Source organism: Chionomys nivalis, chromosome 11 (genome assembly GCF_950005125.1).
Source record: "Chionomys nivalis chromosome 11, mChiNiv1.1, whole genome shotgun sequence".
Classification (NCBI taxonomy): domain Eukaryota; kingdom Metazoa; phylum Chordata; class Mammalia; order Rodentia; family Cricetidae; genus Chionomys; species Chionomys nivalis.
In genome coordinates, this window is record NC_080096.1 from 38,357,231 (window position 1) to 38,488,307 (window position 131,077).

Below are 131,077 nucleotides of genomic sequence, written 5' to 3' on the forward strand. Positions count from 1 at the left end.
TAAGAAAGATGGTGACTCAGATGGAATTTTATTTTTTTCCCAAGACAGGATTTGTCTGTAGGTTTGCAGCTTGTCCTTGGAACTCGCTCTGTAGACCAGGCTGGCCTCGAACTCAGATCTCCCTGTCTCTGCCTCCTGAGTGCTGGGATTAAAGGCATATACCACCACCACCTGGCTCAGATGGAATTTCCTTATTTCTTTATTTCCTTATTTTTTTCTTTCTTCCTTCCTTCCTTCCTTTCTTCCTTCCTTTCTTTCTTTTTTGAATTTTTCGCGACAGGATTTCTCCGTAGCTTTTGGTTCCTGTCCTGGAACTAGCTCTTGTAGACCAGGTTGGCTTCGAACTCCCAGAGATCTGCCTGCCTCTGCCTCCCAAGTGCTGGGATTAAAGGCGTGTGCCACCACCTGGCCTTATTTTTTCTTCAAGACAGGATTTCTCTATTGTACAGTTCCAACTGTCCCGGAACTCACTCTGTAAAACAGAACTGACCTGGAACTCACAGAGATCCACCTGTCTGTGCCTCCTGAGTGCTAGGATTAAAGGCATGGGCCACTGCTGCCCAGCTCAGATGGAATTTTTAAAGAGGATACCTCAACTAAGTTTTGTTTTTCTCTGTAGCTTTGGATTCTGTCCTGGAACTAGCTCTTGTAGCCCAGGCTGGCCTCGAACTCACAGAGATCCGCCTGCCTCTGCTTTCCAAGTGCTGGGATTAAAGGCGTGTGCCACCACAGTCTGGCTACCTCAACTGAATTGTGTAAGGTATCGAAGAGTGGAGAGATTGTCTTCCAGGCAGAGCTGAGCAACTGTAGCCCAACAGGAGTGCTACAAGGCAGCAGCCACTACCTCAGTTTCCAGGAGATGAGCCACCACAGGCTGTGGTGGGAGTTCTTGCTTGCTTTCTAGACAGGGACTTATATAATCCAGGCCAGTTTCAAACCTGAACTCACCAGGTCCTGGACCTTGCATGCTAGGCAAACTATACGCCTAGCCCTGGAAGAGAAGAAAACTGAGGTGCATCTGGTTTGTACTTAAGAAGGATGCGTGTAGGGGGAGGACAGAAGGCACGGGGAGAGGAGAGAGCAACAGTCTAGCAGAGTCCCGGACATCCTGGAGATAGAATCAGCAGGATGCGGAGACTAAGGAAGGGATGAGGAGGGAGGGGTCAGTGATGACTCCCAGGTGTCAGGCTTGGGCAACTCAGTGGATGACTGTGTCATTCGCTGAGACGGGGACGTGGGATGAGGAACAGGTTTGGGGGTGAAGATGTAGAATTAAGATTGGGGCTTGTCAAGTTAGGGGGGTTTAGGACAGATGGACAGACGGAAGACAGCAGCGTGAGCAGCAGCTGCGCAAGGGTGCAGGACTTGTGAGGAGATCAGGTCAGGACTGGTCTTTCTGATAGCAAACACACCTGAAGGCACCAGCTCAGTCAGGATCTGGGGGAAGCTGGGGAAGTGACACCCAGAAGAGAGCAATGATGCATCCCTGCAGGGTTGAATGTGGAGGAACTTTGGCGCATATCTTTCCGAACTGGGGCTAGGGATCAGGATGCCCCTCTCAACCCAAGAGGATGATGAACTTGTGCGGGGAGGTGGGGCACAGGGCTGTCATTGTCCTCCTTCCTGCAAGTCCCAAGGGCCCCGCTCAGGGACACTAGCAGCTAGGCTTAAGTAGTGTGAGATGTAACCCTTTATCCTTAGACCCAAGCGGCTCCAGGCTAGTGCAGGTGAGCAGGGAGCAAGTGGGGACGCAGGAGGCCCTGGGCTGCCCTAGGGCAGCAGTTAGCCCCAAGCTCAGCAGTGACTCGCTGTCTCCAACCGGCTCCCTAGCTGTCCCTCCCGTCGGCACTTACGGCCCTCGCGGAGTTCCCGCCCGCCCTGTACCTGCAGTCTTTTTTCCCGGATGCCGCCCTCTTCCAGGTGGTCAAGGAGGCCATAGGCGCAGGCTGGCTGAGACAGGGGCGCTGGCGGCCCCTCGCGGTGACGACTGTGGCAGGGACTCTCAGGTGGCAGTACCTGGACGTCTCACGCTGGGCGGGCCCAGTTCCTCCCCGCCCTGGCAGCTGCCTCCGTCGCAAACATCCCTGCAGCCTGGGGGACAAGAGCCCATCCACTCCACCCAGAACCAGACGCGGATCTCCAACTGGTCGAGACCCATCCTTGGGCACAGAGAGGGCCAAGTTTGTCCTGGATCATGCACCGGGCCAGTGGCAGGCTTACAGCCTCGCCCCTGTACTGATGGGTGGCGGTGGTCTTATCTGGGTTTCTACCTGACAAAGGTGGCTCCACTGCCTTTCCAGGGCTAACCGCTTCCAACTGGGCCAAGAGACAGGCACTGAGCACAAATGGAAGCGGGTAGCAGGGAGCAGGAAGGGTGAAGCTAGGATGAAGGTTGCAGGCCAGAGCAGGCTCCAGTTTACAGATTCGGAGGGGGGTGGGGTGGGGGGTGAGACAGCCTCTTGGTGGGTCGTGTGCGTTTTCAGCATCTTCCACGACCACTAACAGGAAGAATGGGCTCTGGCACCCCACCAGTACAGTTCAGCAGGCAACTGTGGGGCTTATACAAGTTTCAGTCATCGAGAGTAGGCAGGGGAGCAGCTTGAAGACACTTGGATTCATGACCTCCTGAAGGCTCTCTTGTAAGAGCCTGGGGGCTGCGTCTGCTTACCAGGTGCTTGTGCAATACGAGCCTCCCGTCCGCCCGATGGATCGTGACTGAGTCTTCCCAGTCAGGAGTTTCCAATATGCCAACCTCTGAGTCACACATTTTACACAAAATCTTATCTTCAACTTACTAAATACCACATACCTCCCTTTTGCAGTTGGCAGAACTCAGGTACAGAGAGAGGTTGACTTTCTGAGACCACGTTGAAGAGTCAAACTAGGTTGCTCTCATCCATATGCCCCATGGTTCCATTCTGCCTGTGGTCTCTGGCCCTGCTTGGGGATAGCTGCCCCAAGTAGACCATCTGGGTAGTCACTCACTCATCCCTGCTAGGCAGAGCAGAGGTGACATTTCCCCCTTTCCCTGACCACACCTCAGTGTCCAGGGAGACCAATGAGAGCCTGAGAATGCTGTCTATTGCGCTACAAAACTAGTGTGTCCAGACGTGAACATTCCAGCTCGCGTATACCCACAGACTTTAGAAACCCCTGGGTCCACAGAGCCTGGTTCACCTCAGCGGCACTGAGCACCGAAGACAGCCAGGGCTCCCCTGGACTCACACAAGAAACCTTGGGAATAAGGACCTCCAGACCCAGACACCAGTCTCTTGACAGTGTGTTTCTAGGCTCTCCTCCTAGAAGTGTTTCCCTGTACAGAGGCTACAGTTTTGTCTACTTTTCTCAAGTATTTAGAACTACTTTTTTTAAAAACTAATTTTTAATTATAATTTAACATTTTACTGTTGTGCATGCATTTGGAGTTCAGAGGCAACTTTCCAACTAGCTCTTCCCCCCATGTGTGTTCTGGGGACTGGGTTCAAGGCAGTCTTGGAGGCAAGTGCTTTTTACCCGCTGAACCATGTCACCAGCCCAACACTACATGCTTTTAGTAGTAATCCACAAAGTGGGTCTCATTCTTCATATCTCCTCTTTTTCCCTTCCTTCCTCCCCTCGATTTTTGTTTTGTTGAGATGGGTCTCACTCTGTAACCTAGGCTGCCCTTGTACAATCTCCCTGGCCAGCCTCCCAAGTGCTGGGATTCCATGCAAAAGCCACCATGCCAAGCTCCATCCTCTGGATTTTTATCTGCGGGCACAGAGGAGGCACCCCTATCTGTCTTTCCTGGAACCTAGTTACACAGTTGAGCGAGTGAGGGAACGGGTACACAGTTGTTATCAGTAGCAGGCACTACAGGGAGGGTTTACACACCAGCTCCCATGTGGAAAACAAGACTTACCTGGGCGGCAGTCAGTGCCCCCCCCCCCCCTTCAGCTCAGAAAGCTGAGAAATGCTTCTCAGATTGAGTCAGAAGCTTGGGTTCAACCCAAGATTCTGAGCCTTCTGGGCGTTTCGACTTAGAACGGTATTCAGCATTAAACTCAACTCGCTCTTCAGAGCAACCCTATCACCTGTGTCCTTTTACATCTTGGGTTTTTCTCAAGGTTTCTTCTTATGAGTCTGGGTGTCCTGCTGCATGTACTAAGTGTACCACATCTGCACACTGCCGAGAGAGGCCAGAAGAGCATGTCCAGTCCCCAGAACTGGAACTACAGGCTGTTGTGAACTAAACCAGAGTCCTCTGCAAGAGTAGCAACAGCTTTTAGCCACCAAACTGTTCATCTCTCCAGTCTCCACAGCTCAGCTTTAGTAACTGAGTCAGGTGGGCAGAGAGTTCGTCCAACAACGCACATGCCGGGAGGGTGTTAGAGGTAGGATTGAACAGTCAGGCAGCCTGCCTGCCATGCAAGTTCTGAGGATGTAGGCACTTAGGAGCCACTCTGCCAAGCTCATATTAGTTTGCATCTTGTAATAGTCCTGAGGTAGAATATTCTTCCCATCCCCCACTTGCTCTAGAGCCAATGCCTAGGCTGAAACCTTGGCTTCAGGCCAGTTATTTAACCTCCCTGTCCTGCTTTCTGGCCACTGAACTTAGGACAGTAACAACACAGACTACAAGTGTCGTTATGCAGGTGAGCAACCACCTCCAGAGCAGTTCTGGTAGCAGTGTTCTGTGCACCTCCTTCAGTGATAACTTTATCCGGGATAAAAAAAAAAAGTATTCTATATAAATGACTTTAAGGGAAATTTGCTTTATCCCCTTTATTCAGAGATCAACATGTTCTTAAAATGGATCATTACATTCTCTATCTTCTTTTAATCTTTCTCATTTTTGAGTGTGTAAGGCAACTTGTGGTAGTCAATTTTCTTCACGAAGTGCATCCTGAGTACTGAATACAGACAATCCTCTGCCTCAGCCTCTATAGTTCAGACTATAGGCATTATACTACCGTCCCTGGCTCAAGATGATTTTTCTATCATTCATTCATGCAGAACATATACAGTGTTAGGACCTGAACTCGATATGATTTTTTAAAATCAGCTTTCATTTTTGTCTTGTGACCCAGCACATATTCAATGACAAATTCTATCTCCTGAGACCTAAACCGATGCCCTTTAACACACTGAAAGATACACACAATGACTCAAAAGCAGAGGTATGCAGAGTTACTCCAAAGAGATAGACAGCCAAACAACCAGCCAAACCAGGCGTCAGCTTGATCAACACATTCATCTAGAAAACCTTGCCCGTGACCCAGGTAGCTGAGATCAAGACGGGCCTGTGCACCAGGAAGGAAGAACTCATTCAATCTACCGTGGGCAAAGTCCAGTGACAATGCTAAGGGGAAAGTGACATTCCAGTCCTTTCATCTGTTCTTGTCAACTCGATTAATAGATGCTGCCTCAGCTACTGAGGAAATCAAGTTTCTGAAGAAAGGTCCGACCTTAGAGCAGACTGAGTTTACTAAAGTAAAAAATGCCACCGATGTGAAGCGTCTTGGAGACTCAACTTTTCCAAACACACATCAGACAATGCATGGCCTTGGATCCTACACTTGATCTACTAGATCATAAACTGAGGGTGGGCTCCAACCATCCATTTGATATGCCTTCTGGGCCATCCTCAGCTGCTAAATCTAGTGTTAGCCCTTTCCTCTCACTAACATCTACTCAGAGCCTATGAGTTTTGTTTATTTCCCGATACAGGCTTTCTCTCTGTAGCCCTAGCTGTCCTGGAACTCGCTCTGTAAACCAGGCTGGTCTCAAACTCACAGAGATCCACCTGCTTCTGCCTCCCTAGTGCTGGGATTAAAGGCAAGTACTACCATGGCCTGGCGATCCTATAATTCGTTAATCTTTTAGGATTCAGGCATAACACTTAGGGTAAACTTCTCAACTGGATGACTTCATAGTTTTTTTTCCCTAAAGCAATTTCCTCAGTTACCAAGGAGATCTGACACATCTTGTTCCTTACCCACAAATGCAATGTTAGTTGTACTGGGCTACTTGAAACTTTTTAAAAGTAGATATACCGTCTTTTTTCCCCCTAAAGATTTACTTATTTATTATGTATACAACAGTCTGCCTGTATGTGTGCCTGCACACCAGAAGAGGGCAACAGATCTCAATACAGATGGTTATGAGGGACCATGTGGTTGCTGGGAATTGAACCAGAACCTCTATTTCCCTAGTTAGGTCTTCCTCCGGATCCATCATCACTTGCTATTGTACATTTTTGCCCAGTGTTTTCTTTGGCCTTATGGTTTTAGGTCTCTCCCTCCCCAGCTCTCCACTGTTTATGAGACAAAGTCTCACTATGTAGCCTTAGCTTGCTTCAAACTTGTAACCCAGGCTGACCTTTAATTCCCAGAATTTTCCTGTCAGTATCCAGAATGCTAGTCTTATTAGGAATAAACCATCACCTGGTTTAAACTTCTACTCCTTTAATAAAAAGCAAGACCCTCCTTTCTGCCATATAGTTTTGGGGTAATGTTAATAATTAACAATTGAATTCTCATGTCAGCAACTCATGTAAGGCAAACAAGACTATTAATTGGATAATACTTTTATCCAAAATTTATTTTTAATCCAAAATTTATTTTTAATTATATGTATGTTCATATCTGTGCCTATGAGGCCAGAAAAGAGCATTCAATCCCTGGGGCTAGAGTCACAGGCAGTCGTGAGCAATCAGTGTGGGTGAACTGAACTCTAGTCTTAGCAAAAGCAGCAAATACGCATGACCACCGGAGCCATCTTTCTAGGCCCTTGGAGAATCAGTGCTTGCTTGCTTCCTTCCCTTCTTTCTTGATAGTCTCGACATGCTGCTCTGGCTGGCCTGGAACTCTATGTAGACAAGCCTGACCTCCAACTCAAGAGATCCACTTGCCTCTGTCTTTTTAGTGCTGGGATTAAGGGTGTGCACCACCACACTGGGCTCTGAAGAATGTCTTAGGAATAATGCAATTCCATTAAGAGAGACGCATGGGCTCCTGTGGCATTTCTGCTCTGGTTTATCTCTATTAAGAACAGCGAGTAGCAGTTAAGCTCTGGAGTTAGTTTCTTGGGTTCTCATTTGGGTATTTCTGAAAAAATGGAGACAGTGCCTGTCCTTTTCAGTGATGGTAGTGAAGACCAAGTAGACAGATATCTGTTAAACATTGAGGATCATGATGGCTTTAAAAATGTGACCACTATGCCCAGTTCCTATCATTTTCTATAAGCATTTTTTTTTAAACACAAAATGAGGAAAGGTATTCAAAATACAACGTTGGAATCAAAGGATTGGGACTCAATTCACCTACCTGTTAGATATATAAACATATACTGCTTTAACCTTCTGAGCACTAGGTCCCCATTTCCAAAATGTGATTAAAAACTGTCCCTCCTTAGTCCTACCATGAAAACTAGACAAGAAACACAAGCACACACACAAAATGCTTGGCATAGGGGTTCACATCCACCACGTCTACTATGTGAGGCTGGGACAAGAGCTCGGGGGTAAGTGCTGGTCTGGGATGCACGAGGACCCAGGGTGGTGGTGGTGATTTCCTTAAAAGAAAAAGAGCTAATATTAAATAGGTATCAAGCTGAGTGGGGTACTACATATTTATAGTCCCAACCACTCATGAAAATGAGGCAAAACTGAGTTGGAGCTTAGCCTGACACAGCAAGGCCTCCATCATCTTTTTTGTTTTTGTTTTTTTGTTTTTTCGAGACAGGGTTTCTCTGTGGTTTTGGAGCCTGTCCTGGAACTAGCTCTTGTAGACCAGGCTGGTCTCTAACTCACAGAGATCCACCTGCCTCTGCCTCCCAAGTGCTGGGATTAAAGGCGTGCGCCACTACCGCCCGGCAAGGCCTCCATCATCTACCAAAAAAAAAAAAAATTAAAAAAAAATAAATAAATAAAGGAAGAAATAAAGAGGAAACCATCCAAAGTTAAACTGTCTAACTCACTAGTGAAGAAGACGAAGTAAAGGGAACCAGAAGCTAAAGAACTTTCTTCTGTTGTTATTGTTGCTTGTTTTTAAGAGGTCTCTCTATGCAGCTCAGGCTGACTTGGAACTAGCCATATGACTAGCCTGGTCAGAACTCCGAGGTCTCTTTGCTTCTGCCTCCTGGATTTAAAGGCATGCACTACCTCGTCTGGCTTAGGGAATCTTCTGAAAGTTACTTTCTCAAAAATGGCAGAACAGGATTCGAGACCAGGAGCTTCCCAAGAACAAGGAAACACAGACACAGGTCCTTCTCAACAGAGCTACAACCACGGATCTCAGGCTCTACCTCTATGCAGACACATTTCCTAGCTTCCTTTCACAAAACAGGACAAAGTAACAAAAAGGGATAGTCAACATTATTTATTCTAGAAAATACTGTCCAAGACACTTCATACAGGGTAATGTATACTGACGGCACACCTGTCCCTCCTCAGAGAACAGTGCAAAACTTCAATGCAAAATGATAGATAATACATTTTTTATTTCTTAATGTTTATTATTCTTGTAATTACAACTGTAATTTATAAGTTTGAAACATGAGAAAAATTCTATGAAGAAAGCTCAAATAAAGCTGAACAAATAGGTAAAAGATGGTTAAAACTTCATCTTTATTTCAAGCGCAGGCTTTGGAGCCAGGGTCAACACCATAAAACATCACAAATGACTCCTGAAACATTCGTCCTATACAATCAAGCATGAAGATATAGATATGTTTATATAATATATACACATTTTAGTATGATATTGGCCCACGGAGTATACACATCTTAACCAAGGATGAGTCTCTAGGACTCAGCTAAGAGCATGGAGATTAGGGCAAACTTTACTGCACATCAGAAGTTGCTATTTATAAGTTACAGATATTTAATATGTCCAGAGTTTTCTTTAATTAAAAATTTTTAAAGCATTTCAAACATTTTTCACTTTTCTCAGTGCAAAAGAAGATTATTCAAGTCAACTTACCTTTCTCCTGAAGCGTGAGAGGAAAGGAGAACAGAGAACACTGCCTACCACAACTCCTAGCCTGACCTTCGCCGTCAATGTCTGCAGCAAATACTTAGCTATCACTGCTAAAGCCTTGGGATTATGATTCAGCCCTTACTTCACATGTATGACTTTATGCTAAAATATTTATTTACAAAAGTAGAAAAAAGTTAGCAGTGCAAGAAAGTGGTTTAAGTTTGTTTTAAATTCCAGCCATCCAATAGTGTGTGTAAAGAAAAAGCACCATTTCAAGATGGACTGATTAGCCGCTGTAAATTTATTTACAGGACAGGCAGTAAGTTACTGGTCAACACAGTTCAATACCACCTTAACTTGTGTCTTTTTAATTTTAAAAATTAAAATTTTTAATTAGTTTGTAGGTTCATTTTTATCTTGGTGTTGAAAACACTTAATTGGTAACTCGTGTTTAAAAAAAAAAGATACAATTTATAGTCTACTTCACAGTCCATTTCAAAGCCAGCTGTCAGCCAGTGAGCAGAAGATGGGCTCTAACAAAGGCGAGGTTCTGAGAATTTGGCAAGTCTGTTTAATTTTTTCTCAATTTAAAAACCAGGATTTTGGGTGGGGGACAGTTTTTTAATTTTATAAGTGAAAAAAAAAAACAAAGCAAGCAAACGAAGTAACTGAAACTACTAAGATGGACAAAAAGCAAGAGGATATGTGTTACTTCTTCCATTAAATCACTGCAAATAGCTGGGCCCCACTAAAGAAACAAAACATAATGAAAACCAAAGTACTTTCCAATTCTAGTTCAGGACACTTCTGAACTAAGGTCAGCGCAGCTGCCAAGGCAGATGGGTTCAGGCTAAGTGTTTGCTTAAACTAACAGGTTGCATTTTAAGTCACAAGTTTTCCTCATTAGCACTTAAAATGAACATTTCCTTATAAATTTCCTTATAAATTTTATTTGTAAGCACTTTTTTTAAACTAGGAAATACGCAGCAATTAATCTTAAAATTATTTAGGTCCAGAGAAAATTGTTTTAAAAATGTGTTTCACACACAAGGCTTTAATGCTTTTATTTAGGAATTACTTGAGCCTGGAACAATAATGGTTTAACTTAATTCATCTAGTTCTCAATAGTGGGGAGTATGTTCACGTCTCTAAATAACAAAATGTATTTTCTCCACAAGTACATATAATGCACTTCGCTTTTTTAATGTTTTGTACCGATCAAAAGAAACAGGATGACCCTTCCCCTCCCTCCTTCAACCACTCAGCTCAGGGAGAACGCTTGCGCACTTTCAGAACTCCAGTTGCTGTCATAGGAACTACAGAACAAGGACAGCACAGCGCGGAACTACATCTGCTAGGTTCTAGAACGCAGAGGCTTAGCTCTAGCTTTACAGGAAATAGTATAAGCAGGCAAGAGCTCACTGTAAATGCACACCAGAACAGGGGTCTAGAGTAAGCTGTCTAATTAGGGTACTGCTTTTGGAAGAAGAAAATAAAGGACACAGTTGAAATAGACCCCCCCAAAAAAAACCAAAAGTACACTTTTGTCACATTTATAGGACTCTCAAACTTTTTGTATCCCATGCTCATAGGTAGTTTAATGCACATGGTAAATAGCTTCAGTATTCAAGAACAGCACTGCTGACTTCATGCTTCAGAGATCTCCGACTTGCTAAGTGCAATGGCCAGTTCCAAGTCTTCTTGTTCCTGCTGATTGAGTCTGGCAAGTCTTTGCTCTTCTTCTCTCTCACTTTCTCTCTTTGCCCATTCAATCATATCTTCTTCAGAGGGATACTGCCATTTAAAAGACCAAAAGATGAATGAATAAGAAAAATAACGAAGACTTTTTATAAAAGAGCATTAACTATTTGTTTTACCTAGAGAACTCTGGGAATAATGTTACTTCCTCGTTTTTCTGAAAATATGTTTTACCTAGTGAGCTCTGGTTGAGTTTAAAGTTTTAATGCAATCTATGGGAAGAAAAGTTTATAAAAATACAATAAACGTTAAAAGCATGACTTTAAAACATAGAAATTACAGGCATGGTGGCACATGCCTCAGTCTTAGCATCTGGGAGATGGAGGCAGGAGGACTGCAAATCAGAAGTCAATCTGGGACATACAGTGATATTCTGTCTCAAAAAAGGAGAAATATTTAGTGTAGACTAGGAGATTTAAAAATAGGAGTGGTGTAAGTCTTTCAATTCAATGTAAAATGCTTGCTATTTAAACTTTAGTGATCACTTATCACATAGCATTTTTTTTTCTTCTTTTCTTTTTTGAAAGTTAGGATCTCACTACATAGGCTCAAGCTGACTTCAAACTCATGATCCTCCTGCCTGTGTCCTGAGTGGTAGGATTACATGCCATATGTATCATATGATGTATCATTAAGATCAATGCCACTGGTGATACGAAAAGCTGCCTTACCTGGTCTTTCAAGGGTACCCCAAAACTATAAAGCAAAAACAGGTAAATTCTGCTAAATGTAAGAATATTAGCTAGATTAAACAGTACATGAACCAAATTATTTTTTAAATATTTTGAAGATTCTGATAATATTTAAAAACTTTTAACCCAGTTTTATATAACTAAAATGACCCAGTTTAAGCAAAACCTTAATACTGATGGTGATTAGATTGGAAGAAATATTTGTAATTACAATTAAATTTCAACTTCAGTAGAAACTAGATACAAAGCTCTACCTGGTTTCAGTCTTGACACACAAGGAGGCCATCAAAAGAAGTGAAATTAACTGGAAGGCTGTGGCAGTGTGCATGAGACTCTTGGTATACTTCCCAAATCCCTCACAATGAAAACAGAGGACTTTATTGTTAGCTACTTTATGCTGTACTGTACTGAAACTCTGAGCAGGAAATAAGTAAAATGCCTCTGCTATTGTTTAAGACTCATTCCAACCAGGTTTTGACTTGCAGAACCATATTTAACATAATGAACTGAACATCACAAACTTCCAGAATGTTATTTTACAACAAGAATCACAATCTCCTAAGAAAGTCAATTCTTAGTTCTTCTCTGCTTCAAACAAATCCACCTCCACCTGACATAGAAGATAATTCTGCCTTGCTACTTCTTTTCAATATTAAAAATAGGGATTTCTATCATGTTCTTCACACTCAGGAGATGCCCCTGGAACCTGAAAGTACAGACCAAAGGTAGGTACTGCAGCTGCCTTAGGTGTACAAAGACCTCTGCACATCTCTTCTGTAAGTAAGCAGAGTAGCCACAGGGACAAAATAACTAGTGAAGGGACCCAAATAATACTCAGAGGAAGAAAACAACAGGCAAGCTGTGACCAGGGGCACTCAGCCACTCAATCTCCAATCTCCAAAGTCAAGGATAAAAGGTAATAAGCAGGGAAATTCTTCTTATAGAATAGGCAGCGGTAATAAATGTTACTTTGTATGAAGGAAAAATCTGGAAAAATTAAACTTTGTTAGCTATTCTAAGAATTTCATTTTTAAAAAAATCTGTTTTATCTGAGCAATGATGAAATATATGATTTCTCCATGATCGGCTGCTCCATTTCTATGATCATAAAGGTCTTGCTGAAGCTATTCTCATAGCACTTCTCCAGCCTTTCTAAAGAATTCTTAGATCTTCATGACAGTTTATCACGGTAGAGCACGAGTTTAGTATGAATGATAACTGGGTTCACAGACGGATCAAAAAAATCACAACAACAGACCATGACAACAACTGTGAATATAGTAAATAAGGAGTTGGCTTTGTACAAAGAATCCTTGCACTGTCCTCTTACAGAAACTGCTAAAGCTTTGTACACAAACACTCATACAGTTACAAATAGACAAGCTTGTTACCGGCATTATAAACAGTAGGCAGACAGCAAACTTTAAAATCACCATCATGTGCAACCATTTGCCAAATAATAACTGTCAAGATTTTACTTATATTTATGTTACCAAGACTGAAAGATGGGTTATAAAATAACTTATTTAGAAGAAACAAGACAACTAAAATCAGCTAAGCAATGCAATCATCTAAGAACCAGCAAAACCAAACCAAACAGAATTTGCTTGGGGGAAGAATAAAAAATACTTTTTAGTATGTTTGTAAAATGATGCAAATTTGGAAGGCTACTAAGAAATCTTTGTCAACTCTTCAAACTATAAATGCAAAGATTTTCCCCCAAACAGCCCATTCACAGTACTTACAGCACTGAAGTTAGCAAAATTGCTTGGGTCAGCCTCTTTATTGGTAGTGGTAGTAGAAGTGAATGGATCACAAAACATACCAGGATCCTTTTCTTTGGGACTATCATTGCCTGGGAAAGGCTGAAATGGATCATTCAGTTTAAAGGGATCAGAAGAATCCAATTTGTTGATGGGTCTTTTCCCTGGATCAAAATCATTAAAATTAACCAGCAGACACAGCAAACACAAGCACACAAAACATGTTCACAGGGAGCATTAAAGAACTGCAGGCAGTGCACAGAGCAAGAGTCCAAGGCATATTCTCAATACTGCCTTAAATGGCCACACCAACTGTGCTCAAAGTCTTCACACCTCTCTCAAAAACCAGGGGCAGCTAAATGGATAAAGTCCAAAAACAAAACAAGGAAATGGGCCAAGAATTATGATTTTGTCCAAAGATTAAGTCCTCCTCCATTTAAAGAAACACGCTCCTAAGGAAGGTAGTGAGACACAAGGAAAATGGGTAAAGGACCAACAGCCTGGTCTCTGCTGCTGGAGCCGCAGCCTCACACTAGCAGCAGCAAAGATGAGCGATTCTGAAATGTGGCAAATTTCTTCCGTCTTTTCTCTGGTATAATTACACATATATAATGCTTAGTAGCATAAAATATAAGATTAACTTGACAAAAACCTCACTTCTGTAAAACTTCAAGCTGAGACTGACCAACACTTAGAAGTTCACAGTCTATACATGTACTGCTGACTAATCTTTGACCAAATAACAGCACATTGCTCTGCTAATTCATAACACACTGTTTCAATACTATATATAAATATAAAAAATATATATATAAATATAAAAAATATAAACACTATATATATATAAACACACACACATATATATATATATTTACTGTTTATTGATTGATTGCTTGATTGGTTTTCTGGAGATAGGGTTCCTCTTGGAACTTGCTCTGTAGACCAAACTGGCCTCAAACTCAGAGCTCTGCCTGCCTCTACCTCTCTAGTGCTGGGATTAAAGGGGTGTGCTATTATGCCCAGCTTTCTCCAATCTTAAAGTTTTACTTAAAGTGTGTAGCATATTTTGAAAAAAAAAAAAAAAGAGAAATTTAAGTTTCTTCAAGTGTGTTCTTCCTATAGCAGTATGCTCATAGTCATAATTGATTTTTTTCATAAACATAGTTTACAAAAGAGGCTTGTACCGCATACCACTACATTTGCCTTCGGAAAGTGCTGTGAAGGCAGGCAGGATCTGTGTCACAACTACCATATAACAACGAAAGCACTGAGGCTTAGATATAGGAAATAACAGACTTAAGATCACAAAATAATGATTCCAGGTACAGCTTATGAATCCTTAGGTTTGCTCTGTAGTACCACTAGAAAAATCCAAACAAACCAATGAAAATCCCAAAGGAAATCAAAACCAAAGCCAGGCAGTGGTGGCGCACGCCTTTAATACCAGCACTTGGGAGGCAGAGGCAGGCGGATCTCTGAGTTTGAAGCCAGCCTGGTCTACAAAGTGAATTCCAGGACAGGTAGCACTATTATACTGAGAAACCCTGCTTTGAAAAACCAACCAACCAACAACAGCAGCCAAAACCAATAAAAAACAAAACCAAGCCTGGGGTTAATACTAGCACTTGGAATGTGGCAGGAGAGAGGAGGAGGAATTCAGTTTGAGACCAAGTTGGACTACATGGGGCACTAAAAACAAAATACTAAAGAGCTGGGAATGTAATTCAGTGGCAGAATGCTTATCTAGCATTCATGAGGTCTCAGATTTAATTTAAAACTGGGGGTGTGGTGGGGTTCACAAACTCAGGCTAGGACCACCTGGACAGTGACCTCTTCAACAAACCGTTCTTTCCCTTGGCTCTTTCTACAGTAATGGACGTCTGAATGTTCTCAGCCTTATTATTATTGTGAATGCTATAGATGGGGTGTGTGTGTGAACATGAGTGCCACAGTACATGTGTGTATGCCATGTGTTGCCAGAGCAACTTCATGAAGTTAGTTCTGTTGGGGAATATTATTTTAAAGCATATTGCTTCTGCTTCTGCAGAATATGTTTAACTGTGAAGCTGTGATTCTTTGCCTGGTGGTCTAATAAAGAGCTGAATGGCCAATAGCAAGGTCAAGAGCAAGGCTAGATGAGGCTGGCAGGCACAGGATAAATAGAAGGAGAAATGAGGAAGAGGAGGAGCAAGGGAACAAGGGGAGGAGGACATCAGGGGCCAGTCACCCAGCTACCCAGCAAGTATGGAGAAAGAAGTAAAGAAAGGTATACAGAAATAGACAAAGAGCTGGGAGGTGGTAGTGCACTCGGGAGGCACAGGCAGGCGGATCTCTGAGTTCGAGGCCAGTCCGGTCTACAGCGGTAGTTCCAGGACAGGCTCCAAAGCTACAGAGAAACCTTGTCTCAAAAACAAACAAACAAACAGAAATAGAGAAAGATAAGCGCCCAGGGGCAAAAGGTAGTCATGATAACTTAAGAAAAGCGGCAAGAAACAAGCCAAGCTAAAGCAGGGTGTTTATAAGTAAAAATAAGCCTCCGTGTGTGCGTGTGTGTGTGTGTGTGTGTGTATGTTTACTTGAGAGCTGGGTGGTGGGCACCCCCAAAAGAGTATAAAGAATAAAACCTTGCACTACGCGGTTCTGTCTCTGAACCTTCACATAGATTCTGGGAACTGAATACAGGTTACCAGGCTCATGCAGCAAGTAAGTACCTGTGCCCTATTAAGTTATCACATTAGCCTTGTTCTCAGCTTTAATTAAGACACCAAATTAAGGCATTTGGGTTTTAAAAGTATACTCACACAGGTGTAAAAGCATTTGAACAAAATATTACTTTCAAATATAAGACTGATCAACTTACTTTTAACAATGTATAATATAGGTGACTCTCTTTAAAACAGGAGAAGCACTTAACTCATTTACATAAGTTCTGATATTCAATCAAATACCATGGGAAAGTTATTATGAAAAGGCAAAATGATTATTCAACAAAACTTTAAAAAGTGATCATCTAACTTTGGGGCTGAACTGTTACCCAGCAGTGAGCTGGCAGCACTACCCACACTCTGGGGAATTGTCTTCACAGATACTTTATGCTGCATAGAAACAAACTTTTTCTTGGTGTAGTGCTAAACACAACACCAAGCAAAAACCAAAACAAAACAAAAACCCTACAATTTGTTCCTAGACTAAAAGAAAATTTTAAAGTCAGACATCTGGAGCCGGGTGTAAAGGTACACATCTTTAAACCTCATATTCAGGAGGCAGAGGCAGGTGGTTTATTCAAGAGTTTTGAGTTCAAGGCCAGTTTTGTCTACAAACCAAGTTCCAGGCCAGCTAAACAAAACAAATGTCTATTATAAACTAAATGAGTTTTAAAGGGCAAGCAGTTCTTTTTTGTCACTCTTGTCTGCCACTTCCTTGCTTTTTTCTAAACAATAATAAATAAAAAATAAAAGATTTACAGAGACTTTGTATTTGTTTTTTTCTCAAGAAAATTAATTTAAAAACCAGAGTACAAGAAACTGCTATCCAAATAATAATTAATGGGTTTCCAAAAAAACAAAACAAAAACAAAGAGATGTCACCCAAACTTTATCTAAATGGGGAGGGGAAGGGGCACATGCCTAGCTGGAGAGGTCAGCAGCAAGCTTATGCTAAGTGCTTGGTTCTTGTTCACAGCCTTTATGTAATACAAAACAACGTAAGAAAGGCCCGCACAATACTTTCTAGAGGGAAAAGGCATACATTTGTCCAGGAAAGGCCCCAACTCTCATACCAGGGGGTGGCGGGCAGGGTCTTGTTGGAGTTCCAGTTTTGGGCGGCAGTGCTGGAGGTACATCCTCACTCTTGGTGGATGTTTCCTCTAACACAGTGTTTGGAAGGACCACATTACTGGCAGAACTTGATGTGGAAGGATTAAAAGGATCTTCATTGTTGACCTTTGTTTAAAAAGAAATGTTTATACAGTTTGATATACACATGGTCATATAGTATTCAGATGAATGCTTTACATATCAGCAGTTTTATTTGAATTCCCCAAAGTGACATTTTACCCTTTACATTCAAGAACAAACAGGATTACAATTCATCTGTATGAGCAGGTATTCTCATAGCTTTACTTATCAAGAGCCAACAGACATCAAAACAAAAAGATTAAAGACTTATTAAGTAAGCATTAAGCAACACAAACTTCTTGAGGTACAAAAAGATCGTCTGAGTTGAATGAAAATGAAATAAAAAAAAAGGCTGATTCTACGCTTCTCAGCGCGCTTACATATGGGCAAGACAAGGAAATCAGAGAGACTATGAAGATGATCGGAGAGTCAATTTTTCAAAAGTAAACTGATCCTGTGGAATGTTGTCTTTTTAAAAATTTATTTATTTTTACTTTATATATGCATTGATGTTTTGCCATGGGTGTCAGATCCCCTGGAACTGGAATTACAGACAGTTGTGAGCTGCCATTTGGGTGCTGGGAGTTGAATCAAGGTCCTCTGAAAGAGTAGTCAATGCTCTTAACCATTAAGCCATCTTTCCAGCTCCAAATATTAAGTCTTAATGTTGGTTTGAAAACCCTGACTTTTAAACATATGAGGATTATTGGCTTTCCTGTAACAAATCAGATTACGATTTATTTAGGCCAATGATAAACTTCCTTTTTTTCTTTTTTGTTTTTTTGAGACAGGGTTTTTTCATGTAGGCCTGGCTGTCTTGTTCTGTAGATCTGCCTGCTCTGCCTCCTGAGTGCTGGGATTAAAGGCGTGGGCCACCACCACTGGGCTAGGCCAGTGTTTTTCAACAGTTGCACAGCTAACTTTTTGGGATGGAGTAACTACATCCAGGGAGTGGGAATGGTGGCTCTGCAGTGTACAGGAGGATGAAATCACTAGATACGAGCCTAGTTCTGAGAACCACAAATGTCTCTGGACACTGTCAAATGTTCCACAGGGACAGACAATTTTGCATATCTTCAAATATTTTTCTCTTAGCCTGAATCAATACTACAGCTATGCTGGACAGTGGGTGGCAGACACCCAGCACTGGATTTTATCTTGGTGCAGATGCTAATAACTTCAAAGGATAAAATCAAATAGGTATACAGGAGATGGAATGAATGTTGTGGCTAATGACCCAGAAAGGACACAGGGAAAAAATGTAATTCAGCTGGAAAAAACATTTAAACAGAGAGACAACTCTAACGCTGACACTGAGTAGACCTTTCAGAAGAAAATGTAACCACCTGTACCACTGCCTCCTACATATAGAAATTCGATTACTTTACAGCTGATCTGTAACATCCATCTGTAACCAGCCCTGCTACAGACTGACGCAGTTCTATCCACATTTGTGAGAAGGCTCTAACTATAAGAAGGCCGTTCATTTGATGGAACATGATGTATTGTTTCTTCCTATTAATCACTGCAGATTACCTTTGACAATGTGCTGAAGTCAGCAAATCCATCTCCAAATGATTCATTTCCAAAAACAGAAGCGAAAGGGTCTGCGGCTAGAAACAGCAAAGAAAAATCAGTGTAAGACACCATATCTCATGTCCGTGTTTTGTTCGGTAACCTTCAGAATAAACATTCCTAAATTTATGACTGGTGTCTATACAGACAAGGTATCTACTGAAAATCCCGTATGGTGTATGCCTTTGTATAAACCAGCTGTAAATGACCCAGGAGCAAAGCAGGTCTAGTTGAAGGTGGGGTGTTTAAGCTCTGGAACACATGTCAAACAGCTCCTATGGACTTCATTTAATTGCTGTTTGTTCTGAGGAAAGTACAGCCCAGGATGGCATATAACTTTTTTTCTGTCTATCAGTCTCTCAAGTGCCAAGATCACAGTCATGTGACACTGTGCTTGGCCAAATCATCTCTCATAATGGTATCAAACACTTTAAAGGGTCATTAGCCACACATTTCACACACATCACTCAAGTCTCATTTCAAATGCTACCTCTTCCACAAACCCAGGAGGTTTTCCACAGCAAGAAGTGAGTTCTTCATTCACTACCGCAATGACTGTATTCTACTTTGTTCCACAGTTATCTATAATTGATAAGTAGTTTGAATTTGTCAGATATTTCCCCCATCCTAGCCAGCTGTCACAGGCACAGATCTGGGTGTGTATGCTGGAGGAGGTAAGGCACACCTGCTCAAGTTTCCAGGATAGATTTGCACTAAGAACCTGTGATTAAAAATAAAAAGAGATGGCCAGTCGTGGTGACACACACCTTTAATTCTAGCCCTAGGGAGGTAGAGGCAGGCGGATCTCTGTGAGTTCAAGGCCAGCCTGGCTTACAGAGTAAATTTGAGGACAGTCAGGATTGTTTCATGGAGAAATCCTGCCTTGAAAAACCAAAATCAAACAAACAAAAACCCAACCAACCAAACATACAAAAAATCCTAAAGAAAAAGTTCCCCCAAAGAGTAACTGCTTACCAAAGAATCCTAAGATGAAGACCTCCCCCTCACCTCTATACCCTTTAAATGTAAGATTATCAAGGTCAACCTCACAGTCTTCAAGAGATACCCTGAGTAAAATGTACCTGCAAAGAAACATTCGTATCTTACTGGGCACAGCTTTAATCAGCACCTAGACAGACACTGTATTTCCTCAATCTGGGTCTAGTAAGATATTATACACAGTCACACAGACAGATAGACAGACAGAGACACAGACACACACACACACACCAAAACTAATCTCATCTAAAGTAGAAACATCACGCTTACAAGTGAGAACAGAGTATATAGAAACAGGTTCTGGACTGGCTTTCCTTACTGCTTTTCTTCCACAGTATGCAGTGTCTATCCACCAGGAGCAAGCAAGTGCTGAAAAGAACTCAAGCACTTAATGTACTTTCATAACAACCATATTTTAGCAGTAATAGAAGACAATGATTTTTAACTAATATAAATTAAACATATATATGAAATAAACAGAAATTTACTCATTTTAAAAACTGATTTTGAAAGCCCACAATTCTAAATGTGATTAGTACCCAGCATTAGAGTAACTCATCTGTTCCATATCTGCTTTTTATTCCTCATTCTTGCTACTCATGCTGGGGGTTAAAACCCAATTCCCTAAAATTCAGTCATGCTGAACCTTACGACAATTCGTTCAACCTAAGAGATCCAATTTGTTGAGGCATTTGTACTAATCCCTCTATATCATAAACTACTTGGTCACATCAACAACCCGAGAAAATAACACATCCTACTAGCCACATGATATTAAAGCATTCATGTCTGAATTTACTTTCCTCTAATTTCCTATGCTCCCAAGCAGTAGCCAGCCTACTATCTGTCTTATTCTTAATGAAGAGTGGAAACAAAGCAGTTACTTAGTTGAATCTATTTATTTATTTTTGGTTTTCTCTTCCAGCCTGTCCTGGAACTTGTTCTGTAGACCAGGCTGGCTTCAAACTCACAGAGATTCTCCTGAGTGCTGGGACTAAAGGCGTGAGCCACCACAACCCGTTTTGAAAATGTTTTAAGATTCCATCAGACCTAGGATTGAATCTAGTCAACTGGTTTATCTTTTCATAAACTGTAACCTTGATCAAGTTAGTTATTAATATTCTAGAACTTAGTTTCCTCATGCTTAGATTTTTCTCTGTATTTTAACAGAACCTCTTTATATTAAAAACAATTTTTATTACTCATTTGAAGCCAATCACTTTTAAACTTAGGCTAAAATCTTTAGGAGTAAATGCCAAACAACACTTTATAGGGTTGAACACCAGGGTTAAGAGAAAGAAGTGCTCACAAGAAAGTAAAATATACTGGAGAATATTTATGTGGGCCTCGTTTTAAGATTTATTTCATGTAGAAGAGTGTTTTGCCTGCATGTGCACATGTGCATCACATGTGCACCTGCTGTCCATGGAGGTCAGAAGATGGCACTGGATCCCCTGAACCTGGAAATTAGGACTGCTGTGAGCCAAAAGGTAGGTTTTAGACCTGAACATAGGTCTTCTGCAAGAGTAGCAAATGCTCTTAACTGCTGAGCCATCTCTCCAGTCACCTCCTTTTTTTCAAAAACAAAACCAAAAAACAACCAAAAAAAGTTCTTATTTTATAGTCCAGGCTAGTCTGACATTCACTATGTAGTTCATATTATGTAGCTCAGGCTGGCCATGAACTTATAGCAATCCTACCGCATCCTGAGAACTAGGATTTTAAAGTGTTATCATTACACCCTGCTAATTTTAATATTTTTTTCCTTTCATGTATTTGTGTGCATGTTTATACATGTTCATATGTGTGGTTTGCACATGAATGTTCATGGCAAGGTCAGGGTAGAACATTGGATGTTTTCCTTTACAGTTCCCTACCTTATTGCCTTAAGACAAGGTCTCTCACTGAGCCAGAAGCTCATCATCTTGAATAGACTAGCTGGCTAGTAGGCAAGTGTGCTGTCAGTATCCACCTGTCTCTGTTCCTCAATGCTGAGGTTATAGTCAAGTGCAGTCAGCTTTTTATACAAGTGCTAGGATTCAGACTCAGGTCTGAAGGCTTATACAGCAAGTGCTCTTACCCACTGACCGATCTTCTTTTCAGCTCAACACCACACTGTATAAAGCAAAAGCTTCTTGGTTTTACTGACACTGAACACAGTATGTAGTCTAGAAAAACCTTGAAGGTGAATGATAAATGAGATAATGAATAAGGAAAGTAAAAAGTGATACACAAATACTTGTTGCTGCTATTACCAGCATGCTATAAATGGAAATAATTACACATCAATTTAAAAGTCATAATGAATAGAGCAAAAATGTTGAGAAGAAAGTCTTAAAGAAGAAGCAATGATGAGTACTAATAGGACTGACAAACAAGGTCTTTACCTGAATCACTAGCTGCAACAACTGTTCCACCAGGAGCAAATGGATCATTGTGCTTCCAAGTTTCTACCTATAGGAACGGTACAAATCTATGACTGAAAGGCAACATTTCATAGCTGGAATTTTACTGTCAAACCTAAAAAATACTTTACAAAATTCTTTATTAGAAAATATAAACATCTGGAACACAGTTTTCCCTTTCCTTATATGTAGTCTCAATGAATGAAAATAATTACTCTCTTTGACTGTAAAATATTTATTCTAAAAAGTATGAGGCATATGTATAATTTAACAAGTTTTATGCAGTCATCTCTCAGGAAGGTCCCAACACTCAGTTGCTTCATGTGCCTCTTGCCAACCACAATCCCAACCCCTCTTCTGCAGGTCACTTTTTGGTAGTACTGGGACTGAACCCAGAGCTCACACATGCTAACTAAGCCCTGTCACTGAGTTGTATTACCCAGCCCTGGAGAGGTGACCAGTACTCTGGCTTTGATGGTATTCAATTCTTTTGCTTTATAAGTGCTTATGTGAACGTTTTAGTGTGAAATGACTTAGACTTACAGAAGAGGTGTGAAGACAGTACAAAGTTCCCACATGCACTTCTAGCTACCTCTAATATTAACATTTCATGTAATCATGGCCTATTTACTAAAACTAAGGATATTTATTCATTTATCGAGATAGAGTTTCTCTGTGTTGCTTTGGTGTCTGTCCTGACTAGCTCTTGTAGACCAGGTTAGCCTCAAACTCAAGAGATCCACCTGCCTCTGCCTCCCGAGTGCTGGGATTAAAGGTGTGTACCACTACCGCCTGGCCTAAAACTAATGATTTGACACCAGAAGAAAAACCTAAATTACAGTTACAGGCTTTATTTAGACTTCAACAGTTTTTCACTACTATCCCCTTTTTACTCCAAATACTACCATTTTCTTTAACACTGTGTAACAAATCTAGCAGGGCTTAGTGTCACAGGCCTTTAATCCCAGAATTTAGGAGGCAGAGACAAGTGGATCATGGTCAATTTGAGGCCAGTCTGGTCTACTTAGTGAGCTACAGGACCACCAGGATTGGACAGAGAAACACTATCATAAAACAAAACAAAACAAAACAAAACAAAATCAAAAATAAAAATCTAGGATTCTGCCCTTAAGAGGAAGGCACATACACAACACCCAAGGAGGGAAGAAGTAATGCACTTGTGGGTGTCAGGTTTATTCTACTTCTTCATCAAACAGGGATGAGACAGAGTGGACTGCCCAGAAAAGAACAATGGTCACGCTGGGCATGGCAGCCTACTCCTTTAATTCCAGCACTCAGTAGGCAGAGGCAGGCAGATCTCTGAGAGTTCAAGGTTAGCCTGGTATACAGAGTAAGTTCCAGGCCAGCTGAGGTTGTTACATAGAGAAACCAAGTCTCAAACAAAACAAAACAAAACAAAACAGAATAATGGTCATATATGCCTGACTTCATGGTGGTACATGCCTTGCAATCCTAGCACCAGGGAGGTAGAGGCCAGAAGATCTAGAGTTTAAAGCCAGCTTCAATGCTGGGCGGTGGTGGTGCACGCCTTTAATCCCAGCACTCGGGAGGCAGAGGCAGGCAGATCTCTGTGAGTTCGAGACCAGCCTGGTCTACAAGAGCTAGTTCCAGGACAGGCTCCAAAACCACAGAGAAACCCTGTCTCGAAAAACAAAAAAAAAAAAAAAAAAAAGCCAGCTTCAACTACATAGTAAGTCCAAAGCCAGTCTGGTTTACAGAGAGAGTTACAGGACAGCCAGACAGAGAAACCCTGTCTTGGGGGGTGGGGTGAGGGCAGGGAGTACTATTAATCTAACCTCTGTTAACCTCCCATATATTACATTACTCTTCTGTTCATATTTCATCTCACATAGCCCAGGATGGCCTCAAACTCACTAACAGCTGAGGAACGACCTTGAACTCCCAAGTCTCTTGACCCTACCTCCTAAGCACTAGAATTACAGGCCTGAAACACATCTGGCTCATTATTCTTTTAAGGAAGTAATCTTCACCTAAGAATAATAAATGACAAAAACAGTCATGTAAAATGCCTATCAATTAATTGTGTCCCTCTAGGTCCAGTTTACTAACAGAAATGAGATTGCTGCCTCGAAAAGTCTCTAAAAAAAGAACAAACAAAATAAAATAAAAAATAACACAATTTCATTGTATTATTCTGAGTATTTCTAAATATCCAGGATATAAGTTTTTAAAATTTATTCTTATTTTATGTATATGAGTGTTCAGGCTGCATGTATGTGTGTGTGTTCCTGCTTGTATGCATGCCGGCCTGTAGTCTGTGGAGGCCAGAAGAGGGTGTCAGATCCCCTGAAACTGGAGTAACAGACAGTTGTGAGCTGTTGGTGGGTGTAGAGAACTGAACCCAAGTCTGTTACCTGCTGAGCCATCTCTTCAGCCTCTCTCTATATATAATTTTTTAAAACTTATTTTTAACTTTATTTTATGTGCATTGGTGTGAAGGTATCAGATCCCAGGAAACTGGAGTTATAGACAGTTGTGAGCTGCCATGTAGGTGCTGGCAATTGAACCTGGGTACTCTGGAAAAGCAGCCAGTGTTCTTAAACACTGAGCCATCTCTCCAGTCCTATATAAGTGTTTTTTTTTTTAAAGTCTTCAGATACAAAATATCCAGAGCAAATTAAAGTAACATGATTTTTTTTAAAAAAAAGATTTTGTTTTTGTTTTTTTGTTTTTGAGACAGGGTTTCTCTGTGTAGCTCTGAATTTCTCTTTGCAGACCAGGCTGGCCTCAAACTCAGATATTCACCTGACTCCACCTCTCCAGTGTTAGGACTAAAGGCATATGCCATCACCACTACTGCCCAACATAAATAACGGGAAAAATGGCTCAGTCACTAAAGGATAGGCTCACAACCAAAAATGTCTAAATTTTTTAAAGCAGGAGTATCAATTTTAAAGTGAAATTGAAGATTAGAGACAATGACTATGCAGCATAGAGAGGCTTTGGATCAGCCTGTGGCTACTAAACAGAGGCCGTAGACATGTACTCAAGAGAGCCTGACAGTCAGTGGGAATTTATACTTTTCAAGATTAACACTCCAGGTATAACTATAAAACAACATGAATTATTTTATTTTCTAAAATATTAATGCTCTTTAAGTAATTTGTATTCCTTCAATAATACAACAGATATTTATAAAAAGTTTTACTTAAAGCCGGGCGGCAGTGGTGCACACTTTTAATCCTAGCACTGAGGAGGCAGAGGCAGGTAGTTGGATCTCTGTGAGTTTGAGGCCAGGCTGGTCTACAAGAACTAAAAGTTCCAGGACAGGCTCCAAAGCTACAGAGAAACCCTGTCTCGTTCCCCCCAACCCCAAAGTTTTACGTAAGACAGGCTTTTGGATTTCCAGTCTCTTCTATTTAATATCAGCAATGAGATAAGGATGGACTCCATTTTTGGACATGCTAAAGCATCCTAGTCATCTCCAGTGGATGATCAAAGTATGAAATATTACATGAGACAAAAACTTGCATGGGTGGAAGCCAGACAAATTTCATATGGGCCATTAAGAACAATCAAAAGGCAGGTTCTATCACTGTATATTCAAGAAATTTCCTTAGGATATTTGTTTAGCTGTCTGAATTTTTAAATCTGCCACTTACCGATGTATTACTGCTATTGCTGGATGCACTGAAAGGGTCAGCATTTGATGTGGTAAAAGGGTCAGTAGAAGACTGCTTAAAAAAGCAGTCAGATGCAAATGGATCTGAACCTTTGAAAGGATCACCACCAAATGGATCTAAAGAGAAAAAAGGAACAAATATAAAAAACTGAAAACCCATTATAATTCACTACTACTTTATAGGCATTATCACTATTTCAATTAAAAGACATTTTGAAGCATTCCCTATGAGCTACGTCTGTCCACCATTCAGACTCAAAAAGTCAAAACCATTTCTTTTTACTTCTTTTTTGTCCCTCTCCAATGCTGGCCAGAGTCTAAGTTTGCATATTCTGATACTTGGAGCTCTCTTACTTTTTTTTAAAGCTCCTGTCCTTACAGTGTAGCTGGTTTGCCCATTACACGACTGACCTCCATGCTAGCTTACTGATAACACTGCCTATCCCTTCTCTTCTCCATTCCCTTCCTCTAAGAAATTGTTGAGATTTACAGCTTGCCTGCCCTGGTGTTTTTCTTTCAAAATCAACAAAACTGTCCTCTTTGAACAGACTTTGCTTGACTTTCAAAAACTAAAAAGTCACTTGAATTCCTGCAGAACCTCACATTTCCTTTTTTATGAGTTCAAGGCCAGCCTGAGCTATAAGAGCTAGTTCCAGGACAGGCTCCAAAGCTACTGAGAAACCCAGTCTCAAAGAAACAAACCCCCCAAAAAGGAAAAAAAAGTGAGGCTTGGGTTGGAGGTGTAGTAGAATACTTGCCTAGCATGTGCAAAGCCCTGAGTTTAATCATACGTGTGCGCGCGCACGCACATTCACACTCACAAGGCTCTAATCACTCTCTAAATATTTTAGCATCTTGCCTTGGCTTTAAAGCGGTTTTAATAAAAAGCAGTTCCCTTCCTAGGACGACCCAAGCTGTGTGTTCTTGTCTCAAAATACAGTAAAAGGTTATATTTAAGCAGAAAAGAATTAAAGAAGAAACTAAAAAAAACATACTGACCAATTTTTCCAAAAGGATCATCCTTGAAAGGATCACCTGTGACAAAAGAAGAAAACAGAGATGAAAATACAGTTCATGCCTTTAATCCCAGCATTTAGGAGGCAGAGGCATGTGGATCTCTGTGAGTATGAGGATACCCTGGTCTACAGGAAAGCCAAGACTACACAGAGAAACCCTGTCTCAAAAAACAAAAAAAAACACACACAAAAATTATTATGTATATTGTTGAGAAGAGTGTTTTTAAAACAAAGTTTCTTAAGTTAAACAATAACTTAATGGATTCAATAATTCTACTTCAAAGTAAATAAAATTATGCTATTCACTTTAGAAAAGATTTAAAATAATGAAAAAGTAAATGATGATTCAACACACCTCATATAAAAAGGCAAATTAGAACTATGGTGGTTTAAATGAAAAATGTACCCCATAGTCTGTGGCATTTGATCTCCTGGTTCTAGTTGGTGTCATTGGGGAGGTTTAGGTTAGGTATGGCCTTGTTAGAAGAGGTGTGCCACAGTAGGAATGCTCTGAGAGTTCAAAGACCTTGAAGCTTTCTGATTCCTGCTCCAGCTGTCGTGCCTGCTGCCATGCTGTCCCTGCCATTATAGCCTCCAACCCTCTGGAACTGTAAACCAAGTAAACTCTTTCTTCCGTAAGCGGTCTTGGTCATGGTGTCTATCATAGCAACAGAAGAGTAACTAATGTAAAAACCAAATAAATTTACCCTTGATCAAAAGAAACCTCTTTACAGGGAGTAAAACAAAGACTGAAAGAGGCTACAGAGACACAAAAGTGAAGTTTTACCAACAAAATCTCTACTCCTGGCTACTAGGTAGATATTACCCTTAGCACTTCATGAAATAAAGAAGGACTAAGGCAAAAACAACAAAACAAACAAAAAACCCTCATAAATTGAAGAAGACAGAGATAAACTCTCAAAGTTAAGGCCACTTGAATTTTGACAAGAATATCAAGAACACATGATGCGAAAAGAGTGAAAGGATAGTTTTTTAAACCAACGGCATTTGGGTGCTGGGGATGTAGCCAGGTTAGCTGAGTCCTTTCCCAGTAGAAAGTCCTGAGCTTCAACCCCAGAACTCCATATGTCTGGCGTGATGGTATATATCATAATCCCAGCATTTGGATGTGGAGGCAGGAGAATCAGCAGTTATATAGGGAGTCTGAGGCCAGTCTAGACTACAGGATAGCCTGTCTCAAAACAAAACAAAACAAAACAAAACAAAACAAAACAAAACAAAACAAAACAAATGATATTTGGACAACAGAAAAGATTTCTTTTTTTGGAGGGGGGTTGGCATTTCAAGAGAACAGGGGTTCTCTGTGTAACAACCCTGGCTGTCTTGATACCAGCTCTTGTAGACCAGGCTAGCCTTGAACTCACAGAGATCTGCCTGCCTCTGCCTCTCAAGTGTTGGGATTAAAGGCGTGCACTACTACCACCCAGCTATCAGGAAAGATCTTTACCTCGTACTAGATATAAAATTAACTAAATCAAAGCTCTAAAGATCAATAAACTGTGTGTGTGTGTGTGTGTGTGTGTGCATGTGAGCAAGCATGCATGTATGCAGGTGCCCACAGAGGCCAGAGGGCATCGGATTCCTGGAGAGAGCTATCTGATATAGGTGCTGGGCACTGAATTCAGGTCCTATGGGAAAGCAGCAAGTGTTCTTAATCATTAAGCCATTCCTCCAGCCTCAAAGTTCTAGATATAACAGCTATAAAGTTCTTGGAAGAAAATCAGGAGTATAAATGCTCATGCCTATAATAAACACTCAGGAGGATGAGGCAAGAAAACTCACTAGTTTCAGGCAGCCTGAGCTACATAAAGAGAAACTGTCTCATCTCAACACACACACACACACACACACACACACACACACACACACACACACACACATTTTCAGATCATACATCGGAGAGTTTTACTTAGAACATGTAAAAAGCTCTTATAAATAAACAATAAAAAGACAAACGGGGCTAGAGATATGACTTAGCATTTAAGAGTGTATACTGCTCTTGCCAAGGAGCAATTCCTAGCACCAAAATTGGGCACCTTACAACTGCCTGCAACTCCAACTTGAGAGGGATCCAATGCCTCTGGCTTCTGTACTCGTGTTCACATACATTAGGGAAAAAGACAACACTAATTGTAAAGGAAAAGAAATGATGGACTGATCAATATCAACATACATGTTTTTACAGTCTGGCCTACAGAGTTCCAGGACTGCCATGGCTACAGAGAAAGTCTGTCTCTTAAAAAAAGGGGGAAGGGCTGGGGGGAGCAAGCAAAAACATACAAGGTTTTATGTGGGTGTACGTCTATTCCTCTTGATTACACATCAGGTCTTACAATAATTCTGTTTATCAGGTCTTACAATAATTCTGTTTAATTACTGGCATAGAAATTTCCAAACCATTTTCCAAAGACAAAAAATCATTTAATATTCCCACCAACAGTGTATGGTGGTTTTAATTTCTTTCTTTTTTTTTTTTTTTTTTTGGTTTTTCGAGACAGGGTTTCTCTGTGGTTTTGGAGCCTGTCCTGGAACTAGCTCTTGTAGACCAGGCTGGTCTCGAACTCACAGAGATCCGCCTGCCTCTGCCTCCCGAGTGCTGGGATTAAAGGCGTGCGCCACCACCGCCCGGCTGGTGGTTTTAATTTCTATATATCCTCAGCTATTTGTTATTATCCATCTTTTGTGGTGAGGATTATAAAACTGTAAATGTTCTTCTACGGATCACGTCTGCTAGACAAGTACTGTCGAGTCACAACCTCAGTGTGTTCTCTCTCTCTCTCTCTCTCTCTCTCTCTCTCTCTCTCTCTATATATATATATATATATATATATATATATATATATATATACACACACACATCTCTCTCTATGCCTATATACAGTATATCTCTATATATGTCAATGTAGAGAAATATAGAGATACATATATATGTGTATATATTAGATTTAAAAATTTATTTATTATGTATGCAGTGTTCTGGCTGCACATATGCCTGCAGGCCAGAACAAGGCATCAGATCTCATTACAGATGGTTGTGAGCCACCATGTGGTTGCTGGGAATTGAACTCAAGACCTCTGGAAGAGCAGCCACTGCTCTTAATCTTTGAGCCATCTCTCCAGCCCAAGCTCTATATATTTTAAGTATAAAACTTAAGTTTATTCCTGGTGCTTTATACATTTCAAAAATTGTTTTGTGTTTGTTTAAAGAGTTCAAATATTTGGGCTCATTTCTGCCATGACTATTAGGTAAATTATTTTGCCTGTGTGCCTTAGTTTCATATCTTTTGTTTTTTGCTTGTTTGTATATATTTGATTTACTTTTATTTTTTTTAAAGATTTATTATTTATTACGTAGTCAGTGTTCTGCCTGCAAGTATGCCTGCAGGCCAGAAGAGGGCACCAGATCAGATGGTTGTGAGCCACCATGTGGTTGCTGGGAATTGAACTCAGGACCTCTAGAAGAGCAGCCACTGCTCTTAACCTCTGAGCCATCTCTCCAGCCTGATTTAATTTCCTTTTAGGTGTATAAGTGTTTTGCTCACATGTCTATGCACCATACACGTGTCTGATGCCAAAGAAAGATAAAAGTGGGTATCAGATCCTCTGGAACTAGAGTTACAGATGGTTGTGAGATGCCATGTGGGTGCTGGGAACTGAATACAGGTCCTCTACAAGAGCAGCAAGTGATCTTTATTGCTGAACCATCTCCAGTCCTTTTTTTGTTTGAGCTTAGGGTTCACTATGTAGCCCTGGCTGGAACTAGCTTTGTAGATCAGACTGGCTTCAAACCTCACACTTCTGCTTACCAAGGGCTGGAATTAAAGACATACAACCATGATACCAAACTCACTTTACTTCTCAAGCTAGCTCTAGAAATATACATTGGGGCTGGAGAGATGGCTCAGTGGTTAAGAGCACTGACTGCTCTTCCAGAGGACCTGGGTTCAGTTCCCAGCACCCACATGGCAGCTCACAACTGTCTAAAGATCTAGTTCCAGGGGATCTGACACTTTCACACCAATGCACATAAAATAAAGTAAATAAACCATAAAAATATTTACAAAAAAAGAGAGATATACATGGATCTTATCTACATGGGAAGTAGAAAAAGACAAGCTCCCCAGAGCAAACTGGGAATGTGGGGATCATAGGAGAGGGTAGAAGGAGAAGGGGGAGGAAGGAAGGGAAGCAGAGAAAAATATATAGCTCAATACAATTTTTAAAAAAGCTTTCAAAATTGAAGCCTCAATGCTTATATAGTTTATACACCAGAAAGCCTTATTTTGAATATACTTATAAAAGAAAGATACTTACTGCCAACAAAAGGATCAGACTGGAAAAAATCCAAGTTTGTATCTGCAACTGGATCTGTCAGTGAACTTGATTCTACATTAAATGGATCTTCCTAGAAATAATTTTAAATTAAAACAGATCTTTTAGTAACCAAACATTTAAAAGATAATACTTCAAGTGACACACATTTAGATTATATACAAACTTTGAAAACTTAGTAAATATTCTTGCAGCTACAAAGAACATTTAAGACATGAGTGACAGGAACAATTGAATATATGATTATCTTCACCTCTTTTGACTGCTTGTCATCATCAAATCTGGGACTAACTTTTTCATTACCAGCTGCAGTCACAACTTCGTTTTCATCAGTCACATCAGAAGGTGCTATTTCAGGACTACTTCTCACCTACCAAAAATACATATGTGAGTATGAAGGTTTAAGAATCTTTTGTCTCAGGCTGGTAAGGTGGCTTGATGCTGCGAAGCCCAACAACCTCTGTTCAGGACTCACTTAGAAGAAGTGGAAACAATTGCTGCTAGTTTTTGTCTAGAGTCCACAGAATATTGTGGCATGTCAATACCAGCCCCTACCCCCAACTGTGCAATACTCACTGGCCTGGAACTCACTATGTAAAGCAGACTGACCTCAAACTCACAGAGGCTCAATGTGCTGGGATATAAAGGTGTGCATTTTAAAAACTGTACATATACTGCTGTTTTAAAATTTATTTTGGTATTGGGGATTAAATCCAGGGCCTCTTGCATGTTATGAAAACTATTTGCCACTATGCTACATGCCTAGCTCCTTTAAAAACCTTTTCATATTCAATACTAAGTGGTAAGCTCTGAACTTATAACACATATAAGTAACATTATATGGACTGAACAAGTGGTATTTATATATTTAGGAATAAATAAATAATAAATGGGTAGAGTGCTTTATGCACAAGCATCAAGAACCAACTCAGTTCAGGTTCAGAACACCCAAATAAAAGCCAGGAATAGTGGTGTTTAACTGTAGCCCCAATGCTGGGATGGCAGAGACAGGTAGACACCACTATTCTAACTAAAACAGAGAGTGGCATCAGAAGACCAAAACTGAACTCTGGCCTCTACACTTGCACACATGGATGAATTCAATCACAGGTGAACACACTAGATAACACTACCCCACAGACACATCAAATTAAAAAAGAGCTTAACACCATCCTTAGCTTCATATTAACTTTGTGGCCAGTATGATAACACCATAGCATTTAAAAAATCTTTAATTTTATTAATTAGAATAATTTGAACATTAGTTAAAACTGAAAAAAAGCTGGGTGTGGTGGCACATACCTCTAAACCCAGTACTTAGGAGGCAGAGGCAGGCAGATCCCTGAGCTTGAGGTCAGCCAGAGTGAGTTTCAGGACAGCCAGAGCTACACAGAGAAACCCTTTCTCAATAAACAAAACAAAAAATAAGCAAACAAACCAAAAAAAAAAAAACTTGAAAGAATTTCAATTATTGAGGCTAAAGGGATGGCTCAAGAATTAAGAACACCAGCTGTTCTTCCAGAGGACCCAAGTTCGAGTCCCAGCACCCACACTAGACAGCTCAAACTGCCTGTTAACTCCCGCACCAAAGGATCTGACACCCTCTTCCAGTTTCTGTGGGCAGTTGAACATATAAACATAAATAAAAATTAAAAATATCTTTAAAAAATTGTCATTCTTTGTATCATACACAATGCTAACAAAACTTGGCTATGGGGCTAGGAAGCAATTCGAATGGATAAAGTGCTGTAACTCAAGCATGAGGACCTGAGTTCAGATCCCCAGCATCCATGCGGATGCATTCCAAGCCAAGCATGGTGGTGTGGGCTTGGAATCCCAAGACAAGGGAGGTGTCGATAGATACCTAGGGCTTGCTGGCTAGCCAGCCCAATCCAGTCAGTGAAGATCAGATCTCAGTGAGAGATCCCGTACCAAAAAAAAAAAAAAAAAAAAAAATCTGAGGAATGACACTTAAGTATATTCACACAAACTTTGATCTTCATCTCTCTCTCTCTCTCTCTCTCTCTCTCTCTCTCTCTCTCTCTCTCTCTCTGTGTGTGTGTGTGTGTGTGGGGGGGGGAAGCAGACTCTAATTATGAAGACCACGGAAAAAAGACTCACTGATGACTCCTGGTGTACGGGCTCAGACTCTAGATTGCTCTGGACTTCAGCATGTTCATTCAGGTTGGCTGTTTCACTGCTGCTGGTGCTGAGGCTACAATAATCAGTAGCACCATTTACAAGAATGCCTTGTGGGCTATCGCGCCAATCTGATTGGTCACTGTGATTTTCCAGATCTTTCATCTCCATCAGTCTCATCTGCATCTGCCAATACAAAGCAGAAATACAGAACAATCTAATATTAGACGTATATGTATCATACAAAGAGGTATGCCCCTAGACTTACTCAAGGATGACTTTGCTTTCTATTAGGAGAATCCTCTGGGAATGAAGTATGACTTAAATATTTCAATAATCTTTCCCAATGAGTCCTCCTGCAATTTTAGCAGGCATGTATTTGTTTTGTAAGTCTTGTGAAATCTCCAAGAATTCTGTCTTAGTATCTGAGAACTGGCAGTCTTTCAGGGTATAATTAGAAAAAGACAGACCGAGGATACCAGAGGAAAAGATAGCCAAGTAACAGAGAGGATGAAGATTCAGCAATAAAGCTGTAGGGGAGCTACAGGAAGTTAAAGAAGGTAAGGGTAAGGCAAGTGAATGCCCTGTGTTCTGTTAATGGAAAAGAAGAGTCCTAGAAAGTATCTTCAAATATTGAGTCACACAAAGTTCATTAAACAAAGCATAAAGCTGTTTCAGCCTCAACTACTCAAATGAATTCCACAGTGGGACATAAAAGGCAGAATTCAATTATAATAGATTAAATAATAGATTTTTATGTTTATTTTTATATATTTACATTTAAAATTATAAAAATATATAATTTTATGTTATATATTGAATATATAAAAAAGCAGAAACAAGAAAACTAAATTATTTCAATGAATAAAACTGATCTAAAAATCAGAAACCCAAGAGAAGACAAGATGTTCCAACTTAGTGAGGGTTATCACTCCTGTGATGATACACCATGACCAGGGAGGAAAGGGCTTACTTACACTTCCATATCACTCTTCATCATGGAAGGAAGTCGGGATAGGAACTCAACCAGGTTAGGAACCTGGAGGCAAGAGTGGATGTAGAGGCCATGGAGGAATGCTGCTTACTGACTTGCTCCTCATGGCTTGCTCAGCCTGCTTTCTTATAGAACCCAGGACTACCAACCCAGAGATGGCACCACCCACCATGGGCTGGGCCTTCCCCCACCAATCTTGAAGAAAATGCCTGACATTTTATGGAAGCATTTTCTCAAAGGAGGCTACTCCTCCCCATGACTCTGGCTTGTATCATACTGACATAAAACAACACAGGGCTGGAGAGATGGCGCAGAGCACTGGCTGCTCTTCCTGAGGTCCTGAGTTCAATCCCCAGCAACCACGTGATGTCTCACAACCATTTATATATAATGAGATCTAGTATCCTCTTTTGGCGAGTCAGAACACTATATATAATAAACAGATAAATCTTTAAAAAACAACAAAAATACCTGTCAGACAATATTTACTGAGAATTTATGTGTCAGACACTATGTTAAACTACCTCATCTTTTGCCTCATATAATCCTTATAATAGCACTAATATATATATATATATATATATATATATATATATATATTTTTTTTTTTTTTGGTTTTTCGAGACAGGGTTTCTCTGTGGCTTTGGAGCCTATTCTGGAACTCCCTTTGTAGACCAGCCTGGTCTCGAACTCACAGAGATCCGCCTGCCTCTGCCTCCCGAGTGCTGGGATTAAAGGCGTGCGCCACCACCGCCCGGCAGCACTAATATATTGTTAAATCTTCAACTTTAAAGATGAAAAATCTGATATTCAAAGGTGATTTGTCTAATAAATGGCAGAACCAGCATTTAAACCTGGACAGTTTAACTCCAAAGCCCATACTCTACTCCCTTATGTAAATGACCATCAGCTGTCCAACTGGTAACTGTAAGTATTAAACAACTAAAGAGAATCAATAGGTAGGTAAAGAAGAAGTCAGACAGTACAAAAAGGACAGACAAGGGCCCTCCAGGCTTGCTGTTGGCTTCCACTTACTGAACTGATCTCCTGTTGTGATTCCTGCAGGTGCTGCTGAAGAGGTTCCAGGTGAGCCTTTCCTGACTCCACACTCTCTTCCAATTGTGCTGTTTCTTGCTGTAGGCGACTTAGTTCTTCTCTAGCTTTTGACAGCTCTTCCTCATAAGTGGAGATCTGAGATTCTTGACTAGTTATTTCAGCTTTCAGGGAAGAGATCTACAAGTGGAGATAAATGAGAGGAAAGGGAATTAAGCGAAGAGATATCTAGTTTCGTGGTTTGGAATTTTTTTTTTTAAAAAAAGATTTATTTATTTATTTATTTATTTATTTATTTATTTATACAGTATCCTGCCTGTAGGCCAGAAGAGGGCACCAGATCTCATTATAGGTGGTTTTGAGCCACCACGTGGTTGCTGGGAATTGAACTCAGGACCTCTGGAAGAGCAGTCAGTGCTTTTAATCGCTGAGCCATCTCTCCAGCCCAGTTTGGAATTTTTGATGTATTCTTTTGGTAGCAGAAAGGGCTAATAGAAACTTGGAGGCAAAAGTCTCATGTGATCAAGATCTGGAAAAACAGAGCTCCTCTAATTTCTACTACAGAGAACAGTAACTCCAATTCTTTCATAAAGCTACTGCAGACGAGACTGCTGCTTAACAAGTAGGGGATGCTTTCTTTGTAACCAGGAAAGCAATGGAAGCAGAGAGTCAGTAAACAGCCAGGTTTTACCAGCTGGGCCTCCTCGGCACACTTTTTCCTAACTTCCTTGAGCTGCTCTTCCAGCTGGGCTTTCTGTTCATCCAGCTCATCAAGGAGTTCCTGCACCTGCTGCTTCTGGGCCTGTAGTTTTTGCAGGTTAACACTCTCCCTTTGAACCTCATCTTGAAGATCCTAAAACACAAGAAAACACACACATTTATCTTTGAGGGCATAGACAGGTGAATTTTTAAGCCTATTTTAAGGGAAAACCAAATCTTGTTTTATTACATATTTTATTTTTTGATTTTCGAGACAGGGTTATTACATATTTTTTATTGGGGGACTAAAGCTTTCTATTTTAGATACAGCCTTCAAGTAATCGTAGTCAGACATAGTGGTTGAATAGTTTCCCACCCAGTAGTTCCCATATGATCACTCAGAGGCTTAATATTACTTATAAAAGCTCGACCGATAGCGCAGGCTTGTTACTAGCCCACTCTTACACTTAAATTCACCCATATTTCTTATCTATGTCCCCACCACATGGCTCATGGCTTGTTTCCTTATTTTCTACATGTCCTGCTTCCCCGGAGGCTGGTTGGTGTCTCACCCTGACTTTGCCCCTCTTCATCCCAGTATCCTCCGTTTGATTGTCTCACCTACACTTTTTGCCTGGCTATCGGCCTGTCAACTTATTAAACAATGAGAATATATATTCACAGTATATAAAAGGATTATTCCACAGCAAGTAACCTCTTGAAGATCTGGACATTTAGTTTGCTTACTCGGATCTGTCCTTGGATGTCTGTCTGACTTCTCTAGCATGTCAAAACAGAGGTGTACCATTTCCCCGCATCTGCGTTAGCCTCTATCTTCTGGTCAAATCCATGGTCTCTTCCACTCTTTCTCTTTTTGTCTCTAGCCTGCCAGCAAATCCTCCCTGCAATGCTGGTGTAAATCCCCTTTCAGACAGCTACCTTCCGATGGGGTATACTGCCTCCACTGAGCTATTTTTGCATGTATTTGCAGCATGTCAGCCACTCAAAAAAAAAAAAAAAAAAAACCTGTCAGCTGGGTGTGTTAGCACACACCTTCTTTAATTCCAGCACTCCAGAGGCCGAGGCAGGCAGATCTCTGTGACTTTGAGGGCAGCCTGGTGTACTGGCTAATTTTATACCAACTTGACAGAAGCTAACGTCATCTGAAAGGAGGGAACCTCAATTGAGAAAATATTGTCATAATATGCAGCTGTAGGGCATTTTTTTAAAATTAGTAATTGATCTTGGAGGGCCCAGCCTATTGTGGGTGGTGCAATCCCTAGGCTGGTGGTCCTGAGTTCTATAAGAAAGCAGACTGAGCAAGCCATGAGGAGTAAGTCAGTAAGCAGCCCTCTTCCATGGCCTCTGCATCAACTCTTGCCTCCAGGTTCCTGACCTGGTTGAGTTCCTATCCTGACTTCCTCCATGATGAAGAGTGATGTGGAAGTGTAAGCAAACAACCCTCCCCCACTTGCTTTTTGGTCATGTTCTATCATCTCAGCAATAGAAACCCTAAGACACCCGGTTTACACAGTGACTACCAGGACAACCAGCGCTACATAGACCTATCCACAGTGGTCCAATTTCTTTCTCTACAACCCAAACAAAAATCTAGAATTTCACATTCTCTAATAATTTTTAGTCTTTATAATCACATAAATGTTGTCTTTTAATATAAACTCAAAGAAGGAAAATATTATTTTTTAAAGCTGAATAGAAAGGTATATACAGTATGATCATATATATGAAACCATTTATGTATATAAAATACAGCAAATGTTAAGGATTCACGGATTAAAAAAAAGTTCCTTATTTCTCATGCTTTAATGGTTACATTTCATTAACTGTGTGTTTTGCTTTTCGGCGTATGCGTCTGCTAAGAAGTCGAGTCTGTCCTTAACTATATGGGTCCCAGGGACCAAATTCAGGTTCCCAGGCTTTACCCGACAAGCCATTTTGCTAGCTATGCATTTTACAGATTTACTGTGACCCATTTTATTTTCTGTAATTAAGAAATTTTGTCCGGGTGTTGGTGGCACGCGCCTTTAATCCCAGCACTCAGGAGGCAGAGGCAGGTGGAGCGCTGTGAGTTCAAGCCCAGCCTGGTCTACAAGAGCTAGTTCTAGGACAGGCTCCAAAGCTACAGAAAAACCTGTCTCGAAAAAACAAAACAAAATTAAAAAAAAAAAAAGTTTTTAAAAATAGTTCAGTATACTGAAGGAACTAATACTGATACTGTTTTGGGAAGTCTTACATAAAAAGAAATCAGTAACATAAGAATATTTTTAAATTAGTAAACTCACCAGAGATGTGATAATTTTATTTTAAAAGTAGGGGGGGCTGAACTGGAGAGATGGTCTAGTGGTTTAAGAGCACTGTTCAAGAGGACCGGATTTCAATTCCTAGCACCCATGTGGTGGCTCATAGCTACCTGTAACTCCAGTTCCAGGGGACCTGCCCTGATGCCCTTTTCTAGGTTCCTTGAACACCAGACACATCTATATACATAAAATAACTAATTAAGATCTGTATACATAAAACCTATATACATAAAATAACAAATTAAGGTTTTTAGAAAGGCAAACTTGAAATTCCTTTTTTTTTTTTCTGGTTTTTTGAAACAGGATTTCTCTGTGGCTTTAGAGCCTGTGCTGGAACTAGCTCTTGTAAACCAGGCTGGTCTCGAACTCACAGAGATCCGCCTGTGATCCGTATTTTTAGTGAGCAATTTATAACCTCAGAAGAGAACCTTTATATTTATAACCTTTATATTTATAACCTTTCACAAGAGAAGAGAGAATAAACAAATCAATATAATATATACTCAGTCCTACCCTTTCTCTTCTAAGAGCAAAATAGTCTCACTCAGTTAATCCATTCTTACTGCCTTTCCTTTTTCCTTCACTGCAATGAAAACCTATCTTGTAACACAAAAGTACAGGCCTTAAAGAAAAGTTTACTGATAAAATACCTCTAGGAAATACTTAAACATTAATCAATGACCATATAAAAAATAGTATTTCTAGGGCTGGAGAGATGGCTCAGAGGTTAAGAGGACTGGTTTTTCTTCCAGAGGACCTGTGTTTAATTCCCAGCACCCATATGGCAGCTCATACTAGTCTGTAGCTTCAGTTGCAGGGTTTCTGACACCCTCACAAGACATACATGTAGTCAAAACATCAATGCACATACATAAAATAAAAAATAGTATTTCTCCATGAAATATCTCAGCATGAAAAAAAGGAAGCCATCTCTATAAAAATTAAAAAATAATGCAGGCATGCTGGCTCATGCCTTTAATTTCAGCACTTTCAGAAGTGAGGCAAAATGACTGCTGTGAGTTCAAAACTAGCCTGAGCTACAGTAAATTCTAGGTCACCAGAGGCTACAAAGTGTAACCTTGTCTCAAAAACTGAAAATAAAACAAGAGATGACTTAGCAATTAGGAGTACCTGCTGCTCTTTCAGAAGATTTAGGTTTGGTTCCTGGCACCCACATGGTTGGTAATGGCTCATTTGTTCAGAGCAGGAGAAATCCCAACACATACTTCACTAGCACCAGGTATGCACATGGTCCACATACATACACATTCAGGCAAACATGCACTCATTAAAAAAAAATCTTTACAAAAAAAGGCTAAAAATAAAACAATATTAAGAAAATATTTCCAACAAAAACCCACAGCAAAAGGATATTTGCTTTTAGTAAACAGATTTAAAATTAAGTCAAAACAAAAAGTTACAACTTATATGCTAATAAGACTAAGAAAGAACTTTTACCACTAACTCACTTAAAAAGGCTACCCCCACCACCACCCCGCAATGCAACTTCTACATTATTATCTGTACCTAGATCTACTTGACTATTTTATTTTGGCACAAATTTTTTTATCCTTTGCTTATCCTGGAACTAGATAAAGGCACAAAAGCACGACTCTTCTGTCCCTCCTCCTGCATTCTCCACCCCCAGCACACCCTCACTCAGGGAGTGCGTGTTCTCCTAGCACTTGGATAATCCAGTGAGTTACTGGAGACTCCCGAAGGTGCTCTCCTGCTTCTCTTCTACCAGCCTCATGATGCTCTGGACCACAAAGGGAAGAAGGGTAGTAGCAAAGGGGAGTAGCAGGGACAAAATGAACAAGAACGGTGAGACAAGGTGCCAAAGTTTACTTTAGAAAAACACCACAGCCAGAGTCATCTAAGATGTCTCATTCAGGAATAAAAGGATATATGACCTGGGAATCTTGGATTTATTGAGAAAGAAATTTCAAGAAAAATGTTCTGTTTTCTAGAAACTACTCAAGATACTGAAACTGACAAACTTATACCCATCCCTCCACACATCATGAGGAGCTTTGTATAAATAAATTTAAACACACAAAACTCTTAAGCCATATTAAAGATATTAAAATAACTCATTTCAGTAACTCGAGTCTGCTGTACTACTGAAGAAGTAATTTAACAATTAAACCTATGAGATATTAGCAACATGGAAAGGTATGTCTATTTCATTAAAGAACAACATGGAGTGAAAGAAAGACAGTGACACACGCCTGCAATTCTAGCATCTGGGAGGTGTATTCGGGGGACCTCTAGCTCAAGACCAGTATGGGTTACATAGCAAATTACAGCAATTCTGGATTTCATAGTGGGGTCCTGCCTCAAACAAACAAAACAATAACAACAAAATCCATAATACAAGAAAACCCCACTGAAGTCAATAATAAAACTTGTTTATCGAACTACAAAACTTTTTTACTTGGAGATAAAAAGTCAAATAAGTGAATTAAAATAAAGCACTAAGGAGGCAGAGGCAGGCGGATCTCTGTGAGTTTGAGGCCAGCCTGGTCTACAGAGTGAATTCCAGGTCTGGCTCCATAGCTACTGAGAAACATTGTCTTGCAAAACAAACAAACAAAGCAAAAAACGAAAAAATGGACAATTAGTCTGAGTTACTAACTCGTTTTCCAAGTTTAAAAGTCTTTTAGATTTTTTTTAATGTATGTATGTATGTTTGTTTGTTTGTTTTTCAAGACAGGATTTCTCTGTCTTTGGCTGGCCTGCACTATGATGGCCTCGAACTCACAGAGATCTGTCTGCCTCCCTCCCAAGTGCTGGGATTAAGGGCGTGCACCACCACGGCCTGGCTTAGATTTTACTTTATGTGTATAAGAGATTTTCCTCTATGTATGTATGTACACCACATGAGTGCTGGGTACCTACAGCGGCCATAAAGAAGGCATAGGATCCTCTGGAACTGGAGACACAAATGGTTGTGAACCACTATTTGGGTGCTGGGAATTAAACCCAAGACCTCTGAAGAGCAGCAAGTGCTCTTAACTGCTAAGCCATCTCTCTAGCCTGAGTTACTAATTCTTAACTAATGAAATATAAATATCCAGGAGCTTCCTTTTATGTGACATTACTATGAACCAAGTCAAATAAAAGTAGGACTTTATAACTACTTACTATGTTCCCAATCCTTCTAGCCAGTGGGATCTGGGTGCATTCTGTACTATTTTTAATTTCATGCATAAGAACAAAGTTTATTTTTATTTAAACAGCTACCTTAAATATCTAGCAATGTATTTCCAAATACAGTAGAAGACATATATGATCCAAAGCAAAATTTCCAAGATCAAGAAACACATAATATAAGATGGAAATCTGGAATGTGTGTGAGAGCACATGTATATATGATAGTATATTTATCTGTATGTTTGTGGTGTATGTACACATTTATGCTTGTGCCTTCTGGTGCCCATGCAGATCTGCAAAACTCAGAGAAGGATTCAGATGTCCAGCTCTATCACTCTCCATCTTAATCCTCTGAGATAGGGTCTCTGACTCAACCTAGAGTTAGGTAGGTGGTCAGCAGACCTGTTATACTGTAATGGGGTTACAAGTACATGCAGTAATGCCTTGGGTTTTATGTGGGTGCTGGGAATTCTAGCTTGGGTCTTCATGCTTGTATAGCAAGTACTGTTATTCACTGAGACATTTCCTCAGCCCGTATATAAATCTGAGGTAAGACAGTAATAAGAAAAGTACTGACAGGAATAGGAAGTCCAGACTTGAAGGCATTTTTTTTTCCCAACAAGATTTATTTTAAGACAGATCAACTTTTAATGATAAACACTAAAATGGCTGACTAGAAATGTACAAGTGCACTCAAGAGACAGAGATCTAATTGTGAGCAGCCATCAGTGCCAGAGTGACAGGGATCATAGAGAAGAAAGGTGTGAGCTCATAGATCACACAAGAAAGAAAAACCTAGAAAAGCAATATTCTACTTTAAAATAGTGAGCATATATAAACACAAACCAACAACTTGGATGGAGTGCAGCCCAGTGAGGAAACACGTGAGGCCTTGAGGTCAATCACCAGCATCAATACAAAAACAAAAATAAGACCAACAAAAAAACTCAAGGTGGGGTTGGTAAGATGGCTCAGCAGCTAAGAGCACTTGCTGCTCTTGCAGAGGACCTAGGCTCATTTCCTAGCATCCACACAGTGGCTCACAACTGCCTGTAACTCAGGTTCGAGGGATCAGGCACCCCTCTTGCTCTCTGCAGACACCAGGTGTTACATGGCGCACATACATACTTGCAGGCAGAACATTCATAAAATAAAACTAAGTAAAATATTAAGGCTTTTGGTTTTAAAGCTTTAATTTCTATGCTTGAGAACTGAGTTTATGTAATCATGTTATTTAATTGGCTGGAGAAACACCAACACTCAAAAGAGACAAGGTAGGACACTCAACAATAGACTGAACTGTCTTTACTTCCATTTCTCATTAGCACCTCCTTCAGAAAGTGGAGTCAGGAAGTAGCCAAGCATACATTTTGAGATTCTGCTATTTGAAATAGCTCTAGTAAATGGCCTTTTACCAGAAAAAAAAACAGAAAAGTAATATTGAAAGCAGGCCATGGTGGTGCACATTTGTAATCTCTGTATTTGGGAGGTCTGGGTCATCCTCAGTTACACAATGAGTTCAATGTCAGCCTGACTTGCACGAAACTCTGTTTCAAAAAGGGAAAAAGAAAAGAAAGTGCTGAAAGATGGAATGACAGATTTTAATTGTCAGTGTTGCTCCTAGTCTGCACCTCGTTATGACAGGGTAAGTCAGAGCTAATTCAGTAGGAATAAATTCCACTTGTCTGGGTCTAGCATCTCATTACCATTGATAACACAGAGATGACTCCACTAACCCAGAACTCCATTAATCTCAGTGTTACTTTTCAGTGAATTTAATTCAGCCATCACAACTTGTTCTACACTACGCAAGGTCTGAGATGCCTCATATTAGAAGTACCCTATGCAGAAGTCAGTCAGATTTCATGTGTCAATCATACATTTTGGATATCACAAAGTTTAGTGATATTCTACTAACACCATTAAGGAAAATGAGCAAGAACATTATGGAAAAATTTTAGCAATAAAACTTCTATAATTAAAAATATTTGAGGATATTGAAGGGCCAATATAAATATTAGATCTTTCCTAAACTGGCTATTTAAATGTCTATCCTGTTTGTTTTTCCCCAGAAATGTAATAACAAAATATTATCTATGATAAAAACTTGTGTATTTTAGGATAGTAGCTGGTTAAATATAGAGGATGTCTATGACTATACCAGTGACTATATCTATTTCGTATTAAAAAAAAAAAAACCTTTGTAGATTTTTATCCTCTGTTCCCAAGCTGTGTCCAGCAATAAGTTTTGCTGTTGGCATTTTTTCAAGAGGCTTACACAAAACAACGAAACTCAAGGAGCTTACCAGTTCACACCCATTATCAATAGCAGAAAGAGAAATGTTGGCAATAAATCTCTTGACTTTCATATCACTTTTAGGAAAATTCCAAAAAATAAATTAATGCAGTCATCCAATCAGAGTCAACTACCAACCACAAGTCTCCTTGGCTTCCTCAATCCTTTAGTAAATCATCTTCCCCACCCTAGCATGGTTTTCCTCTATCAAAACAAAATAACGATCTAGCAAACCCCAGTTTCTACCTGTTTAAAAGTACAAGTAGGAAAATCTAACACACAAGTAACATATTAGGAAATGCCTATCCATGAGCTCCTGTTGGCAGCTGCTACCAGTGCCCACACATATAGCACTCAGAAAATGCACCCCAGAAACATGGCCACATGAAACACTGCTCAATACCGTCACATCTGTCAAATAGAAACAGGTTTATTATCTCCTTTATTTATAAAATATAATTACTAATACAACAGCAAAAATGAATTAAATTTCTTAATGAAAAGTTTCAGGTTTTTAGCTATAAAGCAATTCATAAGATGTTATTTTTAAATTGCTCTCTATCATTCCCCATTCTAACAGTGACATGAGAAACACTCTTGAAAATAGTAGGTCTCCCAGCTGAAAAAAACCTTACATGCATGAAAAAGCAATTTGGTTTTTGATGATGCTCCAGTTTAATTTTATTGGTGTAATATTATTTATATCAAGTCATTCAAAGTTATCTTTATTGAAAAATATGTAGGTAAATATCACTAAAATATTCTTAAATCTATAAACATGTACTTAAAGAAACTGTTTTCTCATTGCAGTATAATTTCTAAAGGCCAGAATTCAGAGCAACAATCATCATTTAAAAAAAGAAACATTTATGTCATACAAATATTAGATATTCCCTAGACCTAATATCATACCCATCAAATAGAAAATACATTTACAATGAATATTCATTCCTACATTAGAAATGGGGCAAAATAGCTCACTTACCTGAACCTCACTTGTCCTCTGCTTAACTGTGTCTTCCTTCTCTTTAAGGTCCTGTTCCACATTGTTCTTTTCCCTAGAAGACCAGCAAACAATGCAAGAATATCTGAGAACATCAGCTACAGCTGGTATGGCTATCCATCCTCCTAAGCCTGAATCGCTTTTTAAATACATGTTGAAACATTCAATTTTTAAATGAAGGGCAGAATTTTCTACCCTCTTTAAATTATTTATGGGATAGAAATCAATATAGGCTCTATTTGTAAAAAAAAAAAAAAAATGCTTCCTCACTAAAATGTGGTGAAAAAAGGATAGATTAAAAAAGGAAGAAGCAGAAACTAATCAATAGAACACTCAGGTTTCACTGATGTCACTGTTGCTATGGTGATGCTGTCCAATGAAAAACGCTGGTGAAGAAAAGGAGGAGTTGCATCAGCTTTGTATGCTTAACCCTTAACTACCACTGTCCTATTAAATAAGAATGGCTGAGAGAAACAGTGAGCAATATTAAGAAAAAGAGGCATTTGTGTGTTAATTTCCCTTAAATCACCAGTGTGCATCAATTTTAGAATGTAATAACATAGAAAAATATAAAAGATTGATAATATACAGGTAGTACGCTCTATGATATATCACATTTACTCTAAAAAGGTTTTTTTGGGACTATCTACAAAACCCAATTGGTCAAAAAACAAAATCATATACATTATATTTAAAAACACAAAAGCATTACGTTTTCCCCTCAAATCAAACTTACAAGGCTCTTCTTTGAAGTATCATCCCAAATTCCTATTTTGTTTTTTTTTTTAACAGAGCTGAAATCATATAAATGTATCTCAAAAAAGTTAAGATTTAAATTATAAAATAAAGCTATTTCTTTTCCTATAACAAGTTTAACTTCCCATGTTTACTAAAACCACTCACATGTACTGCTCTTATTTTCTATAAAATGAGAGGTAAAAATGCCACAGAATTCTCCAGCAATACATGGGGTGGGGAGAAGAAGGCAATATGGAGAGGGGAAGACAGCATTTAAGAAGTCTAGTATGGCAGTTACACCTTACCGGGTCATTACCATGTTTCAAAAAACTAACATAACTCAGTAGCTAACAGAACCTAAACGTAAGCTCAGATTTCATTTAACTCTGTCATAAAAGAAAGTGAGGAAATTATACCGAATCCGTAAGGAAGAAACTACACGCCTTATTTGTGTATCTCCTCTTGTTAAAGTGAGGCAGCTGTTCTGGATACGTAGGTACAATGATCTTAAGATTTGTATGGAAGAAAAAGGCACTCCAATAAAGCTATTATTTGTACATTGTTACTGTCAAGTACTTGAGATGGCCAGGAAGCTCACTAACCATTTGTCAGATGGAGATTTTAAACAGTCCCTTACCATTCGAATCATTGTTGCAGTCTTCCTTCCATCCCTCACTGTATGAAAAGGCCACCCCCTACCTCCAACCTTTATCAAATTAGGTGAAATTGTAAAATAGAAAATCACAAGGGAGAAAAATCTGAAAATACAGCACAAATTCTGATAACTCAATCTTGTAATTTTTCCCTCCTTATGTGAGCAGATGAGTGTTTTCAGTCCTTCTGCAGTATGTCAGAGATAAGTCACATGAAAATGTAGCGCTCCCTCCACCCCCAGGTCCATCTCCCAAATCCTCAGAGACATTCCACACAAGGTCAGTAACACTTCAGCTCTATTTCAGACAGCAGCTAACAAAAATAGAAAACATTATACAGTATCGGAGATTGCCACTGCAGTCTCAAATGTGAATGTGCATCATTTAAATTCTTTCCACTGCTCTTTTAACTCTTGTTACTGACAGTGTCTGCTCAACCCTCCCTATGCTGCTGTTAACTCCTGTTACTCACAGTGCCTGTTGAGAAGACAGAATGTGCACAAGGAAAATAGAGCTATAAGAAGGCAGTGAGCTGACTTAAAGTAGTGGAGACAGGAGACAGGAAGCTCACTTGGTGAAAAATGAAGAGAGAGCACCAAAATTTGGGCTTTTACCAGCAAGCATCTACGATTGAATAAAATGGAGGATGATTTAAGAGTACAAACTGAAAGAAAAAAAAAAGAGTACAAACTGCTGCTAATATTTTTAAGGTATTGGGAAGGGGGAGCAATAGAAATATCTCTAAACGTATGTTGACTCCAGTCTCCAAAATAAGAGAATCTTTACATATTTGCTCAGAGATCAATAAAATTTAACTTCTAATTCATGTTTATCTAAGTAATATTCTGGTTCCTTTAATAATTTCTCTTATGGTCAAAACTAAGTACCATAACATTGTACTAGCCAGACAATGTATAAAAATTAATTTAGATTATAATTTCAGAAACACCAAATTGTTATTTTGTTGTCTTGAAATAGCTGCTAACCTCTAACACTCTTATTTTAAAAACATTTAAACATACATTTAGATGCTTGAAAATTGACTGGCTGTATTTCTTATATTCTTCCTTTCTTAAAAAATAATATATAAATAACCAATACAAAACACCTTTAAAATTTTTATGTGATGTCAGGTGGTGGTGGTGGCACACACCTTTAATCCCATCACTTGGGAGGCAGAGGCAGGTGGATCTCTGAGTTACAGGCCAGCCAGAGACACACGGAGAAACCTGTTTGGAAAAAACACCCCCACACACATTTTAGTGTACTTTTATATAATTATATGCATGTATATGAGTGTGTTCCTTTGTATATGAACAGGAAGACATGTATGCAAGTGGGGAGCAAGGATAAAACTGGACACCTTAACAGTCATACCTGTAATCCCAGCATTCAGGAGGTAGAGGCAGAGGTTTAGAAATTCAAGACCATCCTTGGTATAGCAAGTTTGAAGTCATACTAGGTTATGTGACACCATGTTTCAAAATAAAAGAGGGTCTGGGAGTGGGGAGCTAAATGGAACTGGTCAGGATGCTCATGGATGTGCATGGATGTGCAGCCTGTCACATCTGCCAACATGCTAGGTGTGTTGCTTTTCTTGCTTGTAGTTCTTTATCACTATGTAGAGTCTAGTATCGTAAGGAGCAGAACTAAAAGTGATACTTTCTCCCCGTGACACTCAAGTTTCAGGGCATGATCTAAACTAATATAGAGATGGTAAGGGGCCTTCATCCTGGACTTCATGTCTCCTACCTATCACAGCACACAAAGCAACTATGCCTGGACTTTTACAAACATTGATTTCCCCAAAGTCTTTCTTAAATCTATAGAACACGAAGCTGATATTGAATAGGGTCTCCTACAGAGCTGCTTTCCTTTTTGCTCTTTCCCCCAACACAAAAAATATACACACATAACATTAAACTATCTAACTTTAGAAGATTAAAGTTATAGCGACTGTTGATAGCAGTAACAAATGTACTTAATACCAATTAAAATGCACACTGAGGCTGAGTGTGTACTACACCTTGGTCCGAGAACTTGGAAGGTGGGAGGACTCCAAGTTCAAGGCCTGAATGGACAAATACATAGGAAGTTTTAGACCAACCTGGGCAACTTAGTAACATCCTGCCTCAGGAAAATGTTTTTCTTTCTTCCTTCTTTTTTTTTTTCTTCTTTTTTAAAGACAGAGTCTCACTATGTAGCTCTGACTGTTGTTCTCTGATCTCCACCTATCTCTGTGGCATGCATGTTTATATACATGCATATGCATCCTCATGCCCCCACAGAATAAATAATTTAAAAACTACTAAATCAAGATAAAAACCTCTTCCACTTCAGGGATGTTGCAAGAATTTAAAAAAAATTTATATAAAGTTGATGTAGCACAATCCCAATAACTACTATAATTACCTATTGCTTATTGGCCCCAAACCAGGAAAACAAATAGGCCTGACAGGATGTGGCTTTTGCTTCCTTATGCTTTGCTAACAGGACAGGCAGGAAGGAAGTAGAAGTTAGCAGAAGTCAAAATATTAACTCCTGCCTCAGCATAAATTACCATGACCACACTATCCAAGAGACTGAAGTAGTCTCATTTTCTTGCACCTTTCATCTGTCCAGAACTTCTCACAGTGGACTGGAGAGATGTTGAATGGTTAAGTGCTCTTGCAGAGGATCTGAGTTCCATTCCCAGGACCCATAACACCACCTACAATTCCAGCCCCACAGGATCCTAAACCTTTGGTCACCATAGGCACCTGATTCACCCATACACACATAATTAAAAATAAATCTTTTAAAAAAAAAACCTGTCCCCAACAACAACAACAAACAAATAAAAAAACCAAAACTTCTCTGAGGCATTTTACTTTCGGAGTAAGGATTCTTTTTTTGTTTTGTTTTCTGAGACACGGTTCTTTGTAGCTTTGGAGTCTGTTCTGGAACTAGCTCTTGTAGACCAGATTGGCCTTGAACTCACAGAGATCCGTCTGCCTCTGGGATTAAAGACTATCGCCCGGCTCAGAGTAAGGATTCTTATGGGATCCATGAACAGCTTTTAAGAACTGGCTGGGCATGGTGGTATACACCTATAACCCCAGTACTCATGAGGCAGAGATAGGTAGAAATCTGTGAGTTTGAAGCCAGGTTGGTCTATGTAGTGAGTGGTAGGACAATTAGGGCTACACAGAGAGACCCTGTCTTGAAAAAAATAAAAATAATAAACAAACAGATCAAGTTTCTGGAAATAGAAAAAGAACAACTGGCAACCTAAAGATTTTAAGAATAGCTTAACAAGAGATATTTAGCTTGGGCCATCAAGCATGAATAGATGCTTACAGTGTTAAAGGTATATCCAGGCTGAGAACAATAACATGAGAGACAACGAATAAATAAGGTGGCAGGCTGAGGTGAGAGGTAATATGCCTACCTGTATCAGATGTTTAGAGGAAAGGGATTAGTATAGTTTGAATGTGGATGTCCTCGCACGCTGTTACATTTGAGTATGTGGTCTTTAGTTAGTATTGTTTTTTGGGAGGCAATGGGAAGTCTGCTGTGGCTGGAGGAGTTGGGTCACTAGGAGTGGGCTTTTGAAAGTCATAGCCCAGTCCCACTGCCAGAATAGTCTCTGCTTTGTGGTCTGGTGGCTGCATGAGAAGTTCTACAACAGATGCCTGCTTCGGTGGACAGAGCCACTCACACCACCCAGCTTGCTTTGCTATGATGGACCGAGCCATCTGAAACTGTGAGCCAATATAAATCCTTCCTTGCTTCAGTTGCTTCTGTCATACATTTCCTCAATAAGAAGAAAAGTGACTAATATAACAATAAAGCAAAAGATGGTTACAGCACTCTGCTTATTTCTGAAGGTAGAAAGAGTAATACAATATCTGCTCTTATGATATTTAAAGTGTCCCAGGAGAGAATATACTGTGGGAAGTGTTTAAGAATGGTCTGGGTGACAGGGCAATGCTATGGGTTTTTTGTTGTTGCTGCAGTTTTGTGTTTTGTTTTAGACAGACAGGGTCTCTCTATGTAGCGCTGGCTATCCTGGATCTCTCTCTGTAGACCAGACTTCGAACTCAGAGTTCTGCTTGCCTTTGCCTCCTGAGTCCTGGAATTAAAGGTATATGCCTCTGTGCTCTGCAGGGGAACACCATGAAGGAAGAGCCCTTCATACTTTGATCAAAAATGAAAATAGAATTCAACTAACAATAGTGAGTTACTGGGTGTCTGAGTAGTATATCCTATGTCAACCGGAGGTCTTTGGAATTAAACATCTTCATCTCTAACCAATGAAAGAGCTGGTGAGATGGCACAATGGGTAAGGCACTTGCCACCAAGCTTGACAACCTAAGTTTGATCCTTAGGGCCCGCTGGTAGGAAGAGAGAACTGACTCCAGAAGGTTGTGCTCTGGCCTTTGTATACGCACCACAGCACATTCACACACGTGTGCACACACACAATGCATAAATAAATAAAAATGGTAAAAAAAACAATAAAAGTGAAATCTTCTGTCAAAAAGCAATTTAGTAAACATCACATACACTGTTTGAATTCTTTCCTATATCATAGTTATACATATTTATTCTACTAAAAAGACTCAAAAACCTCAAGAGTAAAAACTTTTGTACAGAAAAAAATACTGAAAGACTAGGTATATAATGAAATATCCTAAAGACTTGGTGATCTAACGAAAACTTGAAAATGCTAGGCATACTCCTCATGGGTTATTAGTTATCATTTACTATATACAACAGCCATAATATCCCTATTATCAAAGCTTGGTAAAAGCTTAAATGCCCAAATGTAATAACTATTAGAAATGGCAACAAAAGTAAAGAGTATTTTATCTATGGTGCTAATTCCTATTAAAATAACTATAAAGGCATATTATACACTAAACAACTGTGCAAGTCAAAAAAGCAAGTGTAGAACACTGAAGAATGTGTCCGTCTACATCAGCCTGAGAGGCACAGAGACAAGTATTTTCCTAACTAGCGGTTTAAATGTTAATACACACATAAGCAAGAATGTTTAATGGGGCATTTACAAGCCCTGTGAAAATAAAATATAAACATGATTATAGACACAGTAACCCAATGTTTACTTCTGTCTTGAACCAAAGTAATAAAAAGGTATAGGTGTATGTGTGTGTGTATTTGTGGGTATATGCACAGATGTGTGAGTGTGAAGGCAAGAGGTCAACAGTGAGTGTCTTCCTTTATCATTTGCCTTATATTTAATTTTGATTGTTTGTTTTCAAGACAGGGTATCTCTGTATAACAGTACTAACTGTCCTAGAACTTGCTCTGTAGACCAGGCTGGCCCTTGAACTCACAGAGACTCGCCTGCTTCTGCCTCCCCAGTGCTGGGATTAAAGGCATGCATCACCACCACCTAGCTTATATTTAATTTTTTAAAAAAGCACTCTGATCCCATTTAAGCAGAAATATGGTATTTAAAGAAATAAAGTAGTATTTATCAAAATGTGCATAAGAAATGAGGAAGTTTATGTAATACACATATACTATACATATAATCTGTATGTGTGCCTATAAAGTTAGCTATAATTTTACTTTACATACCTCTGGAGGTCAACTATTTCATTGTTAAGAGTATCTAGTTCCTTAATAGCAGAGAAATCTGCAACAGGACTTGATCCTATGATGGTCTAAAAACAGAAAATTCACAGTTATACATTACTACTATAAATACTAAGCACTCAAAATGCTAAAGCTATACATGGTAACAAGGTATTACATTTTACTACATATTATCACTTTTAACTCATTTAATAAAATACTTTGCACAACCATATATACATATTTGTAATTATATATGCTCTTGTATATTAAGACAGCTCCCTATTATTCAATAATATAAGCTCACACCCCAGATCCCATTGCCTTTGTCACACGATCGTAGTTTACCCAGAATTCTGCAGTAAATAAACACATCCAAGATTAGAAATTAATTCCTCCATTAAGATGTGTGATTTAGCAGCAACAGGGATGATGATATATTTCTCTTTATATCATCTAGCACAGAATAAGTACATAAATTTTGTTGAGTCTCAGAATTATAATGGTGGTGCTCAAACATGTCCTACAATAAATACTACTATCACCATGTATGTAAGTCTATATGTAGAAAATATTTTCATTTTTTAATTTTTTTAGTGTGTATTAAGTGTTTTTCTGGTTTTTTTATAAACAGATTTTTAACTCTGGGTGCATGTGTGTACTACAGAGGCCAGAAAAAGGCATTAGATCCCCTGTTACAGGTGGTTGTAAGCAGCCCGACAGATTCTGGGAATCAAACTCCAGTCCCTCTGCAACAGCAGTTTACACACTTAACTGTTAAGCCATCTCTCTGGTCCATTTTTGTGTTTTTGAGGCAGGGTCTCATTTACCCAAGACGGCCTTAAACGTGCTGTAGAGACAATGGTGACCTTGAATTCCTGATCCTTCTGCCTCTACCCACAATTATGGGGATTACATGGGACATCATATACCAACACATAGTTTTCTTTTAATAAGGATGATATCAGAATTGGTTACCAAATGATACCTATATAGATACAGAATCTAGGTTTAATCTACATTCTGCTATTTTGCTAACTATATCCTCTTCACCCGGAAAATGGAGAAATAAATCTCTGCCCTGCCTACTTAGATCAAATGAAGTAACTTTTTCTTTTTTGAACTGCCATTGATGTCCGGTTTGCTTTCTAAAGTCAGAACAAGAGGTTAACTGCTCCTTTAAAAACCTGACTTATACACACCATTACAATCAGATTAACAAATAAAAGAATCATCAGCTTTTGGAAATAGTAAAACTAAAACCTGACTGTGTGAGACCTACGATTAGAACATAAAACTGAGTTGATAATACTAATGCTATGACTTTCATGTGTCACCACGCACACAGCAGAAGAGATCTAAATGTCCCATAATATTCTATTCCTCACCCTTACACAATCATTAAAATTTACTAGGCACTGCTAAGCCTATCAATCAGTTCTCAAAAGTAATCTAAAAAGTGAATCATTGGGAGGTGAGTATTAACTAAATTTAGAGCTGGGAAACAGATCAAGGGACTGCTCAAAGTTGAACCTATTAATTTGATCAAAAATCTTCTAATTAAATACAACTGTCATTTTATAACATGACCTTTGGCATTTGCATGCCAAAGTAACTTAGAAAACATTGTGCTAAAAGTAAACTTAGCAAACTAGTTAATAAAATTTGACAAATAATTCCTTCTACTTTTTTTTTATTATTATCACATTGCCTGTTAATACTGAGTTGTTTTGACTATTAGCATTAAAACTCATCTATAAAGATTCAATTAATTAAACTTCAAATTTTATATTAGTTACAACCTTACATCAAATATAATTCTTTTAGAGGGGCAGTTGAGACAGCACTTCCCTATGTAGCCTAGGCTACTCTTGAGCTCACTATGTAGACTAGGCTAGCCTTAAATTTACTGTAAACCTTCTGGACTCAGTCTCTGGAGTGCTGAGGTTAAAAGTGCACACTGCCATGATTCTCAAAAATACTTAATTGTCTTATTAAGCTCCATTAATATACAGACCATTACTGAAGCCATATTAAATTAAGAATCTTAAAGCAGATTTCTGCAGGAAACAGTTATTCACTAAGTTTTAGTTTTATCTAAACTTGACCTATGGGTTAGGTTGAGTCAGATATCCAGACAGGTGAAAAAAAAAATGAAAAAAAAAAATAGAACTTGATCTCACATTCATCACCAAGAGTAATTTCTATCACTTAAATGCTACTGAGAAAAGTTTTATTAGAGGTGCAAGTATACCAGGAAACACATGGCTTCCATACCTCTTCTTAAAAAGTGGATTACATTTTGCAGTCTTTGCTATTAAAACACCAATAGGCAAGAAGATTAAGTTAAATAAATTAGTTTAGCCTCAAACAAGTTAGAAGGTAATAGCTTTATATTATTAAAATGGCATGCAAGCAAATATGGAAAAGTTCAACTAAAATTATGTATAGTACATGAAGGGTACACAAAAAAAATTGTAGCATGCCCGTCTTTTAAAATTATTTTATTCATTTATTCAATTTTGAATTATTTTTTATGTGTATGGGTGTTTGCTTGCTTAAAAGTCTGTGTAGCAAATGTGCGCTTGGTGCCTGTGGGGACTAGAAGAGGGCTTTGGATCCCACAGACGGTTCTAAGTTGCCATGCCTGTGAGTGGGGAATCAAACCCAGGTATTCTGGAAGAGCAGCTAGTGTTCTTAACTGCTAAGGCACCTCTCCGTACACTCCCTTTCTGTTTAATTTGTATGTGTTTTGCTTGTATGTATGTAAGTGTATCAAACACAAACAGTACTGATGGAAACCAGAAGAGATTGTCAGCTCCAGCAGCTCCCTGGGAACTGGAGTTGCAACCAATGTGAAGCCACCACGTGAGTGTGGGGAACCAAACCTGGATCCTCTGGAAGAGCAGTCAGTGCTCTTAACTGCTGAGCATCTTCGGCCCCACATGCACCCTACAAATATTTTCTCTCATGTTGTTTTGTGCATTTTATCAAAGCCTCACCGTAATGATTTTAAGTGGATTGAGGAGTCCAGGGAAGTCAGGCCACAGTGCACGTAAGTATCAAATGACACATGACAAAAGCATGCTGATCAGCCGTTTTCACTGTTTATCAACTTTTCTGCATAAAAAAACACTCTAATTTCAAAATATACCGTGTAAATAAAAAACTATAAAGCTAAAATACAACAAAGACAGCATAAAATAAAGCTCTAACCTTGAGAGAGAGGGGAGTTAAGAAACTGAGAGTACAAGAAAGGCGAAAGCAGAGTGCGGCAGAATGGAAAAAACAGTCCAAACTAGAAAAGACACAGAGGAGGAAAGCGACATTCAAAATGGTTTAGTTGAAGCTACAAAAACTGCAGTTCCTTTAAATAAAATAAAAAACAGATAATGAGAACAGATTATTTGAAAGTCAGTACAAATTTTAATATTTTGATTAATAGATAAGGCAACAGTTATAAAATATCAAAATTAGCAGTTATAAAATATTTCAACGAATCTGGCACCAAGAAGTAAGCATACCTTAGCATGCTCTAGTAAATGGTCTTCTGAGAAGTCTACTAATTACAAACTATGTTAACAGATACAACCTCAAGCGTCTACTATTATGCAGATTCCATGGACAAAAAAAAATTGATTCAGTAATTTATGTTCTCTTGGAAATTAAGAGTTGGTGAAAGTTTCAGTCATTACAAATTAAAAATGCGGAAATAAAAACCCTACATGAATGATGTCTACAGTGTTACACTGCTGAGATACAGAACAGAACGCACAGGTATAAGTCTGTACCCTACATCTTTCTGTGCAGCATCACTTTCAGTCGCTCCACAACCTAATGAGTTCATGTCACACATCCAAGAGTCTAAAAACACTCACAAAGTACAAAACCTCATTCATATAACTAATTCTCAGGACCTGGCAGTACTGAATTCCATTTATTTTATTTGGGGGGGAAAAGTCCATTTTTGACTTCTGTTAGGTTAAAATGGAATTTTTAACTATCTTATAAAATTAATGCAAAATCAAAACATTTTATTGGTACTTGAAAGTCAGTTCTTAATAACACACATTTGACAACCCTGAAATATCACCACAGCAGTATTTATGACACAGGTGAGAAGAGATTTAAAGATGGAAAGTTTGGGTGAGAAGTTTTATTTTGTTTGGGTCTTTTTTAGATGAGGTCTCCTTGCACTGCCCAGGATAGCCTTGAACTTCTGGATTCAATAATTCTTTAGCAGGGCAATGGTGGCACACACCTTTAATCACGGCACTCGGGAGGCAGAGGCAGGCAAATCTCTCTGAGTTTGAGGACAGCCTGGTCTACAAGAGCTAGTTCTAGGACAGGCTCCAAAGCTACAGAGAAACTCTGCTCTAAAACAAACGAACAAACAAACAAAAAGAATTCTTTAGTCTAAGCCTTCCCAGGAGCTGAAACTACAGGGTCAAACGACACCTGGTTGTTTAGTTTGAAAAGTAACTAAATCCACCATATAAGTCTTTTGAAAGGTCTATTACAGACCAGGATATTGTAAATATGCTATATTAAAAAGAGCTTCTAGACAAGGAAGAAAAATTCAAAGTACAACATGGTTAAAATGAAAATGTTTTGAAAATTTCCACTGCTGATCAGAAACCCAACTAACTTCTAGATGTTTAGATATGAAGCTCAGATATGTACTTAAGAATGAACATTCATCCTATGGCAAAGGAATGCATACAGATTTTCCTCAACATACAGTTTTTCTTGAAGGCTATTTTGATGTAAAATTGATACTAAGCAATCACTATCTTATGGATTTTGTTTCCAAATTTGTATTGTTTTCTGTAAGATTGAAATGTAACAATTTAATTATTACAGCTAATCTTTCCTTCCTTCCTTCCTTCCTTCCTTCCTTCCTTCCTTCCTTCCTTCCTTCCTTCCTTCCTTCCTTCCTTCTTTAGTTTTTCATAAAAATTGACTAGCCATGGTGCATGCTTATAATCCTAGCATTTGGGAAGTGAAAGAAGAAAGGATCAGAAGTTCAAAGTACTTCTCGGCTATACAGTATTCAATGCCAGGCTGGGCTATATGAGACCCTGTTTCAAAAAAAAAAAAAAAAAACCTTCAATTTAATATAATAAAGTACAGCAGTCATATGTGTGATGGATAGTAGGGTTGGCAGTTCAAGGATGCTATATTAGGGCTATATAAGGTCTGTGAGCATGCTAAACCAAATGGGAGTGCTCTGCCCCTCCACGTTTGTGACTAGACACTGCATTGGTTCCTTTCTATCAGGCATGCAGGTCCTCTTTAAAGTTTTCTTACCTTTTTTAAACTTGACCTGTCTGATGGTGGAATCATCTCAGGAGTGAGAACATGTGGAGGATCAATGCCCTTTATTAACTTTTGATTGATTAAGTGAAAAGCCAAGGCAAACTGGTCTTTTGAAAGCTTCCCACAGTTCTTTGTGTCACACAGTGCCCTATACAAATAAACAAAATGAACAGTACATAAGTGCTACATTATTACTCCCAAAACCCAGGAGAAAAACATATGATTTTAATGTTTTAAAAATAATTAGCTGAATTGAAAAAGATCACAGGCTGCTCAAAACTCACATAAAAAGTTAAAGAGGAGAAGCACATGAAGATGCTAAAAAAGAAACCAGGCAGTAGTGAAGCATACCTTTAGTCCCAGCACTTGGGAAGCAGAGGCAGGTGGATCTCTGAGTCCGAGGCCAACCTCGTCTATAGAGCAAGATCCTGGACAGCCAGGGCTGTCAGAAAAACAAAACAAAAATCCCAACGCTCAGAGAAAGTAAAAAGAACGTATGAGCAGGAAGATGGAAAGGGTGCTGGGGAATGCTGTCTTCTGAACATGACACAGCTGCTGCACTCACAAACACAGCAGTGGCCACTCGGCTAAGGCTGAGCTCATCAGCACCGCAGCATGGCTAGGAGAGGGGCACAAGAGGCCCAACCCTTGCCTGGGGTAGTTAATGGCTGCAGGGGAAGGGAAGTCATTTTTCTTCAATAAAGTAGTCACTGGCAAGTTACACATGATCCAGTAAATAATCCTACACCCATGTATATGCAAGCAACCCTAATTAAGCTCAGGAGGTTATTAGAAAACAAACAAAAACATAAAAGTTGAAAAGAGATATATTGTAAAGAAGAGCTCCAGAATGTGGAATGGTGATTCAAGATGGTAATGGAGTATGTGAATGACCAAAACATATTACATACATATGAAATTGTCAAATAATAAATTTTATCAGAAAACAGTAAAACTCAAAGGCTGTAGATTCAGCTATCCAAGCTTAATCTTTTCCAGTCTGGATACTCCTCTCTCTTAAGACAGACCTACTATGCTCTGCTCTCTTCTAAGTTTCTCTTTGCAACTTTTTGTGTTTGTTGCTTCTTAAAAACCTCAAGATAACATCTGGCAGAGTTAGCCAGGGTAGGGACAAGCACAAGACAAAGCAATTTCATATGCATTATCATATGTACTATGAAATGCATTACCAATGAACAAGTGTCATACAAATATATACATCTTACAGGATTATTTTTTAATTAAAAAAAACCACTATCTTGTACAAATGTTACAAACAAAACCCCACACAGACTAATGTAGCCATTCAAACAAGCAATTGCCTAGACCAAAAGTCTATACACCTCAAAGAACATATTCAAATCATGAATATATACAGCCATTCTGAAGCTGTAGGATTTTGCTTACATGTTTATGCACAAAAAAATTAAAAATCCATGAAAGAGTTAAAACTAGAAACCCAAGTTTTATACCCTCTTTCACAACTCATCTATTTTTATTTATTTGTTTATTTATTTATTTATTTAGGCTTTTCAAGACAGGATTTTTCTGTGTCTTTGGAGCCTGTCTTGGAACTAGCTCTTGTAGACCAGGCTGGTCTCAAAGTCACAGAAATCTGTCCTGCCTCTGCCTCCCAAGTGCTGTGATTAAAGGCGTGCACCACCACCGCCCAGCTGACTCATGTATTCTTTACCTGCACTCCATCCTTCCTCATCACCCTTTCTTGTTCTCCTACTACCTGTGATACTTACTACTTCTATGTGTGTATCTGTTTGCAGATGTCCATGTGTAAAGTATAGGCAAGGACTCACAAAAAGAACACACAGAATTTTTCTTTCTTTCAAGTAACCTCAATATGATACATCTATTTTCTTGCAAAGATATTTGCATCCCTGTTTATTGCTGCTCTATTCTCTATAGGAATGAAATGATACCAACAGATCTCCATCAATAGATAAGTGGCTAACAAAAATCTGTATATATAAAAAATGGAATACTATTCAGCTCTAAAGCAAAATGAAAACAATTTTTTTCTTTAGACATGGTCTCGTTATTCCAGGCTGATCTTGCACTTCCATGAGTACTGGGATTGCAGATGTATGTCACCATACCCAATTCATGTAACACAAGGGATCAAATCCATGCCCTCCTGCATGCTAGTTAGAAACTCTACCAACTGAGCTATATCTCCAGTACCTAAAGGTATTACTTATTAAACTGTTTAAATTTCAGATAGCTGGATTTTCATAACAACATTCTAAGAGTTTATAATTGGTATAAACAAAAAAATGTTCTACCTATTTTTTTAATACCACTCCTGAATTTTTATTACACACAATAATTCTTCATATTTGAATTTTCTCTATAAAAAAAAAAATACTAACCTGTTCTCAAAATCTAGAAAAAAGTATAAAAACTAGATATAACACCACACACACACACACTTTTTAAAAACTATTAAAATAAAGTCTTACCAGATGTGGGCTAGTAAGGCAGAAGGTAAACCTGTTTTCAGGAAGGTTTCACGGACCTCTTGACCAGACACAAATCCATCCATATCCTTATCCGTTTTCAGGAAGATTTCATCATATTTAGCCTTTTCTGCAGGGGATACAACCCACTGGAGAGGGAAGAGAAGTTTCTATCAAAATGAAACCAACTTTGAAATAATATTTCTTCAAACCATAAGTGTATTTGCCACCAATCTGAACAAATATACCCAAATAACCTGATGTCAGTGCACTGGTTCCCATACATCACAACCAAAAAGTATGAAGAGAAGGCAACAGAATTACACACCAGTACACCAGTTAGGACATTTACAGGTGCCAATTTAACATTTTTTTTTTTTTTTTTTTTAAGAAACCAGTAAACTCAAGCACAATTAAGCCCTGGCCTACAAATTCCAATACTAACAGTGGTATCTGGGAAAGCCTGCATAAATAAATAATCTAGATACTCCCCAAGCTTCATTTTCTATGCATGCAGCATTCTTGCCCAGAGTTGAGCTTGTACAGGCTGTCATTATAGCTGCTATTACACAACCTGACCAAAGATAGGTCAAAGGAAGTAAGAATCGATCAGAATTAGTAACGTGATCTAAAGAATCAAGAGTTAACTACAGACTAAAAATTATTATTATGACAGGGAGAGCATGCATATTAGCACACAGTATCTTCTATCTCCATCTTTAATCTCTATAGATCAGTCAAACACCCATAGGACATAAGGAGCATCTGCCTCCTCTGTGGCATCACGTTATGCAGGCTCAACTAGAGCAAGTGCAGCATCTTTGCTCCTCTAATTTTACCAATCACATTCATGCACTTTGTTAAAGTAAAATCCTTTAACACTGACAAATTTTTCTACCTGTCTTAACGGTGCTTTGGTAGGTAAAATGCCTACAGGTGGTAAGGAGTGGTAGGAGTCCTTGGCTGCTGAAGAGGGGACCGACCACACGGAGCCTGATATACTGACCGTTGTTCTCTTAGAAGGTGGCACCAAGGCTGGAGGCAAGGACATTGGCACAGGTTCTTTCTCCAGTGCACAGTACACCAAAAACATGGCCTTGAAGATAAACAAAACAGAATCAGATATATTTTTAAGTTATCATAAAATTCACTCACCATGGCCTGGTTTCCCAAATCTTTTTAAAAAGTAAAATTAAAAACAAGAATAGGAGAAAAAGAGGAAGAAACAAAAGGAAAGAGGAAGAAAAGTAAGAACTCAAGGCTAAAACATTCTTAAGAAGAAATAGTCATAAAAACTTAGAGGCACACCCTTCAATTGAAGTTCTTGTAACAGCAAAGAATGAGAATTTGAATTAAAAATGCTATCTATAAATAAATAATCTAATATACAAAATTTTTCTAGAAATTAATAATTTAATTTCAATTAAAGATGAACAAAAACTATGAACAGACAATTAAAAAAAAGGGGAGGGACACCACAAATGCCCCATCCTTTAGTATCTCAAATAAAACAAAACAAAGCAAAGCAAGCAAACAAACAAAAAAACCTAGCAACCAGAAAAGACAACAATTAAGAAAGAAAATCCTAATTCTCAAAAGTAAACTTGCTTTGAGCTTCTATCTTAACTCCTAAGTTTGAGTTGTTCTCAAATCAATATTCACTGAGTACAGAATACAAATGTGATCCATATTTCTATAGTGGCTAATATTTTATAAATCAAGAAATTGAGGTTCAGAGATGCTAACTTGCCTAATACAATATTTTAAAGAATTCATAGGCTACAGTATACACTAAACCAAGCACCATTTCACAATCCTATAACCCTAGTACTCAAAACTGGGGAGCAAAGGACTGGGTTTGTGGCCAGCCTAGGTTATACTAATCTGCCTTAAAAAATAATTTTTTAAATGTTTATATACATATATAATGTATATGATACAAACTAGGCCATCTTAGCTATAGCATTCTTGATTGATCATGCTTTAATCAGCACTAACAGCACCTGTATAATAATTCACACTGCCATCCTTTCCTTTATAATTAGAAAAACTAAACCTGACCCATGGATCCAGATTATAGTAGGCACCAGAACTGCCTGGACAGCTTAGTAGCTCTATAATTGGAACTCTGAACTCAGTAAAGCTGGAACTGGGCCAAAGAATCTGCATTTCTAACAAGTTTCCGGTGATTCTCGTGCTGTGTATCTAGGGTAGCACCTAACCATTTGACCCGAACCAAGCCTTTTCCAGAGATGAGCCAACTAACAAGAATTCAGTGTCAGTTTTAAAACAAATGAAGACTATGTCTCCAAAAACCTGAAGCTCCAAAAAGAAAACAATCTGCCTAACACATCCTTTTCAGACAAGCTGACAATGTATGTATGTAGCATTAGATTGGCATTTGCTTGCGACAAGGGACCCGCAAGCACATAAAGGTCAGCATTTTTCTTGCTGCAGATGGAAGTCATTTCCTGGAAAAGTGGAAACTCAACAACAGCAGCAATGCCTGCCATCTGTTGCCAAGAGACAACACATTTTTTTTTCTGAAAGTTAAAGTTCTTAATTTCATGTGTCTTGAAAACAGTTTCCCCAAGAAAATCAATGCCAAATTTTGTTCACTAAATATAATATCAAAAGTGAACAGAGCAATTTTAGTACTGCTGGACTATGATCTTGTTTTCTTATTATATTGTACTTTATCCTATACAATGTCTACAACTGAAACAAAAACAGCAACCAGATCAACCTCACCTGCCCATGTGTATAATGTGGGGGGGAAGAGAAATGTTAGCTTTCAAGTTGATATATACTAGGTGAGTATGAATAAAGTTACATAGAGAGACGATAAAGTAAAAGCTTTTAGGATACTTCTTTTTTTTTTTGGTTTTTCGAGACAGGGTTTCTCTGTGGCTTTGGAGCCTGTCCTGGAACTAGCTCTGTAGACCAGGCTGGTCTCGAACTCACAGAGATCCACCTGCCTCTGCCTCCCAAGTGCTGGGATTAAAGGCATGCGCCACCACCGCACGGCTCTAGGACACTTCTTATTTAAAAATAAAATCACCGCAAACAAACCTAAACTTTACACAGAGTGCCATGGAAAGAAAGGATTCAGTTGGGATTACTATCAACTGACTTTCTTTCAGAGTGTTTTTCTCTTTGTGTTTTAAGCAACATTAACTTCAGTGGATGTCAGATCAACCTGAGGGGCTTGCTTTGTTTTGTTTCTTGTTTTTCAAGACCAAGTTTCTCTGTGTAGCTTTGGCTGTCCAGGCTGTGTAGACCAGGCTGGCCTCAAACTCACACAGATCTGCCTACCACTGCCTCTTGAGTGCTGGGATTAAGCAGCACCATGGGCTCTGAAGGCCTTTTAAAATACAGAACCTGACCAGCTTCTGGCTGGAGGTTTAGTCCAAGGGCTTCTGGATATTACTGATGGGCAACAATACTTTTAGGAGTTTCCTTAGAGTTTTACGTGCTCTCTGACCTATTGAAGCAGGTGGCAACCACAGCTGCTATAAGGGATGAAAACACTTTTTGTGTTTTCCAACTAAATAAGTTTCCTTCGCCAACTTAGTTTAATGGAACATTTACTGAAAAATGTCTGACTCCCAGGCTAAAAACACAAAGGGGAAAATACCCTTCACTTTCATAACAGAAGAGTGCAGCAGATGAGCAAAAGTTAATTTCAGGGCTTGAGGTGTAGCTCAGCAGCAGAGCACCTGCTTAGCATATGTAATACCCTGTGTTCAATTCAAAGAAACACACACACTCACACACACTCACGCTAATAACGAGTATGTGACGAGATGGATGGCAGTGGCTGCACTCAGGAGGCAGAGGCCAGCCTGGTCTACAGAGTCAGTTCCAGGACAGTCGGAGCTGTTACACAAAGAAACCCTGTCCCGACAAACAACAACAAAGAGTACGTGATACATGCTAGCGTACACAAGCATAGCTCCCTCTTACATGTTCTAGTGCCACATGTTCCTCACAAAATAAGAACCCAATAAATACTAGTGACAGAAAACATTAACACTTGGAAAGAAGAAGAGAAAAAAACGATACAAAGGCAGTCAACTTCACTTTACAGGAACAAAAAAAAGAGAGAGAGAGAGAAACGGGAGCTGGAGAGAAGGCTCAGAGGTTAAAAGCATTGGCTGCTCTCCCAGAGGTCATGAGTTCAACTCCCAGCAACCACATGGTGCCTCAAAACATCTGTAATGAGATCTGGTACCCTCTTCTGGTGTTCAGGCAAACATGTAGACAAAACACTATATATAACAAATAAAATGAAATTTAAAAAAAAGAGAGAGAGAAAAACCTTAAGTTACTTTTCTGGGAAGAAATCTTGCAAGTGCTAACTTAACCAATCCCCATGATAGATATATCCCTGATACTTGAATAAATTCATTTTGCCTCTAGACAAATCTAAACTGGAAGATATTCTACATGCTATTAGGCCAGTACTCCTTTAAAAAAAAAAAAAGTCAAGGTCATAAAAATAAGACAAAATGACAAACTGCCAAAGATTCAAGAGACTGAAAAGACACAGCAACTAAACACAGCAGAATACTAAAGAGCAGATCTTGGACCAGAAAGCTTTAAGTGGTGAAAAGTGAAGTTTTTTAAAAGTAATTGACCAATGCAGGTTTCTAAATTTGACAAAGGTCATCCTTGGATATATAGTGAATGTAAGACCTGACTGGGCCAATCAGACAGTTACAAAACAAAGGGGGGGGGGTGCCTAGAGCAGTGAGATACCTCAAATGGTCAAGACACCAGCTGTGCAAGTCTGGCAATCCAAAAGGCGGAAAAGGAGAACAAACTTTGATGTAATCCTTTAACCTCCACTCATGGCATGTCACCTCTGCCCATATATACCAATAAACTTTAGAAAAGGTTTTTGAAAGTGGGAATAAGTGAAGGTAAAAGCTGAACTAGATGGAAATTTAAAATACGAACCACAAAAGGATAATCTTAAAGAATGCTTGTTTTGAAATATCACTGACCTAATGACAGATTGAACCAAAGTAATAAAAAGGACTATGAGCATAAATGTGGAAGATTCAAAATGAGAAAAGAGGATAACCTCAGGCATAAAAAGATTTTCAAAAACACAAGTTCATGGGAACAAGTCTAAAAATAAAAAACATATAAAAAAATGAGCAACTGAGCTGGAGAGATGGTTCAGCAATTAAGAGCTTGTCTACTCTTAGAGAGGACCTGACTTCCGTTCACAGCAACCATAAAGTGGCTCACTAATGCACCAGCTCCAGGGAGATCTGACACCTCTGCTCTCTGCAGGCATCTACCCTCATATACGCATGTGTACACACACACACACACACACACACACACAAAAAAAAAAAAAAAAGAAAAGAAAAGAAAAGAAAAAAAAAAGAAAAAAAAAGAAAAGAAAAAAAAAAGAAAAAGAAAAACCCAAACAATTCTTTAGAAAAATTCTTTAGAGGTAGAAAATTTAAGCAGATTAATATCCAAGTAAGAGTACACAGGAGCTTACCAGTTTATCCCAGGTAAATTCACAGCAGGTTATGTATATGTGTGCACTGCATACATGTGTGCATGGGTGTGTACAAATCAGAGGTTTCTATCTTATTTTCTGAGCCAGGGTCTCTCACTGTACCCGGAAACCTGCTGATTCAGGAGCATCCTGTCTCTACTTTGCCAGCACCGGGATGATACGCACTCACCACCAACCCTTTTTCTTTTTCTTTAGGGTCTAGAGATTGAACTCAGGTGCACATGAGTTCATGAGCTTGAACTGCAAGCACTTTTAACAACTGAACCACTTCCAAAACCTATTAAAGCTTCATCTAACTTTAAGGGAGCAATAAATGCCATATCTGACATTAACTACCTAACTACTAAAATAAAAACATCTTTAAAATAAGGGAAGATGCCAAAATGTTCCTGCCCCATCAATTGAAATGAAACTAAATTGTTGTTCATGTTTCCTTTTAACAAAATAATGAGAGATATAGTTGAAACAAAATTGAAGTAATTTAAGAAGACTGAAGTAATTTAAGACTCCCCAAAATTACCACACCATCATCTTTACAGTATATTAACCAAGTATCTTTCCTAAGTATGGCAAATGACGTTCAAAAAAATGACAGTAAAATATACGCATCCTCTTTTTCATTAAAAATATGTACTTACCTATAAACCCTAATAACTACAATCTGATGAGCATATTACTAAGGATAAATTAAAACAGGGCAGGTGGCACACACTATAATTTAAAAAACTCAGAGTCTGGGGTAGGAAGCTTGTAAGTTCAAGCCTTGTTTAAATCAAATGGTAGAAGGTATGGGTGGGAGATAAAATGAAGACACTTTACATTTTAAGAACATTTGGTTACTTACAACTGCAAATTCATCTCTGTCAAGCTTTCCATCATGGTCAATATCGCTCAACTCCCAAACCTTAAAAAAGAGAAGAACAATTAGTGCTCTTTTATTCTATGTTCTACTTAGGGACAGGAAGAGAGAGTATACTGGTGGAGTACGAGAGTGCCTAGTCATTAACTGCCTTAAAGGGATCTGGATCCGAACTTTGTCTTAATTGCAATGAGAAGTTGCTAAAAGTTTAGTTTAAAGAAATAAAATAACAATAATCAAAGTTTAGGAATCTCACACTGACCACACAATAGAAAAAAGAATGGAAATAATACTAGAAAAAACCTTTAAAAAAAAAAAATCAGTGTTTTCCAGGCATGGTAGATCCGAGTTCAAGGTTAGCCTGGTCTACAAAGAAGAGGTCCAGGCGAGAAACCCTGTCCAAAAAAAAAAAAAAAAAAAAAAAAAAAGAGAGAGAGAGAGAGAACTTATTGATCTAGGGGCAGCAGTAGCATAAGTATTTCTGGCAGTGTGATGGTAATATTCACCACCATCACCACTATAGCACCTAACATTCTCTAACAGAGTTTGTGACATGCACTGTATTAAGTACATATACTATCACATTTACTCCTTGGAAGCCTATTAACTGAAAAATATACCCAATTTAAAGATCTGAAAACCAACACACAATTTTTTTAAAGACTTTCCCCAAGTTACTTAAAAAAGCAGGGCAAGCAAGATTTGACACAAAAGCTGGGGGCTTAGAGAGAGTGGTTATGGTTTAAAACATCAAATAAAGAAATTACTTTGGAAAGAGCACAAAAGTGGCAAGGAATATGGAGAAACCCAGACAAAACTAGTGATCATGAAGTTATTTTAGCATTTCTCAAAAGTCTATATGCAACAATAAAGAGGCAAATAATTAGTAAATGCAAGCTTGACTTTTTAGTAAAATCAAACACTTATTAACAAAGTCAAAGAATTAAAAGTCTTAAAAACATTTAGGAAAAAAGATCTATATAGGAGCAGGAAATTCAACTTAGAATCTATGGTTTCATCAGATACTGAAGAACAATGGAGAAAAAGAGCTACGAATAAAGGTATGGAACTAAGGATAAACACGTACAAATTAAATAAAGAAAAAATAATTTCTGAAGATACCAAGATAAAGCTTTAATCTTACAGCCATGGAGACGATAGTGATGGTGGCTGTACGGAAATGTCACTATACTTACCATTACTGAACTGCATATTTAACACATGAACTACATGGGCAGGGGAGGTAACTCAGTTAATAATAAAGTACTTTTCATGCAAGCATGAAGGCCTTAGTTCAAATCCCAGACCCACATAAAAAAGTTGGTGTGAGGGCTGGAGAGATGGCTCAGAGGTTAAGAGCATTGCCTGCTCTTCCAAAGGTCCTGAGTTCAATTCCCAGCAACCACACAGAGGCTTCACAGCCATCTATAATGCCAGTTCCAGGGGATCCAATGGCCTCTTCTGACTCTCATGAGCACAAGGTACACACATGGTGTACATACATACATTGAGGCAAAACATTCAAGAACATAAAATAAATATTTAAAAAACAAAACAAAACCCATGTCTAGGTGTTAGATTACAACCCCCAGGCCTGGAGCTCTAGGATAAGGAAAGAACATGTCTCAAAAACAAAACAAAACAAAAAATAAGGTAAGAAAACACAACAACAGTTCTTGAAGAGGAACACCTGAGGCTCCCACATGTATACACATGTGCAAGCACACACAGAAAATCCCTCAACTAGATCATTCAAGTATACATATGTAACTAATACCAACTATTCATATTTTACAGGGAAGACTAAAACCAGAAATGTGACAATAATATACATGTTAAAAATATAGAAAATCCTGTATTAACACAACTTTTAAAAGACCTGTATATCTTTTATTGTATTATGTTATATTGTTATTAGTTATTAGTGCTCTTGTTATGTGTAAAATTAAAACATAAAATAACTGCATCTAGCACAATACTATGATTCCCAGCACTCGTGAGGCTCAGGCGAGAGGTCCGTGAGCTCCAGACCAGCCAGCCTGAGCTGCACATTAAGACTATCTCAAAACAAACAAACAAACAAACAAACAAATTACATTTAAAGTTTGCTATCTTACTCTTCCAAGGATTTCCACAGGTAACTTAGAGTTGAGCAATACTGGTTTCACTTTATCACCAGACAAAAATCCATCCACTGGGCTTAAACTATCAAAAATTACATCATATTTGGCTTTGTCTTCAGACTACAATATGAAAAAAAAGATGACAAGTTAAACAAACATGAAAAGGTTTTTAATTGCATATATAAGAATGAAATATTCAAATAACAAATAGGCTTTTAAGAAAACATTTTTAAAAACCATTTTTATCAAAATGTATTAAATAATTTCAAAGTGTCTCTACTAAGGACTAGTTGGAAGATCATTTTGCTTTTCTACTGTCAGGTTAGACTCACACAATTTCAGAGACAGAATGCTGTGAGGAGCACTTGATCCACTCAACCAGACCTACAGCAAGGAAGTACCTTTCTCAAAAAACATTGGCAGTGACATTCCATCTTTCAATTCAAAGAAATAAAATGTTTTTAAGAATTGTCACAAAATAGCTAACAGAGCTAAGATACTACTCAACATTTTCCATCTCAGTGTTTCCCCTACACTTTTGAACATGTATATGAAAAGTCCAATGCAGAACAATATATTTTGAGGACAGGGAGGAAAGCATTTGAAGTAGGAAGAAAAAGAGATGCAAGAAACTTATTTACCTTTACAGCCCAAGGGAGCTCAGCTGCTGAAGTCCCACTGGTCAGCAAAGGACTATTGGAGTCATGCTAGGAAATAGAACAATGAACTGCTCAAGTCCTCATACCAGGAACCAATGAAGAAAATGTGTTTTTCCATTTAAATGCGTTTGTGCAAAATGCTGGGTATCAACACTACTTTACTTTAATTAGATCTTCATCTATTGTCTACTGAAATAAAAGCTTTTCCCCAATATTAATTAAGGAAAGTAGACCCAAAAAATAAACTTATTAGCACAATACCTAATGGCAGCACATTCAAGTTATTATTTTATCTGGCTCAAGAGACATGTAAATACATTTGAAAAATCTCAATATTATACCTAGGCAACGAATACTTATAACAACCCTTGTAAGTCACATCTAAACAGAGAAATACAGACATTCTCAAACTGAAGCTAATTTTTTTAACTTTCTTATTTTATTTTATGTGTGGGTATTTTGCCTTAACTTATTATGTCTGTGTACCATGTACATGCCTGGTGCCCATGTAGACCAGAAGAGTGTGTTGGATTCCCGTAACTTGGGTTACAGACAGTTGTAAGCTACCATGTGGGTACTAGGGAAGCATAAATGTTAGGTGCTTTTCTTCCAATCTACCTTGTTTTATACCTACTTTATGATCTGAAAATATAAAATGCACAATTATTCCACAGTATTATGTACCAACAAATATTAAGTTTTAAAGAAGAGAGGCTGAGGATACCTCAGTGATAAAACACTTGTCCAGGAAGAGCAAGGCCCTGGGTTTAGTTCCAGCAGCACCAAAATTAAATTTAAAATTAAAACAACAGCCATTAAATTTCCGAAAAAGTTGGGGGTGAGGTTGATAAGCTGTATAGTATATAAAGACATTTCCCAAACAATGATAATCAAAACACTGAAAAATTGTCACACAGATAAACAAATCAATGAATAAGAACCGGAAAATCCAGAAAGACATCAAAATGCATATGGCAATTTAGGTCATCGCGGATATGGCATTTGAAATTGGTATAAAAAAGAATGATTATTCAATACATTGTATTCTATATTGTAGCTATCATGATAGAATGAATTTGAATCCACACTCAAATTTCCAAAAGAAATAACAAATATACAAAAAGAAAAAATAAGCCGGGCGATGGTGGCGCACGCCTTTAATCCCAGCACTCGGGAGGCAGAGGCAGGCGGATCTCTGTGAGTTCGAGACCAGCCTGGTCTACAGAGCTAGTTCCAGGACAGGCTCCAAAGCCACAGAGAAACCCTGTCTCGAAAAACCAAAAAAAAAAAAAAAAAAAAAGAAAAAATAAGTTTTAGCTTTGCAATTTGTTTACATAAAACAATTTCATCATGGGGGTACAAACATAATCCAGTAAAAGATAAATAACAAATTGAAAGAGTGTATTTGCAAATGATATGGATGAAGATTTGCTAATTTTTATTTTTATATTTATTTATTTTTGGTTTTTCAAGACAGGGTTTCTCTGTGGCTTTGGAGCCTGTCTTGGAACTAGCTCTTGTAGACCAGGCTGGTCTCGAACTCACAGAGATCCGCCTGCCTCTGCCTCCCGAGTGCTGGGATTAAAGGCGTGCGCCACCACCGCCCGTCTGATTTGCTAATTTTTCAAGAAACTCTAGAATTCAGTAAGAAAAAGAATAATTACTCAAGAAAAAGAGTAGCAACCTAGAATTAGACATTCCCATAGCAGAATAAAAACCATTCAGTGCCTTAAAAACTAATCAATCTTACCTATAAGCTAAAAAGAGAAATCTAGACACTAACATACTATTTGCCACCAAGCTGACAAGGATCTATAATCTGACAGCAGCACGTGAACAAAAGCACAAGGAAACTGACAAGCCAACCAATTGCTGGTGAAAGTAAAATACATACAAAAACTCTTAAAGACAATTTCACTTTTGAGATGCTGCAACTACATTTCTGCATATGTCATAAACAAAATTAAATCTGTCACAGCATTTTTCCTTAAAAAATCTACGTATCTACATTGGAATTTATATAAACTATAGTAAACATAAACATAAAATACCATGCAAACACTAAATAAAGCTTATGTTACATCTCTAAAACGTATTTGTTTTAAAGCGTATGGAGTCAAACACATAGAATGCCACCATTAGAAAATTAAGAAATACATTTGTACTTTTATATGCACATATAACTCTGAAGTACATACACATAACTAGTAATAGCAGTAGTTACTAAGAAAGAAAGCCAGGTGGCTAAGTGATAGGGATTAAAGCAGTTAAGAGTGAGTATGGTACTTTTTATTTCGAATCATGTGGTGAAATTTTTTGCTAAGTATGACTGTAATTTGTGTCTGTGTGTGTTTCTGTAGGTAGGATCTCTCACTTGACTAAGAGCTCACTGATTACACTAGTATAGTGCCAGCTATGCCCTGGAGAATCCCGTCTCACCTCCTGAATTCTGGGATCACAGGCAGGTCACTATGCCTAGCCAGCCTTTAATGTGGGCACTAGTGACCTGAACTCTAGTTCTCATGCTTACAGGGGCAAGCACTTTACCCAATGAACCATCTTCCCGGCCCTAATCTTTCTAATTAAATAAATATTACATATAAAATCATTTCTTACAAATCTTGGTGGAGGAACAGCCAGATTCAAGCTACTCAGGGAAACGTCCAGTCCATTCTGGGCACATGCCACAAGTCGCAAAGCAATAAAGAATTCCTGACAAAGATAAGCATAAATGTTAGGGGCTTTTCTTCCAATCTACCTTGTTTTATACCTACTTTATGATCTGAAAATATAAAATGCACAATTATTCCACAGTATTATGTACCAACAAATATAACAGTATATTTGCTTCAAAAACATTTGCTTTAAAAAATTGCTTTAAAATGGAGAAAAGAAACATGTATAATGATTTTTCTAACATTATTAGCAAAAAATAATTTTAATAAAAATAAATCATGGTATATAAAAATGGAAACTGTACAGAATATTCACATTTTAAAGAATATTCAATTTTACTAAAAAATGTTGGCTGTTAACTGAAAGGCCTTTTGGGTAAGGGGCCTAAATTAAAATGAGATAATAACTGTTATCAAAAGCCATCTCTGAAGTGGACATGTAATTTTGATATTGGATCAGTAGTACAAGAGTCAATCACTGCTATTCCAGAGGAGCTAGGAAAACAACTGAAAAACAAGCATCTAAAACAATTTTAACTGCTTGACTTAAAGATATTTACAAATCATCCAGGTGCAGTGCCATACACCTTTAATCCCAGCACTCAGAGGCAGAGGCAGGAGGATCTCTCTGAGTTTGAGACCAGCTTGGTCTACAGAGCGAGTACCAGGACAGCCAGGGATACAGAGAGAAACCCTGTCTTGAGAAGCAAACAAACACAAAAATTAAAAATCTTCCACAAAACTCCTTGTACTTTAGGTCTTTCTTCAAGCCTAACTAAGTAAGTAAACACATGTAAAGAAGCTCAATTTATTGGTTTTCAGTTGTTCTAAGATAGGCTTGAAAATAAGACACAAGAATGGTGTTTTGTCCCAATAGTATTTTTTTCCAGTTTTTCAACATCCCAGGACTGTTACTGATTCAACAGTTCACTCTAACCATGCCCCATTCTCACATAACCCGTTCTTACCTATTTCTTCTTATTCTTTTACCCTTTCTTACCTTGTAAGCTATCTGCTTTATTCAATACTTGCCTCTTGCAGTTTTTCAAGAGACTCCCCTTGGGACTGGAAATGTAACTTAATGGTCGAGTATTTGTCTCTCATACTTGAGAGATCCTTGTTTTCATCTCTAGCAACACACACAGCGCTCTCCGCTCTCTCTCTCTCTCTCTCTCTCTCGCTCGCTCGCTCGCTCGCTCTGTGTCTTGTTCTCTCCCTTTCTGTGTCCCATACTCTTTCACTATCTCCCTGTCTCTCTCATTCTCTGTCTCATTCTTTCTCTCTCTCTTTTTTACCTAAGAAGTTTCTGTGTCATAAGACTTCAACTCTCACAGTTAGTCTATGCCACAAATAATCTCCTAGCTTCTTCATCCTTCTCAACTTTCTTAGCTCAGGCAAAAAATGATGCTTTAAAGCTCTTCTTCATCCCTCACAGCATCATAAAGCAATCCTACTTTTCCACTGACTTCCCATGCCTCTTCTGCTAAAGTTTTGTTTGCTCCACTAAGCTTTCAACTGCTTGTATTCCTCAAATACTTTTTTAAAAACAAGTTTTACTTATTTAATACATATATACAGTGTTCTGCCTGCATATGCCTTCATGCCAGAAGAGGGCACCAGATCTCATTATAGATGGTTGTGAGCTACAACGTAGTTGCTGGAAATTGAACTCAGGATCTCTGGGAGAGCAGCCAGTGCTCTTAACCTCTGACCCATCTCTCCAGCCCCTCTTCAACTACTCTTAAAGAATCAGATCCATTTCCACACTGCAGATGAGCTCTGAAGTAAAATAATTCATTAAATTCTAGCTCTTAACTTAAAATTGCAATGCCACAGACAATTTAAATAAAATTCTTTCCTAAGAGGAGGATAGTTTAATACTATCTACCTTGCAATGTATTAGGGGCAATGAAATAAAACTATTCTGTAGGTGGATAGCACCAAGGGTCATTTTTATCATACAGACTCTCAGTACAGTATTATCTTTGGTCTGCTGAGATGGTTCAGTGGTAAAGTACTTAGCATGCAAGAGGACTGAAGTTCAAATCCCCAAAACACACATAAAGCTGGATATAGTAGTACACATTTGTAATTCTAGCATGCTATGGCTAGATCAGAGGTGGGGAAGGGGATCCACGGAAGCTCATGGGTCAGTTGGCCTGACATATGCAGCTGAAAAACTACGAAGAAATCCTGCTTCAGCCAAGGTGGAAAGTGAAGGCCGACACCTGATGCTGTCCTCTCATCTCCACATGTGCACCCAAGCACATATACATGAACATGCACACATATTAAACCCACAGTTTTTTTAAGCCTCTGCTATAGTGTGGGTCTTCAATTCTCCACCCCAACCCCATAAACACATCAAGCTCATATGCTAAGGGCGTAGTACTTGATGGTGCTACCAGGAGGTGAGGAAACTTTAGGAGGTAGGGCCTACGTAGGTTATTGAGGGTGAGCCCCTGAAGGAGATACTAGAACCCCAAGCACTTCTCTTCCTTCTTAGCAGCAGGGAGGTGACCAAGCTTTTATACACCATGCCTCACTGCTTTGAAGTTCTGCTTCATCACAGATACAGAAACAATGCAACCAAACGACTGTGAGCTGAAATTTCTGTAACCGCTGAGTCAACACAAATCTTTCTTCAAAAAGCCAGAACAAAACACTGCCTTCAATGTACACACAAACTTCAATGGCAAACCCATATATCTAGCAGCCTGGATGCAGCAAAGACAACTCAAACTGATCCCATATCCAGCACTACCAGTGAAGAAGTTGCTATACTACAAATTTCCTAAGAGGAACTACATCTGTCACATTCACCTCTGCACTTCTAAACTCTGGCTCTTAACAAACACTTGCTAACTGAGTGGACCATACCAGAGGGCCCCTGTCTTCAGTGTCTTGAACTGGCCCTTCTTCCCAGAACCTCCAATGAGGACTACTAACAATCTAGTCCTAAATCGTAATTAATGACTCAGTCATTAAAAGCACTGGCTGCTCTTGGAGAACATGGGTTTGATTCCTAGCGCTCACATGCAGTTTACAACTGCCTGTAGGTACAGTTCCAGAAGATCCAAAGCCCTCTTCTGACCCCTGCAGGCACCAGGCACACATGTGGTACACAAACATGCACATACATGCAGGCAAAACAACCATACACATAATTTTCCTATAAAAGAGGCTGGGTATTTTGATTCTATCATTATTTATTATTCTCATTCCTTTTCTGTTTTTGACCTTGTTTTAGCTATGCTTATAAGGAAAATGAGCTTTACACAGTAGTGCTAAACAAGAGTACGAAGATAGCAAACTTCCAACACTCCAAACATTAAAGTATATACATGGTATTCAATACCTTTGGCAATAAACACTTTCACATATTTATAGAGTGTACTTCCATCCTGTGCACCACTTTTCGGTTGACATGTCAGAAATAAACCTACACAAGAATTTAGGTTTGATTAGCCCAAGACTCCTTTCAAAGGTCTGGGCTTATCTACAATAACACTTACTAATAAAATCAATGTTTATTTATGATCTTGTATACTCAAGAAATTTAATTAATAAGATACTAAGAACAAAGTCTGTAAGAGATATAGGTATTATATAAAAGCTTCAGTAAAACAATGTTACTAAACTTTAGCATTCAGATAGCTAAATGTTCAGTAGTTAAAAATATTTTCAATGTTAATACACATGGTCTTGAAAAACTAATTTTAAGCTTAAACATAAAAAAATCTGCTACTTTTTACTTCAAATTGGACCAAGCCCACAAAAAATTTAGATGAATCTCTCAATCTTACTTGTTTGCTCAGGACACCTTTGCCATCTGTATCAGCTAAATCCCAAATCTGAAATATAACAGGAAAAAAGAATCAATCTCTATATATTTTAACAAAAATCATTTAAAAGATAAATTAAATCCCTGTAACTAATAACTTCATGATCTGTGTAAACAGATCTAAAAATCATTAGAAATTATTCAGTGCAACCCTTTAACAAAGACATGAAGACCCAGGTTAGGAAATCTGGCTTAAGAACATTAAAAGAAAGAGGGGAAAATTGAATACAAGTTCCAACCTCTAGTCAAATGTCCTTTTTACTAGCCCAGGGTTTAACTATTGTCCACTGAAACATACTACCCTGGTTTTGATTCTTAGTAATTTTGGATGGTTAGTTAATGCTGTGGAATAATGTTCTTGTACACTTTAAAGATTTGTCACTCATATTGTTTTAATAAAACACTTATTGGCCATTAGCCAAGCAAGAAGTATATGCGGGACGAACAGACTAGGAAAATTCTGGGAAGAGGAAAAGCAGAGACACAGTCATAAGCTAAAAGCAGAGGAAGCAAGATGAGAAATGCCTCACTGAGAAAAGGTACCAAGCCACGTGGCTAAACTTATATAAGAAATATGGGTTAATTTAAGTTGTAAAAGCTAGTTAATAATAAGCCTGAGTCAAACAGCTTATAATTAATATAAGCCTCTGTGTGTTTCTTTGGGACTGAACAGCTGAGGGACTAGGAAGGACAGAAACTTCTATCTACAAGTTAATTTTTCTATGAGTTATAAAACTATTAACATTATTTTTAAAGACTTTTATTATATATCAATATCATGCATAACAATTTAGCAAGAGAGGAGCTTTCCACCTCTGTTCTTTTCAATCCCTAACTCTGCTTTGTACATTAAACAGAGGCAGTTTTATTGAGGAAACAAGGATAGGTCCAACTGTCTGAGTGGATAGCAAGGTTCCTACTCTTCACTGCACCTCCCCACAATACACAAATGTACAATTACTTTCTCATTTCATCCTAGTCAAAAGTGATGTTTCTAAAATTCTTAGAAGTACCTTAATTTCTTTTTTTAACTTTCTTTTTTAGCTATGCTTTGTCTTTCACACCACACATCTCTATCCTATTTCTTTCCCTATTCCTTAGTATCTTCCCTCTGCCCTTGCAACTCCCCCCATCAAATAAAATGAAATAAAAATTTTAAGAGAAAAAAACAATTTCGACAGGGAAGCTGCAGTTGTGACACAGCCAAGTCACACAGTAAATCCTTTTGTTCATATTTTACTTGTAAGTGTGCACTGCAAAGAGTCATTGGTCTGGTTCGAGGTCTCTGGTTCTTGCTATACTATCAATGCTGGGTCCTCACCAGGACTCTTCTTGGTTACCCTGCTGTTGCCCTGTGCTGTGGAAATCCTGCAGCTTTGGGTCTGCAGGACTGGACCCTTCATGTGCTCCAGCAGATCACAGATGGGGTGGATGCTGGAGTGGGCTAACTCATATCCCTGGTTCTAGGCCTGGGTAGTTGCAGGGTTGGTCAGCCTTCCAGCTCTCCCTTGCCTCACCACCAGAGTGAGCTTTCCAGCATGGCCTGGCTAGTTCATCCCTAGAAGGGGTGAGCGAGAGGAAGGGCCAGTTCTCCCATTTTCACATCTTCAGAGTCTCTTCTCCCACACTTAGACCTTCAGGACCAGCTCTACTGTGCTGTCCAAGCATGGTGTAGGGGTCACTCTCTGAGTGAGTGGTAGAGACAGCTCTCCTGCTCTTATGACCTCAGGGCCAGCTCTCCCACCTGCCTCAGTTGTTGAGGGGTGGGAGTGAGGTTGAGGGTGGGAGTGGGGGAGAGTATCTTCGCTGCCCATGCTACCACATGGGGAGTAATGGGGACAACTCTCCCATGCTCACAACTTAGGGGCTGGCTCTCTCAGACCTCCACCAACGGGGCTGTCCAGGCAAGGTGCAGGGCTGCTCTCTAGACTGTTGCAGCTTGTGGGGGAAAGGAACAGCTCTCCCATCAGGAAAAGTTGGCATCGCTTTAATTTTCAAAAGGATAAATCACTACACCACAACCCCATTCCATTACTACAACTGCTCCTATGACTCAGTTCTAATTTGAATGTTTCTTGATTGCAACCTTCTGAATTTATTTGCAGTTCTATTATGCTTCTTCATATTCATTATAGTCTAGTTATAATAAGCACATCCTACCTTTCCGAGAATCAAGGCTGGAAGCCCTGATTTTTTCAGGAATGCAGCAGCATCTGAAGCCAACACCCTTCCAGTATTGCCTGTATCAACCTGAAAAGAAAAACAGGAAGCTGACAGTAAAACACAAAATCAAAATTGTATCACTTTCCATGTCTCCTCCCTAATTCATGAACTGGAATCAGAATCCTTCTGCTAACAAGAGCAAGACCTCTGCAGAGTCTTCTAAGAATGGTACCATCCAAACAGGAGTCAATTTGCAAAATAAGTTTATCATGTCTATTATACAAGCAAAGAAACAAGTTCATGGAAAAGCAAGTGAGTAGAGTTGGAACATGAACACAGATCTAATTCTACACTTTTATGATTGTCATTTAAATGGCAATATAAGAAAAAAATATTTCTTAGAGGTCTTCTGAGAACTGAGATAGCTGAGCATGATTTAGATTAACTTCTGTTTTTGTATCTGCTCTTAGAAATTGAAACACTTAAAAATATCAAAGCAGTATCAGCTTTAAGTCATGTCAAACTTAAAAAAAATAAACTGTTTCATTTCTACAGTATATTAAGAGGAATACATTATTTTGACTGATGGGGACTTATCCTTTAAGACATAATGAGGTCATAACAAACAAAAGGATGGAAAAAAAACTTGTTTTTGTAAAGACTTCCTAAACTTCTATTTGTAAATAAAAAAAGTAAATCTTAAAAGCCATGGGAAATAGGATATTCATGAAGTAGCTATGTTTCTAGTTTAGTTAAAAGACTAAGTTGACTGTAAACACATGAAGCATTTACATAGCCTAGTCCCAGAATGAAGGGGAAAAAAACCTCTCTCAAAGGCAAGAACAGGCTAAATCAGGCACTCAGAAAAAAAAAAAAAAAAAAAAAAAAAAACTGCCTAATCCTTCAGTTTTGGGAGAAGAAGGAAGTACAGAAGTATAAGGAAACATGTCTCTAAAATTCTCCAGAACTATTTTTCTTTACCCACTTCCTGACCATGATAAGAAAGGAGCATTCACGCCCAGCATTACCTATATATCAATACACTCAAAGTAAACATAGACTGAATTCATTACGTATTTACATACTGTATCCTAATATGGAATCTTATCTTCCATCCTTGCAATCACAATAAGAAATTAAAAACTTCCATTTACATTCACCTACAGGATGTTTCTACAGTCCTCTAATTCCTGCAAAAGGCTCTGCTATAAACTACAAGCTAGAATTGATGTCAACAGAGTTCCATTATTTTTTCCTTCTTCTTTTCCCTTCTTTTTCTGTTGTCTTTTTATTTATTTATTTATTTACTTATTTTGGTTTTTTTCGAGACAGGGTTTCTCTGTGGTTTTTGGAGCCTGTCCTGGAACTAGCTCTTGTAGACCAGGCTGGTCTTGAACTCACAGAGATCCGCCTGCCTCTGCCTCCCAAGTGCTGGGATTTCTGTTGTCTTTTTAAATCAAGAAAAATTTTGAATTATTTCTCTGTGTGTGTGATGGGGGCAGGGGTATGATATGTATGTAGAGATCAGAGGACAACTTTTGAAGAGTGTGTTCTCTCCCCGTACCATGAATTTGGGGTACTGACTCGGGTTATGAGTGCTTTACCCGTGCAGTCATGCAGTCATCTCAAGTTCTCTTCCCTATTCTTTTTTTTTTTTTTTAAGAAAAAAAAATTTATTTCAAGAGTCAAGACCTCATATAGCCCAGGCTAGCCTTAAACTCCTGACACCCTACCTCCATTTCCACTTCCCAAGTGCTGGGATCACAGTTTCACCACCATGACCAACTCTTCAGACAAAGTCTCAATGTATAACACAGGCTAGCCTCAAATTTATGACGTTCCTGCCTCAGTCTCCTGAGTGGTGAGGTTACAGACATCATGCCCTAGGTTTAAGTTCTATTCTCTTATTGAGATACTGTTTCATGTACGTAACCCAGGCATGTAACAAACTCCAATGTAACCGAACAGGATGCTTATCCTCCTGCACCCTCCCCCCCACCAGTTCTAAGATCACAGGAGTGTACTACTACAACCGCCTTGGGAAACCAGAATAAGAACATCATTCACTCACCATCGCCTCCCACCTCCCAGTGCTTGGGACAGAACCCAGGGCTTTGTTCATGTTAACAAGCATTCTACCAGTAATGTACACCCCAAGTTCAAAATGTAAAAAAAAAAAAAAAAAAAAATTCTTTTTCTTCTTAGGCTATCTCAATACAGTAGACTACACTATTGTAAACTGAATAAAAAACACTTTCCAATAGAACCCAATTTCTCTGATTCATCAGAATACCAAAACAATAATTTTTACTGAAAGACTACTTTTTATGACAATTACAAAGATTCAACAAGTTCTTCAGCTTTTTAAAAGGCTGTAAATAAATTAGTCAAGTGTACAAGTTCATATTTAAGAACAATTCTCTTTTATTCTGATAAAACAAGTTATCTGTAAAGAACAGTAGCTTGATGTGGAGTCAGTATCTATATAAACCTCTCCTACAATGACTAGGCATGCATGGGGGTGGTATGGGAGGTCCTTCTGTCTATGTGTTGCTTTTATTGGTTAATGAATAAAGAACTGCTTTGAGCCTATAGCAGGGAAGAACAGAACTAGGTGGGGAAAGCTAGGTTGTACGCTGGGAGAAATGAGGGCGAAGTCAGAGAGGCACCAATATGTGTGAAATGATGAACACCAAAATCTCAGCACTAGAGGCTGAGGCAGGAGAACTCTAACAAGTCCAACACAAAATTGAATTACATAGTGAATATCAGGCCAAACAGGAAACAAGAACCAAACCACCAAATAAATAAATAACACACAAAAGTTATTTCTATTTGGCTTATACATTAACTAAGATATTTATATCTGAATGAATATATCTAATGTTCTATAGATTTTTTAACATAGATATTTAGGGTAATTAAATTCTCTTTCATTTTTTCTGAGCATTATTATCTAGTTTTGGTGTGTGCCTATAATCTTAACACTCAGGAGACTACCTGAGTTTACGTACTGAAAGGCCAGTTGAGACCACCTAGCAGGACCTCTCAAAAACAAAACAGTATCAATTACTCAAAGTTAGAGGCTAAACCCAAAATGTTGAATCATGACACAACAAACTTATCTAGTGACTCCTCATCTACGTGCATATCATCAACAATTGATATCATATTTTATGCTTAATTCAGAATACAAATATAGTAAAAATCTTACCTGTCTATAGTATTTTTCATATACAGGATTCCCACTTGACAACTAAAATAAACAATAAATAGAAATTATATTTTATTCAACAATTCTTTGTGGGACATTTGGTATTCATCCAAAAGATATTTGCGAAATAGACAAAAAGATAAAAAACATCCTTCACTTCGGGAAAATATTTTCTTCTTTGGTGACAAGGAGGAGAATGAATAGACACAGTCAAAGAATCACAAAAATTTAGGAAAGAATCTAAGGTTTTTTTTCATACATAATTCTACCCCAAAACCCAATACAAAACAAAAGTCAGTTTAAAGCCCTCTTCAAAATGTTTATCCTCTACCCAAGCAGTATGTAGAAATCAATTTAAAATCTACTTCAATAAAGTAATAAAGGGATGCAGTACAATAGGAAAGTATTTGTCTAGTGTGTAAAAAAGCGTAATTGTGACCACAGCACCACAACAAACAACCTGGGGCACACAAACTGGTGTCCTGATGGTGATCTGATGTCATCAGAGCTGAATTGCTTATGTGCAGGCAGTGCCACTCATTTCACACCCACAGTTCAAAGGACTCCTTGTCCAACTGATGACCATAATAGCTCATTTGAAAGGCAGCTGAAGAATATCAATGCTCAAAAGCTCAGGTTTGCCTGTACGGGAATATGGAAGAATATTCAGGACAAAGAAGGGCATCTAAGAGGCTTAAGGGATGACACGAAGGCAGGAACGTAAAAGTATGGGGAAAAGAGGGTGACTCTACTTAGAGACAACATGTGTGCCTGCAATAAACAAAGCTCAGCTACATCTGTACAAACTAGGAAGAAGTATGGACATGGCACACATCCTTGCATATCTACTACAGGCGAGTCTGACCTATATAGCAACATCATGTCTCAAACACACACACACACACGCACACGCACACAGACAAAGTAATGAACAGAAATAACGGTTTAACATTTTGCAGATGAAAATTTATAAAGGGCCCCATCTAATTTAAAGAAATGAGGATACAAAGGAAGACATATTCAAGAGTGATTATTTGTACATGTGTCTATGTAAAGATAGGAAGAACATAGGGGATAACTTAGGGAATAACTTCAAATGATTCAGTTGAGGATCTAAATGTCAATGAAGACAAAAAATGAGGGTATGATTTAAGAAAGGTTTAACAATACTTACTAAGGGTGAGGGAAGAAGGGCATGCGTAGAAATACATGAGCACAGTGTGAAGTCTAGAAATATTGTCTAGAAATCAATATATAGTTAAGATATATTATGTATATACCAAATATGTACACATATCCTGTAGTGTCTGCTTCTCCAGCGAAATATTTTACTTGTTTTGTTTGGTTTGATTTTTTGAGACAGGGTTTCTCTCTGTAACAGCCCTGGCTGGTCTCAAACTCAGAGATCTGCCTGCCTCTGTCTCCCAAGTGCTGGGATTGAAGGCGTGGGCCACTAATTTTAGAAGTCACTTGTCAGAGAATCAGGATACACAATTTGGTTTTCCCCACTCCAAGCATCACCGTGCTTCCTAAAATACTCTCATGGACTACCCCGTAGAGTCTTGATTCAGTTTATTGTACTAGCAGCTCATCTAGCTCATTACTATGTCTCAGATTTCTCATTAAAAAAAAATTCATCATCATACTGAAATACTAATATAAACCAGGATGGACTTAGTATAACTTTGACTATATAATAACTCCTAGCTGAGGTATCTGCTAGAAGGGCTTAAGTATTTTAACAACATAAACGACTGACATTTCAAAGATGAGTGGTAATTCCATTTTACTGTCCTGAATCTTTACAGACTCAGAAGAGCACCTTCCTTTAAGGAAACCAAGCAGAAATGGCAAGATGGCTCATTAGGCAAAGGAGCTTATGCCAAGTCTGACAACCTGAGCCAGATCAACCTCCAGGATCCACATGGTGGATGAAGAGAACTGACTTCTGAAACAAATTGTCCTCTGACTCCACACATGCAAATACCTCCAACCATATATAAATTATTTTAAAATTTTTTAAGAGAAAGAAAATCAAGCAGAAACTCATTGAAAAATATACCCCAGACACAAGACATGGGTAAATTGCCTTATAAATCCAGCCTAAGTGTCTTAGTGGTAATCTTTCTAAAACTAAGTCCTCCAAAAGTTGTTTATATACTTACAAAACCAGTTAGAAGTCCTTAATCAACGACTAAAGTTTGATGAAAAGATCATAAGATGCTGTCTTTAAAACAACAACAACAAACAGCACTTGGGAGTCAGAGCTAGGCGGATCTCTGTGAGTTCGAGATCAGCCTGGTCTATAAGCTATAAGAGCTAGTTTCCAAAGCTACAGATAAACCCTGTTGAAAAGCAGAAAAAAAAAAAAAAAGAAAGAAAAAAAAAGAAAAAAGAAAAAAAAAAAAGAAGGAAAGAAAAAGAAACTGAGCCGGGCGGTGGTGGCGCACGCCTTTAATCCCAGCACTTGGGAGGCAGAGGCAGGTGGATCTCTGTGAGTTCGAGGCCAGCCTGGTCTACAAGAGCTAGTTCCGGGACAGGCTCCAAAACCACAGAGAAACCCTGTCTCGAAAAAAAAAAAAAGAAAGAAAAAGAAACTGAGCAGGGAAGATGTCAGTGAGGAATGCTTGATGTGCAAACGTGAGAACCTCAGTTCAAATCCCCAACACCTACATAAAAAACAGGCATGACATATGTGCCTACAAGCCCATCACTGAGGCAGGAGACAAGAGGATCTGAGGAGCTTGCTAGCCAACCAGCCTAATGGAAACAGAGACCCTGTATCAAGGGAACAAGATAGAGCACAATAGAGAAAGACACCAGACATTCTCCTATGGCTTCTGCATACACAAGGGCACACACACATATGAATATATCATACACCCAAAACACACACACACACACAGAGTTAATGACTAAAGTTCCAAAAGAAACTTAGCTTTTGAAACAGCAATTATCAGTTTTATTAACAAAATTTGCTAAGACATTAAATGCACATTTCAAAATCAAAAAAAGAAGCCGGGTGATGGTGGCGCACGCCTTTAATCCCAGCACTTAGGAGGCAGAGACAGGTGGATCTCTGTGAGTTCGAGACCAGCCTGGTCTACAGAGCTAGTTCCAGGACAGGCTCCAAAGCCACAGAGAAACCCTGTCTCGAAAAACCAAAACCAAAACCAAAAAACAAAAAAAGAATTGAACAAATGAAATGATGAGAACTAAAACAGGACAGATTTCATTTTGCAATTCTATATTTTGCTTTGGAATTAATTCTAATAATTCCATCAAGTCTTTAATTTTTATTTTATTTTAGTTTTTCACGACAAGATTTCTCTGTGTAACAGCCCTGGATTCCTGGGACTTGCTCTGTAGACCAAAGCTGGCCTCAAACTAACAGAGATCTGCCTGCCTCTGTCTCCCGAGTGCTGGGATTAAAGATGTGCACCAGCACTGCCACCCTGCCCAGCGAAGACTCTTTAACTGGATAAATTTCTATTCTGTACTAGAAAGGAGTGAAATATAAAAGGTATACAAGTGTTCGGGATCTAAATGTGGTAGAGCATGTAAAATAAATAGAGCAAGTACAATAACTACCTCTTCTGCAGATTGAGGCAAGAAAATTGATGTAAATTCAAGGCTGTCTGAGCTACATAATGGTGTCAAGGCTAGCCTAGGCTACAGAGTAAGACCCCGTCTCAACAAAGAAAAAAGGAAAAAAGAAAAGAAAAAAAAAAGAAAGCTGAATGACGGAATGAAACTATTTTACTCATCTGCCAATACAACAAAAATAGTATTAATAGAAGTATTCCCCAAATCTGCAGAATGTTAAACAGTTGTAGCATCCTCTTATCATTCTGGAAAAAAAAAAAGGGTATGGTTACATACCTAAAGGCAAAAAACAAAAACAAAAAAGTCTGTTTTGAGAAAGAAAGCAACGATAATGAAGAGGTATTTTACTCAGCTAGTATCCAAGGAAAAACCTGTAAATTATATGTAAGAAGCTCTGAGCCCCAACTTTACCTTATTATTATAATACAGATTCACTAGTTATAGCAAAAACCTAAGGCGGCAGGAGCTTACTAAGGAGACTAAAGCACATGTGGGCTGATTACAACACTAACGGGAGACAGATAAATGGGGATGGAAAAAGCCATCCAGATTGTCAAGTCACTCATCAAGCAAGACAACCAACACTACTTTATGTGCCTCAGACAGCTCTTGTTGTCACTGTTGCTAGACTATAAATATGATCACGTTTTAGATATTAAAAAAGCACACATCATGAACACAGTGAAAATATCTGAAAGGAATGACTAAAATGATCACAGAAATTTTCTCTGATTAAAGAATTATGAATGATTTTTTTACATTCATGATAACACTGCAATTTCTGAAGATCTTTTATAGCAAGCATCCTTATATAGTGAGAATAAAATAAGTTTTCAATTTAGAAAAATAAAAATAACTAAAAGTTTAATTGCACAAAACTGCACATAAACCTTTTTAGTAATGAAATTTCTAAAGGTAAACTTTTAAGCCACAGCTGTCAACAAAAAAATTAAATTCTGTTGTAAATTAAAAGCATTTCTTTATCAATATGACAAATACATATTTGTAAGCATAAGAGAAATTTCTTTTAAAGAGCAAATTGCAGCCAAGCAGTGGTGGCACACGTCTTTAATCCCAGCATTCGGAAGGCTGAGACAGGCAGATCTCTGAGTTCGAGGTCAGCCTGGTCTACAAGAGCTAGTACCAGAACAGGCTCCAAAGCTACAGAGAAACCTTGTCTCCAAAAAAAGAAAAAGAAAAAGTTGGTTTTTTATATTTTTTTTTTAATACTTTTTACGCTTTTGTTCTTTGCTTCTTTCAGGATCCCAAATAAATACAGACAGTGACTTATTTCTTTCTAAATGCCCAGCCTTCTTAGCTTGGTTTATTTCTAGACAGTTTTCTTTTTTTTTGTTTTGGTAATAAAAGCAATAAATCTCACAACATTTAATGTCGCCTGTTAATAACATAAGGGTCACTACAACAATATGAATAAGTGTTTCAGACTGTGCTCCCAACAGAAGACACCTTTAAAATACTGTACTTCTTCTTCAACTTTTTGAGTGTTTGATGGGCTCTAGCTGGAAACACTTTGGAGCAGAATATTATTATCTCCTTTCAGCATGATCTGACCCAGTTGTTTCCTGACTTTGTTTTAGAGTGAATCTCTTCTGCATAACCTAATGAGGTTCACGTACTCAGCAACGCCAATACAACCTTCTATCAGCATATTCACATACAGCCAGACCTGAACTTGAGAGCCATTTTGCAAGTATCTGAAGATGAGGTTGATGGGCTGCACCAGCACCTTTTGCGCCTTCTATCCCTGTCCATGGTATGCTATGATGGAAGTCACAAAGACCACATGAGTAGGAAGGCCTCCTCAGCCAGCCTTCTAAAACAGCTTTTCTTAACTTAATCACCCCTTCTATCTTTCTCTATTTCTGTATACCTTTCTTTATTTCTTATTCATGTCTTGCTGTGTAACCAGGAGGCTGACCCCTGGCGTCGCCTTCCTCCTCAATCTGTTTCTCCCAGATTTCTCTCTGTATTAGACTGCCAGCCCCACCTATCCTTCCTCCTGCCTTTTATTGGCTGTTCAGCTCTTTATTAGACCAATCAGGAATTCAAGACAGGCAAAGCAACACAGCTTTACAGAGAAACAAATGTTCCAAGGCCTAAACAAATGTAACAAATCTTAAATTAATATTCCACAACAAACAAATTACAGTGTGAAAAATACATATATTGTTTTCAGTTTCTCTCTGTAGGTGCTCAAGTGTAAGGCTGTATTATATACATACATGGTTTTCCCCCAAAACTAGCACATCATGTCTGTTCTTGCCACATCTTTTCATTATTATAAGGGAGGGGCTAGCAAGTGAATATAGACAATAATAAGAAATAAATGGCATCCAGACTAGATGATGTAAAACTATCCCTATTCATAGAAAACAAGATCTTTTATAAAGCAAAGTACTAAAAAATTCATTAAAACAAAGTTATGAAAGTTGTAAGATATAAAAACCAATATATAAAAATGATCATACTTTATGCACTTGCAGTAAATTTGAAAAAACAAAAGCAAACTATATATACATATATACATAAACACATACATACATAAGAAAGCATCTTATGTTAATGAATTACAAGTATTAACATTGTTAAGATGGCAAAACTCTTCAAACTCATCTGCAGACTCAATGCAATTCCTAGGAGAAGTCCAGTCAACATTTTATAGAAACAAACATGCTGATTCTAACTAAAGTTTACATGGAGTTTCAATGAATTAGTAATAGCCAAAATAGTTCTGATTAAGAAAATGTAAAGCGGCCGGGCGGTGGTGGCGCACGCCTTTAATCCCAGCACTCGGGAGGCAGAGGCAGGTGGATCTCTGGGAGTTCGAGGCCAGCCTGGTCTACAAGAGCTAGTTCCGGGACAGGCACCAAAGCTACAGAGAGACCCTGTCTCAAAAAACCAAAAAAAAAAAAAAAAGAAAATGTAAAGCTAGATGTCGAACACATCTCAATTTCAAAATTCACTATAAAACAATTATTTCTCAAGATTACATTGCACTGTACATGGATAGACAAACATTTTGAGTTGAACAGAATTATAAATTCAGAATAAACTCATCCATCTATGGTTTTTTTGACAATGACATCAAGATTATTTGACAAATGGTGCTGGGATACTGCAACACAAGCAAAAGAATGAAAGTGGATCCTTTACATCCTATATAAAAATTAACTCAAAGAACCAGAGAGATGGCTCAGAGAGTAAGGGTGCTTCTCCCTAAGCCCACAACTTGAGTTCAATCCCTAGAACCCATATGATGGAATGAAAAAAACCTACTCCCACAAGTTGTCCTGCGACCAACATCTACACACACACACACAAATGTAAAAAAAAACCTTTTTTTCATTACCTAAAAATGCATCAATCAAGGAACTATTTAAGACCTGAAACTCTTTTAAAAGCAAAAGCAAACAAACAAAAAACACCCTCTAGGCCATGTCTTTAATCACAACATTCAGGAGTTAGAACCAGAGGGATTGCTATGAGTCTGAGGCCAGCCTGGTCTACACAGTTATTGAGTTCCAGGCCAGCCTGAGGTAAAACCTGTCTTTTAAAAGAAAAAAAAGTGTGTTGAGGATAAATCTTTATAATCTCAGATCTGGCAAAGGATTCTTCAACTTCAAAAGGACAAGCAGAAAAGGAATGGTGGCATACACCTGTAATGCTATCTAGCCCTTTGGAGCTAAGGAGGGTCAGGAGTTTAAGGTCATCCTCAGCTATAAAGCAAGTTCAAGACCAGCCTGGGCTACAAGAGGCCTAGTCTTTAAAAAAGAAAAACAATGTGACTGTCTTGGGTTTTTTTTATTGCTGTGAAGAGAATCATGACCATGACAACTTTTATAAATAAAAATATTTAATTGAGGTGGCTTGCTTACAGTCTCAGAGGTTCAGTACATTATCATCAAGGCAGCAGGCATGGAAGCATGCAGACAGATGTGGTGCTGGAGCTGAGAGTCCTACATCTTGACTCAGAGGCAAGAGGAAGTCAAAACCTCAAAACCCGCCCCCACATTGACACACTTCCTCCAACAAAGCCACACCTCTTAATAGCGCCACCTTTTGGGGGCCAATTTTTTTTTTTTTTAACCACCACAGTGACTAATTTTGGCACTTGGGATGCTGAGGCAGGAGGACCATAATTTTGATGTTTTTATTCACAATTTCAAACAATTCCCCATTTTTTAAAAAGACCATCTCAAAACAATGAAGTTTGTGAAGTTTTGTTTTTTCAGTTTTTCAAGATAGGTTCTTTGCGTTGCCCTGGCTGTCCTGGAACTCACTCTGTAGATCAGGTTGGCCTTGAATTCACAGGTGTGATGTTTTTATTATAGGAATTTGGGGGAAAGGCCTACAAAAAATAAGTCTTGATCAACTTAATCCATGAATACTTGATATTGCCAAAATTCATGTGTTAGGGAAAAATTAGTCATGAAAGCAGTGACGATATAAAAGAGAAGTGCCAAGCACAAAGACATACCAGGACATTTCAAGAAAGTACGGCTCAAATAGAGTAAACAAAATCAGTTTTAAACTGTCCTGAAGTACCAGATGGTCCAGAATCCACCCACAAGACCATGCATAAAAGTATGCCAAGGGGAAAAACAAAGAACAGAATGTAGAGAACAGACTAAGAACAAGAGCAACATGAACCAGAGAGAAGATGCAAACTGAAGCATTTCAATCTTCCAATTTCCAATGGTAACTAAACTTTAATAGACTATAAAGGCCTTTGTAACAAAAGTAAATACACTTAACTTAAATCCTTCTAATTTGATTGTGTATGGTGGTGCATGCCTACACACCAGGCCTCAGGAGGCTGGGGTAAGAGGATCAAGATTTCGAGTCAAATCAGGGATTAAAAACTAACAGCAGAAAAACTGTGGACATGTCAACCTTTTTGCTATTTTTCTGTATGTTTCAATTTTCTTTAATGAGTGAAACAGCCATTTCTCCCTCCCTCCACCCACCCTCCAGCCTAAACTCTTCTTCATACTTACTCTCTCTGTCCAGAAGTCCCATCTATACCTCTTCCCTCGCTATAGTCATTCAGCTTATTAGACCAATCAGGTGCCTTAGGTAAACAAGGTAAAACAGCAACACATCTTTATGTAATTACACAAATGCAACACACCTTTATAAAGTTAAACAAATATTCTGCAACATAAACAAATGCAACACACTTTTACAGTTAAACAATTATCCCAAAAAATAAACAAATGCAACACATCTTTACATAGTTAAACAAATGTAACACATTTTTGCATAAATATTCCACAATAACCACCACCATCAATTAAACAAACATCCTCGATTATCTTTAGCAGCAAAATGAGTTTCAAAAACAGCTCCAACCTTTCATTTGAAAGCATTATTTATATAAGAAAGGTAAAGTTATTCTATCTGGCTCCGAGTTTTGGTACAGAAAATTACAGAGCACTAACCAAGGTATCTTAAACAGAAAACTACAGGAAGCCTAAAAAAAAAAATTATCGGCAGCTTCATGTATGGTGATGGCTATTCTCCATCCCTGCCCCTCCCCCACTCTCCCCATCTTCCTGCCCAGACAGGCAGGGTTCCTCTATGTGCAACTCTGACTGGCCTCAAACTCAGAGATATAGCTGCCTCTGCCTCCTGAGTGCTGGGATTAAAGGTGTGCGCCACCACCACCTAGGTACGATGGCTATGCTTGGTTATCAACTTGACTATAATTAGACTTAATTAAAACCCAATTGACTGGGCATACCTGTGAGGGATTTTTTTTCCTTTCTTAATTAAGTCACTTGAAGTGGGAAGACCCACTTCTAATCCAGCTCTTTTGTGGTAGGAAGATGCACCTTTAATCTGGACCACACTTTCTGCTGGCAGCCCATACAAAGAATATGGAAGAAGGAAACTGGCTTTTTCCTTGCCTGCTTGCTCTTGCTAGAGCAAGTCCATTCCTTCACTGGCATTAGAGCCTACTCCTTTGGGATTCCAGCACATGCTGAAGACCAGCTGAGACATCCAACCTTGTGGAGTGAACTACTGGATTCTTTGGCCTTCCATTGGTAGACAGCCATTGTTGGATTAGTTGGACCAGTCTATAAGCCATTCTAATAATCCCCCTTCTCTCTCTCTCTCTCTCTCTCTCTCTCTCTCTCTCTCTCTCTCTCTCTCTATCTCTCTCTCTCTCTCACACACACACACACATATGGTTCTCAACCTTCCTAATGCTGTGACCCTTTAATATAGTTCCTCATGTTGTGGTAATCCCCAATCATAAATTAATTTTGTTGCTACTTCCTAACTGTAATTTTGTTACTGTTATAAATCATAATGTAAATATCCTGCACATATGCAGGATATCTGATATGGGATTCCCCCCACCAAATGGGTTACAACCCAAAGGTTGAGAACCACTGCTCTAGAGAACCCTGACTAATACATTTATTATCTTTTTTTAATTGCTCAGTTCATTTTGTAGTTACAACATGCTTAAATGATAGTTTATTTCTACTGCACAAATAAACAACTGAGCTAGAGATTAAACAGAATGTCCAAGATCACAGAGCTGTTTAGGGGCAGAGATACTTTAGAAATAATATATATTGTCTACAAGAGCTAGGACAGGAACCAAAAGCTACGGAGAAACCCTGTCTCGAAAAATCCAAAAAAAAAAAAAAAAATAGATATTATTCTGTCTCTGCTTCTCAGTGTGATGATGCACTCTTTTTTTTGTTTTGTTTTTTGTTTTTCAAGACAGGGTTTCTCTGTGGCTTTGGAGCCTGTCCTGGAACTAGCTCTTGTAGACCAGGCTGGTCTCGAACTCACAGAAATCCGCCTGCCTCTGCCTCCTGAGTGCTGGGATTAAAGGCACGCTACCACCGGCTGGCTGATGATGCACTCTTTAATCTCAGCACTCAAGAGGCAAGGCAGGCAAATCTCTGAGTTCAAGGCTGGCTGGTCTACATGGTCAGAGAAGTTTCAAAAGTATCAAAAAAACAAAAATATCTACATTTAGGGCTAGAGACAAGGTTCAGCAGTTAAGAGCACTTGTTGCTCTTACAGAGGACACTGTTGTTGCAAGGAAAGGGCCCACTTGTTCGACCCAGATGTCCAGCTAACTTACACCCGAAATAACAACACAGAAACTGTATTAATTTAAACACTGCTTGGCCATTAGCTCTAACTTCTTATTGGCTAACTCTTACATATTAGTTTAACCCATCTCCATTAATCTGTGTATCGCCACATGGCTGTGGCTTACCGGCAAGATTCTAACAGGCGTCCATCTGAGGTGGAGGATTCATGGCTTCTCCCTGACTCTGCTTTCTTCCTCCCAGCATTCAGTTCTGTCTTCTCCGCCTACCTAAGTTCTGCCCTATCAGGCCCAAAGCAGTTTCTTTATTCATTAACTAATGAAAGCAACATGTGAACAGAAGAACCTCCTACACCAGCCTGTAGCACAAATAATAAAATCTCAGAGACAGATAATGGAGTTCAAGCTGAAAGACCAGAGAAGCAAAGCAGCCAACCACAAGAGAGCTCTTACCACTACGAAATCTTCAGACTGAAAAAACAGCGAGTTTCTGTCTCATGCTGCCTTATATTCCTCTCCAGTGCTGGTATTAAAGGCGTGCACCACCACCTCCAGGCCTCTATGGATAACTAATGCTGCGCTGGGATTAAAAATGTGTGCCACTACTGTCTGGTTTGTATGGATGACTAGTGTGGCTGCTTTGCACTCTGATCTTCAGGCAAGATTTATTTGTTAGATCATACACAAAATAAAACTATAGGACCCAGATAGGACCCAGATTCAGTTCCTGGCATCCACATAATCGTTCACAACCATCTGTCATTTCAGTTCTAGGGAATCTGATGTTCTCATCTGAACTCCATACGCGTGCACGTGCACACACACACACACACACACACACACATTGTACATATGTACATGTAGGCAGCAAAAACACACACAATTTTTAAAAAATATATAGAGATCTGGGGTTCAATGGTACAGCACTTGCCTAGCACACATAAGGCCTTGGGTTCAATATCCAGCAATGAAAGAAAAAAAACATAGATCTGGCAAAAGCTCTGAGAGAAGGGCTATGAATTTTGAACACAGAAAATTTAAACAGTTTACTACTACTATTACTACTAATACTACTAATAATAATTTCAACCTTAACCATAATTGAAGAAATGACAAAGTGAAATGGTGAAATCTAATTTTTATGTCAAACTGACACTGATCAAAAAGTCTAATATACATATACTGTATTGATGAAGCTATGGAAGACAGTGTTAGCAATATATAGCATAAATATACCCTTTGAGGGAGAGAGAGATGGCTCGGTGTTAAGAGCATTTGTTGCATTAGACCTAAGTTTGATTTCCAAGCACCCACATGGCAGCTCACAACTATTGATAACTCCAGTTCCAGGGGTCTAATGCCCTCTTTTGACTTCCACAGTCACTAGGCATACACATGGTCAAAAAACTTTACAAAAACGAAGCGAAAAGAAAAGAAAAACTAGCAAGCTAGCAAAGCAGGTGTAGTGGCACAAGATCCTCAACTGAGGTGCAGGTAGTAAGACCAGAAGTTCAAGGTTATCCTCAGCTACACTACAAATTCTGGGCCATCATGAAATAAACAAGGGCCAGCAGGAGGATGGGGAAAGACAGAAAAGAAATCTAAGTGTAGCTACAATCTTAGAATATAGTTTTACTTTGTTATTGATGTCAATTTAAAGGGGTAAATTTTCAAGTGTCATATAAAAATGCTAAATCAATTGCTAACAGAAGGAATGCATGCTTGCTATTAAAGGTGAGGTAATTAAAAGCTTATAATTAATGATATTATAAAATCTTAAGTGTTTTTTTCTTCCAGCCTTTCTCCTGAAATCACTTTTATTTAGTTTTCCACTTACGCATGCAAATTACAAAATCTTCAGACTATTTAAAGCTCCTAATAATTAAGACAACTTTTCTCTCTCTCTTTTGTTTGTTTTTTAGAGACAGGGTAACTCTGTAACTTTGGAGCCTGTCCTGGAACGTGCTCTGTAGATCAGGTTGGCCTTGAACTCACAGAGATCTACCTGTCTCAGCCTCACAAGTGCTGGGATTAAAGGCGTGCGTTACCACTGCCCAGCTACTTCTTATTATTATTTTTTTAATTATTACCACTGTATGTGGCTGTGTCAGCAACACACGCCATTGCACAGATGCATCCAAACACAACTGGCAGCAGTCAGTCTTTCTTTCCACCATGTGGGTCCTGGGAATCAAACTCAAAATTATCAGGCTTAGCAGCAAAGGTCTTTACCAACATTGAACCACTGAACCATCCCACTGGCCCCTAAAGATAATTTTTAACAAAGGCACATTGTTTTAGTGAGAATTAAAATGTTTTAAAATGAAATTCTAAAATATGGTTTGCCTAACATTTCCTTTTCTTTTATTATTTTCTACCAACAAGCAAAAAAAATAGGATTTCTGAAAAATTATTTTTCTGCTTTTGTTTCCAGAGTACAATTTTACAAAAACTTCTTTGCGAATTTGGGTTTTAATTTCTCTGGAATGCAAGTAAAATGCCCTAATGAACATTTAAAGCGAGGCAACCGGGGACAGTCTATCAGCCTGTTGCTAACATTAGCTTGTAAACAGATGAAAATAAAGGAATGCACTCTTAATTGTCCCTGAGAGGCTACTGCACAAACCCGTGTGATCCTAATTAATCCTAACTAAACCAATCCTTCCCAAGTGCTGACCATCCTGAAACATTTTAACAATGACTAGTTGTCTCGTGAGTAAGCAGAGACTTCCTGAGAATACGCCATATACTCAATATAAAAAATATAGCAGGCAAAAAAGGGAAACATTTTCCACTGCACCTTTCCCACACTAGAAACTTAAATCTGTCATGTTGAGAAAATATTCTTTTCCTGATTGTGAAAACCAGTTGTAATTTTCAAACTCTATCCTGTATTTATTGCTATAATTGTTAAATTGAAGTAATAAATTGATATGTTTACTAGTACATGTAGTGGTTTTATTTTCAGCCCTATAGAGTTCTTTGTGTAGCCCTGGATGTCCTGGAACTCGCTCTACAGACCAGGCTGGCCTCAAACTCACAAAGATCCACCTACCTCTGCCTCCCAAATGCCGGGTGTAAAGGTGTGCACCACGTTCGCCTAACTACACATTCTAGGTTTTCATGAAATAAAAATAAACTCAAAATGACACACACCTGTAATATCAGCAGGAGGCTGACACATGAACCACCTTGAACTACAAAGAGAGATCAAATCTCAAAATAAATGAATAAAGAAATAGCAGAAATTGAAGTTATGGGAGATATCCCCTTCCAATTTCCAAATTTTCTGTAACAAAATTGTATCATTCTTGTAATTTTAAAAAACAACAACAGGGGCTGGAGAGATGGCTCAGCGGTTAAGAGCATTGCCTGCTCTTCCAAAGGTCCTGAGTTCAATTCCCAGCAACCACATGGTGGCTCACAACCATCTGTAATGAGGTCTGGTGCCCTCTTCTGGCCTTCAGGCATACACGCAGAAAGAATATTGTATACATAATAAATAAATAAATAATTTAAAAAAAAACAACAACAAAACTACATACCCGAGCACACTAAAAGCTGAAGCATGAAGATTGCGACTCAAGGTCAGTCTAGAAAACAGAAGGAAACCCTTTCTCAAATAAACAAAGCATCTTATACTGCTTATTGCATTTGAGGCTTATGCATTCAGTTTGGGATCTTTGTTGTTTGTGGTTTGGGGTTTTGTCTTAAGACAGAGTTTTTCACATAACCCAGACTATAAATCTGTCATGTAACCAAGAATGACCTTGAAATCCTGATCATCCTCTGCCACCACACTCAGCACTTAAAATTACAGATGTACACCAACACACTCAGTCTTGGTTTTGTTTCATTTTCTTTTAAGTTATCATCTCACTATGCTTCTAACCCTGGCCCAGAACTTTATATGTTGCCAAGGCTAATCTCAAACACAGGATTTTCAGGCTTTGGCCTGCCACAGTACTTACTGGTTTTAGGTCATACAAAGGGTTTTTGGTTTATTTATTTATTTATTATTTATTTATTTATTTATTTTTTAAGAAACAACTTACAAGCCCCTTTGGTTTAAAGTGCTTGTTACAAGCCTAAGGACCTTAACTTGATCCCTAGAACCACATAGTAAGTGAGACTCAATTCCCAAAAATTGAGATACACAGGCATCAAGCTTAAACACACAGAAAATAAATACTTTTTAAAAATTAATATAAAAATTAAATCTTGGCTGGGCATGGAGATGCACACCTCTATTAATCCCTGTACCCAGAAGGCAGAGACAGGAGAATCTCTGTAAATTGGTGATAATCCTGGTCTCCAGAGGAAGCTCAGGGCTAGCCATTACTTCACAGTGAGAACCTGTCAAACGAACAACAACAACAAGGCTGGCCCATGGGTTTAGCTCAGGGGTAGAAAACTGAACCCAACAAGCAAACACAAAGCCCTATACCTTCAAAAAAACCTTTATATACTAAGTAAGAAAACTTCAATTTAATCTGAATAGTAAGTATTTAAGATATTCATTATATCATATTTTTTATAAAATAAAAAGCTCATAATGGAGGTACTAATACACCCACAATCATATCCAGATACCAACAAAAGCACGTAAAATCTGTGAGTCAAAGCTCCCTTCTTCAAGAAATTTAATACTGGGCTAGGCATTTTTAATCCCAACATGCAGGAGGCAAAGACTGATCTCTGAGACTGAGGTCAGCCTGGTATAAAAAGCAAGTTACAGATCACAAGAACTACATAGTGAGACTATGTCTCTAAAAGAAAAAAGAAAGGAAACTTATTATACAATTAAAACAAAGCATATACTGAAAAACAAAGAATTTTTAAAAGACATACATCAGACAGTCTATACATCCAGAACACAAAAAAGTATAATGAAACAGCTTTTAATTTCATGTATCTTAGCTCCAATCTTAGATATCAGTGAGGAATTGTATATGCCTGTTATTTCAGCATCTGGAAGGCTGAGGCAACAAAGATCCAGGGCTCAAGGCCAGCCTTGGTACTGAGCTACAGTTAGGGGCAAAATAACAACAAAACCACCCATACACCAACAACAAAAACTTAGATCTACTATTTCCTGCCTTATATAAATTATCTCACCCATTTGTAAAATGAATTAACTGAAGTACCACTTGGGATATAGACATTAGAAAAAGAAATGGACAGTTGAAAAAAAAACTGGTTTTGTTTTTTTAAACAGCATCTCTGTGTATCCTTGACTGGGCTGTCCTGGAACTACATACAGACTGGCCCCAAAAGCAAGAGTTCTGCCTGCCTCTGCCTCCAGAGTGCTAGGATTTAAAGCAAGCAAAAGTTTTACATCAACTTGACACAAGCTTAGAGGAGGGAACCTCAACTGAGAAAATGCCTCCATAAAACCTGGCTGCAGGCAAGTGTGTAGATTTTCTTAATTAGTACTGATGGGGGTGAGTTCACTGTGGGTGGAGCCACTCTTAGGCAGGTGGTCCTGGGTTTTATCAAAAAGTAGGCTGAGCAAGAATGGCCTCTGGATGAGCTCCTGCCTTCAGAATCCTGCCCTTTTGAGTTCCTATCCTGACTTCCTTCATTCATTGACATTTTCTTCATTAACATGGAAGTGTAAGCCAAATAAAACCCTTCCTTCCCAACTTGTTTTAGGTCATGGTGTTTCATGACCTAAATTTACTAGGCCAGGCATAGTTCACATCTTTATTCCCAGCATTCTGGGAGGCTGCACAGACTGATCTCTATTGAGTGCAAGTCAGCAGGGATGCATATCAGGAAATACCCAGTGGTAGAGTGGTTGGTTGCCTAGCATTCATAAGGCTCGGATTTGAAACAAAGTGCTCAAAAAGAAAGAAAATATTATCTCTCTTTTCTATAAACTACCAAAAACCCAAAAATCGGATCTTTCTCATTCAAGCTTTTCCTTTTCCCAATTTTTTTTAAAATTTCGTATGTATGCTGCATTTACATCACTTTCCCACCCCCGCTCATGTCCAGCTCCTCCTCTCTAATTCATGGCCTCTTTTTCTTTTCTTATTATTGACATACACATATATGTACATGAATATGTAAATACAACCTGCTGAGTTCATTTAGAATAGCTCATCCGCATGTTTTTCAGGCTGATGACTTGGTATTAAATGACCAATTAGGGGGGTCATCCCTAGGAAAGAAACTCTCCCTCTCTCTACATTAACTGCCTGTGGCTCTTCATCTAGAAACCAGGCTTGGGTGTTTTCCTCTTTTCAGATACAAGCTCTCTGTAGCCTAGGCAGACTTGCAGTTTACTTTGTTGCCATTCTGGCCTCAAATTCACAATAATCCTGCTTCAGATTCCCACATGCTAAGATTAGCTTGCACCATCATGTTTCTATTTGAATTTTACTCATCAACAAGAAAATAATTGAAAGGAGAAACATAAGGCTGTGCCATACTAAATACTGGGGAAAATCAGCACATTGTCTGGTAAGATTTACAAAACAGAATGTTGGGGCTGGAAAAGTATGTAATAGCCTTCAAACTCCCCTATTAAAATCCAAGCTCCACGTTTTTGTCTTTAAATTTCAAAAGTTACTATTTTGTTTGTTGGTATATTCTAAGATAGAATAATTCTTGGCAGAAAGCAAATACTCAACATTATTTGTTGAATAATTTTTAATTCACTTATTTTTATTTTATGTCTATGGGTGTTTTGTCTACAAGTTATATCAGCACCTTTTAAGTGCAGTGCCTAGGGAGACCAGAAGATGAGGTTGCATTACCTGGAACTAGATTTATAGAGCTCCGTTAGCTACCAGACAGGTGTTGGGAATTGAACCAGGTTCTCCTGAAGAGCAGCCAGAGCTCTTAACTAATGTAGATCAATTTTTAAGCCTAAGAAAGCAGACACCGAGAGATTTTACTCACTGCCATATCTACTGGCAAAGCTAAAAATGGCACTCATTTTCTTAATTTAGTAGTCTATCATCTCTAGAAGGCAAAATTTCATTTTAATCTTTTCCTAAAGAAAGGATTGTGGCAGGCATTAAAAAGGGAAGGGAAGCATAAACTAAAAATTTTTCACATTTTTCTCCAATTTGTTATTTCTCTTTAAGTGATATGGGCTAAAAAGCTAAAAACCAACCAAATGCAGTGTGTTACATCTAATATTTTAAAAACTGCATAGCATATTTGTTTAATTTTAGCACCTGGGAGGTGAAGGCAAGCTTACAGGAAAGTTCCAGGACACTCAGGGCTAAAGACCCTGTCTCAAAAACAAACAAAAACAAACTCTTTCTCTCTCTGAATGAATGAATGAATGAATGAATATAAATGGGTGAACCTACTCCAAACTGATCATCTAACTGCTGGAGGCAGAAACTAGCATCTGGCTAATCTTCATAACTGCCAAAGAGCCCTTTAACAGTTTTTGCATAGACAACAAGAGTTATCAATCACTTTCTTCCAAATAAAATATTGGGGAAAGAGATGAGTTTTAAAATATCCTTTGCTGGGCCCAGTGGCACACACTCACAATCCCAGCTTCTTGGGAGACTTGGGGTGGAAAGATCACTTAAATCTAAGAACCTGCGTCTGAACAGCAACACAGTCGTACACTCCTACCCTCCACAACGTCTCTGCCCTGAAGAATCACACCTGAGTACACCTGTCTCTGTGTGTTAGAAGAGTAGAAAACAAAACAGACGGTGACATAAATCAATAATGAATGTGAAACCAGGTTACACCACTATCTGAATTGACGTAGTTCAAGCAGTTTAAAAAAAATTTTTTTAAATAAAAAATTTGAGGAACTGAGAAGATGGCTCAGTAGGCAAAGCATGAGGAACAGAATTCAAATCCTCAGTACTCACATAAAAAGCCCACTATGGCTGAGTACGTCTGTAACCTCAGCACTGGAAAGCAGAGCAAGCAAATCTCAAGAACCCACTGGCTAGCTGGCCCACTTCCCCAAAATGCAAGTCCCAATCACTGAGAGATCTGTCTCAAGGAAGCACACCTGACATCCTCTTCTGGTCTCTTCATGCACTCAACAGGCACACGCACCTGTGCACTCACGTGTGTGCACCACACACACTTTAGACAGTCTCTCTGCACTGCCTTGGCTTAACTCACACATTCCATGTAGCTCACACTAGTCTTAAACCATCAGCATTCCTCCTGCCCCCGACTCACAAGTGCTGGGATTATAGGTATGTGCCACCAGACCCAATTAACCTAAATTTTAAAAAAAGATGAAATCTAAGAGAGAAGTAGGTATAAACACTATGAATTTGAAGCCTGCATGGTCTACAGAGTTCCAGGCAGCCAAGGCTACACAGTGTGACTGTCTCAAAGCGCGCGCATAAACACACACACAGACACACACACACACACACATACACACAAATAAAGAACAGGGGCTGTAGAGATGGCGCGGCTCAGGTTAGGAACACTTGTTGCTCTTGTAGAGAAACCAGGTTGGTGTCCCATTACCCACGTGGTGGTTTATAACCATTGACAACTCTAGTTCCAGGAGACTTATGTGGGCACCAGGCAGGCACATGCCCTTATATATATGTATACATGCAGGCAAAACACTCATACATGTTAATTAAATCTAAGAACCACAATTTACTAAGTTTTAAAAGAAGAAGACACATAAGTAAATATTTTAAAATAGGGTTTTTTTTTCTGTTCCTTTACAATATAATCTCACTGTATCTTGGTATTCTAATAGCAAAATATTCTAAATTGACTTATTTGAATTATCAATATAAATTCAAACATGAAACACTAAGGACAATTCCCCTTAGTGATTCAAGCACTTGCTCTGGATACTGTTAACACCTAAATACATACCCACAAGAATATATGTAAATTGTGAAAGTGACTATAAAAAGAAAGAGCCTGAAGCAAACTTCCAGAGATGAATGATAGTAAGCAGAAACTAAAAGCACAGTCCCATGGAGGAGAAAGGCGAGTCGGCACAGAATCGAGAAGCAACTGTACACAGGTCTTCAAGGGAACAAAATCTTTGAGAGAGGGGAAACTGCCAGAATTAGCCAACAGAGTCAGAACACAACAGACTGCCAACAGAGATCATGTTTAAGGCAGGGCACTACTAGACTCACAAAGTCAACACCCAAAACTCAATGTTTCCATTCCTCAAATTTGAGTTTCAGAGGGATCCTTCCAAACACATTCATGACCAAGACTAAAGACTCAACCAGTTAAAGGCTCCATCTTAAAAATTCTTCCCTGTTATCTGCAGATCAAAACACAGTGACCCACAGGAAATAAGGTTGGAAATGTAAAACTCAGTTCGGGAGGCCATTCCTGGACACTGAGACTCTTTACCTGAAGAGCTGTAAACACACACATACTGTTTATATAAAAATCACCTTTGCTGGGGATGTGGCTCAGCTACTAGAGAAGCCCTTGGGTTTGAGCCCTGGTAATAAATAAACTTAACATGGTGGTCCAGCCCATGAGCCCACCACTTGGGAGGGAGGCAGAATTATCCAAAGTTCAAGGTCATTCTTGACTACGTAGTGAGTTCAAGGCCAGCCTGGTCTACCTGTTTCAAAATAAGTAAGTAAATAAAAATCTCCATCCTGGTTCCTGGGGAAAATACTTTTTTTCTCTCTATCCCGAAATGTTAGGGAGAAAAAACACCTCAAGAACTCTTTATCATAACACAAAAATGTCTACTGGCCAAGCCACATGGCCTAAGAGTAGAGCTTTAGCTTAAGTACAGGCAAATCTAGGCCGAGGAGACAAGATGGCAGGGAGCTATCACAGGGCAGCCTGTAAGGTTGAGGTGGGTACAGTCCCCAGCTCTGGGGAGAACAAACTCCTGGACAGTGGAGATGGCTGGACCGGCAGGTGTGTAGCACCTCATCCGCCTGGTTGTCATAGGACGACTCGGGTTTTACAGAGACGGAGAACCCTCCGGAGTGAATGATCTTCAGAGGTTTCCTAGGAAACTCGAGGACGGGGCTCTGAAGGAAGAGAAAGCGAGAGGCAGGAGACAGACACAGAGAAAACCGCTTTGGGCAGAAATCGTCCTGGGAAGTTAACTCCGCTGTGGCCCCCCGCGCCCGCCGGGGCGGACAGAGCCGCCCACCTGCTGAAGGCTGGCGGGCGCTGTAGGTCCCCAGGACGGCGACCAGAGCCTGCCCCCTCACGGGTGGGAAAGTCTGCAAGGGGAGCAGCGCAGAAGTTAACACGGGCGGGCAGAGCGCGAGTGGGACAAGCGCCCGGGCGGGATGCGACTGAGGCACCTGGGGGGGGGGGGGCGCCTCGGCAGCGCTCACTCCCGCCCGTGAGCAAAGCTGAGCGAATCCTGCTCCGCCGAGGGCGAGCCTCGCACCGTGCGAGCTCCGCCGGAGTTCACCTGACGGCCGTCAGGCCCGCACAGAAACTTCCCGAGACCGTGAGCGCTGCCGGGACCCGTGGAGGTGGCCGGGTGGGAGCCGCGCGGGGCGGAGCCGAGCGCCGGGCGACCCCGGGGCGGGGGCGCGGCGGCCGCGGCTGGGTTGGGGGCGCTCCGGTTCGGGATGGAGCCCGCGCTCCTCACTGGCCCGAGAGCGGCCGCCGCGCCAGCGCCCGAGAGCAGTGGGGGGGGAGGGCCGGGGAAGCCCGGTGGGTCGAGCCGGGCGAACCGGCGGGCGGCGTTACCTGTGTCAGGGAGAGCTGGGCTGCCGCAGCCATGGTATTTCCATCATGCACGGGAGGGGAAGGAAGGACGGGCGGACAGGGGCCGGGGCGGGAGGAGGCGGAGGGACAGGCCGTAGGCGAGGCCGGCGGCCGGGCGTCTCCCCGAACTTCGACAACTTCCCTCTTCACGCCGCCCCGCCCCGCCCTGCCCCGCCCCGCCCCGCCGGCCCCACAGGCCGCGGCGGCGCGCAAAGCCCGGCGCGGGAGTCTGAGGCGCGGAACCAGGCCCTGACCCCGGCCGCCCTGGAAAACCCGGTGCGGATGGAGCACCGGGGCGGACCGGAGGCGGAGGCGGCGCTGAGGATTCCTAAGAGAGAAATGTAGGCAGAACACCGACTTTCCTGGACTGCTGCTTCTGAAAAGCGCGGGAAGATATACCCGTGCCCAGGTGGCTTGTGGGAACTAAAAGAGTAATGGCACTAAGTGATGCTAGTAATGGTTTAGTAATAATATTAAATAATACTGATATACATGGGATTGACTCTGCACCAAGTGCTTTATTTTTATTTTCTTTTTGCTTTTGAGACAGGGTGTCTATGTAGCCTTAACTGTCCTGGAGCTCACTATATAGACAAGGCTGGCCTCGAACTCACAGAGATCCTCCTGCCTCTGTCTCCTGAGTGCTGGGATTAAAAGCGTGCGTACCGCCACACTTTTTTTTTTTAATTGCATGACTAGGGGATTTGAAACAGAAAGAAGCTATACAAATGAGGAAGATGAAACCCAGCTGGGCACGGTGGCACACATACCTTTAATCTCTGTGAGCTTTTGTGTCTGCCTGGTCTACATAGTTCCAGAACAGCCACGGATATGTATAGGTGACACCCTGTCTGAAATTAAAAGAAAGGGAATACACACACAGAAAGTATCTTACCTGAAGTTAAACAGCTGACTAGGAAGCCGGATTACAATTTAACTCCAAAGCCTTACCACGGGCTGTCCACGGAAAATGGCCCGGAAAATGAAGGCACATAAATCGTTTTCTCCTAAAGCCAAAATCTGGGGCACAGAAAGAGACTGCTTCCCTTGCTGCTGCCTGTCCCTCCTGGAGTGTTAATAAAAGCATGTGTAGTACCACAGTGCAGTTCAGTAGGACCCGGTGTGCACGAAGCCCTGGGTCCCATCCCAAATTCGTCTCTTGGCAAGGTATCTCCTCTCCAAACCAGTGTGGACACTCTTTGTGTTAATCCTCTCTATGGGAGGAAGTCGGCATCCCCCTAAGGACTTGCCTGTGTAGGTCTACCCCCACCAGACCGAGAACTCCTCAATGACAAGAACTTTTTGATATATATGTATTTTAATATCATAACAGTACAGTGTATGCTTAATAAAGGCCTTCATCCTGCCTCTGTTAAACATAATATACCTTACACTTCCTCATGTTACTACCTTTAATGGAATAACCAACCACTAACTTGAAATTTTCATTTGCAAAAGCTTAATGTCTTAGGGTTTCTATTGCTGTGATGAACCACCATGACCAGAAAGCAAGCTGGGGAGAAAAGGGTTTATTTGCCTTATGCTTCCATTATTGAAGGAGATCACGACAAGAACTTGGACAGAACAGGAACCTGGAGACAGGAGATGGTGCAGGGACCATAGAGGGAGGCTGCTTACTGGCTTGCTCCTCATGACTTTCTCAGCCTGCTTCCTTATAGAACCCAGGACCACAAGCCCAGAGATGGGCCCTCTCCTATCAATCACTAAATTAGAATTTTAAAAAAGAATGCCCTGCCGTGAGATCTTAAGGTGGCATTTCCTCAACGGAGGTTCCCTCACTTCCGAAACTCTACTTGTGTCAAATTAACATAAAGCTAGCCAGCACATGTATGAAACCTACCTCAGAAAGCCTTCTAGGAAATCTGCATACCTTTTAAATTGAGTATTTAGAGAGAGAGAGAAGAGAGAAGAGAGAGAGAGAGAAGAGAGAGAGAGAGAGAGAGAGAGAGAGAGAGAGAGAGAGAGAGAGAGAGGCTGGGGGTTGGAGGGGAGACATTCTCTCCTTTTACCGTGGGGGTCTCAGGGATGGAACTCAGACTGGCCATCTTGGCAGACTTTGCCCTTATCTATTAAGTTGCTCCACAGGCGACAACCTTACCTTGTTTTAAGAGTTAGTTGAGGGCCTGTCTGCGTCTCACTGGCCTGTAAAATCCTTGAAGGCCGACTACTACTCCATGTTACAAGCCCCCAGCCCCGATATGTATTTGCACAGATTGTTCTTCCTTCCTCAGTCACGGTTGTTTCCAGGGGAAACCCCAACTGTGAGAACCACGAGTCTATCATGCCCATGGCTGTTGGCATTATAATAGAATATCCCTCAAAATACTGAGACAGCTGGGAAGACCCAAGGTCTAGTTAGCTCCATTTCTGTTTTTAGACTTTTTCCATCACAGGCAAAAATCAAAGAGGACTCCATAACTCCTGGCTCTACCCAGACTCCTCTGACTTAGTCCAGCCTCAGAGAGCAAGTTATACAGGTCTGATGAGCAACCACTTAGCCAGGAGTGTCTCCTTTGACCTCTTTTCATCATCATTCCTTCTCCTTTTAAAGGAAGAAGAGGAGAAACTGTCCTGCTTTGAAGCATCAGCTGAAACCCAACTGATGTTGATTTTGGCATCTTCTGCTTCTCGTTATTAAGTCTGAACTTCACACACATACAAAAAAAAAACCTCTAAAAGGAAGCAATTATCATACTCACTTCACAAATGAGGTACTCAGTGTCACAGAGGTCAAGTAATTTGCCCAGGGTTATATGGTTAATAGCCAAAGTAGTTGAGATATCAAAATAAAACTTAGGCATCAGAATCATTGGGTACAATGAAGGGATCACTAGTTATAGACTTTGGAGGGCCTACGAAATGATGGGTGAGAAATGCTTTAAGTTGTCAGTATACAACTTAAGTTCAGAAACCAGAAAGTCATAGAGCATTGTGTATTGGAGAATAGCTGGAAGGAAAGTTGTTCTCTGATTAGCATACACGCCATAGTATGTTAAGGAAATAAAAGGAACTATTCACTATGCATTTGCTTTAAGTAAAAAAAAAAAAGACTATATAGATAAGAGGCTGCCTTAAATTCATTCTATAGGAAATCCTCTCAGTCCTTTTGGGAGCACCAGTGATTTAGAGTGGTTTCTCCACTCATGAGCTCTGGTTTCAATTACTAGCATGTAGTAGGAGATGGAAGCAGGTCTGTGGGGATAGCACTGACGGGCCAAACTCCCAAGGCCTACAACTTCTGAGAATGGATTTTTTTTTTTAATGACATACCAATGATAATTTGCAAATGTGTGTCCCAGATCTCATCAAAGCACTGGGTCACATCCCAAATCTATTTTGGGAAGACAAAATATAGATAATGAAAGATATATTATGATCTAATTCATTGTAGCGGGAATGAGCTACACAGGGTAGACAAAAAAGACTTATTTTTTTAGGGCAGCTTTAAGTGTCTCTCGGGCTCTAAGCTTCAAATTCCCGGCGTATCCTTCTAATATAATAATAACCACTTTGTACGGATAGTATAAATATTAGACATCATTCATAAATGGTCTATGACAAAGACTGGCCTGGACTCTGTGTATCTTCAGTAGCTGATATTTATACAATACCATTATGTAAAGTCACCACTTACTCCCTACTTTTCAGTCAACCATCTAATTACTAAGTGGCTCTGTAGTTACAAGTTATTAGTTACAAGAAGGCGGAGGGACTGTCTTGAACACCTGACACTTGTATCCCTGTCATTAGAAGGTAGATGTTCCCTAAGAACTAAAGTTATATCTGATGACTATAATCTGGGCACTAAGAACCAAACTTGTCTTTACAACAACCCGATAAGGATTGCTTCTACCTGAGTATACAGAAGAGAAATTTGTTCAAGTTCATAATTCACAGGTCTTCTGATTCAAATCTGATTTCTTTAATAATGTGTATTGTTAGCATCCTGGAGAAATAGCCCCCAAGAAGACAGCATAAACTGGAATTCTGAGCCTAGAAAACTGAACGTGAAATGTGGATTTGTGATAAGCCTAAACTTGGGATGAGCCTGACGAGGAGCCTTTAAATCACACACAGCTTTGCCCTTGGACATGTCCCTTTGCTATTCTGACTTTCCCGTTCCTGAACCTATCCTTAAAGGAAATCTTCACGTTTCTGTTTCTTTGTTTCCCAACTTTTGAAAGCAGATGTCATCAGTCTTTCATGAACACTACGCATGTGTGATGTCAGCATCTGTAAAGCCAAGAGATGCAGGATAACTGAAATGATGAGGGGAGGTGGTGAGGACCTCTGGATGAACAAAGAGCGGTTTATGTGCACGAATCTTTGTGACAGGCCTTCCACAGAAACGGTGCTGTGCTGGAAAACAAAGTTGTACTGCGATTGTAATGGTAATGTCGAGCGCATGCTTCCAAGCCGCTGGCTTCATAAATATAGCTCAGCATTCTTCAGAATTACCCAGGGCCTAAAGAATGTGTGAGACTATACAATAATAGCGATTGTACTTGCTACTCCAATGACTGTCTTGTACCAGGGTCTGGGCCATGAAAAGGACAAACAGTAAAAGATTTTTAAATGCCATAGACACCCAGGGTGTCATAAGACAATTCAAAATTGTCATCACCAAGACTTCAGTACAATGGGATGTCCTGGGAACACCTGAATTTAGAACCGGGAAAATCCAACCAGGTCCATTCTTTGCTCTATACTGCTTCTTCTTCTTTTTTTTTTTTTTTTATAACTTTGGACAAGTCAGTGAGTGACACCAAGCCATGGTTGCCTCCTCTGCAAACTGAAGGTCATATACCAACTTGATGATATTATGATGACTAAGGTTACATGTAAAAAGCCTGGTGCCTAGCATGCAGCAGACCCTATATTCGTTAGCATGAGCTTTCTTTCCTACTGGAGAATATTCAAGGTTTGAGTAACCTGAACTGAAAAACAAAATCATTTTTAAGGTTTTCAAAAAGTCTACTTAATGATTTTTTTCATCCATTAGTGATATTTGTTAAATACCCTAGAGTTAGGGAAATTATTCAGCTGTTGTTCTCAAAGTGTCATTGGCTCTTAGTGAGGCGGCAACTGCAATTCTACACTTGCCCTATTTCCTTCCTTTCATTTCCCTCTCTTATGTAAGGTCCTGGAAACCACAAGAAATCAAAAAGAGTACCCTGGGAAAGAAAATATTTGTACTCGTGGCTTCAGGGCCTTTCATCTACAGATTTCAAAGCTTTTTTTCCCCATAAGTAATTACTAGCCCTGCTCAACATGTGTGAATGCTGAGGCACCATCAAATGAAGAGGCTTGTCTTCAATCACAAGGCAAGTCAGAGGACAGGCTACAAACAGAACAAAGCTGTCTAGCTTCCCAGTTTTGGGCTCTAAAGTAGGACACATGAAAATCAACAAAACTTAAAGTGTTGAGGGCAAAAGTTTGAAGAGGACTGGAGATGTAGCCCAGTTGGCAGAGTGCTTGCCTAGCATGTATGAAGCCCCAGGCTGTATCACAAGAAATATATGAAACTGAGCATAGTGGTACAAATCTATAATCCCAGTGTAATGTAACATTTTACTCTTTTAACATTTTGGGGGGCCCACTATCCACCTCCTAAATAAATCATACACAGGCTTATTCTTGGTTATGAATGCCCTGCCTTAGTTTGGCTTGTTTCTTGCCAGCTTTACTTAAGTTATCCCATCTGCCTTTTCCCTCTGGGCTTTTATCTTTCTTATTTCTGTATATCTTACTTTCCTTCTTACTCCGTGGCTGGCTGGCTGGCTGGGTGGGTGGCTGGGTGGCTGGGTGGCTGGGTGGCTGGGTAACTGGCTGGCTGGCCTCTGACGTTCTCCTCCCCTTGTTCTCTTGTTGTTCTGCTCCTTCCTCGGTTCTTCTTCTATTTATACCCTCTGCCAGCCCTGCCTATCCTTGCTCCTGCCTTGTTAGTGGCTGTTCAGCTCTATATTAGATGATCAGGGGTTTTAGACAGGCACAGTAACACAGCTTCACAGGGTTGGACAAATGCAATGTAACCAAAAGTCACACATCTTAAAATAACATTCCCCAACATACCAGCAATTGGGAAGTAGATCAGATGTTCAAGCACTCAGACTCAGTGACATAGAGTTCAAAGCCAGCCTATGCTACATACATCCCTGTCAAGAAAAAAAGAGACAGAGAGAAAGGCCAAATTTTGAGAGTTTGGTGTGTTTCTAATGCTGTAACTTTGAGTCAACGCAGTGAGAAAAGCATAAGTTTCAGAGTCAAGTCTGACTTCGAATCTCAGCTCAGCCCCTTACTGTCTATGACCTTAGTCAAACCACAAGCAAGGATATTTTTCTTAGGGTTCAGGGGAAAACCCAGTGATTTCTGTAAAAGAGCCGAGCTCAGTGCCAGGTGCTTTTCAAATGATGACAATGTTGGTTCATGTAGCAGGGAAGAAAATGAAAACACCCTTCTTAAACATGCATAATGAAAATAGACAGCTCTTTCAGTCGAAGGTCTTTTAAAGCCATAATCACTGTTGTGTCTTAGCTTACACATGACTGTATATTGAATATCTCACATTACAACACAGATAAAGCCTGCTTTGTCCAGGCTCCTGATCCCTTTCTCCCTGGAATTCTGTGCTTTCTCTCACAGCTTAAGCCCAGTCTATCAGCAAGTTCTGGTAACTAAGTCTCTAGTATGTATCCAAAGTTCTAGCTTTATTTTCAGAGCCTATCCATACCTGATAGCTCCTCCCTCTTTCCCCAGTTGCCCTCTTTCTCCTGGACCAGCATCTTAACTAATGCTCCTTTCTGTGCTCATGCTCTTTGTCACATCATGATCTTCTGAAAACATCATTCTGGTCTTATACTTTCCCTGTTTAAAACTTACAGGGTAACGGGAGGGGACTGTCAAGAACATTTACTGCTCTTGCTGAGGACCCAAGTTTGGTTCCCAGCACTCACATCAGGTGACTCTCAAGCACCTCTAAGTCCATTTCCAAAGGATCTGACGCCCTCTTCTGGCCTCCACGGTGTATGTGGTACACTGACAGGTGCAAACAAAACATTCATACACATAAAATAAATAAACCCGGTGCTGGAGAGATGGCTCAGTGGTTAGGAGCATTGCCTGCTCTTCCAAAGGTCCTGAGTTCAATTCCCGGCAACCACATGGTGGCTCACAACCATCTGTAATGAGGTCTGGTGCCCTCTTCTGGCCTGCAAACATACACACAGACAAACTATTGTATACATAATAAATAAATCAATATTTAAAAAATAAATAAATAAACCCTTAAACAAACAAAAGACAAAACCTAGGGCTGGAGCAATGGCTCAGCGGTTCAGAATACTGGCTGCTCTTCCAGAGGACCCAGTTAGATCCTGATAATCCCCACAGTGGACTCCAGTCTCTGGGGAAGTTGACAATATCTTCTGGCCTCCAAAAACACTGAATGTACATGATGCACAGACACACATGCAGGCAAAAGACCCATTTACAAAAAAATTAACATTTTTAAAATAATAAACACGGACTTCTCATCGACCTTATAATACCTGGCTTACAATGGGGGCCAGGTCTTTGGAGGTAAAGGACGTCTACAAAGTACGGAAAAACAAGAGCATTCTGACTATGCTGAGATGTTTGATAAAATGAAACATAGAATATAGGGAAGAACTAACAGGATAAAAGACAAATTAGAGAATAACCCGGACAGAATCAGGAGTAAGCTGGGACAGGCTTTAAAGAACTGAGTCTCTAGAGATTCTGATTTATTATAATTAAACAAGATAAACAAAAATCATCACTAGGAGCAAAAGTGGTACCTACTGCTTTATGTTGCTGGCATTTTCAAATCTAGTTCCTTTTCAAAGATGTATTTGTCTGTCTGTTGAGCGTATACACACATGTATGTGCTTGTGCACAGAAACTAAGAAGGTGTCCTCCTCTATTGTGCTCCAACTATTACTTGGAAACAAAGACTCTCCTTGAGCCTGCAGTTTGCACTTTCTATGTTAAGATGGGCACACATACAATAAAGCCAGTGTAAAAAAATGAGCACAACTGAACTGAAATCGACATGCATGCACACACATACATCCACACACATATATTCATATACACTATTAGAATAAGCCAGTTCTACTGGACATGGTGGCACACATATAATCTCAGCACCTGGGGGGTAGAGACAGGAAGATGAGGAAAGGAATTCAAGGCCATCTCCAGTTAGAGAGTTTCAGACCAGGTGAAATGGCGGGCATGAGACCCTGCCTCAAAAAATCCAAATAAAGCCAGGCATAGTATGACACACCTGTGATTCTGGCACAGGAATCAGGAGGGCCAGGAGTTCAAAGTCATCTTTGGCTACACAGTAAGAGGAAAGCATGAGCTACACAAGACTTCCTCAAATAAACAAAATAGATAAATAAGTAGATAAATGTAATACAGTGCATAAATAGGCATTAAGAATAGAAGTCACATAGTCAGAATTGGTGAAAAAAAATGGGCTTTGACAGTGTTAAGTATCTCCTTATAATAAAATCCCTGAAGAAAATAGGAATAAAAAGTTCAACCTATGTAGCTCTGTCAGACATACAAAGCCAAGATTATAGAAAATGGGGGGAAAGCAGAAAGCATGTCCTCTAAACCAAGAGTGAGCCAAGGGCCTTATGCTCTTCATTCCTATTCTGCAGAGTGCTTCCTCTGTTAGTTAAAGCAGTACTGCAAAAGAAAGAAAGAAACAGGATACAAGCAAGGAGGCCGAAGTCAAAGTCTCCCTGTTTACAGATTGCGTGGTCCTACATCTAGAAGACCCTACTGGGTTATTTTTGCAATTAGATTTGATAGACACTTACAGAAAACAAGCAAGATGCAAAATTAAAACACAAAAGTCCATGGCTTTTGGCTAGTAGAATGGCTTATCTGGTAAAGGTGCCTGTTGCTAAGTCGAACAACCTAAGGTGAATCCATGGCCCTCACACATTGGCAGCAGAGAACCTACACCCATAGTCTGTCCCCTGATTATATGCACGTGTGCACACAAGCACACACACTTTAAAATGTAATGTTTTTTAATTAATAGGGCTAGGGTGTAGTTAAGTTGGTAAAGTGCTTGCCTATCATGTACGAGCTCTGAATTCAATCCCCAGTGCCACACAAACTGGGTGTGGTAATTCCAGCACTCAGGGACAGTAGAGGCAGGAAAATCCAAAGTTTAAGGTCACCCTCAGTTGCAGGCCAGCATATAGACAGAAGTTTCTGTCACACCTGGTCCTGCAGCCATTCAGTCCCAATGAAACACCCCAGAGACTCATATTAATTATAAATTGCTTGTCCTACCAGCTCAGACTTATTATTAACTAGCTCTTACAACTTAAATTAACCCATAATTCTTATCTATGTTTAGCCACTTGGCTTGGTACCTTACTCAGTGAGGCATTCTCGTCTTGCTTCCTCTGCATCTGGCTGGTGACTGACTCTCTGCCTTTCCTCTTTTCAGAATTCTCCTAGTCTGGTTGCCCCGCCTATACTTACTACCTGGCTACAGGCCAATCAGCATTTTATTAAACCAATATGAGTGACAAATCTTTACAGTGTACAAGAGCATTATCCCACAGCACCAGCATGGGATACATGAGATCCTGTCTCAAAAAAAGAAAATTATAGGAGCTAGGTGTGGTGGCATACACTGGGGGTATCAGCATTTGGGCAGCCGAGGTGAGGGCATCAGTTGAGCCCAGGAGTTTGAGACCAGTTCGAGTAAAACAGTAAGGTTTCACTTGAAAATGACTGCTGAATGGAGCAGGTATGATGAGTGTGTATACCCATCCAGCCCAAGAGCTTGGGTCAGACTGAGGAACCTAGTCTACCTCTTTAAAAAGCAAAATGGGTCAGGTGGTGGATTAATCCAGCGCTTGGGAGGCAGAGGCAAGTGGATCTCTGTGAACTGAGGCCAGTCTTGTCTACAAAGTGAGTTCCAGGACAGTCAGTGTTGTTACATAGAGAAATCCTGTCTTATAGCTATACAACTGGCAAAAAATAAAAACTAAAATCAAACATTAAACCAACACCATTAGTCATCAGGGAAGTACAAATCAAAGCTGCAGTGAGATACTGCTGTATACCCATTAAATTTGCTACATATTTTTTAGATGGGAAACTACTCAGTATCTTCATATGAAAAGAATAGTCAACCTTATTTTGTGATCCAATTTTGGCAGAGACATGAAAAAACTAGAACCCTCAGGTCAGTGAAATGGCTCAGCAGCTAAAAAGCATTTGCTACAGAGGACTAAATTCAGTCCCCTGAACCCACCCACTGTGGAAGGAGAGAACAACTCCTGGAAGTTGTTCTCTCTCTCTCTCTCTCTCTCTCTCTCTCTCTCTCTACACACACACACACACACACACACACACACACACACACAAACACCTATATACCATTAATACATGAATAAAATAGCCTTTAAAAGTTACTAGAATCCTCACGTGTTGCTGGTGAAGATGTGAAATGGTACAATCAATAGAAAACAGCTTTTCAGTTCCTTAAAAAGTTACACAGAGAGTTAACATATGCCCAAACATCCCTACTCTTAGATACACAGCCAAAAGAATCAAAAATTTTGTCTGCACAAAAGCTTCTTTATGAATGCTCATAATAGTATTGTTCATGATTGTCAACTGCCCACTAACTTGTAAACAGATAAATACATTTTGATGTCTAGGGCTTTTTGCTTTGTTTGAGACAAGCAAGGTCTCATGTCTTCTGGGCTGGCCTCTAATAATAATACACTACTAATAATATAAATTATAATATAGTCAGGTGTTGGTGGTGCACACCTTTAATCCCAGCACTCAGGAGGAAGAGGCAGACAGATCTCTTTGAGTTTGAGGCCAGCCTGGTCTACAGAGTGAGCTCCAGGACAGGCTCCAAAGCTCCAAAATTACACATAGAAACCTTGTCTCAAAAACCCAAAAGAAAAAATTTATTATATAATAATAATAATAATATAGCTGAGGATGAACTTGAATTCTTGATTCTCCTGATTTCTTTCCTAAGCAATTACTTAGATTATAGGCACGCACTACCACATCCATTAAAAACACCTGTATGTCTTCATACCATGAAATGTTATTTAACAATAAAAAAGAATGAAGCGTGTGATGAGAAATGGATTTTTTTTTTAAAAAAATGGAGTACTGGTTTATAATATAAAATAAGGAGTGAAAAAAATGTCATAAGCTTTGAGAAAAAAACAAGGGGAGGGCATAAAAATGAGAATAAGACATGAAAAATCTTGACAACAATTATGAGCAACTTTGCGACAAGTGTTTAGGGAAAGCAGATGGACTTGTCAATGTAGCATAATTCCTAGGCAACATTAGGATTTTCTTTTCTCGTTTTGTTTTGTTTTGTTTTAGATAGGGGTTTCCTCTGTAGATCAGACTGGTCTCAAACTCGACAGTAGCTGAGAATGACCTTGAACTTCCTATCTATTTCTCAAGTTCTAGGATTACAGGCGTGAACCATCCTGCACCACTGTAACCCAGGCTTCACGCACGGCAGGCAAGCTCTTTCCCAGCTGAGTCTCGTCCCTAGACCTCACTAGCGCTGTCAAATTGTCCTGATTCTTCTGATTGTTCTGTTCAGCAGATGAAACAGTAAAACCAGGAAGATGCAGCATCATTTAGCACTGCCCTCAAGTGGTGATGGCCCAAATGTCTTTTGGTTTCATAAACATAAAATATGTCTTCAAAGGATCTAATGGTGTCTATAGAAAGACAAGCAAATCAAAGGACTTAAGGGCTCTTTCTCCCCTCTCCACCTTTCCAAAGAGGGCTTGATTGACATGGTGGCACATGTCTGTAATTCCTATATTTGGGAGGAAGGAGACATGAAGGTCTGCAGTAATTCAAGGTCATCCTCCCTACCTACATAAAGAGTTCAGTTTAAGCCAGACTGTGCCTGATGAGATACTTCTTAAAAAAAAAAAAAAAAAGAGTTGAGGAGATAGATGGCTCAGTGGATAAGGTGCCTGCCGTGCAAACATGAGGACCCAGTTCATATCCTCAGACCCTACATGAAAGCCAGGTGCAGTGATATGTGGCTGTAATCTCAATGCCAGGAAGCAGAGGCAGGAGGGTCCCACAATGGCCAGTTTATCCACATATACTTGCACAGGTAAACATATGTATCCAAACATGCACACACAGAGACAGTACCCAAGAAGAGGAGAAGAAAAAGGAGGAGAAGAGAGCAAAGACAGAAGTGAGGAAAGAAAGGTCTGAGAAGAGCCTGGTTTTCATAGTGATCAAACCTGTTTTAGTATCTGTGAACTTTCTATCTGTGGCAGGGGCAGGATCCTGGTATGTTTTCTTGACTTTAAATCTGTGATGCTCACCAGTTGGTGGTGGCGCACGCCTTTAATCCTAGCACTTGGGAGGCAGAGGCAGGCGGATCTCTGTGAGTTCAAGGCCAGAATGGTTTACAGAGCAAGTTCCAGGACAGGCTCCAAAGTTACAGAGAAACCCTGTCTTGATAAACCAAAAAAATGAAAAAACAAAAACAAAGAAACAAAATCCTGTGATTCTTCTGCATCAGCCTCTCTGTATCTGGGATCGTGGAGATAATCGTGTGCCATGACATCCAGACAGTACCTTTAGAGAGCTATTTGACCATTGTATGACCATTGACTCTCACTCTGGATCCATTCTTTGCTTCCCCTCATGGCTTTTTCTCTTTGTCTTTATAGGTCTTTGTGCTTGCTAGCAAGCATCCTATGACTGAGTTGCACTCCAACCCTCACTCAGTGTATAGTCTCTTTTTTATTGTCAAGTTTTTGTTTGTTCCAGACAGGGTCTACTGTAGTCCAGAGTGGCCTTGAACTTGCTGTGTAGCTGAGGATGGCTTTGAAGCTCTGGTCCTCCTGTCTCCATCTGCAGAATGTTGGCATGCCCAGTACACACCATGTCTGTTTAGTGAGGTGGTGAAGATCAGTCACGGAGCTTTGCGCATGCTAAGCAAACATTCTGTCAACTGAACCACATCCCCATTCCTATTTGTCTTTTTTTCCTGTTTGTATTTTCTAAGAACAAAGACATTCTTTTCTATATCTATAGAGACACCTAAAATTATGATCGAATTCAGAAAATTTTAATTGTTCTAATTGTGCATGGCCTTGCTGTACTGGCTAGTTTTAGTCAACTTGACATAAACCTAAACATACGTGGGAAGGGGGAATCTCTATTGAGGAGTTGCCTCCATCGGACTGGCCTGTGGGTAAGTCTGTGGGGTATTTTCTTCATTGCTGATAGATGTGGGAGGAGCATCCCCTGTACTCAGTCCTATCTCTGAGCAGATGGGCTTGGACTGCACAAGAAAGGTAGCTGAGCAAGCCAGTACACACCTTTCCCTGGTGGACCCTGTTTCTGCTTCAGGTTCCTGCCTTGTGCTCCGGCCTGATTTCCTTCAGTGATGGACTGTGGCCTATAGGCTGAGGTAAACCCTTTCCTCACCCAAGTTGCTTTTTGGCCATTATGGCATTTATCACAGCAAAGGAAACCTAACGAGGAAAAAAAAATTGGTTCTAGGGAGTGAGATCTTGCTCTGATAAAACCAACTATGTTGTTTTGGAGGAAGATTGTGGAAGGATTTTTGGAGTTTGGGGCTGGAAAAGCCATGGTTGATAAGGGAAAAGCAGATGGAAGTCTTGTTTGTGAAATTGCAGAGGAAAGTTTGAGACCCCCCTCCAAGATTTTATCATGGATGTTCATGTGATACATTTGAATTAAGAATCTGTGGAAGCAGCTGGGTATGATACAAGACTATAATCCCAGCAGAAGACCGCAGAAGACAGGGGCGGGCAGATCTCCCTGAGTTCCAGCTGGGGCTACACAGACAGACCCCGTCTAAAAAAAGAAAAGGTGGAAGTGAAACCCTTGCTTTAAAGGGACAATGGATGTTAGTTAGCTGGGGCTAGAAAGTCATCTGTGATTAACAGGAGACAAACATCACTGAGGTGAAATCTTCTAGGAAGTGGTTCCTCAGGGTAACACAGAAGCTCAGGTCCAGTAAAGGAGCAAGACTGCGTATCAAGCTTGCAGTAGAACTTGGTAAACAATGTGTAAGAGTTTCCCAACCGGTATTCGCTTTAAAAGTTTAAAGCAGGTAATGGACAACAGCTGAAGCTTGGTACTGTGTGACAGGGTCTAAATCTCAACAAAAGAGGCCAGGAGATGCCTGGTACATCCTCAGCTGCGAGGAAACTCCTGGACTGAGGGGTGGGGAGTCATGGAGAGAAGCTGGAACCTGGCACCATGGGAAGTGTCAGAGTCCCTGAGAGACCAGGGAAGGCAGTGGTTGAAGGATCATGGGGTGACTATCCCTTAGGATAGCAGCAAGCATGGAGTGGAACAAGTCTGAGCCTACCAGGAAAATCAAGCTGTGTGTGTTGCTGGTATCGGAGCAGAAGGACTGGGACTGCCCAAGGTCTTTGGAGCCCAGAAAATCTTGATTTGAGTTCCAGACACTAAGTAACTTTCACTGTTACATTTCGGGTTTGCTTTGATCTGACTGTGCCTGGTTTTTCCCTCTTGGGATAAGAGACCATTTAACTTGTTTTTAAGCTTTTGAAAGTTAGCCAAGCAAACAAGAGAAAAACGAGTCAAAAGGCGCACCATCTCCTTCAAGTTCTGTGTTTCGGGTTCCTGTCCCGCACTCCTGCTGAGTTCCCTGAGGAGTGGACTGGGACCCGAAAGCTGAAGCAAACCCTTTCCTTCCCCACGTTGCTTTTGGTTAGTGTTTTGTCACAGAAACAGACACAAACTAAACCACTTACTCAAAGTTTCCTAATTGGGCCTGTAACGTTCTGTTAGCAGTCTAGACCTCAGCTAGTGTCTGAGTGCCCAGCCGACACCGTGCGCTGCATTTAAACAGTGCGACTCCTCAGTCTTTTTTAAGCTGGAGTAGGGTCTTCAGGCTTCCATTATTATTCATGCCATATCACGCCTTGGATTTTATTAACTCTTGTGTCTCCTCGTCTATCTCCCAAATGCTGAGATTAAAGGCAGGCACCAGCACACCCCAATACTTTGCCGGTGTCAGAAAACCCTGCTGGAGTTCGTCTCGTGCTTTTGTGTGGTTAGATTGATATTTTCTTCTGAGAGGGGGACAGTGGTAACCCTGCCTGAGTATGGTTGACTCTGAAGTGCTGTGATTGTCCCACCACACCTGGGTAACAGGCACTTTGTAACTTTGTCATTTCCTTTACAATTTTAGGTGCCATTTTACTATAACTAAGGTAGTCTTCTTTCTCCCCAACCCTCGGGTTTCATGTGGCCCATGTTGGCTTCAGATGTATTTCGTACCCGAAAATGACCTTCAGCTGTTGGCCCTCCCTCCAGCCTTCATCTTCAGAGTGCTGGGTTACAGGAATGCAGCACCATGCCTCATTTATTTATATGCTTATATATTGCCATCAGTATAAACATGTAGACTCTTATTTACTAGGCTATACTCTATCACTGTCTCTGCATTTTTTATTATTTAACGTGTCCCAATGTTGAATAGTGAGAACCCCTTCAAGCTACCTTCAGTATCCTTTCTATCTCAGCACCTCCTTGCTTTCTTAATAAGTTGTCCCAGGTTCATTTTGTGCTTTCACTGGCTATTTCTGGAAGTCAGTGTTAGCCATTTCTCCCAAGAACTTCCTGTATGGTAGGGAATGGATGTTTAGAAACCAAGATCTGGGCACCAGATATGCTCATTACTACTGAGTGTATAAATTGCTTGTAAGCCCTTTTAACAAACAAAGCTAAGGGGGTTGAAATGGCAGTTTAATTTAGTTAACTGTGTTTAATCATCAATTCATTGCTGGTACTTCTAATTCTAGCCCCTTAGGGTTTTTCTTTATTTGCATCTCTCTCTCCCCACAGTGACAACTCTGGCTCCCAACGACACCAATGTCTTCCTTTGTATACTCAATGTTGTAACACACAAAATAGTTTCAGAATTGCTGCATTGATTCCATTACCAAAATAGCCCACTAAATAGGGTTCAGGATTTTCTTGTAGTTTTGCTTTGTTTTTAGAGTATAGGCGTGTATGTATTGAAAGTACTACATTAAAAAAAAATGCATGGATTGGTCTTTCTTCCCTTCAAAGCCAGTGTATCATGTACTTAAACATAGTCAAATTCATTTGTTTTTGTTGATATTCATTTTCAAAATACATATTCTTTTTGACAAGGTCACCATGTAACCCTAGCTGGCCCCAGAATTACTATGTAGACCAGGCTGGCCTCTAACTCACAAAGAGCTGCCTACTTTTCCTGCCTTCTGGGTTCTGGGACTAAAGATGTGTGCCACCATACCTGGCTAAGATACCCATTCTTGTTGATTTGTTTTTCACTTTGAATATGTAAAAGTTAGTATTATTCCCAAATTCAAATCCCTGCAGAAGGTACATAGAATGTTCTACAAATCTGTGTGTCATCCGACTGTGGGAGTTATGCCTGTTCTCTGCGCACTGTTTCATTTTAAACACATGTGCTGTCATGTGCTGTCACCTCTGATTCATCCTAGGACCCAAGTCTTCCAAACTGGCTCTCTCCTGCCACTATGTGGGCCCCAGGATCTAACATAGGACATCAGACTTGATGACAAGCACCTTTACCCACTGAGCCATCTCACTGGTGCCTTTTTTGTTTGTTTTTTAAGGGCAGGAGGATTATTTATGTTGACCCAAGGTCTCAGGGTCTCAGTTCGTTATAGTGGAGGACAGTGTGGGGGAGCAGAGCAGCTCACGCCACAGCGTGGGGAGGCACACAGAGAAGGTGCCTGTGAATTGAGGTTCTTACTTGGGCCCTCACCATGAAGGAACCTCCTCCTCTGTGGTGCTCTCACCTCTTTGGTTCCCTTGCTGCATCAGCTGACACTGTTCTTGAAACATTCTCCACTCTCGTTTCTGATAGCAGCCGCCTCTCACTTTCTCTTCTTTCACAGCTTCTGCTTATTCCCCTTTTTCTATTTGCCTACCCTAAAATTTACCATTCCTCGGCCTCTTCATGGCTCCCTTCTGTCTTTTGTCTGTCTTCGTAGTCTCAACTATTTCTATTTTCAAATGCTGACTTGCTAATGACTTCGAAATTCATACCTTCACCCCTGACTTCCCTGGTTTCAAAACTTACAACCTACTGTGTGCTGACATCCACATATATTTCTCATGAACTCTCAAGTTTAAGATGTCTAAAATAGAACTTCTCATTTCTCTGCAGGCCTGCTCCGCCCAGAATCCCTCCTCCAAGTAAATGTCAGCCATTTGCCTCCTTGCTTTAGCCAGAACCTGTGAAGCTGTTCTTCGTTCCTCTGTTTTCCTCAATTACAATACCTAACCTACCTGCAAAATCAACATTTCACTTCTAAATTACGTCCAATTAGACACGCCTGTCTGCCTTGATACCACACCATTTCAGAGTACTCATTCTCTGTATAGCAGGCCTTCCCTCAGGCACTCCTCCTCTCCATTTCCCACATACCTGTTTTCTGTATAATAGCTAGAATAACTTGAAAAAGTAGGCCAAATGGTTATGGTGGCTAGCACATGCCTTTAATCCCAGAATAAAGGAGGCAGAGGCAGGAAGATCTCTTGTGAAGCCTGCCTGGTCTACAGAGCAAGTTCCAGGACAGCCAAGACTACACAGAGAAACCCTGTCTTGAAGGAGGGAAAAGGAAGGAAGGAAGGAAGGAAGGAAGGAAGGAAGGAAGGAAGGAAGGAAGAAAAAAGAAAAAAATCACATGCTTAACCAGCTTGGGAGCACATGCCTGTAATAACAGCACTCAGGAGGTTGAGGCAGGAGGACTGAGTGGCCAGCCTTAGCTACAAAACAAGGCTTTGTAACAACAATAATAATAAATTAATAATAGCACTATATAGTCCTTAGATATTTGATATGTGCCAAAACCTAGCTCAACTACTATATCTATCTGTTTCTATAGCTAGCTAGCTATCTGTCCACACACACACACACACACACACACACACACGAGTAAGAAAGGGAAGGGAGAGAGAGCTTTTTTTCCCCTCTTCTTTAAAATTTCCACAACTCCATGAAAAAAATCTACCTCAATTTTATAGAGCACAGAAAGATTAATAAATTTATTCAAGGTCACACATTTGATAAATGATGGAACTTAGAACTTAGATCTCCACCCAAACAGCCTATAGCCTTTAAACACTTTAAAAAATTATTATTATATGTATGTGTACACAGTGTGAGGTAGCCCCCACTACAGTGTGTGTGTTTTAATTTAAAGGAAAATTTCATGGAACCGGTTTTTCCACTTTTACATTGGCCCCAAGGATGGAACTCAAGTCGGCAGGCAATCTTCCTCAGCAGGCACCTTTACCCACAGAGCCCAATACCGTGCTGGCCCAATTCCTCATCTTTTAAAACTGTTTACCACACCACATTGGGTCAAGCCACTGGCCAGTCTCAAATACCTTGATGGCTTCTCACTATACCCTAACTAAACTCTCAATATCTTATCCAAGTCCTCACTCTCCTCTGTGACGTGTTTCCTAGTGACCCCTCCAGACCCCCCTTTTTCCTTTCCTTTGCTTTGTGCTCGGGTCTTCCCCTCCCAGCTTCTTCTCTGCCTACAGGCCACTACATGTTCTCGCTCAGATATTCCTCTCCCTGATCAACATATGGCTGTTTCCATCTTGTCCTCAGACCTCATTTTAGTTTCTAGCCAGAGAGGCCTTTCCTCCTTTGCTATTCTTTTTAAAAATGCTTTTAACCTTTATTGAGAAGAGCGCACTCAAGTGCTACAATTATGAGTCTTAGGTGGAGGATAATTTTCAGGAGTTGGTTCTCTACACCATGTGACTTCTGGGGGTGGAACTCAAATTCAGGTCTTCCAGCGTGGTAGCCAGAACCTTTACTGGTTAAACCATCTCACCAGCCTCCCCTGGCTATTTCTTAGGTCCCTTCCCAGTAGATTCTCAGTCCTGTATTTATTTTCTTCTTAGCTCTTAGCAATTTGCAATTATTTATTTGTTTACTTGCTTTGTTTCTCTTCCTCATCAAAATCAAGTGCTATGTCTGAATCACTCTTTTGGTTGTTTGTTTTTCGAGACAGGGTTTCTCTTGGCTGTCTTGGAACTCACTCCGTAGATCAGGTTGGCCTGGAATCAGTCTTCTGTACTCAGAGGCCAACACCATTTGCTGTTACAGAAGGAACTCTAGCATTGCTCCATAAACACACGCTGTCTTTTCTTCATAGCTTCTGTTTACTCACACTTTCTGAGCCCTGACCACTTTAGTCTATTGTCGCCTAGATTCTATCTCTTTCCATATACCCTCACTCCACCTCCCAGTTCTTCTTTTATGTGCTATTAGCTGTGGTTTTTATTGCTGCTAATTGCCTCATGGTTCCTGATTCAGATTCCTGAGGGAGAAATATTGATTTGCCCAGCTCATTTTCAAGAAGGCAGAATGCATTTGTAGGTCATTGGCAAGCCCATGGGTGCTTGCCTGTGGGTTGTATTCCCAGGCCCAGGCCCAGCAGCTGCTTTCTGGCGGGATGTGGGTGGAGATCTTCTGCAGAGCACTGCTTTTCACAAGAGTGGGGAATTTGCAGGGGCAGGGACGGATATTTGAGCATTAGCTGCAGGAGCAGCAACTTTTTAACCAGGCCTCATCAAAGGTCCATGTTCCCCAAAAGCTGAACTGTGGAGCAGAACTCAGTCGATTTCTGAATCCATTCACTCTCCGGAAGAATAGTAAACACAAATTGTAACCCCACATAGTTACGTAGTGTTTTGAAAGTGCTAGATGGGCATTAGCATCTGCATCTGTTCCTCCAAAAACCGCAGGAGGTAAAGAACATTGTTTCCTTTGAACAAAGGAGAACATTAACTAAGATTAAATAAATAATGCCACATCCCTGTAATCCCAGTATCGAGACTAGGCTCAAGGTCACACACCCCAAAGAAGAGCCCTAACTAGACATCAGGTCTCTCTGCTCCTGCGCATCTTGCGGCCTCCTTCTCTTTCTGTATGGTCATTTTGAATCATCCCAAAGGAATGGTAAGAATAAGCAGTTGAATGTACAGTGAGCTGCTTTAGAGATACTCAGGGGTGATGTGAGCCTCCTGGAAGCAGCAGTACAAGATGCTTCTGGGCTCTCAGCATATGGCTTCCTAAGTAGCTGACCATCTATGGAGTACCAATTGTGTGCCAGTTACTCGGTTTCACATGTGCTCTCTAAGTTCAACCTCACAACATCTGTGTGCAGCAGATACCATTGTAATTTCCCACTCAACACATATGGGAATTGAAATATAAAAATTAAAAAATTAGGTCTCTAGACCAAAGTTCAAGGTCTAGTAAATGGCCATGCTGGGATCCTAATTTATGTCTATCTGACCCCAAACCCATTTTGCATTATACTGCCTCCCTTCTCTCTCTTCATTATTGAGGATTCTACGTGTACCAGGCAAGCTCCCTGCTACCTGACCTGTCTGCCTTCTCTTGGTGAGCTTTGTTACCTACATCAAGTCAATTCATGTCTTACTTTCCTTTTTTTTTTTTTTTCTTGGTTTTTCGAGACAGGGTTTCTCTGTAGCTTTGGTGCCTATCCTGGAACTCCTTTTGTAGACCAGGCTGGCCACGAACTAACAGAGATCAGCCTGCCTCTGCCTCCCGAGTGCTGGGATTAAAGGCATGCAGCACCACCGCCCGGCTCATGTCTTACTTTCCATTTCCCTATCTGTAAAATGGGGCTATTTTACAGAATTCGTGGAGTCCTTAGAAGCTTATGGCTTGTTTCTATTCCAAGAAGCCCAGCAAATTTACACCGTCTTCAGTTTAGCCTGATCTAAATCCTTCCTGTGTGAGAAACAACACAGTTATAATCTCTAGTTGCCAATAAGAAGTAGAATTTCAGCCGGGCGTTGGTGGCGCACACCTTTAATCCCAGCACTCGGGAGGCAGAGGCAGGCGAATCTCTGTGAGTTCAAGTCCAGCCTGGTCTACAAGAGCTAGTTCCAGGACAGGCTCCAAAACCACAGAGAAACCCTGTCTCGAAAAAACAAAACAAAACAAAAAAAACAAACAAACAAAAAAAAAGAAGTAGAATTTCTCTCAGGAGACCATGTCCTGCTGGCAAATGTTCCTGGTTCAAATTCTGAGGACACAGTATTCTCTGACAATAGTTATCCTCCAAGGAGACAGAGGATTAAGGTACTTTAGAGTTGACACAGAGCCTTCCTCGTAGTTATAAGACAGCAGAAATAAAAGTAGTGGGTTTTGTTTTTGTTTTCTGTTTTGTTTTATTGTTCAGGGTTGGTATTTTCAGTTAGGGTCTCATGTAGTCAAGGCTGGCCGTAAACTTCTGATCCTCCTGCCTCTGCCTCCCGAGTGCTGGGATTACAGGTACATGCCACCACACCCAACTAGTACATGTTCAATAAGGAAATGTGAACTGGGGCTGGAGGGATGCCTCAGAGTTTTATAACATGGGCTGCTCCTTCCAGAGAACCTAAGTTTGGTTCCCAGCACCCACATGGGGGCTCACACCTGACTCCAGTTACAGAGAATCATTGCCCTCTCCTGGTCTCCACAGGTACTAGGTATACATGTGGTGCAAAAATGTGGGGGGAGGAGAAGAGGAGTGGGGATAGGGGGAGGGAAGTGGGGGGAGGGGGCAATATTTGGGAGGAGGGGAGGGAAATGGGAAACGGGGAGCAGGTGGAAATTTTAATTAAAAAAGAATAAAAAAAAAAAAATACATGCAGGCAAAATACTTATCCACATATAATAATACTTTATAGTAATTATTATTTTATTATTTATAAAATTTTAAAACATGGTAAAAAATAATTTAAAAAGGAAATTTGAACTTATATTTGAGCTTAAGAGATCTTTTCCTAGGCTGTCTTTATATCAATGGTCTTATTTAATATTATCACAACTCTAAGATGTAAGATAGAGTTCTTTTTTTTCCCAAGACAGGGTTTCTCTGTATAACAGCCCTAGCTGTCATGGAACTCACTCTGTAGACCAGGCTGACCTTAAACTCACAGAGATCGCCTGTCTCTGCCTCCCGAGTGCTGGATTAAAGACCTGCACCACCACCACCTGGCTAAGATGGAGTTCTTATGGCCTCCATTTTTCAGACAAAGACATTATAACCTAGAGAATTTAACTTCCTGGATATCTAACTGAAGGTAATGAAGAAATTGAGGCTCGGTTACAGACCATTAGATCAAACTTCCAGCTCCAAGGAACTTGGAGAAGTTGTTAACAAGTTACCTGGGCTCTGATGTAAGAACTCCGGACAGAAGCCAACACCCAGCCCACAACTGACTCTAATATCCTACCAATTCATTATTCTTAGTGCAATTTAAGAGGAGTGCTAGATAGAAGAGCACCTACTAGAAATGTGGGTAAATACCAGCAAACAAACACAGGAAAGCAATGCTGCATAACACATGCAAAAGCAAGAATGACAATCTTTGCACGGTGCTTTATAATTTCTGCGGGATAGTCATATCTGATACATAATTTATTCTTTGCATTGCCCCTTGATTGTATTATTGTTGCCATTACAAAGATGAACTAACTCAAAGTTAGTTCAGTATAAAAGTAGACATGTACCATGATTTCTTGGTTTCTACTCTTTCTTCTTTTCGTAATGGTACCATGTGTTTTCTTTGGAGTTCAAACGCTTTAGCAATAGTGATTGGGTTAATATAAACATATGATACTTGACTCAGAGTGAAGCTTAGAACTTTGGTTGGTCTGTTTGTTTGTTTTCCTCCAAACTAGTGAGAGAGAGGAACACCCTTAAACCCATGGTGGAAACCTAAGGTTGAGGACTGCCATCACCAGAAAGCAAGAAAAATGTATATGAGCTAGGTGGAGTGTCACACACTTGTAATTCTAGATTCTCAGGAAGTTGAGGCAGAAGCTTTGCAAAATCTGGACCAGTATTGGCAACTGAAGGAGACTCTTCATCTCAACGTTTTTTAAAGAAGACTGGGGATGATAGCCTGGTGGCTGTGGCACAGGCCTTTAATCCCAGCACTCAATAGGCAGATGCAGGTGGATCTCTGTGAGTTCTAGGCCAGCCTGCTTTACAGTGGATTCCAGGACAGCCAGGACTACACACAAAGAAACCCTATTTCAAAAATAAATTAATAAATAATAAAAAATAATTAAGTAAGTAAATAAATATAAAAAGGAAAGCCAGAATGGTGGCTTGCGCCTTTTCTCCCAGCACTCAGGAGACTGTGGTGGGATTCCTGCAAGTTCAAAGCCAGCCTGGGCTACATAGTAAGACCCCACTTTGAAAAGAAAAAAGGAGGAGGAGGAAAAGGAAGAGAAGGTTCTATAATAAGTGGGGGTATTGGGGCTTGTAAGTCAGCACCACCAAGTATAGTGTTTTATTATGCCAAGTAATTTGAACTGAAGGACATTGGAAAAACCCCAAAAGCAAGTTTCTCTCTGACCTCCTCCCAACTTCCTCTCTTCTACCTTTCTCCCTTGAAGTTAGTCACTGAAACAAGAATTCAATCTCTCAAGGTGGGTCATAGAAACTAGAAATATTAGCCTAACTTTCCCCTTCCTTTCTAGAAAGCATAATTGTTGGTAGACGTTTCTGTCCTACAAGCCACTCCCAGGTAATCACACAGAGGTTTAAATATAATTATAAATGCTCAGGCAATAGGCTTGTTACTAGTTAATGCTTACTCTTAAATTAACCCTTATTTTTAATGTATGCTTTGCTATGTGACTAGGTGCCTTTTCTCAGTATGGCATGTCCATGTCTCTGGCAACTCTTCAGACTCTGCCCTTCTTTTGCCCATCATCCTCAGTTTGATTCTCTCACCTAACTTTTTCCTGTTCAGCTATTGTCCAGTCAGCTTCTTTATTAAACCAGCCCAGTGACATATATTCACACAGTGTAAAGGAGTGTGAATTATTGCACAGATAATTTGTCTGATAATAGACATTAAACACCTCATCCTACACCATACATGAGCAGCCAAGGAGAATCAGAACAGCAGCAGAGTTGGGCAGTTCCTCTCATCTACTGCCCTCTGTTCTGCCACATTTCTACCTGACTGCCTATTGTTCACTGAGCTGAAGCGCAAAAATGGTTTCCTTTAACTTTTTAGCTTTCATTTCAGAATGATCTTCTGTCTTTTTGTGGTTTTTGTTTGTTTGTTTGTGGGTTTTTTTTTTTTTTTCGAGACAGGGTTTCTCTGTAGCTTTGGTTCCTGTCCCGGAACTAGCTCTTGTAGACCAGGATGGCCTCGAACTCCCAGAGATCCACCTGCCTCTGCCTCCCGAGTGCTGGGATTAAAGGCATGCACCACCAACGCCTGGCTCTTTTTGTGTTTTGAGAGAGAGTCCAGACTGTCTTTGAATCCCTCCTGCCTCAATCTTCTAAGTAATGGAACTCTTCAGTTAAAAAAAAAAATCTTATTTTTTCCTTGTTTGACCCTGTCTTTTGTTATAAGGATGTCTATTACTCTTATAATAGAGCTAAATGTTCTTTTTAAGCCTTATTTATTTTTTTTATTTATTTTTTTGGTTTTTCGAGACAGGGTTTCTCTGTGGTTTTGGAGCCTGTCCTGGAACTAGCTCTTGTAGACCAGGCTGGTCTCGAACTCACAGAGATCCGCCTGCCTCTGCCTCCCAAGTGCTGGGATTAAAGGCATGCGCCACCACCGCCCGGCTAAGCCTTATTTATTTATTTTGGGGTTTTATTTTGTTTTGTCTTTTTGAGATAGGGTCTCTCTCTATAGTCCCAGCTGTCCTGGAACTCGCTATACATAGACTGACCTAACTAACAAAAACCCACCTGCCTCTGCCTCCAGAGTTCTGGGATTAAAGGCATGCACCCCCACACCTGGCAAGGCTTATTTATTTTTATGTATTTGTATGAGTATCTTTCCTACATGGTTGTTTGTGCATCATGAGTGCCGTTAGAGGCCAGGAGAGGCCTCGGATCCCCTGGAACCGCAATGGCAGGTAGTTGTGAGCTGTGATGTGGGTGTTGGGAATCCTAATCATACTGTGACATGCCCCCCAAGCACATCATGTACACACATGTAAAATGATAATAAATTAAAAAAAATTAAAACCTCGTAAAACAGTGCTCAGAGAAAAGATTGAAAATAAAGAAATGAGGGGCTGGGGATATGGCTCAGTGGTTAAGAGCACTGACTGTTCTTCCAGAGGACCCTGGTTCAATTCCCAGCACCCACATGGCAGCTCACAACTGTCGCAGGGGATCTGACACATTCACACCAATGCACATAAAATAAAGTTAAATAAACCATAAAAATATTTTTTAAAAAAGAAAATAACAAAATAAAACTTAAATAATGTCACATAAATAAAAATATGTTCATATAAAACAAAAATATTTTTAAGAAAATATGCAAACAAAAACATATTAAACAAAATTTAGTTCTCTGTGTGGAAAAGGGGGAAAATTTTTAGTGTCATTGTCAGAGACCAAAGATGATAAAGTATCAACTACAAAATCAAACCAATCAATCAGCAAATGAGCACAAAACCTAGAGACAACACAATAAATACTGGATAACTGTCTCTGGATTGGGGAAAATGAGAAGTTTGGGCTTTTTTTCTTAACATATACATAACTCCAACATTTTTATGCTAAACATCTATGTTTTTGAAAATAATTATTTTTGAAAAGTATAAAAATATAAATTTAATATATATTTAATCATCCAGAGAATGTTGGAATCTAGAAGAAAAGCCCTATGGAAAGCAGTTGTGACCACAGTTCAGGCAAGAACAAGGGTGGAGAAACCCTGCTGGAGGGAGCCGGGGGCTCAGATCACCGTCTGGGAGTGCAAGATCTAAGCTCCACAGCAGATGATAGAGGGCAGGAGGGCCCAGTGTCCCCAAGAGGGAAGTGGACAGAGAAAGGCCCCGGGGCAGGCTGAATCTGTGGTGGCCTCCTGGACCGGTAGGATCATGCCCGAGGAAGCAGAAAATGTGCTGATGGCAGCGAGAGAAGTGCAAAGGTTATGGAAATCTGACTCAAAGAAACTAAACAACAGAAGCAGAGGCAGGTGGATCTCTGTGAGTTCCAGGCGAGCTTGGTCTCATGTTTTGAATTCCAGGCAAGCCAGGGCTGTGTAGTGAGATCCTGTCTAAAAATGAGTAAATAAAAAGCAGATAGGAAGTGTGAAGAGGGGCCTCCTAAGCTGTGATTGAAGGACGCTTGGAACCCACAGAGGAACCAGCTGAGCAGGTGAGTCCTCTGTCTAGAGATGTGTAAGCTGAGATTACACTGACTGGCCTGAACCAGAAGGGCTTGAGGGCAAAGATGAGGAAGAGATCAAGACACTTGCTGATCAACAGAGAGAAGCAGCTGTGTGTTGAGTTTGCTGAGAGACTGTTAGATAGAATGAAAAGACAAGATGACTTGGAAGGCAGGCTGAGCTGCACAGGGGAGGAACATCTGTGTGTGTGGCACCAGGCTCTACTAGGCATGAAGGGGATGCAGAGCTCCTATAGCCAGCCTGCCACTCCTCCCTGACTCCTGCCAACAGCTGACCTTGAAACAGAGGACTGATCTTTGGAAGGCTGCTTTCTCCCTTCCTCTGTCCTCTGCCCCTCGTGACTTTCTCGCCTACTTGCTTCTGCCTCTTCCTAGAAATTTCAGCTGAGTATTTTTGGAGGGTATTTAAGGAATGCAATCACAATACAAAATGTCTTTAAAAAGCATGGTATGGGAGACTGAAGAGATAGCTCAACGGTTAAGAGCACTGACTGTGTCTCCAGCAGTCCTGAGTTCAATTCCCAACAACCACACGTGGCTCACAACCACCTGTAATGAGATCTGGTGCCATCTGCTGGCCTGCAAGGACACATGCAGGCAGAACATTGTATACTAAACAAACAAATAAACAAGTGGTCTGGAGCTGGAGAGATGGTTCAGCAGCTATGAGCACTAGCTGCTTTTCCAGAGGTCTCTGGTTCAATTCCCAGCACCCACACGGCAGCTCCCAACAATCTGGAACTCTGGTTTCGGGGGATTTGATGTCCTCTTCTGGTTCTACCTGCACCAGGCACACAAGTGGTAGGCAAACATACACGCAGGTAAAAACACCTATATACATAAAATTTTAAATTTAAATTTTAAGAAAGCTTCCTGTGAGATACACATTTTGTAATGTGTATATCATTTTGTTGTTGTAGCCATTTTTAAATGTTAGAGCTTATTTTACAACTTAGAGGAAACCATCTCATTTCTTTCTTCTTTCTGGAAGATGTCTTTTCAGCCTAATGCATACTGTCCTCTCCGCGGAGGAGGAAAACAAGTATGGGCCTGCCTTACCGACAGCCAAATAGAACCCCAGCAGAGCCTCCGTCTTGGAAAACTTCACTGCCCTGACAAACAGGAAAGGGAATTCTAGGCAAATAGACCTGAACAAAAACATGCCGTGCCATTACAGTTTCTAGCTTTAGGTATCTTTGGACAACCTCATTTGTTGTTGACTCTTTTACATTAGTAGCCAGATTAAGACGGTGAGACTTCCAAGAGCCACCCGTTAGTTCTCCCAGCACTAGGGTACCATGCGTGTTAGGCAAGCACGTCACTCATCCGCAGCCCTGAGACCGAGTTTGTTGCATGTCTCTCCCCTTCTCACTGCTCACAGAAGTGTCGTGTGCTCCTCGATGCTGAGAGGCCCAGTTAATGCTCTCCTGAATCCTTCAGTGGAAGAAAGGAAGCCGTGTTTGTGCCACAGAATCAGCTGCATGAAGCTCACTTCACTGCCCATTTCTGGGTCCAGGCTGCCGCCTCTATGGTGCCCTCAATGTGCTGTGTGTCAGACAGTGCCAGGGAGATCGTGTGTAGCTCAAGTATGATATTTTAAAACTTTTTGTTGTTTTGAAACCTTGCCTTTTGAGGGCTGGTGTGCTATGGCCACTCCACCTGACTATGAAAGCTGTCTACGGTCCATGGACTGGCAGTGTGCTAATCCAGACAAGTTTCTTCCCACACCCAGCTGCCCACTTACAAGTTGTCTTACTTATGAATTCTTGTGTGCGTACACAATGCATGTGTGTGGAAGTTAGAGGACTTAAGCTGGTTCTTTCCTTCAACCACGTGAAACTCAGAGATGGGACTCAGGTCTTGGTGGCTAGCTGCTTTACCCATTGAGCCCCTAATCAAGAATATTTTAAAAGTCCCAAACCCCCCATCAGGAGATGGACAGATTTTTCATGTCTGTAATTCCAGCACTCAAAAGGCTGAGGTAGGAGGAAGCTCAAAGCTAGCCTATGCTTCATAGAAAGGTCTCTGACAGTTAGTGCAACATAGTGAGACCATAGGATCCTGTCGCAAACGGGGTTGAAGTGCTTCTGTATATATGTATGAAACTGTCAAAGAATAAATAAAAGATATTCTTTTAAAACTTAAAAGTTTTGCTTTTCTAAAAAAAAAAAAAAAAAGCAGAACTGACTAGGGCACAGCGGAAGAAGAACTTCCGCCCACTCTCACTGATCTCATGACTCCAATTCCTGTTGTTCAGCCTTGTTGTTCTTTAACTCCAAATCTGTTCTGTGTTTTTCTACATTCTTCAATACCTGGGTCAAAGGTTACTCTCTGTATGAAGTTGTCTCTGAAACCAGCAGGCATAGGCAGAGTGAGTTGGTTGTTTTGTTGGTTGGTTTTTAACTGTTTTTGTTTTGTGTTTGAGACAGGGTCTTAGTCTAGGTTGACCTTGAGATCACTGTGTAGTTGAGGATGGTCCTGAACTCCCGACCCTCCTGCCTCTACCCCCTAAGTGCTGAGTTTATTCTTTCCAGTAGATATTTAGTGAACACCTTGATTCATGTTTGTAGCCCTATGTAATGATTATTGGCTCCTTAACTGTTGGATTTTTTTTTTAAATGCGCCCAAAAGGACATTTCTTTCATGTAACAGGTTACCCACAGTCTGTATCAATAGTAATAGATATTCATTCAAATTGCCTGGTACAGTAGAAGGACAAGCTTTGCAACCAGATGAACTTGAGTTCAGAGACTGGCCCG

At 39.8% G+C, this 131,077-nt stretch overlaps 1 protein-coding gene and 1 pseudogene across 4 annotated transcripts; both read right to left on the bottom strand.

Annotated features, from left to right (window-relative positions):
* Positions 1-8,358: 8,358 nt before the first annotated feature.
* On the bottom strand, positions 8,359-102,124 carry Eps15 (epidermal growth factor receptor pathway substrate 15). 4 transcript variants are annotated; one of them, XM_057783490.1, is made up of 25 exons: positions 101,956-102,123; positions 80,589-80,630; positions 77,372-77,461; positions 75,174-75,221; positions 71,309-71,404; positions 68,675-68,740; positions 68,028-68,153; positions 65,896-65,955; positions 60,408-60,605; positions 59,513-59,658; positions 57,030-57,186; positions 51,723-51,808; positions 44,725-44,797; positions 35,959-36,120; positions 35,250-35,447; positions 33,203-33,406; positions 31,335-31,451; positions 31,064-31,154; positions 26,712-26,747; positions 25,693-25,829; positions 22,031-22,097; positions 18,606-18,682; positions 16,952-17,114; positions 13,156-13,337; positions 8,359-10,754 (listed from the first exon to the last, which is right to left on the bottom strand). In XM_057783490.1, the coding sequence occupies exons 1-25, from the start codon at positions 101,986-101,988 to the stop codon at positions 10,608-10,610; spliced, it is 2,802 nt and encodes a 933-aa protein (XP_057639473.1). In that variant the 5' UTR covers positions 101,989-102,123; the 3' UTR covers positions 8,359-10,607. The 4 variants fall into 4 exon arrangements, with proteins under 4 accessions (XP_057639473.1, XP_057639475.1, XP_057639474.1 ...); XM_057783491.1 differs by having other exon boundaries at positions 8,360-10,754; positions 60,516-60,605; XM_057783492.1 differs by lacking the exon at positions 31,335-31,451 and having other exon boundaries at positions 101,956-102,124.
* LOC130883545 (small nuclear ribonucleoprotein E-like) lies at positions 85,711-89,234 on the bottom strand (annotated as a pseudogene).
* Positions 102,125-131,077: the final 28,953 nt, after the last annotated feature.

Bases quoted from the DNA above. Each gene is read 5' to 3' on its own strand.
- Eps15 (XM_057783490.1), bottom strand. From the start codon at position 101,988: ATGGCTGCGGCAGCCCAGCTCTCCCTGACACAG. The intron at 80,631-101,955 runs GTAACGCCGCCC...TGTTTATTTTAG, and splicing joins CCCAGCTCTCCCTGACACAG to TTGTCAAGTGGGAATCCTGT. The intron at 36,121-44,724 runs GTAAGTGAGCTA...CTTGTGTTTTAG, and splicing joins AGAGGACAAGTGAGGTTCAG to GATCTTCAAGATGAGGTTCA.